At 45.8% G+C, this 144,179-nt stretch overlaps 2 protein-coding genes and 3 pseudogenes across 2 annotated transcripts; 3 read left to right on the forward strand and 2 right to left on the reverse strand.

The window, feature by feature from the left end:
• The first annotated feature begins 14,688 nt into the window (after positions 1-14,688).
• Positions 14,689-18,450, forward strand: LOC140599503 (beta-defensin 107A-like). The gene is made up of 2 exons (XM_072762649.1): positions 14,689-14,758; positions 18,100-18,450. Exons 1-2 carry the CDS (start codon positions 14,689-14,691, stop codon positions 18,240-18,242), a joined length of 213 nt encoding a protein of 70 aa, XP_072618750.1. The 3' UTR covers positions 18,243-18,450.
• A 23,762-nt stretch (positions 18,451-42,212) lies between these two features.
• On the forward strand, positions 42,213-64,654 carry LOC140599545 (RNA-binding protein 4B-like; annotated as a pseudogene).
• Positions 64,655-68,990: 4,336 nt separating this feature from the next.
• LOC140599546 (CXXC-type zinc finger protein 1 pseudogene) lies at positions 68,991-69,607 on the reverse strand (annotated as a pseudogene).
• Positions 69,608-70,377: 770 nt separating this feature from the next.
• On the reverse strand, positions 70,378-81,274 carry LOC140599547 (adenosine deaminase pseudogene; annotated as a pseudogene).
• Positions 81,275-89,740: 8,466 nt separating this feature from the next.
• On the forward strand, positions 89,741-93,330 carry LOC140599504 (beta-defensin 107A-like). The gene is made up of 2 exons (XM_072762650.1): positions 89,741-89,810; positions 93,188-93,330. The coding sequence occupies exons 1-2, from the start codon at positions 89,741-89,743 to the stop codon at positions 93,328-93,330; spliced, it is 213 nt and encodes a 70-aa protein (XP_072618751.1).
• The last annotated feature ends 50,849 nt before the right edge of the window (positions 93,331-144,179 follow it).

Genomic DNA, 144,179 nt, shown 5'->3' on the forward strand with positions numbered 1-144,179 from the left:
TCCCACCCTGCAGGTCAGAAGGGAATAAGTTCTGTAATAACTGGCCCATACAGGGACCTCGAGATGTCTGAAGCTGATGGGCCTGGCAAAGAAAAAACAGGTGGCAGAGAGGCAGCTAGCATACAAAGGGTAACAGAACACTAGGAGCTCAATGTTGGTTCTAGTGGGGCTTCTGCATACCAGGTGTGGATTGGGTCCCGCGTCTGTCCTTACATGGAGCCACACCCTGTCAACCAGCTGTCCTTGCTCCTGGAAGGTGGGAGGGGTCTTCAGGGCCCCGGACCAAGGTCCTTCTACCTTTGCCCACAGGCCCTACTTCCATGGTTGGCACACTAGACCTAATGCCCACCACTGGGTTGGGCTTCTTTTTTTTCTTGCTAATAGGCTTTGCCCTCATGGAACATATTTCACTGTTGAATCTAGAACAGTGACTCCAACTACCTCAGGAAAAATGATATTCCTGGGAAGCCCCGAGGTGCAGCTGTTTAGCGCCGCCTACGGCCCAGGGCTTGATCCTGGAGACCCGGGATTGAGTCCCACTTCGGGCTCCCTGCATGGAGCCTGCTTCTCCCTCTGTCTGTGTCTCTGCGTCTCTCTCTCTCTCTCTCTCTCTCTCTCTCTGGGTCTCTGTGAATAAATAAATAAATTATTTTAAAAATTTTAAAAAAATAAAAAAAGAAAAATGATATTCCTGTGCCCCTCACTTAGGGAAACTATCTTCTGATCCCCCATCTCCTTAGGTTATGACTATCATTAGCAATTACAGTTCCCTAACTATGATCATTTTTGTGATTGTTCTCGTTATTCATCATTATTTTCATTATGTTCTTGCCATGAATTGTTTTTGCAGTTGTTTGATATACAACCTTCAGTAGAGTTTGTCCACAGGAAAGCAACCCCTTCTGCACTACATGATATTTATTTTGCTCAGGAGCATCTTGAAATATTCCAAGTCAGCCTCCAGAAGCAGGACCAGCCCTCGATACCACAGGAGCCTCCTGAAGGACATCCTTTACACATATGCCTCTGTTAAAATTCAAAATTCCGTCTAGGGCCCACTGGCTGCTTGTGCCAGCCTAGAAGTCCCGGAAAGTTGTCCTTGGATGAACAGAACTGCCACAACCTTAGTCACATCAGGGGTCCCCATAATCACTCTTGCCTTCTTGGAAAGGTGGGACCTGGTGTCTCTGTCCATATGAACATCCACATGAGGTTATCTGATCTGGAATCCTAGAGCCACTGTAGCTAACATCGTAGGTACAGAAAAGGCTCCCTAGGCCAGCCCGAAACTCTGGAGATGTAAGTCCTCTCAGGTACACAGGAGAGGCTGCTGGTGCAGTACCAGAAGGCACAGAGATTGTGAACGCCCATCCTGTCCATCCCACGACTACTCTCCGTCTTCCAAGGGAGCTTGGCAACCACTCGGAAGGCAATGTCCTCCCTGCTAGTATGGGAGTATCGTGGGTGACACCCTCCTCCAGCCCACGCCCATCTGATCCTCTGCAAATATTTTAAGTGACCTTGGAGATGTGAACTTAGAGTCCTGGAGCTCCAGGGTCTAAGGGGAAAAGAAACAGAAGGGATGTTGGGCAGAGAGGGTGGGAAATAGAAAAGGCAGCTTGAATGTCCACTTGACGCTGGGTTCTTCTGTGCAGGTGTCGACGTGGGGTCCTACCTGGCCTGCCACGGACCAAGCTCCTGAAATCTGGTGGCTGTCCTGGTGCACCCCCTCTGCCCCATGGGCTTTCCCTCAAGGGGTCTGCATGCAATTTCCCAAGTTGGCCTAGACCCTCCTTCTGGCTGGCTTTTTCCCTCCTGTTGCTCATCTCTGCCTCCTGTTACAGATGTCATGTGCACACGCAGGGCTTTAAACTCTCTACCCTGTAAGGCCCAGCACAGTCACATTATCATTCACTTAGAGGATTCTATACCCAACCTCCTTATTTATCATTATGTCCCATATTAATAGCAGTGGAATTACTATTATTCATGATGACTATATAATTGATTATTTTTATCAATATATTTTTATCATGGATTATTTTTGTTGTTGATGCCATATGACATTGTATAGTCTCTCTTTTCATGAAACATGTCAGATTTTTTGGAAGATGGTTATGGAGGGTTCTCCAACAGACCTATAATTCATAATTTACGCACTGCTTCATGTCCCCAGTGTATGAGTTTGAGTGTGTTCCTCTGATGAGCCCCTTGAAATATTGCATGTCCCCCTCAAGAGACAGTGATGGGGTCTGTGATGAAGGGGAGCCCTGAGGAAGATTTCCTTTGCCAGCCTGATCCTCTAGAAAAATATCTGATTATGTTTTTTTTTTTTTTTTGCTTTGTTTTGTTTTTGTTTTTGTTTTTACAAAATGATATATTTCCATAGAGATGGTAGACTTATATCCTCCTCGCCTCTCCGGATCCCTCTCCATCTCACCCAGGCTAACAATTTGTCATCATTCACAGGGTTAGAACCAACTCATTTAAGAAACCTCCACATTTTTAGAAACATCCATTCATATTATGTTTTTAAGCTAAACCATAGGCTACCGATAAATTGATAAGCAAAATGAGATATATCCATATAATAGAGTATTACTCAGGCTTACAAAGGAAGGAGATTATGATATACAGATTCTAGAACATCGATGAACCTGAAGGACATTATGCTAAGTGTAATAAGCCATTCACAAAAGAAAAATACTGTGTGATTCTTCTTATACAAGTCAGGTTCACAGAGGCAGGGTGCTGTATGGTGGTCCTCAGGGGATGGGGGGGAGGGAGGCAATGGGGTGTGTTCAATGGGGAGAGTTCTAGTTTAGCAAATTAAAAGAGGTCAAGAGTTGGATGGTGGTGATGCTTGCACAACAGTACGAATGTACTTAGTACCACTGAACTCTACACCCCCAAATCGTTGAGATTCTTAATTTCATGATACATAATCTTATGACAATAATGAAAAGAATCACAGGCTGAAATGCTCTTTGGATCCTCTGCCTGTGACATAATATTTTTTTTTCAGCATCTGTGATAGGGTTTTCTTTTATGTTGTTGTTGTTTTTAAAATTTTTTGTATATTTTTTTATTGGAGTTCGATTTACCAATGTTCTAAGACCCCCCTAAAGACTTAGGAGTAGATGGAGCAAGCACAGGAGGCCAGAGGGGAGGTTCTCACCCTCTGGAGCCTTGGGGGTATTTCTGGATATGCTCCGGAATCAGAGAACTACTGCTCCGGCATTCTTGTGTATCCCCACCCTGGACTGGAAGCACCCTCCAAGGCAAGGAAGAACCAATTCAGGTGCCAAATAACAGCCCCAGGTTCCAAAGTACAATCTCTTATATCCTGACCTGAGGCATCCTCACATACCTGCACATGCCTCACCTGATCAATACCTGAGTCTCAGGATCACAACCAAAAACACCCCTGCCTCAATCCCAGTGGCCCTGTGATGGGGCTTCAGGAAGGAGGTGGGTTCTCAGCCATAGACCAGGTAGTAGCCACCCCTGTTGTCTGAGAAAGCACTAAGGCCTGTGTATCCTGCCACCCCCATTCTCACCCTGGGTAATCCAGAAGACTTTTCAACTTGAACTTGGAGATCCCAGGGCCCCTTGGCCCCTCCACCCCAACACCCCGATGACCAGTCCCTCTTTCATTATGATTCCTTTAATAAGGGGCACACATGTGAAGGAAAGCATTCTTAAAAAAGAAAAAAAAAAAAAGGAATACGCTCCATACATAGTCAAGGGAGAGCCACCCCCCACCCAAAATGAGGCAATCGCTTCCATTAAATTTGCACGAAGGCTGGAGGAGAAGGGAGGTTTGGGATGCCGGATGTAGGACTTCGCTTTGGGTTTCTTTGGGAGAAGGGATCCCCGTGGCTCCTAGTCCTCTAAGAGGATGGCGAAGTTGACAGCGATCCCCTGGAGTCAGGTTCCTGATCCTGTTCAGCCCTAGTGCTGATTGGACCGTCCAGGGTGGGAGTGGATCAACGATGAACCAGGGGGTTCCGTGTGTCTGGGGGCGGGGGGAGGGGTGGACGGTTACTTTTTTTATTGGGGAACATGATAAACCAAACTCCTGAGCGCACTCACTGCCACAGGGGAGGCTGCTCGGCCTCCGGGCTGACAGGTGCAGGAGCGCGCAGGCCCTCACCTGAGCCTGCACACTGAGGAGTGTCCCGCCACCCGCTCATCACTATGGGGCACAGGCCTGCATGTCGGTAGGGAACCGTTCTCATCCCTGTTAGTGTCAGAGTTCCTACCAGGCCTCCATCTGTGACGCGCTACACGCGGCCCCTTTGTTGCCTCCTCCTCCCTGGGCTCTCGCCTCCCGGTCCCCCTGCGAGGACACCTGCCAGCATCCCACCGGGGACTCCGCGACTCGGAGCCTATTCCTGCCAAGTTGCCCACCTACACCATGGCACGCTTATCCCAGGGAGGGGTTAATGGTATGCTAGGCCCCGAGACACCCCAACCCCAGATCTAGGTACATCTGCACTGAGTCCAAGCAAACAGTCTGGTAGCCACTTTATAATCATTTCAGTGAGACCTTTTAAATATCCTATAAAGTACAAACCTTTATTACATCTCCATTTAAAGATTTAGAAACAAGTTCAACAAACTACACAACCGAGGTCACACACTTGCTAAACCAATCTGACTTTAGTCTACGTGGTTCAGTGCCCCCATCTTGCCTTCCCAAAATGAAGAGCAGAGCCTTGAATAAGCAGAGGCAATAGGATGGGACTCATTTGAGGGTATCGGGATATAAATGTTAATTTTGATTCCCAGGTTCTTGCTGAATAAAAAGGATGTGGTAATTATGCCTTCGTGCTGCCAGGTGACATTGGTACAGGCTCAGGGATTCAGAGCTCCTTTGGTGAAATGACTGCCACCCCTTTCCCTTTGCTCCTGGGGACATTCACAGGTAGCACAAAGGAAAGCCAGAGATGGAACAGTGCCTGCTTCTGGGCTCTTCTTACAGGGCAATCCCCGTGTCCCAAGCATGTCCCAATCATCATCACTCGAACTGGACACAAACCCTGAGGCTGGCAGAAGGAACTGTGTTGTCTCTCAGTAACCATAGTTGCTCCTTATTCTTTGGAGGAGAAAACTGAATTGTGAGAGAGAAGGGGAGTAGCAGGCTCCTACTTGCTGGGCCAGGAGGATCAGTGAGAGGCTCCTGCTTTTCCAGCTCCTGCCTCGTGTTCCTTGCACTCCCCCAGCCAGAACTCTCCGAAGATAAGGCTTTATGGAGACCATCACATCGGGCCTTGATCCTGGGAAATGGAGCATATAAATGTGCTTTCTTCATTGATTCACTTCACTGACCAAGAACGTTCCCCATTTCTTGCAAATATAAGTGAGTCTTCTGTCCTCCCAGAGGCCCCAAACCTCTGCTCTGAAGAGGCTTCCCTCAGAGGTGACCCTGAGCAGAACGATGTCTTGTGTGGTCTTTGCCTTTCTCTTCATTTTGGCTCAATTTCTACCAGGTAAACGCAAATGGATGGAATGGTGAAGAGGCAGGTGATAAAGCCGCCGGCTCTTCTGTGGACCATCCTAAGACTGACAGGAATGGTCGGCTCCCCATTGAGCTTCTCATGGGATTTTCTTGAATCTGTGGTGGCATTTTCTAAGCAAACTGCTATTCCCACCCCTCCCGTCTTTTGTAAACCTCCCCCCTGGTTCCTGGGAGTGCTGGCCTTCAGAAATAGAATAGAGAAGCAGCCTGTGCTCTGCTCTCCTTCGACAGCAGATGGGTGGAGCTGGGAATACTGTTTTACACAGCGTTATTTCCTGCACTAATTTTAAAATCCAAAATGTGATGATTTGAATTTAGGGTGCCAAGCAGGGCTTGAATATTCCCAGCCACTTCCAGGAGGTGACTTGAATCCCTCACATGTAATCTCTACTTTTAGGACCCCTAGCCGGTCAGCTTCCTCTGACTTCTGGAGACAAGGAGACAAGGAGCCGTGCTGGCTTGGCCGGGGCAAAAGCAGGAGGATACGGACCGAGGATGAGAAGGTTGTTGCAAATGGCAAGATGAACTTTTTCTGTTGCCGACGGAGGATCAGGTGAACCAGACCAGCCCTGCCCTGGCCTTCAAAGTGGGACTTGATATTTAAGGGAGGACAAGAGAAGTCTTGTGCTTTACCCAGGTCACACTGTGAGTGAGCCTCAGAATCATTCTCGTGTCTTTTTCCCTTGGTTTTGGTTCTTTGCTTATGTTTTAGGATAATCCTTAAAAAAAATCTAGGTCCAAGTGGACATCTAGTAGCCTAATCAGATACTACGACTTTGTATTTGTAGAGTCTCTTTTAATTTATAAATCTTTCTTCCATACTTTCCTCATATGCCTCAAGATCAACTTATGATTTCATTATCTCCATTTATATTTGAAGAAATTGAGACCCAGAGAAGCTTTCATTTCTTCAAGGTCATAGCCTGGAAACTGGAAAAGGATGTGCACACCCCTGTCATGTTCTGTGTATCTCTCTTTGTATAATAATTTAAACCAAATAGATAAACAGAAATGACATCTGCATCTGTGTGAATGGAATTACAATTCTATAGCATACAAGAAATTATTCACGTCATTTCTTGGTCTATCAATAAGCGATCAGTCATTGATTCTAATATTTACTCTGTATTTTTAAGCAACTCATACCTACTCAGTTAAGGTCCATGGCCCCAACTTTGCACTTCTCTTCTTGCCAACAAATGAAAATGTCAGAGGTCGACTTAAAATGCTCAGCATGGATTGTGCATGTATGATTGACTATCTATAGCTTTGTTTATGAAATAGAATTTGTAGCTTCATATAACAAGGGTGAAAATTATTCATCTTACAGCAGCTGCTCAAATTTGATCACTCAGTTTTCACATATGAGGCTAATGATTTTGCTTTACATTTGAGCTACCATTGTACCATTTTACACAGATACATTCCCTGTCCTTTCTCTGCTTTGCTCTGTGTAACTGGCACAATTATCTGCAAATTATGTCTTTTTTTTCTTTCTTTCTTTCTTTTTCTTTTTTTTTTTTTTCAAACTATGTTATTCAAGCCTCTTGGCTTATGTTTGATTTCAGTTGATGCAAGTGTGTGGTGGCAAAAGGGTAGATGGGAAGAAGGGAGAGCCGCAGATTTCTCTCCCACACTCTCTGCTCCACCATTGGCTTATCTCCCACAGCAAAGCCCCTGCTTCTATGTCCTTGCTTCTCCCTCAGCCCTGATGCTGCAGGCACAGCTCCTGCCAGCCAGTCCTACCACCTGGGCTCACACCACAGACTCCTGCTTTTCCCCCTGCCATCGGGCAGTGGGGACCTCCAGCTAGGACTAACATGGGGGCCGCCTCACTGCTCCCTTCTTTTTGCATGTTCAGCTTTGCCAACACTTTATCACCTCCTCTGCATTTAAATCTTCCCCGTCAAATTACCTGGTGTGGGATCTGTTTTCATGCTTGGAGTCTGACTGACAAGGCTTTTCTGTTGGTCTTACTGTCAGATCTATTTATGTTTGCTCAATTGTTCTCCAAAAGGTATCTGAATCATCACCTCTGCCAACCCCAGACTGCTTCCCTTATTTTTGCAGGAATTAACTCAGGGAAGTGGGCAATGGGGCAACATAAGAATCTACAGTGGAGTGATCATCTGTCGGTGGGTCCTCCTCAGGTCCTCACAGCAAGAGCACTGTGGATGGTTGAGAGGACAATGAGACCAGATATTCCCTACTCATTCCAAACACTGCACTCCTTGATTACCCAAATTGAAAACACTTTGAGGGATCCCTGGGTGGCGCAGGGGTTTGGCGCCTGCCTTTGGCCCAGGGCGCGATCCTGGAGACCCGGGATCGAATCCCACATCGGGCTCCCGGTGCATGGAGCCTGCTTCTCCCTCTGCCTGTGTCTCTGCCTCTCTCTCTCTCTCTCTCTCTCTGTGACTATCATAAATAAATAAAAAAAAAAATTTAAAAAAAATAAAAAAACTCTTTAAAAAAAAAAAAAAAGAAAACACTTTGGACTCTAACTGGTGTCTCTTATGGAAGGATTCATTCGTATGTCTCAGTCATACAGAGAGGTGGACCAGTGGCTGTGCCCTGATATTCCCTTACTAATACCTTGTAGAGCATCCCATAGACCAATTACCCCTCTCTCTTTCTCTTGCTCTCTCCTTTTCTCTTCACTTGGCTTCTTTCTAGGACTTTTATTTTTTACCCACCCCCCCTTTTCCTGAGACAATCAATCCTCCGTATAAAATAATAAAATCTCAACCCATACTAATTTCTTATTAAAATCAGCACTTTCTAGGGTCAAGTGGCTTCCCACGGCTTCCTCAGATAAATTTCTATTAATTTCCATAGTAATTCATGGAGATCTCTGGATGTCAGTCTTCTGGATTTTCTGAAGGAGAAAGTCTTCTATATGGTGGATGGGTCAGAGGGAAATGGTCAGGAAGAGACACTGGTTTTCCCCTGAAGTATCTCCACTCTAGTCTACATAATGCTCCTGCTTAGCATGACGTTACCTCCATTAATTTTGAAAATGTGGCTCTGGTCTTACTATGCTAACCATGTATTGTCCCTTCTTGATGCGGGTTCCATTTCAAAACCCCCTCACAATAACAAAAAGGGAATGGCAGTGTCTTTAGAACAAGATTGATCAGTTCGTGTTGAATTCCAAAATGGCAAAAGACAAAACGTTAAGAATCATCTTCTCTCATATTCCCCAACTGAAGTACTGGACCCCAGGTACAGGAATAGCAAAGAAGTCGACCACAAAATGTGCTCTGAAACTCTTATCCTTGTGTCTATGCCTTGAGAGCATAAAAGAAAGCTAGAGAAGGCAGAGGACAAATTTCCTTGGAAAATGTGTTAGTGGGCTGGGATTGGGACCTCACTGTGGCTCTCAAGGGGGACGGGTGAGGAAGACAGCACTTTTATACACAATCCACACAACCCACACTGTATTGAGGTGAGCTTCAAGAGGCTACTTGGAAAATTCAACATGCCGCCATGTGCTTCTATACCTGAGCGTGTTGACAGGCGAAGAACTCCGGCTGGAGTTGTCCACGGTGGCAGGACAGAAAGACCAGCCATGGGGTCACTGCACTTATGATATTAGGTAGGGCAAAAAGGGGCATGGCTCCCATTGATCAAGTGAATACCACACAAGATCACTGGGCTGGGTGGCCCGGGTGGTTCAGCGGTTTGGTGCAGTCTTTGGCCCAGGGCATGATCCTAGAGATCTGGGATCGAGCCCCACATTGGGCTCCCTGCATGGAGCCTGCTTCTCCCTCTGCCTGTTTCTCTGCCTCTCCCTCTCTCTCTGTCTCTCATGATTGAATACAAAAAATTAAAAAAAAAAAAAAGACCACTGGGCTGAAACCATACTAAAGGGAATATTCCCAAATAATGTGACCTGCTAAACCAAAGGGATTCAGTAGTAAGTCATTTTTGGATACATTGCTGGGGTGGAGGAAAATTCATAAGATCAACTAGAAAGAACAACAACCATTCACGAGACTGTGCAATGCCACGAACCAACAGGAGCCTTGCAAGAACACATAAATGTGCTCCCCCAAAGAGATCTACCTTGGAAGACTGCTGGACTCATTTATTTCACTGTGTCACAAAGTACCACAAAAGTTAGCTGCTTAAAACAGCACGCCCTCTCTCAGAGTGCTGTGGGTCCAAAGTCCAGGCATGGTGTATCTGGACCCCCTGCTCAGGGTGTCAGGAGACTGGCAGCATGGGGTCATCTGGGACTTTGATCTAATCTCAGGCAAGAGATCCCCTTACATCCCCCTGGGGCTGTCGGGAAAAATTGTGTCACTTGTGGTTGTTGGCCTGCAGTGGGTTGCTGTCTTCTTGCAGGATGTTGGCCGGGCATTGTGCTGAGCACACAGAAGCTGCCTGGCATTCCCTGACCTGTGGCTCTTTCCGTAAAATGGCAGGTTTCTCCTTCAGGGCCACCCAGAGTGTCTCTTGTACTTCAAAACTCCTACCTCTGTCTGACAGCACAAAAGAAAGGGGAGAAAACCAAGCGATACAGAATAATGCTTTTGTTCGCCATTGGAATCTAGTTGTTTAAAATTAATTGCAAATTCATTTACAACATAAACATACTTAGGGCCATAATTAATTAAACAAGGGAAATATCACTAGAGAACAGAAAATAGAAAGAAATGTTGATACTGAAAGTAATAATACTTGAAAAAGATTCACTGAATAGATGTGAGAGTATAGAAAATATGACAGGATCAAGAGTCACTGATATTTGACAAGGAAATTCAAATGGTACCTCAGGAAATATCTGTTTAACACAAAATAAGTCAGTAATGCAGGAAAGGTGGGTGGAGGAGAAATTTAGAAAACAAATACCAGGGGTACCTGGTGGCTTAGCCGGTTAAGCTTCTGACTCTTGATTTTGGCTCAGGTCATGATCTCAGGATTGTGAATCTGAGCCCAACACAGAGCCTTATTGGAATTCTCTCTCTCCCACTGTCCCTCCCCACCCTCCACTTTAGCTCTCCCTCTCTCTCCTGTCCAGCCATAGATAAATAAATACATAATAATAAAAAAGAAAACTACAATAGCAAATGGCAGATGTAAATTCTACCTCATCAATTATGGTATTAAATGCAAATGAATTAAATACTCCAGTTAGAGCCTAGCAGAAAGGTTTTTTTAAAAAAATTTTTAAAGATCCAACTATACGCTGTGTGCCTGTGTGAAGGGGACACACTGGATTCAATGAATGAAGAGGTCAAAAGTAGAAGGATGGAAAAAGATGGAGCTAGAGACAAGAGAACTGCGTACCGTGGTAGACAGGTCAACCCCTTAAGAAGACATGACCATTATAAGCGTGTATAAAGCTAACAAGAGCCACGAAATACATGAAGTGGGAACTGACACATTGAAGAGAGAAATCAATAGTTCAACAAAAGTATATGTGTTTTATAGCCTAGCACGTGATCTGTGTTGATGAATGTGTCATGTGTACTTGAAACAGGTGTGTATGTGTGTTTTGCAGTCATTTTGTGTTGTGTTCCATAAATACCAATTCACTCAACGTGGTGGTAGTGCTGTTTACATCAAACCTGTGTTTGTTAATTTTGGTTCTACCCTTTGCTGGAAAGAATGACATCACAATCTTCGGCTCTCCTTGTAGAACTGTGTTTCCCCATGTTAATCCATCCAGTTATTGTGTAAAAGAGTTACACAGCATCCCACTCTCCATTTGATGACGTTCTTTTTTATCTGAAATGAATATTGTCACTCCAGCTTCCTTACTCTACATATTTTCATAGTTTATGTTTTTCCATTCATGTGTTTTCAGCTTTTCTTTGTCTTTTTATATTTAATGCTTTCCTTATAATTTGTGATCTGAGGTTACTCTGCCACTTTATTTCCTAGCTTTGATGACTCATAATTATGGACAATGTCCCCATTGGAGTAGGCTTGGTGATGGGTGCCTAAGACCTCTCTGTACCATTTTTGGAACTTATTGTGAGTCTATAATTATCTCAAAGGAAAAAAAATGTTTGGAGAGAAGATTCCTTTATGGATAACATGTAGTTTTGTCTTCCTATTTAATCCGTATGATTATCTCTGCTGTTTAAGGAGAATATTCAGTCCCTTAACATTTTTAGATAATTAATGATAGATTAGTAAGATGTTGGTCTATCAATTGACTATTTTTGACGTGTTTGTTCTCCTTGATTTTGTTCCTCTGTTCTCTCTCTCTCTCTCTCTCTTATATTCTTCAGATTACTGGGATATTTGTGTCAAAATTTGCATTATAATATATGTATTATAATTAATGGCTTCACTGCTATTATCAATACACATCCAACTTAGGCTTGATGTTAATCCACTTTTTAAAATTTGGAAGGCTTGTAATCATATAGGCAAACCTATTTCTTCCTATTCTCATACTCTTTTTGCTATATTTTCTGTATGTATCACATCACATACAATAGAAACCCACAAGGCAATGTTACAGATTTTGCTTTAAGAAGTCACATAAATTTCAAAAAAATTAAAAGACAATGTGTTTTTTACATACTTACAGTGATATTTATCGTTTCTGATGTTTTTCATTTTCATTGAAAACCAAATTTCCTTCTGGTATGTTCTCATTCCTTTGGGGAATACAAAAAATGGTATTTCCCTTCAGCCTGAAGAATTTCCTTTTATAGTTACTGTAGGGAATCTCTCCTAGAGAAAAATTCTTTCAATTTTCTTTGCCCTGAATATATCTTTATTTTCTCCTCCCTTTTTAACGGAATCTTTCCTGCAGATGGAGTTTGGGGCTGTGGCAATGTTGTGCTTGTTTTTCTTCAGCTGCTGCAAGGTGTGTGCACAGTCACCCGTGCACAGTGCACAGAACCTTTGACTTCTTTCAATTCTGAGGAGAAGCCAATTGCTGTTTCCCTGATTTGGACGTGTTTTTTTTTCTTTGTGTACTTTCACAATTTTCTCCCTTTTCTGGACTTTAGAAGTTTGACTGTGATGGGCCTGAGCATAGTATTTATATTCTTTGTGATTCAAGGAGCTTCCTGGTTTTGTCAGTTTGTGCCTTTCACCACATTTGAGAGTTTTCAGGCATTCTTTCCTCGAACTGAACTACTTTTTAATGCATTCGGAATCTCTCCTCATTCTCCAATGAGACTCCAATGACCTGTCTGCTCTAGGTTTTGATATTATCCCTCAGACCCTCAAAGGTCTATTTTTCTCAATCTATTTTTATCTGATCTATAGGTTGCATAATTTTTATTGATTCAGTGACTCTTGATCCTGTCATATTTTTGATGCTATCAAATTTACTCAGTTAATCTTTTCAGGTATTATATCTTTTAGTATCAACATTTCTTTATATTTTCTGTTCTCTAATGACATTTCCCATGTTTAATATTAATTGCAAATGTATTTTCTTTATTATTGGAGCATGTTAAAATGAATATATTAAAGTATTTGTCTGATTATTTCAACATCATTTAAGTCCTGGACGCTGTGAATGTTGTGGTGAAGAGGATATGAATATGCTACATCCTCTGAAGAAGGCTGACATTTTTGTTTGAACAGGAAAGTAATTCTATAAACTCAACTGACAAGTATTGCCTAGTCTGTAATGAGCAGCAGCTCAAATCTCAGAGGTACTTGTGTGTTTATCTTGTTTTGTTTTACCTTAATTAGATTCATGCACGGTTCGGTTTGGGAGTCAACAAAAGTCATGGGAGAGTTCATAGAAAGAACCTAAGCTCCCTTCTCTGAGACTTCATTTCCAGCATCCATGGTCTTCCTTGACTCTGCCTTTATAAGTTCAGAAAGAGGATAGATATTTTTGTTTGTTTTGAGTTAGCCTCTCCATGCCACGTTGCAATCAGAAAGAATGTACTCTTTGCTGTTTAATTTTTCCAAGTTCCAACTTTTTTTCCAAAAAGTTAAATACGCCTGTATTTATTTCAACTTTCATATTCATCAGGTAATTTTTTACCCACAGTTTCACGTGTTATTAGTGGGAGGGTTTTCTTGTCAGGAGCTCACTTTGCTTTATTAGAAATGGAACTCCTCATTTGAGTTTTAATCTTTCAAATAACCCCCTGCTTAAAAATCCTTCAATTGTTTCCCTTTGATTTTAGGATAAAATTCAAAATTTCTTAGTAAAATGTAAATAAACATATACATAGTTCTCCAACCCATATTTGTTGAATGAAAGCTATTCCCATAAGATATGAGCTATGGTCATATTTTGTCATAATACCATTATCCTTAATAATAATATTTACAAATGTAAAACCTTTAAACATTTAGTAAGATTTCTGAATTAATTGTTTGACTATTCATGAATTAGCCTAACTAGACAGCTATCAATTAAGTCAAAGAACCCAGATATTTTGTGGGGTTTTTTGTTTTTTTTTTAAAGATATTATTTATTTATTCTTGAGAAATAGAAGGAGATACAGAGCCAGAGACACAGGCAGAGACAGAGCCAGAGACACAGGCAGAGGGAGAGGCAGGCTCCATGCACCGGGAGCCTGACGTGGGACTCGATCCCGGGTCTCCAGGATCGCACCCTGGCCCAAAGGTAGGCGCCAAACCGCTGCGCCATCCAGGGATCCCAAGAACCCAGATATTTTGAACGGCTACTGCTGGAAAGCACTTTATGAGGAATCAATGGAAAGAGAAGGATGGAAGGAAAATTGGTTTTTCTGTTGAGTTGATAGTCAAACTGGATGGATAAAAATTCTTCACATAATAACATTTTTGAAAAGCAATTATGACAGGTACCCATTAGTAACTGCCAAGATAATCTTATAAGAGACCAAGTTGCAAGTAACATCTTAAAGAAGAAAAGGAGTGAGGGTTATAGATCTTCTGGAAGTGTAGGCACCTGAGATGGGGCTTCAGGGAATAGATGTCTAGGCAGAGACATAGAATGTAGGAATCCAGGCAGAGGGACTAGCTGTCTGCCTTACTCCCCGATAGACATCATTGAGGTAACTCCTGATCCAGCAGCCCACAGGTTACTCAGTGGAGCATGATAAATAGTTTCCTTTTAATGGACATTTCAAACTGAAGTTGTCTTCCAGCCCTTTCAGAGCTGTAGAACTTGTTTTAATCAACTTCCCTTGATAAAAGAGCTGGATTCTAGCAACTATACCTCCTTTATCCTCTCTCTACTGATGTCTGGAGCCATGAGAATTTTTTTCTTAGTTTCTGCTGCTCTCATTCTCCTTGCTCACATTTTCTCAGGTAAGAGGGAAATCCTAATAGATGTAAGGGTGGCAATCTGTCTTTTGAGAAGAAAGTTCAGGTTTTAGAGAAGTGCATGACTCATCCGTGTATTCTAAAAATATCCCAGCACAAAGCAGTTACTAGAAATCTTTTCTTGAGCTTAAACACAAAACTACTGAGCTGGACTACCTCCACCCACAAGGGTATCTGGTTAATTTTCCCCAAAGCTCCACCAAGGGATTCAGACTTCTTATTATATTACATTTAGTTCTCTTTCCATCTTCTGTAATCGTCCACACAGCTTCAGCGTGTGCCACAGCGATAGCTCTGAAATGAGAGAAAATTTCAGAGGCAACTTTCAAGCACACTAGTTAAATTAGACAAGTATAGCTTTTATAGCCTACTTGAAACAAAACTTATGTTAAGAGATTCTTTGTATCGTCTTTATGTTTTTTCCCTATTATTATGTTTTATTAGTTGGTCCAAATCTCCTAATCTTAGATTACTTAGAATTTCTTTCTAGTTCTCACATACTAATAGAAAATTATATCATTTAAACAACTAACATCTTGTTTGCTTTGCTTTTATATCTTTGAAGCTTTGGAATGGTCTCTTTTTGCTCAGTACTGCCAAGACTCTATCCCTAAGACATTTTTAAAAGATTTATTTATCTATTTTAGAGAGAGAGAGAGAGAGAGAGAGAGTGGAAGAGAGGCAGAGGGAGAGAGACAATCTCAAGCAGACTCCCCAGTGAACGCAGAGCCTGATGTGGTGCTTAATCCCATGACCTGAGATCAAGGCCTGGGCCAAAATTAAGAGTCTGATGCCCAACTGAGACACTCAGGTGCCATTGCCCCTCACCAAGAAACTTTTATATCCATCCCTTCTCAACTATACTTCTGTTATTAAGTCATTACTAGTGGGGGTTCCTCATGTATTATGAAGCACTTTACTACTTCATGAGTTCCGGATTTCTGCACTTACTTATTACACAATCAGGCCTCAATAGGCCTACCAAACCAATACATATAACACTTAATAAGCAATTGTTTGGGCACTATAGAAAAAGTATGTAAAATGGAGGAAAAATTTGTAATCAGAGTATGATCTTCATGCTTAATTTACTTGAAGTTTATTATTTTATTATTTCTGTGTTGGTAAAAAATAGGTTCCCCAGAATAGTAAATAGGTATTTGATAAATTTCAAATATACAAATAAGTGAATGGGTGAGATGGGATGATTCATAAAAACTATAACACAAAACAGTTCTCATTAAGTGCCATAAATGATACAAAACATAAAGAAAAGCCATGGAAGCAGAACTGTGGTTCGAACTGTGGGATCAGAAGGGCCTTCTTGGGAAGTGTTCTTCACCTTGCACTTTTGAAAACAGGTGTAAAATCATGCCCTTACATTTCAAAGTCTCATTTATCAGGTCAGTTACTTGGTTTCTGCTCCAGCCGTTTCCTGGAGGTCAGACAATGGATCCAGGTAGAGAAACACATTTTAAGCCATCTTCTCCATTCCCATTCAACAAGTCTCTGATTCATTAAGGGCTCCTTGTTCCCAAACTCAGCTCAGGTACATTTGAATCCTAACAACAAACGTAGTGTGAGCTCAAAGTAGGAGCGCCACAATCACCACAACCGCACAGAATCTCAGAGTTGGAAGTGAGTTCAATGATCAGTAGAAGAGGTAATGAACACAGATTTTTTTACACCAAAACACCTGAAGTTGGATCTCAGGTCTAATCCTTCTAAATTGTGTGAACGATTGTGCTTCAGTCTACTTTCTAGAAGGGGTAATAATAATAATAATAGGATTGTTTGAAAGATTAAGATACTTGTTATGTTAATAAGAGGCAAACTTATTTTAACAAAGACATTTAAAAAGAGAGTAAATGAAAAAATAGTTTATTTTTCTTTTAGGGAAAAATACAAAAAACAGGTAAGTTGACTATTATGGTTAGAAAGAAGACAATTCTCCACCAAGTTACTTTGAGCCTAGGGAGGAAGTTCAACTTTGTGCTCTGACAGGAAGGGCTGAAAAGTAAGTAAAGCTCATGATCAAAAAGATTGCACAGAAGCACCTACATCATTTGATTCCTGTTTCATTGTCCAAACTTACCCATGCAACCATACAGAGCCACGGGGCCTGGGACTGATGTCCTTTGCTGAGTCTCCTCGTGTTATCCAGAGATTCCATTACTCATTGTTTGAAGTGAGAAATAACTGTTTGGGGAAGGTTTACCAATCCCTCTGTTTCTATAATCTGCTTAAAAAAAGCCAGGCACATCCTCTGTGCCCTGAGAAAGTACACTATTATTATTGTCTGCTTATCATTGTTTTTTAATCATCATTCACATTCTTATTATCTGCCTGAATTAAGGATTTAAACACCTTATGAGTATTCCATGTCAGTTGATTGGCTAGATGCCTGATGAATTTCCGTAGTCTATTACAATATCCCAAGTTCAAATTTGGACTATTTAAAAAATTTCCCCTTACTTTGAGCAGAAATCTAAGGCTGTGCAATTCCTTTCTGTTGGTCTGAGTCCTAACTGGGGCATGAACAGGTTCAGTGTTTCTTCAGCATGGCATTATGTCAGGTACGACAGCAATATGTGTTCTTTCTCCTCCTCAAAGCTGTATTTTCCAAGAACAAGTTCCCTTTGGGAGTGACTGCCAGTTCTTGTATTATTTCTCCTGAGAACATCTATCACCAAAAACTTTTTTCAATCACTTCTCTCAAAATACCTTTACTCTCTTCAGCTTAATCTTTGTTCAGAAGAAAAACTCGTTGTCCACATCACTCTGAATTCCAGAGTTAAACCCATTATTCATTGACATTTCTTACAGAATGGATCAGCCTCAGGTTTCTTTTATCTTTGCACCTAAAGCCTTGAAACTCTACAGCCACATGGCTGTGGTCTATCGTTGCATGTGGTCTCTTGTTGACCTGCCTACAGTATAAACAGCACCATCTTTACCTTTTGTTATATGTCTGAGACTATTAATATGGAGACATGAAAACAATCACAGATTGGGAAGGAATGTTACTGAAATTAGAAAGTAGACTGCCTCCATCCCAGGAAGACATGCTCTGCTTCTAGATATCCTAGAAATGACTATGGCAGAGGGAATTGAATACCCAGTAGGGACACTGTGTAAGTTGTGCGGGGAATCTGACCTCCCATACAGCTGCTCAGGTGACATGTGCTTTTTCTGATCGCTAGGCGTGTACTCCGTGTCTGCCGGAGACTCGGTAATAGGGAATTGTGATTTTTGGCCTGGGTGATGTTATGTTGCTTTCTGGTCACCAATTACTGGATAACTGAGGCCTTGCTTTCTTCACTCAGCCCATGGAGCTATACGCAGAAGGATGCAGTGCCAGAAGATGGATGGTCACTGTGAAGTTGAGTGCCTGTCCTTTGAAGATAAGGTTGGGGGCTGTAGAGCTGAACTGACACCACTTTGCTGCAAAAAAAGGAAGAATAATTAAAAGCCAAGCAGGAGCTACAGAAAGTGAGAAGCAAAGATCCTCTGGCTGTGAGCTCCATGCGGAAAACATCCCTGGATTTTTCTCTCTTGACCTCCAACATGGGCATTCTATGAATGAAGCTGTCAATCCAGCTTCTGACACTGCAGAGAAATACCTTCTGTAGGCCTTGAGGGGCCTGGGGGAAGGCACTGTGTTATGTTGACCTTTGGAATCCCCACTTGGGGCAGAGGCCCCATTAATTATTTTATGGATTGATAAAGTGAGTGAGCACATTAACAGATGAAACAGGTAGAATGGAAAGGTGAGACCATTGAAATGTTCTAAACAGGTAGAATGGAAAGGGGGGACCATTGAAATGTTCTAAAACTCTGGCTTCAGAAAGAGGTGTGACCTTGGGTCTTTGTCGTTCAGACTCTGGTGTCTGTCATATGAGATGACTCAACCACATAGTAACTGGCCCACCTGATGGACACAAATTGTGGCCGCCTTAGCCGTCCTGCTGGCTCATGCTTCTCCAGCTCCTTCACAGATCGCTGTTAGCATGGCTTCCCCTCCCTCCTCAATTAAGGACATCAAGTGCCATAATGAAAAAGGCCTGTGTCAAAGTTTAAGCTGGCCAAAGATTGGGTAGCATCTTCATGCTGGCCACTTGTAGTGAGAATGTAGCAGTCATGGCCTCTTCAAGAGCAGGGTTCCTAGAGATAGTCTAATTCAACACCTTCATTACAGCGGAGGAGATAGAGACCCAAGCAGATGCCACTGTTGCTGGCTTAGTCACAGCAACACTTCAGGCTTTTGGTCTTATGTTCTTAGCATGTCCACAAAATGGGGCCCTGGCTGAGAGCAGAAGCCTGAGCACGGAATACTTTTAGCAGCTCCAGTGAGCAGCTGGGTGGAAGAAGAAGTGGAAACAGCTGCAGAAGAATTGGACACTTTCCCAGATCCCTCCTGTGACCTTGTGATCCTTGCTTTTCTGGGCTGATAGTAATGGCAAACAAGCTGTAAAGTAAGAAATAAAAACATATTTTTAAAAAATGTTCTGGTGCTGCTACTTAACTTCATGGCTAATGGGTTGATTTTTTTATTCTGAAAACCACTCAAGAGCCGAGTGGATGGAAAAAGCTCTCTTTTTGCATGTAGCGCAGGTCCTGGGGTCTTCCCAGAAGTTGTTTACCCAGGCCTCAGATAAAACTAACTGCCTTTGAGAATCTAAAGGTATTTAGGTCTCATCCCCTGTTCTTTCTGTTTTTTTTTTTTTCTCTCTCCTTTCCTTGCAAAATTAACAGTGGTGTGTATAATGTCTTCCTCTGCTTCTCGACTCACAGAAACATCCTCTACCACCTTCATGCTGCTGGGATTTCTCTTAATGAGGAAACCATGACTTCTTAGACATGTGTCGGTCACCATGCTCTTTGTAAAGATTCCAGGGGCACCCTCAGCAATCGATGGTTGGTATTTTTTGTTACCTTGGTACTTTCGCGAGCATTTCACAATGTGGTCTGTCTCCTCCTTCATTCCTGTCTCCTCTGCCCTCGAAGATAGAACTCTTCCAACTACATTCTTTCTCTCCTTCCCTGTTCTCCTATGTTCTCCTTTTCCTGGGATTGCACACACCCTGGTTTCATCCATCCTCATATTACACATGTCTCTAAGCAAATCCATGAGCTCCCGTGGTTTCAGCCTCTCCTGTTGATGTGGCATTACCTACTCACCAGCCCTTCCAGGCTCCAAGCTTCCGTTCTGTACTTCACTCCATGGCAGTGCATGGATGCCCTGCACACTGCATCTGCCAGACCTGGAGGCCAGTTGCTCCCCATTAGCCCCTTTAATGCAAGACATGACAGTAGGCAGGAAATTAAGATGAAGGGTGAAGACTCTCCCTTCCATTTCCAGCTCTGGCAGCAGTACCCCAACAGCAACTGATGGATGGCTCCAGGCTCCAACTCCTTTTGGCTTTCTCAGCAGCCTTGCAAGATCCCTTGAAGGAACTAGCAGCATCCAGGGGGTGCACCCATTAAGAGGCCCAGCTGGGACACAACCTGTTTTGCTGTTTACCCTGGTTCTCCGTTGCCCCTGTTTGGCCATATCTTCTCCTCAAAAGTCTGAACATTGTTTGCAGGTGTCCTCACCCCTCTTGTCTGGGCCCCAGTCATGGAGCACTCCTTCCTTAAACTCTTTTTTTTTTTTTTAATAGGTTTAGCAATTCTTTTTTTTTTTTTAATTTTTTTTATTTATGATAGTCTCACTGAGACAGAGAGAGAGGCAGAGACACAGGCAGAGGAAGAAGCAGGCTCCATGCACTGAGAGCCCAACGTGGGATTCGATCCAGGGTCTCCCGGATCGCGCCCTGGGCCAAAGGCAGGTGCCAAACCGCTGCGCCACCCAGGGATCCCCCTTCCTTAAACTCTTAAGCATCATTCATGCGCTGCTCCTGACTTAGAGGTCTGAGCACCAGCTGTGCTGTGTCCCATACTCATACATCCAGCCTCCAGCTGTAGGTAGCTAACACCAGGATTTCGGACCCTGCCGCTAAAAGCACCTTTCCCATCTGCTCCTCCAGGCACATAGTTATTAATCTCTGTGGACTTTTGACCATCTGCTACCTGTGTAGCAATCCTTTGCATTACATTTCGTGTTCTGAATACCAGCATGATTTCTGTTGACCTAAATGAGCTTTGTCTGATAAAAATCCTACACTGTATTTCCGAATTTAACTTCATGCTAAAGTTTTACAGGGCATTGGTCTTCCCTAACTGGAGCTCTGATGGGCACCCCTAAATAACTGGTTTTTATTGCAGTTTATCCCTTCCTTTCCAAAACTGAGCTTCAGTTAGTATTCTATATCTTAGTAATTAGTTTTACCACTTACTCAGGCACTAAAGTTAAAAATGACTTGTTCGGCTAATCCTCCCTTACAAATCACACAATTCCCTGACAGCATAAATGTACATAGATTATTCCCCAGTATGTGCAAATTGTGCCATAACTTTTCCTCCCTTCTCTCTAACATTGTTCTCATTTACCTAGATTAGGGATTGGATATCATTCTACATTTCATGCTGCATATAATGCCTACACACACACACACACACACACACACACACACCGTGTTTGTTGTTCAATCATAAAACTAAGTATAAGTGTCACACTCAGATTTACAAGAATTCTTAGAATGTTAAAATGTTAGAGCTAGAAGTGGCCTTGGAGGTAATATAAATCAGTGTTTCCAGATCCAAATTGATTCTAGTCACCTCGGGATGCCTGGGTGGCTCAATGGTTGAGCATCTGCCTTTGACTCAGATCATGATCCTGGGGTCCGGGGATTGAGTCCCACATCGGGCTCCCCATAGGAAGCCTGCTTCCCCCTCTGCCTGTGTCTCTGCCTCTGTCTCGTTGTCTATCATAAATAAATATATAAAATCTATTTTTAGGAAGTTGATTCTAGGGATCCCTGGGTGGCGCAGCGGTTTAGCGCCTGCCTTTGGCCCAGGGCGCGATCCTGGAGACCCGGGATCAAATCCCAAGTCGGGCTCCCGGTGCATGGAGCCTGCCTTTCCCTCTGCCTCTGTCTCTGCCTCTCTCTCCCTCTCTGTGTGTGACTATCATAAATAAATTAAAATTCAAAAAACTATAAAAATAAAAAGTTGATTCTAGTCACCTAGAATATTTTTGAAAATCAGAGGTCTGTCCCCGAGTCTCACACTTTCATATTCAGAATTATTCAATTAAAGATCTGAATTTTTAAAACCACATGTCCAGTCAAATCTCCTGCATAGTGATGTTTGCCAACTAATGATCACCGATCAGAGGAGCATCTGAGATGTGAATGTGCCCTGGTTCTGTGTCCCACACTTCCAGTTAGAAGCCAGAGTGGAGCTTCAGAACCCAAATCTAGAAGTTCTACTGTTGAGCCCAGTGGTATTTCACCGTCCTGCATTTTTGAAAAGGAGATATTGAGAGGAAGTGAACAAATGGCTCATCACCTTGCTCGGGGAACCTAAGTTCAGACTTTAAATAGATTTTTATTTATTTATTTATTTATTTATTTATTTATTTATTATTTATTTATTTAATTTTTAATTTGAGAGAGAGCTGGCATGTACAAGTGGGAAGGCAGGGGCAGAGGAAGAAGCAGACTCCCTGCTTAGCAAAGCAGGGCTGGATCCCTGGACTCCAGGATGATGACCTGAGCCAAACGGACATGCTTAAACTGTTGAGCCATCCCGGTGCCCTAGAAGCTCAGACTTTCATTGGAAGATACATGTCCAGCAAACTAACATAGAGCTTGGCAGTTTCCACAGCCTGATGGGAAGCCTGTGGGAGCTCAGAACAGAATGACTGAGTTTCATGGCAGTTAGCAGAGTCTGAAACAAGTTCTCAGACAAAATACCCTGCCCTCGTTCAGACCAACTTCTTGTCAATCTAGTCAAAATCACTTTAACTGAACTGAAAAATTGCTGTTCCATTCTATTGCCAAAGTGTCCATAGCTCACGTTCCCATTTGACAATTACTTTCATTCAAAACTGCCCATTTCCATAAGCATTCAAACTAACAAGGACTCTCTGACCTCCCTTGAAGCAGGACTGCTATCATAGGACACCCCTGTCCCCAGATACCTGTAGGGAGGTATTGAAATGTCCTCATTATGCAAACAGAGACATTCTACTAGTCTGGTGAGCTGCGGATTGAAATGAAGTCATTTTCCACCTGTCTGTATGGACACCTTCACCCATGAGAACCATGATCATCTTCCTTTGCCAATCTATTCTTTTTTGAACCAAGTCTCCTCATGTAACAAAACAAATTTATAGAAGACTTATTCAGTTTGAGAAGCTGAGCACTTGAGAGAATCCTACACATAGGCCAAAGTCTCCACTATCTGCACTACCTACATCCCACTACGTCCTATGGGATAGTCAGTGTTGGAGAGAACCATAGTTCCCTGGTACCTGAATGCTCCCCTCTGATTGTGTGCATCACACCCTAGGTCTGGTAAGATGGACTTGGATGAACTGCAGTCAGGGGCTTTCCAGGTGTTTAGAACCATCTGTGCTTCATCACTGAAACAGAACAGGATATGGGTAACAGAAAATGGGGCATTTTCCTAACAGTGCTTTTTGTCTCCAAACCTCCTCTGCTTATATTGTCCAAGAGTTAGTGACTTTCAGATAATAGTATGACAGAGCCATGATACAGCTCTTGGGCCCAGGCAGAGGGAAATGATAAGGATCTACTTATAAGGAAAACTGAGTCTAAGAAAATTAGCTCCGTACAACTGATCTTTGGAGCTTAACTCATTTTTTATGACTTTATTCCACCCTTGGCTCCCCTTGTTACCTTTCAACTCTTTTCTTCTCAAATGGATTCCTCCTGAGATTCTAGCTGACTCCCAAACCGAATGTGCCCTCTACATTAAGGGTAGAAACAGGAACTAGAGGTCTTAACCATCCTGTCCAGCCATGCCTTACCATAGCCTGCATCAGACTCCCTGCTTTTGACCAAGGAAATAACTGGAAGTATAAAAGAGAACAGCCAATATCTAAACGTCCTGGCCTAGGATATTCAAGGAGGAATAAGTGATATTATTACACTTGAGGTAGGATATTTATTCATTTGTTTTGATGAACAAAAACCTAGGGTTTGCTGAAATGTAAGAAGTAAACACAGAGGTAACAACAGCGCTTAATTACCAAAGGTAGTAACTCAAAATGGGGGAAGAGTAATGATGAAGGTGGTCCTGGAGTTTTTTATTAACACACATTGCAGGCATATGGACAAATGGGGCACACTCTCTATTCTCAAGGAACCTACTAGATCTTCAATGAAACAATTCTGTATACATCACTTCTATATTTTCTCCATATATAATTTTACTCGGCAAAGTTACTTGATTTTAAAGAACCAAGGCCAATTGTGAAAACTGCAGCAAAGTATATTCATCAAATGAGACAATGAAGTATGTAAGAAACATAGAGAATCCACAGGGGTTTCTCCAGTGAGATACCACCATGCTACTATAAAGATGACTCATTGTAGGATTTAGGCCTCCATACCTGTAAAAAAAAAAAAAAAGAAATATTTTCTGTTGTTTTTAGATACTAAGTGTATGGTAATTCATTACAGTGATAATAGGAAACTAGTGGAAAACTCAAGAGAACACTCTTGTGGGAATCCCAGGATGAGAGCCAAGAGACATCTCCACGTGCCAGTGAGCAACATGCACAGCTGGCAACAATATTGGTTGTGACACCTCAGAAATCTCTGAGACAGAGTTCTACAAGATGAAGAGATTGATAGACATACCTGATCAGACTGGAATTTTTAAGAGGGTCGAACAATAGGCAGAGAGGTTCGGATTGAAACACAGAAAAAGGGGAAACAAAATCAGATATATTAAAAATGAGAAAAGAATGAGCCCTGGGGAGAATGTCACGTTGAGCAGGACAGGAACTCTGTAGCGCTCTCTAGACAGCAGCACTTCCAAAGCAAGCACTGACCTCGGCTGTGCCTGAACACCCAGGGGAAAAGGACTGGGGGCAGGGGGGAGGGGTAGGGAGATGTGCTTGTCTACTTTGACAGTTGGGGTTGACAGTTGGTCCCTATTCATGGAGCTCAGGTTCCCTCCCCAAGTAGCTCTACCTTCTCTTTTTATCTCCTGCATCTCTACTGCATCCTCATTTCAGGGAGTTACCTGGGCTATGCCTGGTTTTCCCTCTGAACCCCTCCCAGAAACCCTCTCTACATAGCAAGCTGCGGCCATTTCCGGGCATTTTTGGTCCCCCAGAACCTCCACAAAATTTTTAAAGAACACGTGGGGGCCCAGGGATCACTCGCCTCCGTGAAGATAATGGAGAAAGTTATCCTGAACTGAAGCATCCTCAGAATTATCTGCTTCAGCTCAGACCCTGAGAACCGATCATGTGAAAACTTGATTCCAACCAGGCTTCCCGTGATCGAACTGAATCTCTAATAAAACTTTATGAGAGCTCCTGTAGGCCCAGAAAACTCCTGTGATGAGCTGCAAGACATAGGGATTTTGTTCTTGGATGTCCAGATCGTCAAATGTTTTTTTTTTTTTTTTAATTTTTTTTTAATTTATTTATGATAGTGACAGAGAGAGAGAGAGAGGCAGAGACACAGGCAGAGGGAGAAGCAGGCTCCATGCACCGGGAGCCGGACGTGGGACTCGATCCCGGGTCCCCAGGATCGCGCCCTGGGCCAAAGGCAGGCGCCAAACCGCTGCGCCACCCAGGGATCCCTCGTCAAATGTTTTTGAGTCTACTTGGGAAGCAAGGAGCAGCTCTTGTCTTTCTTCCTGGAAGGGTTTCAGCTGACACCTGCCCAAATATCCTTAGAATTTTGTACTTCAGCTCAGCGTCAGGGAACCACCATTGGGCAAACTCAGCCAACTTGAGTCCCTGGAAATGTTTAAAGTCCTCTCCTTGTTCCAAAAAGGGGGAACTTGCCTATGAAGGCACTGGGTGGTGACTGCCCACCTACTCCAGCAACTTCAGCACTTTCTAGGTTCACTCAAAAGCAGTATGAAACTCCTCTGCTGGCCTTTGTCACCCCTGCTGGTCTGGTTGACAGAGGCTCACACTCCAACAGCCCAGAGCCTCTATATGCAAATATGGTTACCTGGACCTCCAGTAGTTGGATGGAAGAGGTGGAAGAAAGGCAATGGGATGCTAAGGCTAAGAAAATGCTGGGGTTTACTGGGAGTCATAGCATGGTTCATGGACACTGGCTGTGGGTCTGCCCCCTGCCTTCTTTGCATGCACTCAGGGCTGGCCAAATACTTGAAATCTGATGGGTATCATGTGGCTGGCCAGCCCCAGACAGCCCTCCTTCCACCTCCATTCTTTGAAGCCCCCCCACTGGGATATGCACACAAGTTCCCAACATCCCCAATGACCTGGACCTAGTTGGTTTCACTTTCTATGCCACAGGCTGCCTGTTTTTGCCTTATCAAAAAATTTTCTTGGTGAGAGCATAGGGCTCAGGGCCTGAGATACCCCAGGAAGAAGATCCTGATACTTTGTCATTTGACAAGGATTTGAGAAATATGTACGGGAATCTCCCCACTTTTTGGTTCGTTGTAGTAGAATTGACAGTATTAATTGTTTTAATAGCGTTAAAGTCATTGTGATCATCCTCCTATCATTACATTGCTCTTGATTATTACTTTTACTGTTCTGTCTCTTATTATGGATTGTTCATGGGTTGTTGCTATAAAACACTGACTACATTTTCTATTCAAGAGGAGTGTCCGATATGTGGAGACCATTTCTAATTGTTCCCCAGAAGATTTCACACAACGAGGCTACAGTTCTCCCACTCCACTGCTTGGTTTCCTTTCATGCGGAAACCCTCTCAGCATGTTCCACATTTCTCTCCTGAGGCATATACCCTCCATGAGGGCAGGGAAGCCAAGTGGATAATGTCCTCAGGTTGGCAGATCCTAGAATAATGTACACGTTCCGTCCAGAGATCAGCACCATACCCTGTAGACCTGGGAGACTCACACAACCCTCCTTGTCTCACTAGAGCCAGAATTAAATTCTAATGCCATTTGGGTGCCCTGGAAGTGCTCTTGCAATCCAAAAATACTGGAAAACAAATTAGCAGGGGCCTGAGCACCCTCAACATTTTGTAACTTAGCTCAGAGCTCAGGGCCCAGCAACGCCAAAACTGGAGTCAAAGAAGGGAATCCTAAGCCCGTCACATCCTCTGCAAGTATTCATGTCCCCTCGGGGCCCCAAGAAATGCCCACGCCGCAGCCCAAGGCATGGAGAGGCAGACTTACCAGCCTGAGCAACTGCACAATGTCCAGTCCTCCTGGAAAACTAGGGAATGCTTCTGCTGGCCAGTGGCGCTCCCTGCTGGTCTGAGAGCTCCGTGCAAGACTCCCTCTTGTGACTTCTGGGGATCCTGAAGGCAGGTGTATGGACTTCATCAGGTGTGGGTGGAACACAGAGCAGAAGGTCATGCAGGAGGTGCCAGCCGCAATCATGCAGGGAGCTGAAGGGTTGCTAATGGATGTCCCCATGAGGTCCATGTTAAACACTACGTGTGTGTGTGTGTGTGTGCACGGGCTTGTGTGAATGCAGATGTAATTCCAGGAGGAAAATGTTAGATAACAAAATTTCCACAAGTTGACTGATATTTGTTGATTATTCTGTGGAGTTTTCCTTCATGGCTCACGTGCAGTGCACCGATTTCCATTTTACCAAAGTCTGCTCAATTAAGGTCAAAACAACAATAATAAAACTGATATCATTGGATGACTTCAATCCAGACTTGAAATCCATATGTCAATTTAAATTCTTCGAGTTACAAAATGAAATGTGATAAAGGCCATCTTGGTTACGACTCTTTTTTGTTTCTGTGGATGCATAATCAATTACCAAAAACCTGGTGGCTTAATAATAGACACATTTATTTTCTCACATTCTAGGGGCCAGACTGAACATCAAGAGACCAGCAGGGCCACCTCCCTTTGAGCCAAGTCAGTGATCGAGGGCTGGAAAAATGCTCATGTATTGCTTGGCCTCTGTTTAGCAAAGAAGAGAAATAGACTGTGGTTCCCCCTTTTCTAAGATTTATGCATTTTCAGAAACCTCTCTTCCATTACAGTTTCTACAGTGCACCACGATACCTTCTTGTCCAAGGGAACTGATCATGGTCACAAGTAAGAAATAACTGTCTCATCCATTCAAAAATATTTCAGCAGACACTGCCCATTATGTAAGCTGAACAAGACATACTGACACATTCAGACCACAAGCTCAGCCCAGTGCATTCCTTCCTGCACATTCAAACACAAAAGCCATGATGTTTACAAACAGCACAAGCCGACAACAAACACCAACTGAAACAAGAGGATATAAAGCATATGGCTGTGGCATTTCCAGAGGGAACAGTGAAAATTAGGCAAATACACAGTGGATTAGGATATATACTCATGTAGGAAGGAGAGATTCACAAGAAATGTCTTCCCAAGAAGTATGAAACCAGCCACTGGATTTCTATTGTTGTAGATTCCAGCCCACAACTAGGGAGAAAATCACATTCATCAAAACTTTCATAATCTTTGTAGATAGGAATCGTATTAGCGAGAGATGGAAGTGTAGAAACAGAGCTAGGGATGCCATATTCTTACATTGTGATTCTGAATTCGCTTTCTGACACTGAATTGTAAATCCAAATTTTGTAACTGTGGGAGAGAGGACTGGTTTTGATTCTTTGTTTTGAGGTGAGTTTTTCCTTCTAGTTATTTTGCTCACTCTGGAGTTGCCAAAAACAAGTAGTACTGGAAAAAGAGGAAAAAGAAAAAAAAAAGAAGGAGAAAGAATAAAAAAGGAGGGTGGGGAAACAACAGAAAGAAACAGAAGAAAAAAAGAAGGGGGAGTATCCTTGATTCTATACACTGTAAATCCCTCCACTTCCCCTGGAACTTTCCACTGCTGCTTGGTCAATAACCGGCTTTCCCCTGAACGTCTAGCTGGTCTTCTGGGGGAGGGGTCTGCTGTGCCGGTTCTCAGGTGTGTGTACCTGGGGAGCTGCCCCGCCCCTTGTCAGGTGTATGGCTCAGTGGGAGTTGTTTATCCTGTGAGGCCCCTGCTCAGGCCCAGGTACAGGGTGACACCTGGAGGGACAACCACAGTGGTGGCGACCAGCTGTGCAGCCCTAGAGTCATCTCCCGCAGTAACTACCACAGCTCCCAGTGCGCAGGGGCCTGAGTACTCTGGGGTCGGGGCGTGATCTGAACAGCTCTGGGTCCAGCGGCAGGAGTGACCTGGCTGTCTTGTGTCCTCCCAGCTTCTGCGTGTCCCAGGGGAGCACCAGATCCTGGGCTGTGTCCCCCAGTGCCCTGGTCTCCGGGCCTGGCACAGTGTGAGAAGACCTAAAATACAACGATGTATCATTTAAAAGCATCAGAATCAATTTTGTGTGAAGTTAAATTATACTTTATTACAATAAAACTCATAAGCCATTATACAGGTTAAAGAAAAACTCAAAATATAGAAACAGTGAAATGTCAGGGGAGGGCAAGCCTCTGTTGGGCTGCAGCCATCACGAGCCCTGTGGTGGGAGCTGGGGCGGGCTCCCGAGGTGGTCAGGGGGCTGTTCAGGGGTCGATGCCAGTTGTTCCGCGGCAGGTGGTGGCTCTGGCACTCTGAGGACCCCGATGGCAGGCACCGGGGCCTGCTCCTCCTCTGGGGTGGCCGCGGGTGCAGGGGGCTCCTCCAGAGCAGAGCAGTGAACTAGAGCAGTGACCACTATCTGCAGGGGCTTCGCCTCCCCAACGGGCGCCTCAGTGTGGGCCGAGCCCTCAGCCCCAGCTGCCAGGACGGCCTCGATCCCTTCAGGCCCCAACGGGGCAGCAGGCCCCACGGTCACAGCTGGGGCGCACTCCTCAGCTTCAGGGTGTTTTCCTTGGGCCGAAGCTGTAGCTCCAAGAAGACAAAGTATCACCATCAGGACTTTCCACGTCCTTCCCAAGTCAAGGCCACTCTTCCCACCACTCAACGTGTGTGAGGGCAAGAGCCCTGGGAGGTGTCCCCAGGCTGCAGCCTGTGGGGTGAGGTGTAGGCCACCCCCTGCTCTTGCCAAAGCTGCACAGAGTCTGGATCCTAGGCACCCCCCCCATCCCCAGCTCGGACACCCCCAGTCCTCCTCATCCCCAGCCTCTGGCTCCGCTGCATGGAGGCATCTGAATTGCTCGAGGTAATGCTGGGCCCGGAGTTCCACGTCTGAGCCTGGCATGTGCTGTCTTAGGAATTGCAGAAGTTTCATAAGCGAAGGAAATTCTGGGAACTGACAAAAGAAGTCCCGATAATAATCCAGCCATATTTCCAGCATGCAGGAGATGGCCCTGGGGAGGGACAGGCGGGCACAGGCGTCAGAAGACAGAGTTCTGTCACATGCAGGTGTCCCTGGGAAGCCCTGCAGGACCTGGGGCCCCGGCCTCCCACGTGGTGCTGTCGGGGCCAGTCCTGCTCCTCGTCCCACTGCCACCTGGCGGTCCTGCCTGCCACTGGCCTGCTACCCGAGGAGGGGCTGGCACGCAGCCTCTGTGCGGGGAGCCCACACCGAGCGGGGTGACCGTCACCATCTCTCCTGGGGAAGCGGGGCTCCCTCCTCAGCCTAGAACCTGCCCACCTGCCCCTAGAGTCTAGCGGCAGACGTCCGTGGACGGGGGGCGTCTGGCCTGGAATTGCCCTCACTGCACACACTGTGCCTCTGGGAGGCTCCAAGCCAGGAGGGCTCGGGCTCTGTGTCCTGCCAGGCCTTGACAGGAGCCGCCCAGAACCGCCACCTTCCCTCCTGTGGCTCTGTGCTGCCTCCCTCACGAGGGGCCCCCGGGGTGTCCTTCCACTGACACTAATCTTCCTTCTCCCACGGGGTGGGGGCCGACTGGTCCAGGAGCCCTCACCGGCCCTCCTGAGCACCTGCTGTGCCCCCGGGTCCAGGTGCCACCAGATAGGGGAGTGTGAAGCTCCCCACCCCCTCTGTTCTGGGTCCCAGGTGTGGGGCAGAGAGAAGGTTGGGAGGCTAATGGAGTTGGTCTCCTTAGGGGTCCATTAGGGGTCCTCCCAGCAAGCCCGCACCCCATCCTGGATCTCCTTTGCTGTTTTCCAGAAGGGGCCTTAGACCTTTACCCTGTCACGGGAATTGCAGATATATGGGGTGAGGGTGCAGCCCCCCCGCCCCACAGCCCCCTCACTACCCTCCTGGAGAAGGAAGGCCCTCCTGCAGGAGACGGAGTCACTCACAGTTTCCAGCGCTGCAGGACCGCATCATTGTCAGCACATGCAGCTACGATGCACCCATACCTAGAGGAGGGCAGGGGATCCCATGAGTCGTCCTGTGGACACCACCTCTCATCATGGGGGCTGTCACTCTCTGACCCTCAAGTAGGCGGGATCCCTGGGGGCCGTCATCTCTGTGCATGGGGCCGCGGGCAGCTCCTGGAGAAGCCCCCGCACCTGCGGAGCCTCCTGAAGGCTTGTGCATGAAAGGGCTCCGGCTAGGCCCATGGCCCATATCCAAGTGGGCCCGGGGCATCCCAGGGTCCCCCAGTCTGGTTGCCCCAGGACACAGACCCCGATGGACTCTCAAACCTCCCTTTCAATGGGGAAACAGGCCAGCTCAGGACCCTGGTAACGGTGGTGGGGTGGGGGGGGGGCGGAGGGAGGAGGAGGAGGCACAGGCCTGGACACAGTGGAGGAGGACGGGTGCTGAGCACAGGCACAGCTCCTGTGGCCGACCTGCCACCAGCCAGGCCCGGGTATGCTCTCCAGGACCCCGCTAGGGCCTGGGTGACCCTGCTCCAGGCGGGGGAGCAGCCCGAGGCCGGGAAGCTCACACCATCCCCAGCCTCCCCACCAGCAGGTGGCCCAGCCCTGGGCAGCAGAGGGGCAGGTGCTCACTCGGTGAACAGCAGGTCCAGCACCTCGTCCGTGGTGGCGAATCCACGATAGTCGTCTAAGAAGCTGCAAATGGAGATGACGTCCCTGCGCTGCAAGGCGAGCTGCAGTTGTCGGTCTTCGTGCTCCAGCAGCTCTGTCGGGCTGGGCTTGGTCGGGCAGATCGGACACCCCTTCCCAGCCGAGGCCCCTGCACCCTGATGTGGGACAGAGGGGACATGCAGCCTGCAGGGAGCCGCCGGGAGGCCTGGGATCCCGTCCTGGCAGGCCCTGCGCTGGGGGCCCAGTGGGCTTGAGGAGCTGGGGCTCCCTCTCCCGCTCAAGCTCCCTGCCTGTCTCTTACACAAACAGGACAAACTATCTAATAAAGAAACAATCTTAGAGGATAGATGTTCAGAATAGTTGGATCAATACAAGGACCTCAAGATACAGAGAGACAGAGACGGAGAGAGGCAGCCACACAGACAGAGGGAGAAGCAGCCCCATGCAGAGAGCCCAGGCAGGACTCGAACCCGGAGCTCCGGGATCAGGGCCTGGGGGACGGCAGGCGCTTATACCCGGGCGACCAGGCCTCCCCTGAAGGCTCTATTCTGATGTTCCTACACATCTGTGCGCAGGGACTCTGCATCTGGCCCAGGCAGGGGCAGGGCCATGGGGGGTCAGGTGTGGGGAGGAGGGGATCCAGACTCATGTGGGAGCAGGAGTGTAGGGGAGCCCAGGGGGTAGCAGGCTGGCTTCTGGGACCCGGGGTCCTTCCTGCCGCATCGGGGCCCCGGGTGTTGGGGGGCCGAGCCCCTGCACTCACCTTGAGCCCGCGCTTGCCTCTGTTAGCTGCGCAGGGCACCTCCCTGCTCCTGGAGGCGGTGGGGCAGACCCCTTCCTCCCGCTCGCGCCCCATGTCCCGGGTGGAGCTCTGTGGAGACAGTGCCCGGCATCCAGGCAGGAGGCCTCGGCGCCCAGTCTGGTCCCCGAGGCTGGGACCCACCCCCAGCTGCCTCCACCCAGACACACCACATCGCAGGCGGCACCCACCTCCCCTGGGGAGAGCATAGGGATGCGGCTGCAGGGCCTCGGGGTGACTCGGGGGTGGGTAAGAGGATCTCAGGAGCCCTGTTTCCTCCCTGCCCACCGTGACATCAGGGTGACCCTGAAGGGATCCCCGGGGACCCTGCCACCATGCAGAGTCCCCCAGCCTAGCTGCGACCCGCCCACACATCCCTGGTTCCCTGAAACTGCGGAGGAGGGGATGGGGCTTCCAGGAGGGTTGGCACAGGGGGCCCAGCCTGGCCTGTGCTGTGTTACCTGACAGCGCCTCCTGATAACCGCCCTGAGGCGTTGGTTTTTATGCTGGAGCCAAAGCCTACAGCATTGGAACAAGGGGCTCCCCCGGGGTTCCTGGGAGCCAGAGCCCCCAGAGGTGGGAAGGCAGCAAGAGAACATCCTCCACTAGTGGATGACTACAGCCAAGTGAGCCTGAGCTGGGGCTGCACTGGATGCGGGTGCCTGGTTACGGGGGTTCCAAGTTCCATTGGGCTCTGTGACATGGAAGTGACCTCACTTCCTGGGACCCCCTCCCTGACCCACTCCTGGAGGAAGCTGCAGGGGCAGTGCTCGGCTGCCGACGGCTCCCCCCCCTTCCCTGTAGGCAATGGCCTGTGCACACAGGGACACAACCGCACCCCTGTCCACAGGCCCCAGGGAAGGACTGTGTGCAGCAGGGCCCCAGCCTGGACACACGCCTGGGTTCAGACACGACTCTCCAGTCTTCCCCAGTTTGACCCAGGAGAAGCCGTTGTGCCCATCGTATATGGTCTGTGTCTTGCCTGTGGGACAGGGATTATGCTATCGGGTGCTTCCTCCAGACGTCCCCAGGCCACTGTGGCCTCATATCTATGACCTTGGAGGCAGGTGTCACACACAGGACATACCTCCAACCACACGTTCTTCCTTGGTGTGTACATGCGTCCAGGCCCATGAGGTCCTGTGTGCACACACGTGGGCACCGGTACTCTCCTTTGCCAATTTGAATGCCTTTTATTTCTTTTTGTTGCCTGATTGCTGAGGCTCGTACTATGTATATATATATTTCATCTTGATCTTCTCAGGCAAAGGGTAGAAGACTGATAAATTTGTGTCATTGACTTGATTGTATCTTCTGACATTTTTTTTAAGAAAGGAAGAGACAGGGGTGTGTGCAGAGGGCGAGAAGGAGAAAGAATCTCAAGCAGATTCTGCACTGAATGCAACATGAAGCTCAATCCCATGACCCTGAGATCATGACCTGAGTCAAAATCAAGAATCAGACATTCATTCGGCTGAGCCACCTGGGTGCCCATCTTCTGACATTCTTAATTGCCTTTTGGAAAGTCAGATTGCATGTTGTTGAGATAATGTAAATTTTTATTCAGAATGTTGTAAGTTTTGGAGTTCAAAAGTAAATCTCTCTTAATAGAAGACAACTATTATTTGTGCTCAATATAAAGACAAGTTAAATTTTTAAGAAATAAAGAAAAAAAGTGGAAGCTTCCATCCATCTGTAATCTGTTTTATCCCCTTCTGTCCACTAATTGCTTAAAATTAAATGTGACACACATATCCTATTTTTTGTGTCCATGTTTCTTTGTTGTGTCCTTAGAGGGGCATGAAATCTTTTACCCTTTCCAGGTGACTGGAGTCTCAGTCATTCGGATGAAGTGTGTTGTTAGACATGAAAACTGGGACATAATTTAAGATGTTTGAGCCAAAGGTTAAAAATGGAAAAAAAAAAAAAAAAACCTATAAACTTGCAACTTGACGCAGGGCATGCAACTTGGAATTTAAAACCATATGACATATATTCCACCTCTGGAAGAGTGCATACACATGGAGCATAATGAATAATTATAAACACTTGAGTATTCACACAAAATAATGTGAATATCCTAAATCCGTATCTTTCGAGATTCCCGAAAAGGGCCTGTTATGCTGAATTTTAAATCAGTTCTTTGTTAATAAAAGGTACTTTTTTGTTTAATAAAGATACTTTTACCAACTCTATGGTTATCCCTAAAATCTACAGCTTTATTGTGTCTGTTTTAGATCCACAGGCAAAGTGAACACCGCAAGAAGTATGACACTCCGTTTTTCCTCAAAATTTTCTGTGACACCTTTTCATCCCGTTACGTGTAGCTGTGTTTCTTCTGTTTGTCTTACTGTGTGCAATTCCTTTGCGTGAATATAGCACAGCACATTCTTGTGATCATCCTCTCTAGGGATTTGGGTCATTTTTAGCATAGTTATCCCGTAAGTCAGCCCGTCCACTCCTCACTCTGCCCTCAGAGTGAGACACACATGTGCACCCGTGTGCCCCAGTGTGCACGGCACCATCACTCACAGCCCAACGCTGAGAACAGCCACAGAGACTCTGAACCGATGAACGGAGCAGCCACAGAGCAGAGCACGTTCGCTGTAGGCACAGAGGGGGTCCTGGGGTGTGGACAGTGTGCAGTCCCCGTGCGCAGGACACCGAGGGGACGGAGGCGCGGGAGCACGTACTGTGGGACCCCGGGTGCAACACCACTCCAGGGGGAGCGGGGCCTGTGCTTGGCAGGCCCAAGAGGGAGGGCGGGACAGGCCCTGAGGGGGACGCGGGGATTGGTGCTGCAGGTGCTGCTCTGCACAGTCTACAGGGGCTGGCGGGTGTGGCAGAGGCAGGTAGAGACCACAGCCCCCACGAGGGCACCGCCTTCCTTGTCCCACGGTGTGTCCCCGGCTGATCTGGCCAGCCACCGGCTCAGGAAAGGGGGCACAATGCAAGCCTGGCAAAAACTATCACTACATAATACAGAATTTCATGATTTTTGTATTTTCAGTAAGTGTAGATTACTTTTACAAACATTCAAAACTAGACAGATTGTCATGATAGACACCAGACAGGTATTCTCTACGGTTTTGACTATTGCACTGGTTTTATTAATGTTTTCCTAAAGTGTATTCCTTGGGTATAAAACTGAAGTAGCCTCTGTAATTGACACCTACCCATGGGAGAAAGTTGGACGGTGAAGAAAAAAATCAGGAATCTGTTTCCTACTTACAGATTTTCCTGGGTTGCAGCAAAGCACACTGTGTTGCAGTAAAAATTGATCTTATTTGCTTCCCTCTCTTTGATTAACTTAATTTTTTTCTCATTCACTTAATTTGTTATTTTTCCCTTCATGGCTGAAAATCTTTTGAAAGACTCGAGAATCCGCCCCCCGGTTTGTCCATTGTGACTACAACATGTAGTTATCTTACCCAGGCAATAATTTTAAGTGCAGCAGAATATATGGCATTCAATGGTTAGAGGCTCCAGATATTGACTCGTTAACACAATATAGTTCATAACAATTATCCCAAGTATTTGAAAAGAAGTTACTGTATAGAATCACCCATTCCGTTTATAACATGGATTTTTTAGCATTCATAGCTTCAGTTAGAAGTTAAAAACAGAAACAAAAAGCCTAGTCTAAATGTTTTGATCTCTCATTTTTACAGCAAAGAAACGTTGAAATTCAATCAACTTTATCAATTGTAAGAGTGATCAATAATAATACACATGTGAATTAAAACTCTTTCTGTTCTAACTGACGCTAAGCTGTTATATTATGTGTTTTTTTCTAGACTTTTCTAAGGGAATGATAATGTATTTGCATATCAAAAAGTGTATTTCCCTTATTCTAGTTACTGTACTAGTTGATTAGATTAAGTGAATAAACATGAATGAGCAAACCAGTGTGATCTAATTTGTTTTAAAACTTAAAATAGCGGCTCCTGGGTGGCTCAGCGGTTGAGCATCTGCCTGGGCTCAGGGTGTGACCCCAGGGTCCTGGGATGCAGTCCTGCATCGGGCTCCCTGCATGGAGCCTGCGTCTCCCTCTGCCTGTGTCTCTGCCTCTCTCTGTGTTCTCTCATGAATAAATAAATAAATCTTAAAAAAAAACAAATTTGTTGCTCAACAATTAGTTTTGGATGCAGAAGTCAACAGAAACACAATATACTAACTACAGGGTTTTTAAAGGGTTGAAAGGGCAACCAAATAGGTACCCTCCTTGCTACTTCTGCAGTGGAGGATCAAATTTCTCGTCCTTTGAAACCAGTCTTGTTTTCTGTTCTGAGCTACTGGACCAAGTACTGTGGTATTCTGGGTTTTCCAAGGCTACACGATACAAAATCCCACATCATTTGTCCATGGGCTTTAGGAAGCCTCTCTTGTAAGCGCTTCCAGATGAGCGCAGGTGCCCGTCCATTGGAACCAAGGCATCAGAAGCAAGTGAAGTCATCGGGCCCTACGGATCCCCTGTGCTGTCGGAACGCCACCGTGAGGTTTCATTCAGTGCCAAGGGCTACAGAGGCCCCTGGCTGAGCTCTGCCCAAACTGGTCACCCACAAAATTGTGAGCCATCAAAGAAATGGTTGTTGTTTTAATCTCCAAAATGTGTGCATTTAAGAAGCACTAGGTATGCAAGTTATGCATCTCCTCTTTAACCTTCTCCTAAATCACGTGTTAACATCTGATAGATGACTTGAAGCTGTATTTTGCAGAAAGTGCAATTTTTCACCTTATTCCTCACCAGTCTGCTATGACCCCACCGGCTATCCTAACTGTTCATCCCAATGACTTCTTCCTAATCCCATGTCATATGGATGCCTTCCAAATTTCAGCCCTACTCTCCTGTACTTAGGTTTTCAGCATGTTATGTTGTCCGAATGGTCCATGACAACCCTACCATAAATGCACATAGAGACACACACAGGCCCAGGTAGGAAATGTGGTCACGGACTTTCACTAGTTACGGCCAATGCTCATTATTCACAGATTCCCTATTTGTGAATTGGCCTAATCTGACATGGATTTGTAATCCTAAATCCAACACTGCAGCACCTTTGCAACCATCCCTGGACACGTGCTTAATGAGGAAAAACTTGAGTCCCCAGATGTACATGTTTCCAGCTGAGGTTAAAAAGGCAACAATGCAGGCAGCCCCGGTGGCGCAGCAGTTTAGTGCCGCCTGTAGCCCGGGGTGTCATCCTGGAGACCCAGGATTGAGTCCCGCGTCGGACTTCCTGCATGGAGCCTGATTCCCCCTCTGCCCTGTGTCTCTGCCTCTGTCTTGCTCTCTCTGAATAAATAAATAAATATTTAAAAAATAAAATAAAATCCAGATTTAAAAAAAAAACGCGACAATGCTTTGCCTTCTTGATTCTCATTCTGTAAACAAGTGGTTTTGGTGGTCTATGTGGTCTCATTTTTTTTTTCATTTTTTTTCTTTAAAATGTCCCCCAAGCAGGGCACCTGCGGGGCTCAGTTGGTTCAGCTCAGATCACGATCCTGGGGCCTGGGATGGAACCCCACATCACCATCCTGCTCAGCAGGCAGTTTGCTTATCCCTCTGCTCCCACACCCCTCCCTGCTCAGGCTCTTTCTCTTTCTCAAATAAATAAATGAAATCATTTAAAAAAATGTCCTCCAAGCAGAGTGCAGTACCCTATTTTCCCTAAGCTCAAGAAGTCTACAGTGAGCCTCAAGGAGAAAATATACCTGTTAGGTAGGTTCCATTCAGGCACTAGCTATAGTCTGGGAGGTATGGAGTCCAACGTTAGGGAATCAGCAGCGCAAACTAAGTAAGTTGTTGATAAACAGAAACACTCATAAGACAAGAGTGTGGACTGGTCCATCGGTGAGAACGTGTGGCCAGGGAGTGTGAGGAGGCAGCCTCGATCTACCGTAGGAGTCCAAGGTTTGCTAATCCGACATTGGCCGGGCTTCACAGAACATGACCACCACCAACAATGACCCTCAACCGTAAATCACAATTTGCTAGAATTGTATATTTTGTTAGGAGGACAAAAGACAAAGACCAAGAAGACATTATACGTGTGCAGGTTACTTGATTAACCAAGCAACCTCAGAAATCCAGCCATGGGTGTCCCTTTGCGGACTTCCAGCGTGGAAACAGAAAAGAATCACACATTCTGTTTTTGCTCCTGCCAATTGGCTGCACACGGTTTAGGGATGAGCAATTCGGAACAGATTTGGCAATTTTATATACGCTTCCTGCCGACACCAATCACAGCACCTTTTTATGTTTAGTTGCAAACAGATCTTCAGATAAATAATTGGTACATAGTCATGCTAATGAAATTGTATTTATCTTCAAGCATTATTCACCCTACTTATTGGCTCTCAATATTCAACTCTGTGATCTGAATTGTATACCGCACCTTTTCAGACTGAGACTTGGAATATTTTTTAAAAGAATGTATCTACCAGATCGCCACGGCTATCTGCTAGAGCTAAGTCACTTTTGAGGGCTAATATGAAGACTGCTTTCTGGAACTCGGAGGTTAACTGAGCAGGTGGCCTGGAAGGTCAGAAAACTAGTTACCAAGACCAAGTGCCCAAGGATCACAGACTCCTAGGAAAACACCGACAGAGGGTTCTCTGACATGTACTTTACGGCTTAGTACTCTAAAAAAGTTGACTGCGTTTCATTATGGATGTTTGCCTGTATATCTAGCCTGTGTGGAGACTATTGAAGAATTTGGGAGCCGGAGAGACAGAAGAACTCTTGGTTTAAAAAACCTTGGGCACTAGAACTAATGTAAAAGTTTCTCAAAGTTGAAGAGAAAGGATGAGATCTGAGATCATGAAGACTTCTAGGAGGCCTTACAGCAGGGCGTGGGGGGCAGAGGGAGGATCCACAGAAGGACCACTGTTTTGTTCTTGAATCCAATACATTTTAAATCTAGTTGGAAAGGACCTTGGATGAATGCCAGCAAGGACGAGCTTCACCCTGTGGGCTATGAGTGCTGATCAGAGTCCAGAGTTTAAAAAGGAGAGGGCGGGTATGAGCATCCCTGAGATCAGTCTTGAACTCCTACAGGAACCTAATGATCTCTCTTGAAGGCGTTAAGGTCTTACAACTAACTCTTACTTTTTCCAGTTGGCAGACGGCCTATCCTCCTGCCCGTCACCTACTGTAATCCCACATCAATGATCCTAACCCCCATGCAGCCTGCCTGACCCCCGAACAATGAGAAGGTGCAATGGATAAATGCCCCCCCTGCTCCTGGACGGCCCCGCTCTGGTAAACACAAACTTTCTCCAAAATGGACTGGACGTGCAGGTCATTCTTGTCACTGCTAAATTAGCTATTAAAAAAAAAATGAGGAGGTAATCTATCTGCACCAGGGACTGTTGGGTAAGGTCAGTTTCTTCAAGTCCTAATGCCTTAACTAATCGTATCTCGTACTACAAAGGAGAAGAAAAACTACCATTCTTGAAAAAACATAGACAAATTCAGTAACATTCGTTTAGTTGTATAAAATTTTTTATGAACTATTCTTAAGTAAACTTAACTTTTATGCTGAGGCCATTCTTAAGGTGTGAAAACATAGTTTGCATAAATAACCTCTGTTTTACAGGGGAAAAAATACATATATAATAATTAACCAAAAGTATTATAGCCAGTGGGTGTCAGGGCTTATGCTTGCATGGGTCTATGTCATCATATTATTTTTTGAGGTGTTTAATGTGCTTGTTTTCAACTCCTGGTTTTGAGCCAGGTGTTAGTGGGGGAAGGAGTGTGGTGGGCCACGCTTGAGCTGTTCAGCCGACTTGAGGTGTTGTGAGAAGTACCAGTTGACATCCAGCCCTGAATGACACCCACAGACCTGCAGACACTTGCCCCATTTCAGCACTGGGGATTTTCTTAGCTCCCTTTGCAGAACACCTTTTGATAAGAGAACTGCACCCGTATTTCACTACTCCGGCATCGCCGGCTCATGATGCGTTAGTGCGATGATGTGATGTCGTCGAAAGGCTAGAGGGAGAAAAGCCTGAGAATGTCCATTGCAATGACGTAGGCCACAGGCAGGGCCTTTCAACCTCCAAATGCAGTGCCGTCTACGAGGCACCTGACTATCTCCCTGCAGCCACAAGCATACCTGGATTTCCTGGCTTTGCATCAGCTACCTGGAGTTGGATTTTACCCTCCGCACCCCTAGAGCTGTAGGATTTCTAAGGCCGCCCTTCTGCAGGGAAGCATCTCCCCTGAGGTCCTGAGGACGGCGTTGCTGGGGCAGACACCTTCTCCCTGCCACCCCTCCAACACTCCAGCAGTACCGACCCGGAGCATGCCTCCGTCCACACCTGGGTGCCCGGCAGGTGCCTGGAGGTGACTCATTCTCTGGAGACCGTTTCCCTCCAGGATGTTTGGGAAAGTCCATTTAAACGAGTCCGCACAAAGTCAGCCTTAATAACCTTGAGGGTATAAATATAGTTTTGTGAAGCACAGAGCTCCGCAGAATTGGATCCTCAGCCTGGAGAGAGCCTTGCACACAGACGAGGAGAAGGGACCTCATGCTAGCCGAGCAAGCCGTTTCAACGGTAATTTTGCCATAATACGGTCCTTGTGGAAAAGCCTAGGAGAGACTTTGCGTAGCTCTAAGGCCGTAGAGCAGTGTTGAAGAGGATAGAAAGAGGTTTTTAATTAATGTGATGGCAGAAAGCTGTGGTGGGCCTTTTCTTATTCGAATACCCATCTTTGTTTAAGCTGTCGTATTTCACTTTTTGCTAATTGAGAATGGTCATTTTATGCCACAGAATATAAGAATCCTGGTACATCAATAAGGAAAATGTGTTGGATAAAGGCTTCCTGTTACATGAAAGCCGGGAGAGAGAACTGGGATGACGAGAAACATCTAGCAATTTGATTATTGTTATGTGACTTAGAAAGGAAGCAATAATTTCTGATTCTGCCCATTTAACACAAATAAAAATCAGGAAGACATTCATGACATTGAGATGTTTGTATAATAAATTTATTTTTCAGTTGGGGGATAGCTAAGACACTGATATGTCAACTCACCTTTCTCTTCTTGTTTTCAGAATTAAGACCCTTTGCCATTTGGGTTTGGTTGTGTCCCACCAAAAATGGACCTGTGGGAATCCTAACCCCCCAGCAACTGAGGATGTGATCTAATAGGCAACAGGGTCTTTACAAAGATAATCAAGTTAAACATGTGGTCTTTGGGGTGATCCGCCACTGACAGGAGTGAAATCCTTAACAAGAGGGGCCTGAGGACATAGGCCTGCACAAAAGGACCATGACGGGACAAACGGCACGGGGTGATGGGGCCGCAAGGCAGAGGTGGCTGGGCTTCGCGTAGCTAGGACGGGAGGAAGGAGCCCCTTCCTCAGGGAGTTTCAGGCTCTTCGCCCATCAGCCCTCTGGTCCCAGACGCCCAGCCTCAGAAGGGTGAGACAACACGTTTCTTTTCCAAGCCACTGGTTTGTACTCGCTAACGAGCACAGGGGCACTTAGGATGACCTAGACATGCGTCTTCGTTATGAAAATCATGTATATAGTCATAGGAGAGTCCTAAAAGCAACACAACATGCCCAAAATGGAGTTGCTCATGCTAAGCCCTATGTCATCAAACCAAGTCGTAGTCCTAGTTAGGCCCTCCCCAAAACGGAGCCGTAAGCCAGCCAAGCAGGGCCTCCTGATCATAGCCATGGGGGACCTCATCGATGGCCGGCGACTGCCCCGTGAAGGAAATGACCTTGTACGAACCTGCCCCCGCTCTGCCTGGGACGCCTTCCCCGTCCCCTGGGAAAGTCCTTCCTTCCCTCCATATGCTAGTTTAGATCCTGCCTGGTTTGAAGCCATTTTCGCCAAAACGAACTCTTAAAAACGTAGAGCTGTTCTAGCGCCAGGGAGAGAATGGAAAGGGCAAGGAGCAAGCAGGGGGAGGTGCCCATGCGCCCAGGGACTTCACCTTTCCTGCAGGCATCGCAGGGTCTACCCAGGCCTCGCCCACCTCCGAGCTCAGCAGCTCTGGTGGGAAAGCTTCCAGACTTCACCTGAGCATCCGTTTTTCTGGATGGGGTCAGACTGGGTCTGCCTTTAGCTGGGCTGGGTCCAGCGTGGGCCTCACGTGACTCAACGGTGCTTTGTTTTAAGGCTGCACGTGCACGTTAACGTTACCAAGGATAGTCTTGAATTACAGGGGCCCCCGGGGAGCACTTCCAAGCTGAGTACATGCATCCTTTAGGAGCTGTCCTAGAGCAGAAGGGGCACAGCTGGGCTTAGCCATCAAGGGGACGAGAAAATTAGTTTTCTTCCTCTACCATTTCTGGGGGGGCCAGGATGGGACCTGTGAGGACACTGGCTCCAGAGCCTGCAGACAGGAACCAGGTTTTTTCCCAAGACCATTTATTGAAGAGACTGTCTTTCTTCCAATGGATAGTCTTTCCTCCTTTATTGAATATTAGTTGACCATAAAGTTCAGGGTCCACTTCTGGGTTCTCTATTCTGTTCCATTGATCTATGTGTCTGTCTTTGTGCCAGTACCACACTGTCTTGATGACCACAGCTTTGTAGTACAACCTGAAATCTGGCATTGTGATGCCCCCAGATATGGTTTTCTTTTTCAATATTCCCCTGGCTATTCGGGGTCTTTTCTGATTCCACACAAACCTTTAGAGGATTTGTTCCATCTCTCTGAAGATAGTCCAAGGTATTTTGTTAGGGATTGCATTGAATGTGTACATTGCCCTGGGTAGCATGGACATTTCCACAATATTATTTCTTCCGATCCATGAGCATGGATTATTTTTCCATCTCTTTTGTCTTCCTCAATTTCTTTCAGAAGTGATCTGTAGTTTTTAGGGTTTACATCCTTTACTTCTTTGGTTAGATTTGTTCCTAGGTATCTTATGCTTTGGGTGCAATTGTCAATGGGATTGATTCCTTATTTTCTCTTTCTTCAGTCTCATTGTTAGTGTATAGAAATGGCACAGATTTCTGGGCTTTGATTTAATATCCTGCCACACTGCTGAATTGCTGTATGAGTCTGAGCAATCTTGGGTTACTCAGGTTGTACTACAAAGCTGTGCTCATCAAGACAGTGTGGTCCTGGCACAAAAACAGACACATAGATCGATGGAACAGAATAGAGAATCCAGAAGTGGGTCCTCAACTCTATGGTCAACTAATATTCGACAAAGCAGGAAAGACTATGCACTGGAAAAAAGAAAGTCTCTTCAATAAATGGTTCTGGGAACATTGGACAGCCACGTGCAGAAGAATGAAACTAGACCACTCTCTCACACCAGACACAATGATAAACTCAAAATGGATGAAAGATCTAAATATGAGACAAGATTTCATCAAAATCCTAGAGAACACAGGCAACACCCCTCTTGAACTTGGTCACAGCAACTTCTTGCAAGATACATCCATGAAGACAAGGGAAACAAAAGCAAAAATGAATTATTGGGACTTTATAAGGATGAAAAGCTTCTGCACAGCAAAGGATACAGTCAACAAAACTAGAAGACAACCTACAGAACGGGAGAAGATATTTGCAAATGACTCGTCAGATAAAGGGCTAGTATCCCAGATCTAGAAAGAACTTATTAAACTCAACAGCAAAGACACAAACAATCCAATCATGAAATGGGCAAAAAACATGAAGAGAAATCTCACAGAGGAAGACATAGACATGGCCAACACGCACATGAGAAAATGCTCCGCATCACTGGCCATCAGGGAAATAAAAATCAAACCCACCATGAGATCCCACCTCACCCCAGTGAGAATGGGGAAAATTCACAAGGCAGGAAACCACAAATGTTGGAGAGGATGCAGAGAAGGGGAACCCTCCTGCACTGTGGATGGGAATGTGAACTGGTGCAGCCACTCTGGAAAACTGTGTGGATTTCCTCAAAGGGTTAAAAATAGATCTGCCCTACGACCCAGCAATTGCACTGCTGGGGATTTACCCCAAAGATACAGATGCAGTGAAATGCCTGGACACCTGCACCCCGATGTTTCTAGCAGCAATGTCCACAATAGCCACACTGTGGAAGGAGCCTCGGTGTCCATAGAGAAGCTGTGGTCTCTGTATACAGTGGGATATTCCTCAGCCGTTAGAAATGACAAATACCTACCATTTGCTTCGATGTGGATGGACCTGGAGGGTATTATGCTGAGTGAAATAAGTCCTTTGGAGGAGGACAAACATTACATGGTCTCATTCATTTGGGGAATATAAAATAGTGGAAGGGAATAAAGGGGAAAGGAGAGAAAGTGAGTGAGAAATATCAGAAACGGAGACAGAACATGAGAAACTCCTAACTCTGGGAAACGAAGTAGGGGTGGTTGAAGGGGAGGATGGCGGGGGGTGGGATTGACTGGGTGATGGGCACTGAGGGGGCACTGGATGGGATGAGCACTGGGTGCTATGCTATATGTTGACAAATCGAACTCCAATAAAAATATACAAAAAAAAAAAAACATGACCGATGCTAATTGTGAAGTTGCATCAATCCCACAAATACGTATATTGTGCTTCAGCAGATACCTGGTGGTTTTCACCGGGTTGATGTGACGAAATTATGGGCTTTTCTTATTGTTGACAAGACAGGTTGGATTCAGATTAAACAACAGCCCCAAAATCTTTGACCATGAGACATAATTTAAGGCGTTGAAACTCTCCAATGTGACAAATTGCAATGTCATGGGAGACAGCACATGGCAAAAACAGCACATGACGGTTGTTTCTGATCGTACGCTGCTGGGCTGGCAGCGTCTGTGGATCCTCACTGCTGCAATCATCAGTTACCCAGCGAGATTTCAGTGTTCCCAGCAAATACTCTGTACTATTTTGCAGACTTTGTTCATTGTTTGGAGGCATCGATTCTTTTTTTTCCAGTGAAACAGACCTATTGAACCATTTGCTGTAAATCCTATACATATGCCCAGTGTGATTATTTCCTAATGCCTTACTTACTATAATTAAATGTAAAACAGTTATTTTTTTAAAATCAGAAATACACCAGAAATAAGGCAATTCCCCTTTAAACACCAACCAAGTGACTTTGCTCAGGTCAGATCGATAGTCACTGCACCGAGGAATTTGCGCTTCGCACCCGTTCACTCACGTTGACAGTGGTGGCCGGTTTTGAGCTCGTCGTTATTTGTGCACGTCGGATGCTGGGCTCGGACATGCTTCTTATTTTAATTAACATCTTTATTAAGATGTGATCGAGAGAGAAACACAGCCCATTTTTAACGTGCGTGGTGGGTGAGCTTGGGTGGGTGACTATGCGGGACAAAGTACCAGCACCATCAAGGGAAAGAGCAGCCCCGTGGCCCCAAGGGTTTCCTCCTGCCGCCGTGGGGGGAGCACAGCCTCGAGGGCGGGCAGGGCTGTCCAGCTCTCTGAGCAGCAGCAGCGCGAGCAGGAGAGCCTCCACGACTGCGTCCTCCGAGGCCGCTGCCCGCCTCTCCTGTGGGCGCCCACTGGCAAGGTCCGGGCTGTATGGTGCCACCTGTCTGCTGTCGGCTCCGTGAACAGGGCAGCGGGTTCTGTGCCCCCCTCCAGCCTCGAGGTAAAGACCTGCACCCCTCACTAGCTTCACCTTGGTTACCGTCCCTCTGTCCTGCACGGGAGCCACGGTCCCCAAGAAACGTGTCCCGACTCCTGTGCACGCGGCCTCAGCCCCGCCTCCCCGAGCAGGTAAGTGCTGCTTTGAGCAAGCTCTTTCCCGTCGCCTCGCATGAGGCCCTATTTCACAGATAGGAACGCGCTGGGTCTGTGCGAGTGTGCGGTGTGTGCGGGTGTGCGCGTGACGTGGGGATGAGACTGTAACGATGCTCACACACACAACCAGAAACCAGACCGCAGCGGCATGTCAGTCATCCCTCTAGATGCCTGAGTCTATGCGGATCATACACGGGTCCCGTGACTGTGCACGTAGGTGACACGCCCGGCTTCAGCACACGTGCTCCCCAGGATGCCCAACACGCAGCGGTCCCTCAAGAAGTGCTCCTGGTTGACACACATATGGGCTCGCCAACAGATAGACAGCTTCCCGGGGCCGGGATCATTCAGTTTACTTCCACGTAGTATCTCAGGTCGCGTTGGTGGCCTACAACTAAGGTCCCGACGGATATTCATAAAACTTCCCAAGGGACGCCACGGGTCACCATCGTTTTTTGAGCGTGACGGAAACCTCCGGCTTGTCCATTAAGAACTCTGCACTGGCCTCCATCCCTCACAACAAAAGTGGCTTCTTCACGGCATCCACGGAGGTCCCCCCTCCGCTCGGCTGCCCCCAGAAGGCAGGTCCCCTCCCCGGGGCTTCACGCAGGTGGCTCCTCTGGGCCAGGGCCTGGGGTGGTCCTCGACCTGCGACTCCCTGCCACCCAAGGAGGGTCTGAGCACTCTCATCAGCGCAGAGGCCCATTGCTACCATTTCCCGTCTTTCCTTTTCTTTCCGTTTCCTTTATTTTTGCACATAGTAGTCATTGCCCTGCAACGTTCTATAAACTACAATTTTACGATCTGCTACTGGTCTCCCCAAAGAGAACAAAGTGTCCGTTTCCTTTACTGCTCTCGTCCCGGATTCGGAAAATGCATCTACTCTACAGTGCAGAACAGATATCTCAACAAATATTGGACATATAGCAAGATGGGTAACCGTGCTAAGGACCCCAGGGGCCGGTCGCCCCGCAGTGTGCAGCCTGCATCAGCTAGAAGGTCATTAGAAGGGTCAGAGGACCCAAGGAAGGAGCCCGCTATTTTCTTTTCTTTTCTTTTTTTTTTTTTTGCTTTTTTCTTCTAATGAAAATAAATTAACATTCTTCTAGTTAAAATGAATTTCCCATATTTCTCAAGAGCAGCTTTATGTGGATGATCAAGAACTTTTTCTTCCCCAATTCATATTTAGAGGGTTTTTTATTATTATTTAATGTATTTTCTAAACATTTGAAAAATGTAATGTTTGCATTTTTTTTTTTACAGCAAGATGAAATTACGCCTCTGACAGATTGCAACAGATTTCACCTTGAGGCCATGTGGGCTTTAAGGACGTTGGGGCTGAGGCATTGTTTCTGCACTTCGCTCAGAAGGAAATCTTGGGAGAGAAATCAGATGTAACAAAAGCACATCAGCAGCATAGATTGGCTCATGCAACCGTTTCATTATTATGGATGATTTTTTGAAAAAAAATGTATATTCACTTTATGGCTTCTTTCAGAAAACAAAGGTACTAAATGTGTGTATTTCTGATGGCTGAAATAAAGAAACAGAAGGGATGATCCCCTGTGTCTCCAAAATCAACCACCAGCATTCGGACGCAGCGTGACCCCTTCTGACACCTGCAGGAAAGGAAGCAAGTTCAGTTCTCATCCTCCCCATGATACGGTCGCCCCATCCATCGTGCTTGGACATCCCTCTCCTTTCATGGGTTGCGTGCAAGAGGTATTTCTCTCTGCATTTGACTGATCCCCTCTTTATGGTTTTAATGCTGTATGTAAAGAACTCTTCTTGTTTTAGGTCTCTGACCAAATGTTATTTAAAAATCGCATTCATGAAGCCATTTTAGTGACACGCATGACTATTCACCTACCCCTGAAGGAGAGGAGAAGGATGTAACCACTGCAGGAAACCGAATTTGACTTCAGAAGGAAGCCCAAGAAGGGATCTCTCAAACGTCCAATGTCCATCAAATTATCCGCAGCGATTCGCTCTAGATTGAAATATTTTACATGAGTTCTATGCATGTTTACTTCTTTGCCAATGTTCTGTCCTATGCTTCTTTCCTATAAATTGCACCGTGTGATACACAGTTGAAAAAGAACAAGAAACAAACCAGAAAGGGAAGAGAGGACAGGTGAGGCATTTCTGCAAACACCTGCTTAGTTGGTATGAAAGAGCGTTTCGGACGGCGCCAAACAAAAGATGGGCAAGAGGAGACACTGCCCTTCCAGCCGCCCGGGCTCTGGCTGCAAGAGGCACAGACGCAAAGTGGCCCCTGGTGGTTCCCACAGATGCCTGCAGCACCTTCCATCTCTCCTGGTCCTCGGCGATGTGTCCTTGATGCTCCTCAATCAAGAAGTGAAGGCTGTACCTCCTGCAGCGTTGCTGGGACAGAGGGCTCGTGAGTCTCTGGAAAAGAAATGTTATGAGATGCTGTCTGGTTCCTGGGCCTACTACAGAGACGGTGATGTGGGTGGCACCTGGTCCCTGGGATCCTAGCACTTGGCCTGAAAGCCAGAGAAAAGATGTCCCAGTGTCCCGAGGCCACCCCCGTGTGAGGAGAGCAAGGGTCTATAAAGGCTTGAAGGCCATTCTTGAGTCCCTCCAGCCCACGTGCCCCTGGAGGGGTCCGGGACCCCAACTTCTGGGCTTTCTTTGGGCCCGAGACCCAAGATAAAGAGAAGATCCTTAAAGCAGCAAGAGACAAGTAAGCAGTAGTTTTTATGGGGAGAAGCATTAGGACAACAGCAGACCTCTCCACAGAGACCTGGCAGGCCAGAAAGAGCCGGCAGGATTTAGTCAGGGTCCTAAATGAGAAGAACCTGCAGCCCAGAATACTTTATCCAGCAAGGCTCTCATTCAGAATAGGAGAGATAAAGAGCTTCCAAGATAGGCAGGCACTGAAAGAACTTGTGACCACCAAGCTGGCTCTGCCAGAAATATTAGGGGGACCCAGGAATAGAAAGAGGAAGTCCAAGGAAACAATCCACAAAAAACAAGGACTGAATGACGAGACTAAATTCCTATCTTTCAATAGTAACTCTGAACGTGAATGGGCTTAATGACCCCATCAAAAGGCGCAGGGTTTCAGACTGGATAAAAAAGCAAGACCCATCTATTTGCTGTCTCCGAGAGACTCATTTTCGACATAAGGACACCTGCAGCCCGAAAATAACAGTTGGAGAACCATGGACCATTCTAATGGTCCTCAAAAGAAAGCAGGGGTAGCCATCCTTGGAGAAATTAAAGATTGTCCCAAAGACTGTAGTAAGAGAAGAAGAGGGACACTATGTCATCCTTAAAGGATCTATCCAACTAGAGGACCTAACAATCATGAATATTTATTCCCAAAATGCGGGAGCTGCCAAGTATATCAATCAATTAATAATCCAAGTTAAGACACACTTAGATAATAATACACTTATACTTGGTGACTTGAATATAGTGCTTTCTACAATCGACAGGTCTTCTAAGCACAACATCTCCTAGGAAACAAGAGCTTTAAATGCTACACTGGACCAGATAGATTTCACAGATTGTTACAGAACTTTATGTCCAAACACAACTGAATACACAGTCTTCTCAAGTGCACATGGAGCTTTCTCCAGAATAGACCACATACTGGGTCCCACATCAGTTCTTAACCGATACCAAAAGATTTGGATCATTCCCTGCATATTTTCAGACCATAATGCTTTGAAACTAGAACTAAATCACAAGAAATTTGAAAGGATTTCAAACACGTGGAGGTTAAGGACCATCCTGTAAAAGATGAAAGGGTCAACCACGAAGTCAGGGAAGAATTAAAAAGATTCATGGAAACTAATGAGAATGAAGATACAACCACTCCAAATCTTTGGGATACAGCAAAAGCAGTCCTGATGGGTAAATACATCACAATACAAGCATCCATCCAAAAACTGGAAAGAACCCAAATACAAAAGCTAACCTTGCACCTAAAGGAGCTGGCGACAAAACAGCAAACAGATCCTACTCTTAGCAGAAGAAGAAAATTAATAAAGATCCAAACAGAACTCAATGAAATGGAGACCAGAAGAACTGTGGAACAGATCCACAAAACCAGGAGTTGGTCCTTTGGAAGAATTAATAAGATAGATAGACCATTAGCCAGCCTTATTAAAAAGAAGAGAGAGAAGACTGAAATTAATAAAATCATGAATGAGATAGGAGAGATCACCACCAACACCAGGAAATAGAAACGATTTTAAAAACTGATTATGGGCAGCTATACGCCAATAAATTAGGCCATCCAAAAGGAATGGACACATTTCTGGAAAACTACAAACTACCAAAACTGGAACAGGAAGAAATTGAAAACCTGAACAGGCCGATAACCAGGGAGGAATTTGAAACCGTCATCAAAAACATCCCAAGACCAAAAGTCCAGGGCCAGATGATTTCCCAGGGAAATTTTATCAAATGTTTAAAGGAGAAACCATACCTATTCTACTAAAGCTGTTCCGAAAGATAGAAAGAGATGGAGTGTTTCCAAACTCGTTCTATGAGGCCAGCAACACCTTAATTCCAAAACCAGACAAAGACCCCACCAAAAAGGAGAATTAGATGCCAATATCCCTGATGAACATGGATGCAAACATTCTCAACAAGATACTAGCCAGTAGGATCCAACAATAGGTTAAGAAGATTATTCACCATGATCAAGTGGGATTTATCCCCAGGATGCAAGGCTCGTTCAACACTCATAAAGCAATCAATGTGATTGATCAGATCATCAAGAGAAAAAACAAGAACCATATGATCCTTTCAATAGATGCAGAGAAGGCATTTGACGAAATACAGCATCTATGCCTGATCAAAACTCTTTTCTTTAATAAATTAATTTTTATTGGTGTTCAATTTACCAACATACAGAAAAACACCCAGTGCTCATCCCGTCAAGTGTCCCCCTCAGTGCCCGTCACCCATTCTCCCCCACCCCCCGCCCTCCTCCCCTTCCACCACCCCTAGTTCGTTTCCCAGAGTTAGGAGTCTTTATGTTCTGTCTCCCTTCCTGATATTTCCCACACATTTCTTCTCCCTTCCCTTATATTCCCTTTCACTATTATTTATATTCCCCAAATGAATGAGAACATACACTGTTTGTCCTTCTCCGATTGACTTACTTCACTCAGCATAATACCCTCCAGTTCCATCCAGATTTTTTTTTTATAAGAACAAATCTTTGTTTTCTTTTTATTTATTTATGATAGTCACAGAGAGAGAGGGAGAGACACAGGCAGAGGGAGAAGCAGGCTCCATGCACCGGGAGCCTGACGTGGGATTCGATCCCGGGTCTCCAGGATCGTGCCCTGGGCCAAAGACAGGCGCCAAACCGCTGCGCCACCCAGGGATCCCAGTTCCATCCAGATTGAAGCATATGGTGGGTATTTGTCATTTCTAATGGCTGAGGAATATTCCATTGTATACATAAACCACATCTTCTTTATCCATCATCTTTCGATGGACACCAGGACTCCTTCCACAGTGTGGCTATTGTGGACATTGCTGCTAGAAACATCAGGGTGCAGGTGTCCCGGCGTTTCGTTGCATCTGAATCTTTGGGGTAAATCCCCAACAGTGTAATTGCTGGGTCGTAGGGCAGGTCTATTTTAACCCTTTGAGGGACCTCCACACAGTTTTCCAGAGTGGCTGCACCAGTTCACATTCCCACCAACAGTGTAAGAGGGATCCCTTTTCTCCGCATCCTCTCCAAAATTTGTTGTTTCCTGCCTTGTTAATTTTCCCCATTCTCACTGGTGTGAGGTGGTATCTCATTGTGGTTTTGATTTGTATTTCCCTGATGGCAAGTGATGCAGAGCATTTTCTCATGTGCATGTTGGCCATGTCCATGTCTTCCTCTGTGAGATTTCTCTTCATGTCTTTTGCCCATTTCATGATTGGATTGTTTGTTTCTTTGGTGTTGAGTTTAATAAGTTCTTTATAGATTTTGGAAACTAGCCCTTTATCTGATATGTCATTTGCAAATATCTTCTCCCATTCTGTAGGTTGTCTTAGTTTTGTTGACTGTTGTTGTCGTTTGCTGTGCAAAAGCTTCTTATCTTGATGAAGTCCCAATAGTTCATTTTTGCTTTTGTTTCTTTTGCCTTTGTGGATGTATCTTGCAAGAAATTACTGTGGCCAAGTTCAAAAAGGGTGTTTCCTCTGTTCTCCTCTAGGATTTTGATGGAATCTTGTCTCACATTTAGGTCTCTCACCCATTTTGAGTTTATCTTTGTGTATGGTGAAAGAGAGTGGTCCAGTTTCATTCTTCTGCATGTGGATGTCCAATTTTCCCAACACCATTTACTGAAGAGTCTTTCTTCCAATGGATAGTCTTTCCTCCTTTATCAAATATTAGTTGACTATAAAGTTCAGGGTCCACTTCTGGGTTCTCTATTCTGTTCCATTGATCTATGTGTCTGTTTTTTTGCCAGTACCACACTGTCTTGATGACCGCAGCTTTGAAGTACAACCTGAAATCTGGCATTGTGATGCCCCCAGCTATGGTTTTCTTTTTTAAAATTCCCCTGGCTATTCGGGGTCTTTTCTGATTCCACACAAATCTTAAAATAATTTCTTCTAACTCTCTGAAGAAAGTCCATGGTATTTTGATAGGGATTGCATTAAACATGTAAATTGCCCTGGGTAACATTGACATTTTCACAATATTAATTCTGCCAATCCATGAGCATGGAATATTTTTCAATCTCTTTGTGTCTTGCTCCATTTCTTTCATAAGTGTTCTATAGTTTTTAGGGTATAGATCCTTTACCTCTTTGGTTAGGTTTATTCATAGGTATCTTATGTTTTTGGGTGCAATTGTAAATGGGATTGACTCCCTAATTTATCTTTCTTCAGTCTCATTGTTAGTGTATAGAAATGCCATTGATTTCTGTGCATTGATTTTGTATCCTGCCACACTACCAAATTGCTGTATGAGTTCTAGCAATCTTGGGGTGGAGGCTTTTGGATTTTCTATGTAGAGTATCATGTCATCAGTGAAGAGGGAGTGTTTGACTTCTTCTTTGCCAATTTGAATGCCTTTTTTTTTTAAATTAATTTTTATTGGTGTTCAATTGACCAACATACAGAAAAACACCCAGTGCTCATCCCGTCAAGTGTCCACCTCAGTGCCCGTCACCCATTCCCCTCCAACACCCGCCCTCCTCCCCCCTTCCACCACCCCTAGTTCGTTTCCCCGAGTTAGGAGTCTTTATGTTCTGTCTCCCTTCCTGATATTTCCCAACATTTCTTCTCCCTTCCTTTATATTCCCTTTCACTATTATTTATATTCCCCAAATGAATGAGAACATACACTGCTTGTCCTTCTCCGATTGACTTATTTCACTCAGCATAATACCCTCCAGTTCCATCCACGTTGAAGCAAATGGTGGGTATTTGTCGTTTCTAATCGCTGAGTAATATTCCATTGTATACATAAACCACATCTTCTTTATCCATTCATCTTTCGATGGACACCGAGGCTCCTTCCACAGTTTGGCTATTGTGGCCATTGCTGATAGAAACATCAGGGTGCAGGTGTCCCGACGTTTCGTTGCATCTGAATCTTTGGGGTAAATCCCCAACAGTGCAATTGCTGGGTCGTAGGGCAGGTCTATTTTTAACTCTTTGAGGAACCTCCACACAGTTTTCCAGAGTGGCTGCACCAGTTCACATTCCCACCAACAGTGTAAGAGGGTTCCGTTTTCTCCGCATCCTCTCCAACATTTGTTGTTTCCTGCCTTGTTAATTTTCCCCATTCTCACTGGTGTGAGGTGGTATCTCATTGTGGTTTTGATTTGTATTTCCCTGATGGCAAGTGATGCAGAGCATTTTCTCATGTGCATGTTGGCCATGTCCATGTCTTCCTCTGTGAGATTTCTCTTCATGTCTTTTGCCCATTTCATGATTGGATTGTTTGTTTCTTTGGTGTTGAGTTTAATAAGTTCTTTATAGATTTTGGAAACTAGCCCTTTATCTGATATGTCGTTTGCAAATATCCTCTCCCATTCTGTAGGTTGTCTTTTAGTTTTTTTGACTGTATCCTTTGCTGTGCAAAAGCTTCTTATCTTGATGAAGTCCCAATAGTTCATTTTTGCTTTTGTTTCTTTTGCCTTTGTGGATGTATCTTGCAAGAAGTTACTGTGGCCGAGTTCAAAAAGGGTGTTGCCTGTGTTCTCCTCTAGGATTTTGATGGACTCCTGTCTCACATTTAGATCTCTCATCCATTTTGAGTTTATCTTTGTGTATGGTGAAAGAGAGTGGTCCAGTTTCATTCTTCTGCATGTAGATGTCCAATTTTCCCAACACCATTTATTGAAGAGACTGTCTTTCTTCCAATGGATAGTCTTTCCTCCTTTATCGAATATTACCAAGATGACCATACCTTTAATGTCTTTTTGTTGTCTGATTGCTGAGGCGAGGACTTCCAGTACTATGTTGAATAGCAGTGGTGAGAGTAGACATCCCTGCCTTGTTCCTGATCTTAGGGGAAAGGCTCCCAGTGCTTCCCCATTGAGAATGATATTTGCTGTGGGCTTTTCTTAGATGGCTTTTAAGATGTTGAGGAAAGTTCCCTCTATCCCAACACTCTGAAGTGTTTTGATCAGGAATGGATGCTGTATTTTGTCAAATGCTTTCTCTGCATCTAATGAGAGGATCATATGGTTCTTGGTTTTTCTCTTGCTGATATGATGAATCACATTGATTGTTTTACGAGTGTTGAACCAGCCTTGTGTCCCGGGGATAAATCCTACTTGGTCATGGTGAATAATTTTCTTAATGTGTTGTTGGATCCTATTGGCTAGTATCTTGTTGAGAATTTTTGCATCCATGTTCATCAGGGATATTGGTCTGTAATTCTCCTTTTTGGTGGGGTCTTTTCTGGTTTCAGAATTAAGGTGATGCTGGCATCATAGAACGAATTTGGAAGTACTCCATCTTTTTCTATCTTTCCAAACCGCTTTAGGAGAATAAGTATGATTTCTTCTTTAAACGTTTGATAGAATTCCCCTGGGAAGCCATCTGGCCCTGGACTCTTGTATCTTGGGAGGTTTTTGATGACTGCTTCAATTTCCTCCCTGGTTATTGGCCTGTTCAGGTTTTCTATTTCTTCCTGCTCCAGTTTTGGTAGTTTGTAGCTATCCAGGAATGCGTCCATTTCTTCTAGATTGCCTAATTTATTGGCATATAGCTGTTCATAATATGTTTTTAAGATTGTTTGTATTTCCTTGGTGTTGGTAGTGATCTCTCCTTTCTCATTCATGATTTTATTAATTTGAGTCTTCTCTCTCTTCTTTTAGATTAGGTTGGCTAATGGTTTATCTATCTTATTAATTCTTTAAAAGAACCAACTCTTGATTCTGTTGATCTGTTCCACAGGTCTTTTGGTCTCGATTTCATTTAGTTCTGCTCGAATTTTAATTAACTCTCTTCTTCTGATGGGGGTGGGGTCCATTTGCTGCTTTTTCTCTAGCTCCTTTATGTGTAAGGTGAGCTTTTGTATTTGAGTTCTTTCCAGTTTTTGAATGGATGCTTGTATTGCGATGTATTTCCCCCTCAGGACTGCTTTTGCTGCATCCCAAAGATTTTGAACGGTGTATCTTCATTCTCATTAGTTTCCATGAATCTTTTTAATTCTTCCTTAATTTACTGGTTGACCTTTTCATCTTTTAGCAGGATGGTCCTTATCCTCCATGTGTTTGTGTCCTTCCAAACTTCTTGTTGTGATCAAGTTCTAATTTCAAGGCATTATGGTCTGAGAATATACAGGGGACCATCCCGATCTTTTGGTATCGGTTCAGACCCTATTTGTGACCCAGTATGTGGTCTATTCTGGAGAAAGCTCCATGTGCACTTGAGAAGAATGTGTATTCAGTTGAGTTTGGATGTAAAGTTCTGTAGATATCTGTGAAATCCATCTGGTCCAGTGTATCATTTAAAGCTCTCGTTTCTTTGGAGATGTGCTTAGAAGACCTGTCAAGGGTAGAAAGAGCTAGATTGAAGTCACCAAGTATAAGTGTATTATTATCAAAGTATTTCTTCAGTTTGGTTATTAATTGGTTTAAATATTTGGCAGCTCCCACATTCGGGGCATATATATTGAGGATTGTTAATTCCTCTTGTTGGATAGAGGCTTTGAGTATGAGATAGTGTCCCTCTTCATCTCTCACTATAGTCTTCAGGATAAATTTTAATTTATCTGATATGAGGATGGCTACCCCTGCTTTCTTTTGAGGACCATTTGAATTGTAAATGGTTCTCCAACCTTTTATTTTCAGGTTGTAGGTGTCCTTCTGTCTATAATGAGTCTCTTGTAGACAGCAAATAGATGGGTCCTGCTTTTTTATCCAGTCTGAAACCCTGCGCCTTTTGGTGGGGTCATTAAGCCCGTTCATGTTCAGAGTTACTATTGACAGGTATGAGTTTAGTGTCATCATGATATCTATTCAGTCCTTGTTTTTTGTGCATTATTCCACTGAACTTCCTCTTAAAGGGGAATTTTAAGAGTCCCTCTTAAAATTTCTTGCAGAGCTGGTTTGGAGGTCACATATTCTTTCAGTTCCTGACTGACTTGGAAGTTCTTTACCTCTCCTTCCATTTTGAATGAGAGCCTTGCTGGATAAAGTATTCTTGGTTGCATGTTCTTCTCATTTAGGACCATGAATATATCCTGCCAGCCCTTTCTGGCCTGCCAGGTCTCTGTGGAGAGGTCTGCTGTTACCCTAACATTCCTCCCCATAAAAGTCAGGCACTTTTTTTCTCTTGCTGCTTTAAGGATCTTCTCTTTATCTTTGGAATTTGCAAGCTTCACAATTAAATGTGGAGGTGTTGAACGGTTTTTATTGATTTTAGGGGGGGGGGATCTCTCTATTTCCTGGATCTGAATGCCTGTTTCCCTTCCCAGATTAGGAAAGTTTTCAGCTAGGATTTGTTCAAATACATATTCTGGCCCTCTGTCCCTTTCGGCGCCCTCGGGAACCCCAATTAAACGTGGGTTTTTCTTCCTCAGGCTGTCGTTAATTTCCCTTAATCTGTCTTCATGGTCTCTTAATTGTCTGTCTCTTTTTTCCTCAGTTTCCCTCTTTGCCATCAACTTGTCTTCTATGTCACTCACTTGTTCTTCCACCTCGTTAAGCCTCGTCGTTAGGACTTCTAGCTTGGATTGCATCTTATTTAATTGATTTTTAATTTCTGCCTGATTGGACCTAAATTCTGCAGTCATGAAGTCTCTTGAGTCCTTTACGGTTTTTTCTAGAGCCACCAGTAGCTGTATAATTGTGCTTCGAAATTGGCTTTCTGACACTGAATTGTATTCCAGATTTTGTAACTCTGTGGGAGAGAGGACTGTTTCTGAAACTTTTTTTGATGTGAGGTTTTCCTTGTAGTCATTTTGCTCAGTGCAGATTGGCCTAAAACAAGTTGTATTGGGAAAAGGAGGAAAAGAGAGGGAAGGAAAGAAAAGAGAAAAAAAAAGAGAAAGAAGAAAAAAGGGGGTAAAAAAGAAAGAAAAAGAAAGAAAGGTGAAAAAAAAGGGGGGGGGGGAGTTCAATCAGAAATCAAAAGAACCAATCAGAAATGAAAAAGAAAGAAAGACAAAAAAACACAAAACAAAACAACAACAACAACAACAACAACAACAAAAAAAACACGTGGGAGTATCTTCTGATTCTGTATACTTTGAAAAGAAATCAACAGAAGCCATCAGAAATACTTTGAAAAGAAATCAAAAGAAGCAATCAGAAATCAAAAAGAAAGAAAGAAAAAAAACACAAAACAAAACAAAACAAAAAACCCAAAAAACACGTGGGAGTATCTTCTGATATCTTTGAATCAGAAATCAACAAGAAAGAAAGAAAAAAAAAAACACAAAACAAAACAAAACAAAAACAAAAACAAAAAACAAAAAACAAAAACCACGGGGGAGTATCTTCCGATTCTGTATACTTTAAGTCCCTTGACTTCCCCTGGAACTGGTCAGTCTAGCTGGTCTTCTGGGGGAGGGGCCTGCTGTGCTGATTCTCAGGTGTTAGCACTTGGGGGAGCTGCTCTGCCCCCTGCCTGGTGTAGGGCTCAGTGGGGGCTGTTCACCCCGTGAGGCCCCAGGAGGAACAACCGCAGTGGCGGGGCCAGCTCTACAGCCCTAGAGTCAGCTCCCGCAGTAGCTCCGGGGCTCTCCTTCTGCAGGGCCTGTGGGCTCCGGGGCGGGGCCGCTGATCTGCTCAGCTCCGGGCAGGAGCGTCCTTGCTGTCCTGGGCCCTCCCGGCCTCTGCCTGTCCCGGGGGAGGCCAGATCCTGGGCTGTGTCCCGGCGCCCTGTGCTCTGGGGCCTGCGATGTTGGATTCTCGCTCCCACCCCGCAGCCCCCTCCCCAGAGCCGCCACCCGAGCGCCTCCGAGCTGCTCCGGGTCCCGCCCTGCGCGCTGCAGCCCTTAGGGAGCTCGGCGCACCCCCCGGGGTGCAGGTGTCTGTTACTGTCCCAGGGAGCCCGAGGGCATCCCCGCCCTCCTGGGTCCTGCTCTAACTCCCTGGGAGCCCCTTTCCGCCCGGGAAGGTTGGTGCAGCTCCTGCTTCTCCGGGACGGGGCTCTCCTGTCCTGGGGACACTCGCCCCGGCCTCAGCCCGGCTCCTCGCGGGGCCCTTCCCCCTTGGAGGCCTTTTGTTTCTTTATTTCTTTTTCCCTGTCTTCTTACCTTGATAGAAGCGCGAACTCTTCTCACTGTAGCATTCCAGCTGTTCTCTCTTTAAATCTCAGGCCGAATTCGTAGATTTTCAGGATGATTTGAAGGTTATCTAGGTAATTTGTTGGGGACAGGTGATTTGGGGACCCTACTCTTCCGCCATCTTCCTGATCAAAACTCTTGAGAGTGGAGGGATAGAGGGAACATTCCTCAGTATCTTAAAAGCCATCTACAAAAAGCCCACAGCATATATCATTGTCAACTTGGAAGCACTGGGAGCCTTTCCCCTAAGATCAGGAATGAGACAGGGATGTCCATTCTTACCACTGCTATTCAACATAGTACTAGAAGGCCTAGCCTCAGCATTCAAGCAGCAAAAAGAAATAAAAGGCATTCAAATTGGCAAAGAAGAAGTCAAACTCTCCCTCTTCGCCGATGACATGATACAGTACATAGAAAACCCAATAACTCCACCCCAAGATTCCTAGAACTCCTACAGCAATTCGGCAGTGTGGCAGGATACGCAATCAATCCCCAGAAATCAGTGGGATTTCTGTACACTAACAATAAGACTGAAGAAAGAGAAGTTAAGGAGTCAATCCCATTTACAATTGCACCCAAAAGCATAAGATACCTAGGAATTAACCTCACCAAAGGGGTAAAGGATCTATACCCTAAAAACTACAGAACACTTCTGAAAGAAATGGAGGAAGACACAAAGAGATGGAAAAATATTCCATGCTCATGGATTGGAAGAATTAATAATGTGAAAATTCCAGTGCTACCTAGGGTAATTTACACATTCAATACAATCCCTATCAAAATTCCATGGACTTTCTTCAGAGAGTTGGAACAAATCATCTTAAGATTTGTGTTATGCTGAGTGAAATAAGTCAATCGGAGAAGGACAAACAGTGTATGTTCTCATTCATTTGGGGAATATGAATAATAGTGAAAGGGAATATAAAGGAAGGGAAAAGAAATGTTGGGAAATATCAGGAAGGGAGACAGAACATAAAGACTCCTAACTCAGGGAAATGAACTAGGGGTGGTGGAAGGGGAGGAGGGTGGGTGTTGGAGGGGAATGGGTGACGGGCACTGAGGTGGACACTTGACGGGAGGAGCACTGGGTGTTTTTCTGTATGTTGGTAAATTGAACACCAATAAAAATTAATTAAAAAAATAAAATAAAATAAAATTGTTTAAATAGAAAAAAAAAAAGATTTGTGTGGAATCAGTAAAGACCCCGAATAGCCAGGGGGTATTAAAAAAGAAATCCATAGCTGTGGGCATCACAATGCCAGATATCAGGTTGTACTACAAAGCTGTGGTCATCAAGACAGTGTGGTCCTGGCACAAAGACAGACACATAGATCAATGGAACAGAATAGAAAATGCAGAAGTGGACCCTCAGCTCTACGTTCAACTAATATTCGACAAAGCAGGAAAGACCATCCACTGGAAGAAAGACAGTCTCTTCAATAAATGGTGTTGGGAAAATTGGACATCCACATGCAGACGAATGAAACTGGACCACTCTGTTTCACCATACACAAAGATAAACTCAAAATGGGTGAGAGATCTCAATGTGAGACAAGATTCCATCATAATCCTAGAGGAGAATACAGGCAACACCCTTTTTGAACTTGGCCACAGCAACTACTTGCGAGATACATCCATGAAGGCAAGAGAAACAAAAGCAAAAATGTACTATTGGGACTTCATCAAGATTAGAAGCTTCTGCACAGCAAAACTGAAAGACAACCTACAGAACGGGAGAAGATATTTGCAAATGACACGCCAGATAAAGGGCTAGAAACCAAGATCTATAAAGAACTTATTAAACTCAACACCAAAGAAGCAAACAATCCAACCATGAAATGGGCAAAAGACATGAATAGAAATCTCACAGAGGAAGACATACACATGGCCAACAAGCACATGAGAAAATGCTCCACATCACTGGCCATCGGGGAAATACAAATCAAAACCACCATGAGATCCCACCTCACACCAGTGAGAATGGGGAATGTTAACAAGGCAGGAAACAACAAATGTTTTTTTTTTTGGATAGAGAATATTACTGCTGCTTTAATTTATGTAAACATTCATTATTGCTGTGTGAGACAAGTCCACAACACTTTAACATGAAGAGGAAATGACAGGAAAATGTCCATTCAAAGCTACTATAAAAAGAAAACAAAGTAGGAATTATTACTTTTAGCTGATGAAATTATTACCTGAAAACCACTGTGAATCAAGGAAAAGCTGTAACACAGTATCACACATGATTTAGAGGCCATCAGGCAAGCAAATTCAAATATGAAAAAGCAAATCAAGTTAGAAATTCTGAAACCTCAGAATAGAAATATATTTAGGGGGGAGGGGCAAGATGGCGACAAATGTTCTTTTGTGTCTGCTTTTTTTTTATTTAAAAAAAGACCATGATTCTTTGAGAGGTGATACAAGATTGCTTTCCAGTCAGATCATAATTTCCACAATTTCTGTAATAACTATAAATTTGAAAGTTTCCCACTCTCCCCACCCCAATTCACTTTTGGCATTGTGTGTGAAATGTCACTTCCAAAAAATGGGGGAAAATATGCTGAATACTGGGTTTTCATCACACAGGACTCCTTTCCTAGGAAAAATTTTCTGGTGCTAAATTGAGAATATTCATACAACAATGCTTAACAATATCTCATCAGTAAAAGCCATTTTCTAACCAACTCTATGGCTGTCTGAGAAGAAAATTACATAGAATAGCAGCCAATTCTCAGAGGTAAAAAGGCAATGGCTTATCTTATCCTTTTCCACTTCTCCTAATTTTACATTCAGAATTAGAGCAAATCTATGAGAGGTAGCAGAAGGTCTGACACAGGCTCTGGCTTCATGATTTGAAAATACAATTTCAACTCACCACATTCTTCAGAAGAACTCATTATACTTAAAAGAAACACACAAAGAGGCTCTCTTAACCTCTGCATGCAGAGGTTGGCCAGAAGGACATACATTGGTTACCAGCAGAGAAGGATGGGCCTAACCATCTGGCAATTAGGAGATGGTGTATCCAAAGATATAGTCTTGATCTGGTTAGAAAACTGTGTCATTTGTAAAGTATATTACTCTCGAGTCTTCACTTACTCTGCTAAAAAGAAGCTTCTACACAAAATCAGGATGCTACAGGAGAGAAATAGCTAACACAGGCTATCGTTGGCTAATATTTAAATGCAAAGAATTCAACTTTCATTTTCAATATGTGGGAAGGGTTTGTGAGCTTGTTACCGACGTATTTGGCCCAATTCATATTTATTTTTGTTTTTTCACTGTGCTTCAGATCTATGGGGTATTGCCAAAAAACTTATCCCAAAAATCTCTGAATTTTTATTAGAGCTTAATGGATTTATTTGAATACTTCTGTTAAGCTGATAAGAGTTAGGGAGAGTCTTATCCTACTCCCTCCCCCAGACCTAATTAGACGTTTTTATTTCAAAACAAAAGATGGTGATATTATAAAACTAGGGAGGGAAATAAGATGCTATGACAGTACACTTCTTTTTAGTTAACACTTATTTCTTACCTATAGCACTACGTATGTGATAAAACTTTTGGGAAGCAGAAGGGAAGAAGGTAATTCCAAAACCTCCCAACAAAGTAGCCATTCCAATGCATGGACAAGGGCTTATTTCTTCTGCCAGCCACTGATTCACAAATATTTTCCCCATATAAAGTAGTATGTGTGAATGAGGTTGGGGAGAGCAAGGAATACATCAAGGAGTCAACTCTACTCTTCTCTTAATGAGCCCGCCCTATGTCCTTAGTGGTGACTGACTTCATCCGCCATCTTGGCTTTCAGATTAAGCAACATCTTTCTTTAAAACTTTCTTGTTCTTGCTGCTTTTCTTGCCATTCTTGTCTTTGTTCTCGGACATTTTTTTTGGCTCTGATTTCTTTCCTTAGGTCAAAGAACACCTTGTCCACATTGGCTCGTGTTTTAGCCAATGTCTCCACGTACTGCACGCCCCACTCCTCTGCTTTAGTCCTCGCCTCTTCGATGGGCACCTGCCTCTCTCCTCTAGGTCGGACTTGTTTCCCACGACAAGCAATGGACTTGCCTTTTTTTTTTTTCTGGCCCACATATCCATAATGGACATACAGTGCCCAAGGCCCTCAGATACAAGAAAATATCCTCCTTGTCTACACTATACACCAACCAAGTAACAAATGCTGCCCACATCCTGGGCTCTCCTGGAAAGAGAGGTTCCTATAGACACTGGCGTGTGACCCTCCACATCCAGCTGTGCATTGAGCCTTGGGAGGCATAGCTACTGAGGTCTCCTCAATGCAGGAGAGACTCAAGCTTGAGGCCACTGGCTTATCCCACCTGCAGGGGGAGGTCTCCCCTGTTCTTCCTCAGTCCCTTGCTGGATGCCACCATACCAGAGAAGGTCACCCCTCCCCAGTCCCCTTGGCTATGTAGGGAGCCCCAATGACATCAACTGAGTGAACTGCAATGGAGTTTGTCTACTTTATGGATGGTATGAGCACCATGCTACAGGGGGGAGCTCATGTGGAATATTTACGTCCCTAATAAAGGACACAACCCACCCAACAGTCAGCAAAAGAAGCCAAGCTTTAGGCTGCCATTTAGCACTGGATGCCCTGGTCAGCAAATGGCTCCATCAGCACCTCTTACAAACTCTTGGGCCACTGTCTAAGAGTTGTTCCTTTTAGGGTAAGGAACTCAGGGCACTCTTGCCTCAGAGACACCCCAAATATAAACCAAAATCACAGATGGCCCCCACATGCAGTAAGGCCACAATGCAAGGCCTCCCTGGGACACCACTTGTCCTCCTTGGTGTTCCAACATTACAAATCATGGCCAGACCCTCATTTTGCTTCTCAGGATACATAGTGCTGGCCTTACAGGAAGGACTCAATAAATAAAATCCCACCTCCCCTGGAGACCACAAGCAGTCAGGGGAACTGAGAGGCACACACTGTCTCCTCAAACCACTCCTATTTAAGCTACAAGGTGTCAAATGAGCCTCCAGTGCAGTTATCCACAAGCCGAGTTCGGACTGCCCCTGGGATGGGAGACCAGAGTGGCTGCTATCACACCGATGGGAAAGAGGGGCACTGGTCAAAAGAGTGTCCAGTAGATCGTACAGGTCATGTGGCGGACTTTACCGAGCAGTATAACGGACAGTATGGAGCAGTGCGCACGCCTTCCCCATGGGCTGCGGGGAATCCATGTGTTACAACGATGCATATGGAGCACTCGACTCCTAGAAGCGTTACCGGGTCCGCTCTTATGAGGCAGTGGCAGCGGCAGCAGCAGCCTCTGCGTACAACTAGGCGGAGCAGTCCATGTCCCATCTGCCTGAAGTCCAGAGCACAGCTGTGACCAGTCACCTCAACCCCACTTCTGTTAATCCCTACGACAGACACCTGTTGCCGAGCTCAGGGGCTGCTGCCACTTGGGCTATATGGCTGCTGCCGCTGCCAACACCTCGTCCTATTATGGAAGGGACAGGAGCCCCCTGCGTCGCGCTGCAGCTGTGCTCCCCACGGTTGGAGAGGGCTACGGTTATGGGCCAGAGAGTGAGCTGTCGCAGGCTTCAGCAGCTGCACGGAATTCTCTGTATGACATGGCCCGGTGTGAGCGGGAGCATATGTGGACCGAGCGTGGTGCTCAGCCTTTTAAAAACTGGAGGTAGGGGGATCCCTGGGTGGTTCTGATGTTTGGCGCCTGCCTTTGGCCCAGGGCTCGATCCTGGAGACCCGGGATCGAATCCCACGTCAGGCTCCCAGTGCATGGAGCCTGCTTCTCCCTCTGCCTGTGTCTGTGCCTCTCTCTCTCTCTCTCTCTCTCTCTCTCTCTCTCTCTGACTGTCATAAATAAATTAAAAAAAAAAAAAACTGGAGGTAGGATCATTGCGGACTGAACCCTCGGGCTGCGGTCATATATGAGAACTTGCTCCGCGCGTCCCCCTTGCCGGGATGTTTCCATTGCTTCATGTTTCAGTAAACAAAGGAGTTTCTGACCAACTGTGTTTTCTTTCTTAATTTAATTCTTCTAAGTTGACTTTTCTTTCCTCTTGATACTAGTCCCTGTAGCCTTTCACTCCATTCCTTATATTCTCAGCCTCTGAGCAGCCCTAGGTAAGGATTATGCTGGCATCCCCTTTTTCCTGTACAGTGGAACCCCCTCTTATCTTGCTTTCCTTAGGAATTGAACCCTTCTCCCTGTCTACCTGCAACATCTCCTTTCCCTTTAAAATGACCATGTAGTGGCAAGAGACTTTTTACTCTTCTGTTAGCTCTGGACTCTAACATTGAAGCTAATCTTCTGAAACTGCTAGGACCATTGGGGTTTGGGGTGGAGGTTGTTGTTTTGTTTGTTTGTTTTCTTTTATGTCTGACCTGTGATCGTGGTACAGCATTAGCTGAAATTTAGCCTTGTTTTACTTCACCCCTCCCACTTTTTTTAAACATTTTGACAAATAAATGTTTCTAACACTTAAAAAAAAAAGTGAGAGAAAGAGGGAGAGTACGAGCAGGGGGAAAGACAGAAGGAGAGACAAAGCGTTCCAAGCAGACTTCTTGCCGAAAATGCAAAGCTTGGCATCTGGCTTTATCCGACAACCAAGAGATCATGACCTGAGCCAAGGTCAAGGTGGATGCGTAACCGACTGAGCTACTCAGATTTTATTGATTTATCCATGAGAGACACACAGAGAGAGACAGAGACACAAGCAGAGGGAGAAGCAGGCTCCATGCAGGAAGACCGAAGTGGGACTTGATCCCGTGTCTCCAGGATCACGCCCTGGGCCGAAGGCAGGTGTTCAACCACTGAGCTACCCAGGAGAGGAAAAAAGGGGTTTCTGAGGCAGAGCAGCATAAAGAGAAACAAGGAGACATGAAATTATATGGCTTTCTCACACAACACTGGTAGTGAACTATGGCTGAAATCTCAAAGGCTGCAGGTGGAGTGTTAATATGTTTTCAATGATGCATTTACAAGTTTTGACTTATTCTATAGTCAAAGAGTGAGTTATGAGCAGAAGACATGATTCTTTCTGTATTTGTATTCAAATTAAAATGGAGTGGAAGCAAAAAAAAAAAAAACAGGGAGATTACTGTCTCTCTAATTTATTTGTTACTCCTTGCTGTTTCTTAAACTTCAGAATAGAATTACTACTATCATTTTTTTTACAGTTTTTTTAATGTCTTTTATTTTTTAGTTTATTTTTAAGTTTTTTTAAGTAATCTCTCTGCCCAACATAGGGCTTGAATTCATGACCCTGAGATAGATAAAGAGTTGCATGCCCTACCAACTGAGCCAGCCAGGAGCTCCATCATTTCTTGATCATCTTCATAACTACAAATTTTTATATTCTTTGTTTTCCTCATCATCACTTAGCTGCTTTGTTTTCTTTGCAGCCTGTTCCACTAAGGAGCAGTTGGTGGTCTCTCTTATTCTTTAACTTGAACAAAGAGAAGGAGTAGCAATGTAAAAGGGTCCAGGGCCAACTTGACTTCAAATTCTTCCTCATTTCCAATTTGTTTTACAAGACCTCTCTTTTTGTTTCATCCTCTAGGATTAGAAGAAAGCCTTTGTTGTAATTTTAGTTAGCTTTATTAATGACACCTTTCCTTTATTTCAAATATTTGAGAACGTTTATATTATATGTAGGGATGAAGTTGAAGCCCACTGTTTGGGAGCCAAGACTGTATAGGAGAGACAGTATATAATACTTTGTGATATGAATGATTCATCTATCTCAGATTTCAGGTTACCGTTAACACTATTCTAAGAAGACAGTATCCATATATAGAAACATTTCTTATTGATAATGTTTTATGTAACTAAGTATTAGTAAGATGAGTCCTTTTGGGTTTGATCTATTTTTCCCAAATTAGGAATGAGTATTAAGACTTAGCATGAAGTTTATGATATATTTGAATTTTTGCTCCAAGAATGCAACTTAATTTTTGTAGGTTAATACTGAGTTTTATAATATTAAAAACAGGTGTCAGCCTCACATGCCCGGCTGGTGACAATGTGGGAAGCTAGTAGGGATGGGTCAGCTTAGAGCAAGTTACGTACTGCATGAAGGTATTTCAATTCAAAAGAAGAAAAACCATTCTGTGTGCCAAACAAAATATATTCTGAAGGCTGACTGTTTTGTAATACTTGATCTGAAATTTTTGGGGTCTGAAATTTATAAAAGAATTAAATTATAAAATGCTAAATGGCTTGCCTTTATTATGAAGTAATCTGTTAGTTTAAAATCAAAAGAGAAGCATTAAGGAGTAAAGCAAGTATCATGAAGCCTAGTTATTACAAATTGCCATCTATATTTACAATAACATTCGTAGCTATTTTTTTTTCTAATAAGATGAGTGGAATTTCCTTGATTATAGGTTTATTTTTATTATTTTTTATTTTGAAACGGCCAATATGCTTATGAGTAAGATTTGTGTGGTCAGCTTCTGTTCTTTCATAAACTTCAGATAAAAATCATTTTAGCTGTAACCAAAAACTGAAGTCTTTAAAAAATGGCAGATGTTAATTTAAAAACAGCAGAGACTAATTTAGTTTGCTGTGTGATTATGGTCTAATGGAAGTTTCATAAGCTTTCTTTTCTCCTAACTCAGAAAAGTATATGTCAGAATATGTCCTTAGCCAAGAATTTTATCCACTCAACATATGTTTACAAACTTATATAAAGAAAAAAAGAATGTATGTAACTCTAGTGAGCAAGAAATATGGTTTTGCTCATATTATCTGATGTTTGCCAAAAGAAGAATAAAAGATGTATGAATTCAATCATCCAGAGAAAAATACACATTTGAGGAAATTCAACAAGAAACAGATATCCCTGAAAGAGACCTTGCTAGAGCCCTGCAGTCCCTCGCCTGTGGTAAACCAACACAGCGGGTTCTTACAAAAGAACCCAAGTCCAAGGAAATAGAAAATGGCCACATATTCACAGTTAATGATCAGTTCACATCCAAACTACACAGAGTCAAGATTCAAACAGTTGCTGCCAAACAAGGTGAATCTGACCCAGAAAGGAAAGAAACGAGGCAGAAAGTAGATGACGACAGAAAACATGAGATCAAAGCTGCTATCGTGCGGACAATGAAATACAGAAAGAAGATGCAGCACAGCGTGTTAGTAGCAGAGGTAACTCAGCAGGTGAAGGCTCGATTCTTACCAAGTCCAGTTGTTATTAAGAAACGTATTGAAGGACTTATTGAAAGAGAATATTTGGCATGAACACCTGAGGATCGCAAAGTATACACATATGTAGCATAAAATGCGTTCAGAAATTTGATTTATCCTTGGACTGTACTCTTCGCATGGACTGAGAAGTTCTTTTAAATCATTAAATATTAAGACGACCATCTCTTCTATTAAATTACAGTACATGGGATCCCTGGGTGGCGCAGCAGTTTAGCGCCTGCCTTTGGCCCAGGGCGTGATCCTGGAGACCCGGGATCGAATCTCACGTCGGGCTCCTGGTGCATGGAGCCTGCTTCTCCCTCTGCCTATGTCTCTGCCTCTCTCTCTCTCTCTCTGTGTGACTATCATAAAAATTAAAAAAAATAAATTATAGTACATGTTCTAGACCATTCAGATCAAGCCTTTACTCCCTTTAAGAGTTTTCAACATCAATTGATTGAGCTTCAGGCTTTACAGCATTTATCCCTGTAGAGATCATCTTTTTTTTTTTTTTTTCTGGTTCTTCAAAATTTTATTAACAAAACCAGGGAGAGGGGAGGCAACAGTGAGCAAACTGCACAGTCCCACCCAGGCACAGAGAATGGAGAGACAGAGGGACAGAGAAGGACAGAAGAATATCCAGAGAACCTCTGATAAGTGCAGCTGGGTAGTCAAATGGTGGATGGGCACAGGGAGAAACTCAGGGACCATTGGAGAAACAGATGAATGGCAGAGCAGATAAACGGGGGATTCGGGGGGGCTCCCGGGCCTGGAATGCAGGGCCTGGGGACTTCGGGGCCAGTGAGGCTCAGCGGTCAGCACTGGAGCGTGGGGCGGTAGTGAGCGGGTCATGCTGGATCGTGTGGTGCAGCATCAGGCCAGTAATCCTGCCCTTTCAGTCACGGCCGTGCGAACGGTGCGTTCCTGCTCAAACAGCTCATCCAGCTTGTGCCACACGCGCACACGCTCCAGGTCCACTCCAGCAGCCGCAACTTTTCCCAGCAGTAATGCGGGTACACTGGCGTTTGGGCAGGCGGCAGAAGTCACCCGTGAGCTCAGACATCACGTACAAGAGGGCACCCACATATCTCATCAGCTGGCACTTTGGGGTCCCGGGAGTGCTTGGGCACAGCGCCTGGAGCCGTTTACAGGATGTCTTGCTCTGAGGGTTGTAGACATCACAGAAGAGTCGTGTAGCTCCCTCAATGCTTGTGGGGTACATGGACCCAAAGGACGTCTGGCTCTCATACTTGGCGTAGCAGCGCTCCATGTGGCACAAGGCAACACGTGGGTTGATAGGGTGCCCGTGGAGACGCAGAAGATCTGCAGGTCCGTGTCACCACTGTCACCCTCATTGCTTTTCCAAACAAGGGGCTGTTCTGGGATTGTGGGTGCACATGAAGTTGGGAACACTTGTCGGCCCATTTCACAGAAGCCTCCAGGGCTCCACTTCTGTTGGCGGCTCCACACCCCAGGCTTCCCTGGCCTCCTACCTTCTCCTCCAGCCTTGTCACACTTTCAGTGTGGGCTGCAGGGGTTGTTTCCATACCCCTGTGGAGGCAGTGGGGTGAGCAGGGTCACCGTGGATCCACGGCTGTTCTGAGGGATGGATACCTGGTGTGGGAATGCTTCCCTGATGCCACAACTTCCAACCTCCCCCAGCCCGTGAGGCGGCTTGTGGATTCGACTGGCCTTGCCATCTGCCCCGGGCAGGAGGCCAAGCTTGCCTTTGCTCCAGCCCCAAGTGGCCAGGACAGAGGCAGCCTTGGCTGCCCCACTTTGTCGCGGACAGGCCTCTCACCTATTCACATCCACTCTCTCCAGGGAAGCTGAGGGGAGCCGTATAGAATCCTTGTTCCATTTCATCATTACTGGAGTCTTGGGGCAGCTGCTAAAACCACTCGGTTTTAGTCTTCCGTGCAGTGAGTGGGGCAGTTTCCCATGGTGGGCTGGCCTGGGACCTTGTGCTGTGCTCCGTTCTGTCACCCAGTCACTGTAGATAATTTTCTACCTTCCTGCATAACCCAGGTTCCAGGGTACGTGATCTGTTCTTGGTTCCCTAATAGATAAAGTCAGTCCTCCAAAAATAAAAATAAAATAAAAAATAAAGAAAGATGATCATCTCCTTTTTTTTTTTTTCCCACAATACCACCCATTGGCTTTTTTATTGAGCACCAGATTTTCAGCATGCGTCACTATAGGAGGGAGGCTTCAGATTCAACCAGACTCTGGCCCGTAGTCAGGAGAGATGTGGTGTGCCCAGGTATTCCTGTGTAGAGAAAGGCACATGGCTTCAAGAGCAGCAGAAGTTGACTATGGTCATCATCGTCCTCCTTGAAAGAGTAAAGGTGAGTGCCGTTCAACCCCAGAGAACTGAGGCTCCGTCCCCAGGGGGAGGGCTTGGAGAGGTGGCCATATGTCTGCAGGGATGCTGCAGCATCCAAAGATAGTATCCCATAGGCTTTAGAGAGCAGATCAAGAAGCTGCTTCTTTTCATCTTCTGGGAGGAAACTAAACTTTGCCACATTGATGTTCAGTCTCTTAAACTCCTCCTTGGTAAAGTCCACCCCTGTTTGGTCATCTGATAATCCGTGTCCAGAGTGGACTTGAAGATGAGTGGGTCATCCATGTTGAGGGAGTAGTTAGCCTGGTCATTTTTGAGCCGAACCACCGTGTGCTCCGTGTACGACTTCCAGGCGCCTGTGAGGTAGCTGGACCGGGGGCAGATCTCGAAGTGCATGTTTTCCTGCCGCAGCCTGGCATAAAGGGCCTCGTCCTCCAGCGTGTGGTAGCCGTGGCCCAGCCTCTCCGTCTTGAGCGCGTCCACAGCCTCTTGGACCACCTCCGCCAAGCCCACCTCCCCTGCGTGCACAGTGCGGTGGATGCCTCTCCTCACAGCCTCCTGGTCGGCCTTCACGTGTCCCGGGAAGACACTGCTCCCTTTAATGGTCTCATCTCCTGCCAGGTCGATGGCCACCACAGTCTGCTGGTACTTCGGACACAGCTCCACCACCTCCAGGGACCAGTTGGGCTGGTGGTGCAGGCAGCACAGGATGGACCTCACTTTCACCTTGAAGTCCCGTTCTCCCTCCTACAGGCTCTGGCTCACCAGGGCCAACACCTCCCCTAGGATTTGCAGAATCTCTACATTAATATTGATGTGGCAGTTTTAATACAATGTATATAAAATAGTCTAAAATTTACAATACAGGAAAATATGATTTTTTTTTCTCCTAAAGTTGAAAAGCTTGGCATGTATGTCCAACAGTGAGGTAAAACATTTTGTCTCTCAATATAAAGAACTGTGCAAGGATAACATTCAAACACATTCAATTAGGGCACTTTTCAATTTTGACAGGAATACTGAATTACTGTAGCCAACAAAACACAGTTAGAAAATGCCAACATTACAAGTTGATAAGAACGAGGCTGATAACATCAAACAAATCTTTTAAAAAAACTTTTCTTTTGAAACAATTTCTTTCAAGACAAAGGGCAGTTTGCTTCACGTGACTGTAATTTCTTGTGCCAGGGAGGAGTCTGACCTAGAGAGCATCGGACGCCAGCCACTCACTCATTCCTGCACATTGCAAAAGGGCAAGGAAATAAGGTTCGTGGAAGGCACTACTTGCACGTGGAGGATGAAAGGCACTACTTTAAGATTTTTCTTGTTTGAGGTTTTTAAAATCACGCCACCAGCATTTGTTAATCCCACTCTCGTGCACGGCCACAGTGGCCCCTCGGCCTCCTGAGGTGCACAGCCAAGCCGTCTCCCCTCAAGGACTTGTCTGTCCCATGTGCCTGGGCCAGTGTGGCTGCGTGCAGGACGCAACAGGGAGGCCGCGCTCCACAGGGTCCTGGGGCCATTCAGGTTGTGCCAGGTTCTCTCAATGGGCTGAGTGTGGACATAAAAGCAAACCTGTATGAAAACAACAACAACAAAAAACCAAACAAACAAACTTCCAAACAAAAAAGCAACAGCGTCAGGAGTCTCTAGAGAGAAGAACTTCAGGCACAGGACACATCCTCTCACCGGGTCACCCCTCATCTGCAGCCAGCGCCCCCTTTCATGTAGCGGACCCCACCCGCCCATCCCCTGTTCCGCCTCCACCTCCGGGGCCACCCCCCGCCTCCACCCCCACCGCCAGCCAGAGGAGAACAGGGTGTTATTTTATATGTTGGCAAATTGAACATCATTAAAAAATAAATTTAAAAAAGAATTTATTAATAATCCAAAGAAAATGGAGAAAACAATCTTATATTTTATTTCTTGGTTAGAGGAGAAATGAAAACAGTATCATATGATAAAATATGGTCAATAACTTTGTTTCCAGGCCATTCACAGTCAATTTACACATTTGAGTGGGATTCTTAACAGCTGTAGAGATAGGCTCTTCTGGCTTAAAATTCCTTAAAATTTCCAAGAGGAAATAACTACACCAGAGGACATAGTAAATATCCCATTGTATGTGATGTCATTTTATTTCTTTCTCCAAAAATGCTTGGCAGGCCTAGTAAGCCACGCATTCCAGTTCCTTTTCTGCTGGTCAAAGAGTACGTCAGACCTTTGCCATTGTCATGTAGTCCCCGTGGATGCTACTTTCACCTTCATCAGATGGTGTATAAATTATTTCATAAATGAAGTAGATAATTTGGGATGTAGATGCTTTCAACCACTAGATTTACCATTTTTCACACTTTCAGTCATCTCCCTCAGAACAGGAAAGGAATTACCTTTCATCTCAGGCAATTTATTTCTACATTTGTGTTGGGTTCCTATTCTTTCTGTATCATGAATTTTAGATATATTTTCTGTATACTTACATATATCTGTATAATTCAAAACATATACACTTTATTTGAAAGTACTCCTCCCCAATCCGATTCTCCCTCCTAATATTGCAACAAGTGATGGCATCACCCAGACTGAAATTTGCATTGAAAAACAAAAATGCTTCAATCTCCATATATTTCCACCTACTTCTCTCTTATCTTCTTTGCAATCCAAGAAGAGGTAAGGTCCCCTAATGAACTTTTCTCCTCCGCCCACACCCATCTGATTTTTTGGTCCCCATTAATTCGTGGACCTCTTCCTTGTTCACAATTCAAATGCTTCAATCAACAAAACACTGTCACACACAGTGTCATCAGTCTTTATGTTAGTTTCTGCCTCAGCAGAATTTGATTCCTCTTGTGTGCGGGCCCTGTCTTCCCTGGAGTCTTTCCTCTGTTGTCCCCGACTGCAGATGAGATGCAGTTCAGGGAGCTGGGTGTTTCCTAGGCAGTGACATCAAGGCGAACATGGTTGGAAAGGGTGGGGAGGAAGAAACACAGGCAGAGGGAGAAGTCTGACCACTGGGCAACCTCACAGCATCAGCCCACCCCACAGGGTACTGGAGAACTCGCAGGACCCATACACTTGTCCTAAATGGAAGCCAAGTGGCCTCTGTGAATAATCATTGCCTGTCACTCACTCTGGGGAGCAGTTGCCTTGAGGCAGGTGGCTCTTTGCAGCTGAGTCAAACTCTGCCTCTGTTGACAAAGTCCTCCGGGAAGCTTATGCATGGATCCTACCATTTCGTGTCCCACCCTGCAGGTCAGAAGGGAATAAGTTCTGTAATAACTGGCCCATACAGGGACATCGAGATGTCTGAAGCTGATGGGCCTGGCAAAGAAAAAACAGGTGGCAGAGAGGCAGCTAGCATACAAAGGGTAACAGAACACTAGGAGCTCAATGTTGGTTCTAGTGGGGCTTCTGCATACCGGGTGTGGATTGGGTCCCGTGTCTGTCCTTACATGGAGCCACACCCTGTCAACCAGCTGTCCTTGCTCCTGGAAGGTGGGAGGGGTCTTCAGGGCCCCGGACCAAGGTCCTTCTACCTTTGCCCACAGGCCCTTCTTCCATGGTTGGCACACTAGACCTAATGCCCACCACTGGGTTGGGCTTCTTTTTTTTATTTGCTAACAGGCTTTGCCCTCATGGAACATATTTCACTGTTGAATCTAGAACAGTGACTCCAACTACCTCATGAAAAATGATATTCCTGGGCAGCCCCGGTGGTGCAGCTGTTTAGCGCTGCCTGCGGCCCAGGGCCTGATCATGGAGACCCGGGATTGAGTCCCACGTTGGGCTCCCTGCATGGAGCCTGCGACTCCCTCTGCCTGTGTCTCTGCCTCTCTCTCTCTCTGTCTCTCTCTCTCTGTCTCTCTCTGGGTCTCTGTGAATAAATACATTCTTTTAAAAAAGAAAAAAAAAGAAAAATGATATTCCTGTGCCCCTCACTTAGGGAAACCTGTCTTCTGATCCCCCATCTCGTTAGGTTATGATTATCATTAGCAATGACAATTCCCTAACTCTGATCATTTCTGTGATCTTGTTATTCATCATTATATTCATTATGTTCTTGCCATGAATTGTTTTTGCAGTTGTTTGATATACAACCTTCAGTAGAGTTTGTCCACAGGAAAGCAACCCCTTCTGCACTACATGATATTTATTTTGCTCAGGAGCATCTTGAAATATTCCAAGTCAGCCTCCAGAAGCAGGACCAGCCCTAGATACCACAGGAGCCTCCTGAAGGACATCCTTTACACATATGCCTCTGTTAAAATTCAAAATTCCGTCTAGGTCCCACTGGCTGCTTGTGCCAGCCTAGAAGTCCTGGAAAGTTGTCCTTGGATGAACAGAACTGCCACAACCTTAGTCACATCAGGGGTCCCCATAATCACTCTTGCCTTCTTGGAAAGGTGGGACCTGGTGTCTCTGTCCATATGAACATCCACATGAGGTTATCTGATCTGGAATCCTAGAGCCACTGTAGCTAACATCGTAGGTACAGAAAAGGTTCCCTAGGCCAGCCCGAAACTCTGGATATCTAAGTCCTCTCAGGTACACAGGAGAGGCTGCTGGTGCAGTACCAGAAGGCACAGAGATTGTGAACGCCCATCCTGTCCATCCCACGACTACTCTCCGTCTTCCAAGGGAGCTTGGCAACCACTCGCAAGGCAATGTCCTCCCTGCTAGTATGGGAGTATCGTGGGTGACACCCTCCTCCAGCCCACGCCCATCTGATCCTCTGCAAATACTTTAAGTGACCTTGGAGATGTGAACTTAGAGTCCTGGAGCTCCAGGGTCTAAGGGGAAAAGAAACAGAAGGGATGTTGGGCAGAGAGGGTGGGAATAGAAAAGGCAGCTTGAATGTCCACTTGACGCTGGGCTCTTCTGTGCAGGTGTGGACGTGGGGTCCTGCCTGGCCTGCCACAGACCAAGCTCCTGAAATCTGGTGGCTGTCCTGCTGCACCCCCTCTGCCCCACGGGCTTTCCCTCAAGGGGTCTGCATGCAATTTCCCAAGTTGGCCTAGACCCTCATTCTGGCTGGCTTTTTCCCTCCTGTTGCTCATCTCTGCCTCATGTTACAGATGTCATGTGCACACGCAGGGTTTTAAACTCTCTACCCTGTAAGGCCCAGCACAGTCACGTTATCATTCACTTAGAGGATTCTATACCCAACCTCCTTATTTATCATTATGTCCCATATTAATAGCAGTGGAATTACTATTATTCATGATGACTTTTATAATTGATTATTTTTATCAATAAATTTTTATCATGGATTATTTTTGTTGTTGATGCCATATGACATTGTATAGTCTCTCTTTTCATGAAACAGGTCAGATTTTTTGGAAGATGATTATGGAGGGTTCTCCAACAGACCTATAATTCATAATTTACACACTGCTTCATGTCCCCAGTGTATGAGTTTGAGTGTGTTCCTCCAATGAGCCCCTTGAAATATTGCATGTCCCCCTCTAGAGACAGTGACGGGGTCTGTGGTGAAGGGGAGCCCTGAGGAAGATTTCCTTTGCCAGCGTGATCCTCTAGAAAAATACCTGATTATGTTTTTTTGCTTTGTTTTGGTTTTGTTTTTGTTTTTACAAAGTGATATATTTCCATAGAGATGGTAGACTTATATCCTCCTCGCCTCTCCGGATCCCTCTCCATCTCACCTAGGCTAACAATTTGTCATCATTCACAGGGGTAGAACCAACGCATTTAAGAAACCTCCACATTTTTAGAAACATCCATTCATATTATGTGTTTAAGCTAAACCATAGGCTACCGATAAATTGATAAGCAAGATGAGATATATCCATATAATAGAGTATTGCTCAGGCTTACAAAGGAAGGAGATTATGATGTACAGATTCCAGAACATCGGTGAACCTGCAGGGCATTATGCTAAGCGTAATAAGCCATTCACAAAAGAAAAATACTGTGTGATTCTTCTTATACACGTCAGGTTCACAGAGGCAGGGTGCTGTATGGTGGTCCTCAGGGGATGGGGGGGAGGGAGGCAATGGGGTGTGTTCAATGGGGACAGTTCTAGTTCAGCAAATGAAAAGAGCTCGGGGCCCGCACGCCCCGCCCCGCCCCGTGAGGCCGCACGTCCCCGGCGGCGGCCTCGGGCTGTCCAGGCTCCGGGAGGTAATGCCCCGAAGGCGGGGACCGTGGAGGAGCCGGCGGCCGCGGCCGGTGCTGCGCTCGGGGAGCCCGGGGAGCCCGGGGAGCCGGCCCAGGTCGTCTTCTGCATCCGCTGCCCACGCCTCGTGCTGCGCGTGTGGCTCAGCTCCACGGCGACCCGCAGCCCTACCCCACGCTGCCGCCGGGCACGGGCCGCATCCACAGCTACCGCGGTCACCTTTGGCTCTTCCGAGATGCCGGGACATATGATGGGCTCCTGGTTCACCCAGCTGAGCTATGTGTGCCACCTCTCAATGTTGAAGGGCAGCCAATTCTTGGCGACACCACCCTGCCAGGGGATACTCTGAAGGAGCGGTGCCTCCAGGTTGTCCGAAGCCCAGTCAAGGCTGAGAACCACAGGAGCCTGGACCTCGTGAGATCCCTCTAGGACGATTTGGAAGACCACCCGAATGTAAGGAAAGACCTGGAGCGGCTGGCACAGGAGCACATTGAAAATCAGCAGATGGAAGGGGAGACTGAGTACTTTAATTGAAATCTGCACTCCTGAGTCTCAGCCTTTGATGGTACTGACTAGTCTTGATCTATATTTAGGACTGGTCACTCATTCTCAGATTCAAGGGGTCTCATTCTCAGAGTAAAAAATCCTCCATCGCTTAAAGGAAAGTGAACTGACTGCACTAGGCATTATGATGTTTCGGGGCAAATATCACAAGACGTAACTTAATGCCTGTCCCTTCTAGAAGTATTCTTCAAATAGTTGCGTTTTTGCCTCCTAGTAAGTCAGGAAAGTTTCTATGTGAGGACTTCTGTGTAAGTAATTCAATAAGAATTGCAGCATATTCTTTGATTGTAAGAAAGCAGTGGCATCTGCTTTCAATTGCTGTATTGTAGTAGGTGATGTGTCTGCCTCCTGCTTTCAGAAGACAGAGATGTCCTTAAGGCAGGGACAAGTCTGTCTCCTCCTTTGAGACCCCAGTGCCTCACACATTATGAGCCTTCAGTCAGTGTTTGTTGAATGAACAAACCAGCAGATACTTTGGTAGAAAGTGTTTGAAGGTTTTGCCCTTTTTAGGGGGTAGGGAGGTGGGTACCTTACATCGTATACAGTAAACAAATGTTTTAAAGGGAATCTCTTTTATAGGAAGAACTTTTTATAAATTTCTAAACTTTGTGCTTTTCTCTGCCCACTGTTATTGTAGTTTATTTTGTTTCTAAACCAGGATTACCTTTCTGCAGTTATTGTGGTGATTGCTTTTTTTGAAACTTGACATATGCACAGAAGATAGGAGAAAATAATTGTCCTCTTAGTTGTAGTATTAAGGAGCTACTACTATATTGTAAATAAGTTATTGATAAGTGTGAGTATTTCTGTTACTTTTGGTAAATCTGCTACCTTTCTGTTTGGCTTATTGTTTTGTTTTGTTTCCTTAAATGCTGGCAGTGTTTTAACCAGGGGCCAGCAGTGTTGGGGCAGCAGGGACCACTAAGGGGAGCCACTCACTGGCTCATCTGGACTTGCAGGGCTGCCTGGTTCGGCATTTTTCATCAGGCAGGAGGATCTGGAGACACTTTACACCTGGGTGGGGAGAGGCGGTAGCCCTCTACCTTTTGGAAGTTACTCATTATACACAGTGGATTCAGGGAGTAGCCTGGAATGTTTCATAGTTTTATAAATGTACAAATCCTTTCTTATAGGCCCCGACTTAAATTGATTAACTGAAATTCAAAAGTTCTATCAGGCTTTCTTTTTTTGGTAACTAATAGTTAAAAAAAAAAATTGCCCCCAATCGAGAAAATTTTGGTAAAGACAGTTAAGTAAAAGAAAAGAAAAATCATTGCAGATACACTACTTGAATACAGCCCCTAACATACACTAACAATGAGACTGAAGAAAGAGAAAGTAAGGAGTCAATCCCATTTACAATTGCACCCAAAAGCATAAGATACTTAGGAATAAACCTAACCAAAGAGGTAAAGGATCTATACCCTAAAAACTATAGAACACTTCTGAAAGAAATTGAGGAAGACCAAAGAGATGGAAAAATATTCCATGCTCATGGACTGGCAGAATTAATATTGTGAAAATGTCAATGTTACCCAGGGCAATTTACACGTTTAATGCAATCCCTATCAAAATACCATGGACTTTCTTCAGAGAGTTAGAAGAAATTATTTTAAGATTTGTGTGGAATCAGAAAAGACCCCGAATAGCCAGGGGAATTTTAAAAAAGAAAACCATATCCGGGGACATCACAATGCCAGATTTCAGGTTGTACTACAAAGCTGTGGTCATCAAGACAGTGTGGTCCTGGCACAAAAACAGACACATAGATCAATTGAACAGAATAGAGAACCCGGAGGTGGACCCTGAACTTTATGGTGAACTAATATTCAATAAAGGAGGAAAGACTATTCATTGGAAGAAAGACAGTCTCTTCAATAAATGGTGCTGGGAAAATTGGACATCCACATGCAGAAGAATGAAACTAGACCACTCTTTTCACGTTTTCACTCTTTAAACTCTTTTGAGTTTATGCAAAGATAAACTCAAAATGGATTAAAGATCTAAATGTGAGACAAGATTCCATCATAATCCTAGAGGAGAACACAGGCAACACCCTTTTTGAACTCGGCCACAGTAACTTCTTGCAAGATACATCCACAAAGGCAAAAGAAACAAAAGCAAAAATGAACTATTGGGACTTCATCAAGATAAGAAGCTTTTGCACAGCAAAGGATACAGTCAACAAAACTACAAGACAAACTACAGAATGGGAGAAGATATTTGCAAATGACGTATCAGATAAAGGGCTAGTATCCAAGATCTATAAAGAACTTCTTAAACTCAACACCAAAGAAACAAACAATCCAATCATGAAATGGGCAAAAGACATGAAGAGAAATCTCACAGAGGAAGACATGGACATGGCCAACATGCACATGAGAAAATGCTCTGCATCACTTGCCATCAGGGTAATACAAATCAAAACCACAATGAAAAAAAAACCCACATTGAGATCTCATGTCACCCCAATGAGAATAGGGAAAATTAACAAGGCAGGAAACCACAAATGTTGGAGAGGATGCAGAGAAAAGGGAACCCTCTTACACTGTTGGTGGGAATGTGAACTGGTGCAGCCACCCTGGAAAACTGTGTGGAGGTTCCTCAAAGAGTTAAAAATAGACCTGCCCTATGATGCAGCTATTGCACTGTTGGGGATTTACCCCAAGATACAGATGCAATGAAACGCCAGGACACCTGCACCCCGGTGTTTATAGCAGCAATGTCCACAATAGCCAAATAGCCAAACTGTGGATGGAGCCTCGGTGTCCATCGAAAGATAATGGATAAAGATGTGGTTTATGTATACAATGGAATATTCCTCAGCCATTAGAAATGACGAATACCCACCATTTGCTTCAGAGTGGATGGAACTGGAGGATATTTTTTTAATTTATTTTTTTAATTTTTATTTATTTACGAGAGTTACAGAGAGAGAGAGAGAGGCAGAGACACAGGCAGAGGGAGAAGCAGACTCCATGCACCGGGAGCCCAACGTGGGATTCGATCCCGGGCCTCCAAGATCGTGCCCTGAGCCAAAGGCAGGCACTAAACCGCTGCGCCACCCAGGGATCCCCGGAACTGGAGGGTATTATGCTGAGTGAAGTGAGTCAATCGGAGAAGGACAAACATTATATGTTCTCATTCATTTGGGGAATATAAATAATAGTGAAGGGAATATAAGGGAAGGGTGAAGAAATGTGTGGGAAATATCAGACACAACAGTATGAATGTACTTGATACCACTGAACTCTACACCTCCAAATCGTTAAGATTGTTAATTTCATGATACATAATCTTATGAAAATAATGAAAAGAATCACAGGCTGAAATGCTGAAATGTTCTTTGGGTCCTCTGCCTGTGACATAATTCTTTTTTTTTTTTTTTTTTTTTTTTTTAGCATCAGCGATAGGGTTTTCTTTTTGTTTTTAAAATTTTTTGTATATTTTTTATTGACATAACTCACTGAATTGACTGTCACCCTGCAAAATGACCCTCACATTGTTACACCACCTGCTCTGCTCGGCTAATATGCTTGTATCCTTTCTCTGCCTCTGGCAGTGATGTCAACATGAGTATCTTCCTTTACTTAATAAGAGGTTTGTTACTTTGAGGGACGGTCTACAGGCGGTGTTTTTAACGGTGGGCTTGCTTGTATTTTCAACATGAATAGGTTTTCCTGGTTGCAAAACCCAACATAGCACCCTCATGCTCCTATCTGCAGTGCAAGACACTGTCTCTTTTTTGTGCCATTCTATTAAGTAGTTTTACTGTGGTTAACGCTGGTAGGCCTGAGCCTCTGGGAAATATTATGAGTCACCTCTGGTTCCAGCAACCATTTGTGACTGCCTGCAAGACCCAGGGAAGGCATCCATGGCCCACCAGGCTCAATAAAATTGTTCTAAGACCCCCCTAAGGACCCAGGAGTAGATGCAGCAAGCACAGGATGCCAGAGAGGAGGTTCTCACCCTCTGGAGCCTTTGCGGTATTTCTGGATATGCTCCAGAACCAGAGAACTGCTGCTCCCGCCTTCTCGTGTAGCCCCATACCCGACTGGAAGCACCATCCCCAGCAAGGAGGAACCAATTCAGGTGCCAAATAACAGTCCCAGGCCCCAAAGTACAATCTCTTAAATCCTGACCTGAGGCATCCCCACATGCCTGCACATGCCTGCACATGCCTCACCTCATCAATACCTGAGTCTCAGGATCACCACAACCGAAAACACCCCTGACTCAATCCCAGTGGCACTCGGATGGGGTGTCAGGAAGGAGGCAGGTCCTCAGACCTAGACCAGGTAGGAGCCACCCTTGTTGTCTGAGAAACCACGAAGGCCTGGTGTATCCTGCCACCCCCATTCTCACCCTGGGTAATCCAGAGGACTTTTCAACTTGAACTTGGAGATCCCAGGTCGCCTTGGCCCCTCCATCCGAACACCCCTATGACCAGTCCCTCTTTCATTATGATTCCTTTAATAAGGGGCACACATGTGAAGGAAAACATTCTAAAAAAAGGGGGGGGGAGACGCTCCATACATAGTCAAGGGAGAGCCACCCCCCAAAATGAGGCAAGAGCTTCCATTAATTTGCACGGAGGCTGTAGGGAGAATGGAGGTTTGGGATGCCGGATGTAGGACTTCGATTTGGGTTTCTTTGGGAGAAGGGATCCCCGTGGCTCCTAGTCCTCTAAGAGGATGGCGAAGTTGACAGCGATCCCCTGGAGTCAGGTTCCGGATCCTGTTCAGCCCTAGTGCTGATTGACCGCCCAGGATGAGCGTGGATCAGCGATGAACCAGGGGGTTGCGAGTGTCTGCGAGGGGAGGACAGTTTCTTTTTTTATGGGGGAATATGATGAACCACAACTCTGAGCGCACTCACTGCCCCAGGGGAGGCTGTTTGGCCTCCGGGCTGACAGGTGCAGGAGTGCGGGCCCTCACCTGAGCCTGCACACGGGGGAGTGTCCCGCCACCCGCTCATCACTACGGGGCACAGGCCTGCATGTCGGTAGGGAACCATCCTCATCCCTGTTAGGGCAGGAGTTCCTACGAGGCCTCCATCTGTGACGCGCTACACATGGCCCCTTGTCGCCGCCTCCTCCCTGGGCTCTCGCCTCCCAGTCCCCCTGCAAGGACACCTGCCAGCATCTCAACCAGGACCCCGCGACTTGGAGCCTGTTCCTGCCAAGTTGCCCACCTACACCATGGCATGCTTATCTCAGGGAGGGGTGAATGGTATGCTAGGCCCTGAGACACCCCAACCCCAGATCTAGGTACATCTGCACTGAGTCCAAGCGAACAGTCGGTAGCCACTTTATAATCATTTCAGTGAGACCTTTAAATATCCTATAAAGTCCATACTTTATTACATCCCCATTTAAAGATTTAGAAACTAGTTCAACAAACTACACAACCGAGGTCACACACTTGCTAAACCAATCTGACTTTAGTCTACGTGGTTCAGTGCCCCCATCTTGCCTTCCCAAAATGAAGAGCAGAGCCTTGAATAAGCAGAGGCAATAGGACGGGACTCATTTGAGGGTACCGGGATATAAATGTTAATTTTGATACCCAGATTCTTGGAGAACGAAAAGGATGTGGTAATTATGCCTTCGTGCTGCCAGGTGACATTGGTACAGGCTCAGGGATTCAGAGCTCCTTTGGTGAAATGACTGCCACCCCTTTCCCTTTGCTCCTGGGGACATTCACAGGTAGCACAAAGGAAAGCCAGAGATGGAACAGTGCCTGCTTCTGGGCTCTTCTTACAGGGCAATCCCCGTGTCCCAAGCATGTCCCAATCATCATCACTCGAACTGGACACAGACCCTGAGGCTGGCAGAAGGAACTGTGTTGTCTCTCAGTAACCATAGTTGCTCCTTATTCTTTGGAGGAGAAAACTGAATTGTGAGAGAGAGAAGGGGAGTAGCAGGCTCCTACTTGCTGGGCCAGGAGGATCAGTGGGAGGCTCCTGCTTTTCCAGCTCCTGCCTCCTGTTCCTTCCACTCCCCCAGCCAGAACTCTCCGAAGATCAGGCTTTATGGAGACCATCACATCGGGCCTTGATCCTGGGAAATGGAGCATATAAATGTGCTTTCTTCATTGATTCACTTCACTGACCAAGAACGTTCCCCACTTCTTGCAAATATAAGTGAGTCTTCTGTCCTCCCAGAGGCCCCAAACCTCTGCTCTGAAGAGGCTTCCCTCAGAGGTGACCCTGAGCAGAACGATGTCTTGTGTGGTCTTTGCCTTTCTCTTCATTTTGGCTCAGTTTCTACCAGGTAAACGCAAATGGATGGAATGGTGAAGAGGCAGGTGATAAAGCCGTCGGCTCTTCTGTGGACCATCCTAAGACTGACGGGAATGGTCATCTCCCCATTGAGCTTCTCATGGGATTTTCTTGAATCTGTGGTGGCATTTTCTAAGCAAACTGCTATTCCCACCCCTCCCGTCTTTTGTAAACCTCCCCCCTGGTTCCTGGGAGTGCTGGCCTTCAGAAATAGAATAGAGAAGCAGCCTGTGCTCTGCTGTCCTTCCACAGCAGATGGGTGGAGCTGGGAATACTGTTTTACACAGCCTTATTTCCTGCACTAATTTTAAAATCCAAAATGTGATGATTTGAATTTAGGGTGCCAAGCAGGACTTGAATATTCCCAGCCATTTCCAGGAGTTTAGTTGAATCCCTCACATATAATTTCTACTTTTAGGACCTGTAGCCGGTCAGCTTCCTCTGACTTCTGGAGACAAGGAGTGATGGCAATGACAGTGAGAATAGAGTTGTCTGAAATCCCAGATTTCTGCCTCTGCCTTCTCTTCCTCTGGTAGCCAGCATCATACCTGCTTTGCCATTTCATAGAGAAATCTCTTTGTTACTGGAATGGAATTTTGGCCATAGAGATTTGGACCTGGTGGCTGGTCTCAGGGTGCTAACTAAAGCAGGTTTAGAGGATCAAGCTTGTACCAGCCAATAAGCAATGTTTGGGGAACATGCTCATCCATCTCTTACCGGATCTGTCCCAAACCCAGTAAAATGCATCCCAATCTCTGCTATTGGTCTAGGAAGGATCAAATAAAGGAGATCTCATTACCATTATGGAAGATCTGTCCAAGATGAAGAGCCCCCAATCCCTCTCTGTGCTCTCATCTTCTACAGGAAGAACATTAACAACAGAAATAACTAATGGGCTACATAGTGTTTGGTGAAATGGTCTTACCTAAATTACTCCATGTGACCACTAGAATAGTTTACAGTGTAGACAAGCATTTCTAGAATGTCTATATGACAAATAAGAAAGCAGAGATCGAGCAGTTACTGAGGACACACTACCACTGCCAGGCCCAAACCAGAACTAAACCTAACTTCACCTCTACTTTCAAGGATCTTTTACAACCAAAAGGTCGCCCTTCCACCTTCATCTTATAACATTTGCAGAACTATCAGGTTCAGGGAGCCTGCTTCTCCCTCTGCCTGTTTCTCTGCCTCTCTCTCTCTTTCTGTCTCTCATGATTGAATACAAAAAATTAAAAAAAAAAAAAAGACCGCTGGGCTGAAACCATCCTAAAGGGAATATTCCCAAATAATGTGACCTCCTAAATCAAAGGGACTCAGTAGTAAGTCATTTTTGGATACATTGCTGGGGTGGAGGAAAATTCATATGATCAACCAGAAAGAACATCAACCATTCACGAAACTGTGCAATGCCATGAACCAACAGGAGCCTTGCAAGAACACATTAATGTGCTCCCCCAAAGAGATCTACCTTGGAAGACTGCTGGACTCATTTATTTCACTGTGTCACAAAGTACCACAAAAGTTAGCTGCTTAAAACAGCACACCCTCTCGAAGAGTGCTGTGGGTCCAATGTCCAGGCATGGTGTATCTGGACCCCTGCTCAGGGTTTCAGGAGACTGACAGCATTGGGTCAGCTGGGACTTTGATGTAATCTGAGGCAACAGATCCCCTTGCATCCCCCTGGGGCTGTCAGGAAAAATTGTGTCACTTGTGTTGTTGGCCTGCAGTGGGTTGCTGTCTTCTTGCAGGATGTCGGCCGGGCATTGTGCTGAGCACACAGAAGCTGCCTGGCATTCCCTGACCTGTGGCTCTTTCCATAAAATGGCAGGTTTCTCCTTCAGGGCCACCCAGAGTGTGTCTTGTACTTTAAAACTCCTACTTCTATCTGACAGCACAAAAGAAAGGGGAGAAAACCCAGCTAAACAGAATAATGCTTTTGTTCACCATTGGAATCTAGTTGTTTAAAATTAATTGCAAATTCATTTACAACATAAACATACATAGTGCCATAATTAATTAAACAAGGGAAATATCACTAGAGAACAGAAAATAGAAAGAAATGTTGATACTGAAAGTTTTAATACCTGAAAAAGATTCACTGAATAGATTCGAGAGCATAGAAAATATGACAGGATCAAGAGTCACTGATATTTGACAAGGAAATTCAAATGGTACCTCAGGAAATATCTCTTTAACACAAAAGAAGTCAGTAATGCAGGAAAGGGGGGTGGAGGAGAAATTTGGAAAACAAAGAGCGGGGACACCTGGTGGCTTAGCTGGTTAAGCTTCTGACTCTTGATTTTGGCTCAGGTCATGATCTCAGGATTGTGAATCTGAGCCCAACACAGAGCCTTATTGGAATTCTCTCTCTCCCACTGTGCCTTCCCACCCTCCACTTTAGCTCTCCCTCTCTCTCCTGCCCAGCCATAGATAAATAAATGCATAATAATAAAAAAGAAAACTACAATAGCAAATGGCAGATATAAATCCTACCTCATCAATTATGGTATTAAATGCAAATGGATTAAATACTCCAGTTAGAACCTAGCAGAAAGGTTTTTTAAAAATCTTTTTAAAGATCCAACTATATGCTGTGTGCCTGTGTGAAAGGGACACACTGGATTCAATGAATGAAGAGGTCAAAAGTAGAAGGATGGAAAAAGATGGAGCTAGAGACAAGAGAACTGCATACTGTGGTAGACAGGTCAACCCCTTAAGAAGACATGACCATTATAAGCGTGTATAAAGCTAACAAGAGCACGAAATACATGAAGTGGGAACTGACACATTGAAGAGAGAAATCAATAGTTCAACAAAGGTATATGTGTTTTATAGCCTAGTATGTGATCTGTGTTGATGAATGTGTCATATGTACTTGAAAAAGGTGTGTATGTGTGTTTTGCAGTCATTTTGTGTTTTATTCCATAAATACCAACTCAGTCAACGTGGTGGTAGTGCTGTTTACATCAAACCTGTGTTTGTTAATTTTGGGTCTACCCTTTGCTGGAAAGAATGACATCAAAATCTTCTCTCTCATTGTAGAACTGTGTTTCCCCATTTTAGTCCATCCAGTTATTGTGTAAAAGTGTACGGCAGCATCCCACTCTCCATTTGATGATATTCTTTTTTATCTGAAATGAATATTGGCACTCCAGCTTCCTTACTCTAGATATTTTCATAGTTTATGTTTTTCCATTCATGTGTTTTCAGCCTGTCTTTATCTTTTGATATTTAATGCTTTCCTTATAATTTGTGATCTGAGGTTACTCTGCCACTTTATTTCCTGGCTTTGACAATTCACAATTATGGACAATGTCCCCATTGGAGTAGGCTGGGTGATGGGTGCCTAAGACCTCTCTGTACCATTTTTGGAACTTATTGTGAGTCTATAATTATCTCAAAGGAAAAACATGTTTGGAGAGAAGATTCCATTATGGAAAATAACATGTAGCTTTGTCTTCCTATTTAATCCATATGATTATCTCTGCTGTTTAAGGAGAATATTCAGTCCCTTAACATTTTTACATAATTAATGATAGATTAGTAAGATGTTGGTCTATCAATTGACTATTTTTGACATGTGTGTTCTCCTTGATTTTGTTCCTCTGTTCTCTCTCTCTTATCTTCTTCAGATTACTGGGATATTTGTGTCAACATTTGCATTATAATATATGTATTATAATTAATGGCTTCACTGCTATTATCAATACACATCCAACTTAGGGTTGATGTTAATCCACTTCCTTTAAAATTTGGAAGGCTTGTAATCATATAGGCAGACCTATTTCTTCCTATTCTCATAGTCTTTTTGCTATATATTTTGTATGTATCACATCCACATACAGTATAAACTCACAAGGCAATACAGATTTTGCTTTAAGAAGTCACATAAATTTCAAATAAATTAAAAGACAATGTATTTTTTAAGTACTTACACTGATATTTATCATTTCTGATGTTTTTCATTTTCCTGAAAACCACATTTCCTTGTGGTATTTCCCTTCAGACTGAAGAATTTCCTTTTATAGTAACTGTAGGGAATCTCTCCTAGAGAAAAACTCTTTCAATTTTCTTTGCCCTGAATACATGTTTATTTTATCGTCCCTTTTTAAGGGAATCTTTCCTGCAGATGGAGTTTGGGGCTGTGGCAGTGTTGTGCTTGTTTTCCTTCAGCTGCTGCAAGGTGTGTGTACAGTCACCTGACCTCTTTCAATTCTGAGGAGAAGCCAATTGCTTTTTCCCTGAACTGGATGTGTTTTTTTTTTTCCTTTGGGCACTTTCACAATTTTCTCCCTTTTCTGGACTTTAATGTGCCTGAGCATAGTATTTATATTCTTTGTGATTCAAGTAGCTTCCTGGTTTTGTCAGCTTGTGCCTTCACCAAATTTACGAGTTTTCAGACATTATTTCCTTGAACTACTTTTTAATGCATTCGGTTTCTCTCCTCATTCTCAGACTCCAATGACCTGTGTGCTCTAGCTTTTGATAATTATCCCTCAGACCCTCAAAGGTCTATTTTTCTCAATCTTTTTTCTCTCTGATCTAGAAGTTGCATAATTTTTATTGATTCAGTGACTCTTGATCCTGTCATATTTTCTATGCTATCAAATTTATTCAGTTAATCTTTTTCAGGTATTATATCTTTTAGTACCAACATTTCTTTTTATTTTCTGTTCTCTAATGACATTTCCCATGTTTAATACTCATTGCAAGTGCATTTTCTTTACTTTTGGAGCATGTTAAAATGAATATATTAAAGACATTTGTCTGATTATTTCAACATCATTGAAGTCCTGGACACTGTGAATGTTGTGCTGAAGAGGATATGAATATGCTACATCCTCTGAAGAAGGCTGAATTTTTTATTTGAACAGGAAAGTAATTCTATTAAACTCAATTGACAAGTATTGCCTAGTCTGTAATGAGCAGCAGCTCAAATCTCAGAGGTATTTGTGTGTTTATCTTGTTTTGTTTTACCTTAATCAGATGCATGCACGGTTCTCCCCAGAAGTCATGGGGAGAGTTCATAGAAAGAACCTAAGCTCCCTTCTCTGAGACTTCATGTCCAGCAACCATGGTCTTCCTTGACTCTGCCTTTATAAGTTCAGAAAGAGGATAGATATTTTTGTTTGTTTTGAGTTAGCCTCTCCATGCCACATTGCAATCAGAAAGAATGTACTCTTTGCTGTTTAATTTTTCCAAGTTCTAACTTTTTTTTCCAAAAAGTTAAATACGCCTGTATTTATTTCAAATTTCATATTCTTCAGGTAATTTTTTCCCCACAGTTTCACTTGTTATTAGTGGGAGGGTCTACTTGTCAGGAGCTCACTTTTCTTTATTTAAAATGGAACTCCTCATTTGAGTTTTAATCTTTCAAATAACCCCCCCTGCTTAAAAATCCTTCAATAGTTTCCCTTTGATTTTAGGATAAAATTCAAATTTCTTAGTAAAATGTGCATAAACATCTACATAGTTCTCCAACCCATATTTGTTGAATGAAAGCTATTCCCATAACATATGAGGTATGATCATATTTTGTCATAATACCATTATCCTTAATAATAATATTTACAAATGTAAAAACTTTAAACGTTTAGTAAGATTTGTGAATTAACTGTTTGACTATTCAAGAGTTTCCCTAATTAGACAGCTATCAATTAAGTCTAAGAACCTGTATATTTTGAATGGCTATTGCTGCAAAGCACTTTATGAGGAATCAATGGAAAGAGAAGGATGGAAGGAGAATTGGTTTCCTTTGTTGAGCTGATAGTCAAACTGGATGGATAAAAATTCTTCACATACTATAATTTTTGAAAAGCAATTATAACAGGTACCCATTAGTAACCACCAAGTTAATCTTATAAGAGACCAAGTTGCAAGTAACATCTTAAAGAAGAAAAGCAGTGGGGGTTATAGATCTTCTGGAAGTGTAGGCACCTGAGATGGGGCTTCAGGGAATAGATGTCTAGGCAGAGACATAGAATGTAGGAATCCAGGCAGAGGGGCTAGCTGTCTGCCTTACTCTCTGATAGACATCATTGAGGTAACTCCTGATCCGGCAGCCCACACATTACTCAGTGGAGCATGAAAAATAGCTTCTTTTTAATGGACATTTCAAACTGAAGTTGACTTCCAGCCCTTTCATAGCTGTAGAACTTGTTTTAATCAACTTCCCTTGATAAAAGAGCTGGATTCTAGCAACTATACCTCCTTTATCCTCTCTCTACTGATGTCTGGAGCCATGAGAATTTTTTTCTTTGTTTCTGCTGCTCTCATTCTCCTTGCTCACATTTTCTCAGGTAAGAGGGAAATCCTAATAGATGTAAGGGTGGCAATCTGTCTTTTGAGAAGAAAGTTCAGACTTTAGAAAAGTGCATGACTAATCCCTGTATTCTAAAAATGTCCCAGCACAAAGCAGTTACTAGAAATCTTTTCTTGAGCTTAAACACAAAACTACTGAGCTGGACTATCTCCACCCAGAAGGGTGTCTGGTTAATTTACCCCAAAGCTCCACCAAGGGATTCAGACTTCTCTTTACAGTTAGCTCTCTTTCCATCTTCTGTAATCGTCCACACAGCTTCAGCGTGTGCCCAAGTGATAGCTCTAAAATGAGAGAAAATTTCAGAGGCAAATTTCAATCACATGTGTTAATTTAGAGAAGTATAGCTTTTGTAGCCTAAATGAGAAAAAAAAAAACTTATGATAAGAGATTATTAGTGTCGTTTTTTGTATTTTTTTTCCTATTTTTATGTTTTATTAGTTGGTCCAAATCTCCTAATCTTAGATTAGTTAGAATTTCTTTCTAGTTCTCACACACTTATAGAAAATTATATCATTTAAACAACTAACATCTTGATTGGTTTGCTTTTACATCTTTGAGAGCTTTGAAATGCTCTCTTTTTGCTCAGTACTGCCAAGACTCTATCCCTAAGAAATTAAAAGATGTATTTATTTTAGAGAGAGAGAGAGAGAGGTGGAAGAGGGGTAGAGGGAGAGAGAGAATCTCAAGCAGTCTCCCCAGTGAACGCAGAGCCTGATGTGGCGCTTGATCCTATGACCTGAGATCACAGCCTGGGCCAAAATTAAGAGTCTGATGCCCAGCTGAGACACTCAGGTGCCATCGCCCCCCACCAAGAAACTTTTATATCCATCCCTTCTCAACTATACTTCTGTTATTAAGTCATTACTAGTGGGGGTTCCTCATGTATTATGAAGTATTTTACTACTTCATGATTTCCTGGTTTTTGCACTTACTTATTACACAATCAGGCCTCAATAGGCCTACCAAACCAATACATATAAAACTTAATAAGCAATTGTTTGGGCATTATAGAAAAAGTAGGTAAAGTGGAGGTAAAAAAATGTAATTAGAGTAAGATCTTCATGCTTAATTTACTTGAAGTTTATTATTTTATTATTTCTGTGTTGGTAAAAAATAGGTTCCCCAGAATAGTAAATAGGTATTTGATAAATTTCAAATATACAAATAAGTGAATGGGTGAGATGGGAAGATTCATTAAAACTATAACACAAAACAGTTCTCATAAGTGCCATAAATGAGGCAGACTATAAAAAAAAGCGATGGAAGTAGAACCGTGGTTCTAACCGTGGGATCAGAAGGGCCATCTTGGGAAATGTTCTTCACTTTGAACTTTTGAAAACAGGTATAAAAACATGCCCTTACATTTCAAAGTCTCATTTATCAGGTCAGTTACTTGGTTTCTGCTCCAGTCTTCTCTTGAAGGTCAGACAATGGATCCAGGTAGAGAAACACATTTTAAGCCATCTTCTCCATTCCCATTCAAAAGTCTCTGACTCATTAAGGGCTTCTTGTTCCCAAATTCAGCTCAGGTACATTTGAATCCTAACAACAAGCCTAGTGTGGGCTCAAATTAGGAGCGCCACAATCACAACAACCACACAGAATCACAGAGCTGGAAGTGAGTTCAATGATCAGTAGAAGAGGTAATGAACACAGATATTTTTACACCAAAACACCTGAAGTTGGATCTCAGGTCTAATCCTTCTAAGTTGTGTGAACCATTGTGCTTCAGTCTCCTTTCTAGAAGGGGTAATAATAATAATAATAATAATAATAATAGGATTGTTTGAAAGATTAAGATACATGTTATGTTAATTAGAGGCAAACTTATTTTAACAAAGACATTTAAAAAGAGAGTAAATGAAAAAAATAGTTAATTTTTCTTTTAGGGAAAAATCCAAAAAACAGGTAAGTTGACTATTATGGTTAGAAAGAAGACTCTTGTCCATCTAGTTACTTTGAGCCTAGGGAGGAAGGTCAACTTTGTGTCCTAAACATGTGTCTTTCATCTGGTTCTAAAGATGCTCTGACAGGAAGGGCTGAAAAGTAAGTAAAGCTCATGATCAAAAAGATTGCACAGAAGCATCTACATCATTTGATTCCTCTTTCATTGGTCCAAACTTACCCATGCAACCATACAGAGACACGGGGCCTGGGACTGATGTCTTTTGCTGAGTCTCCTCGTGTTATCCAGAGATTCCATTACTCATTGTTTGAAGTGAGAAGTAACTGGTTGGGGAAGGTTTAACAATCCCTCTGTTTCTATAATCTGCTTAAACAAAGCCAGGCACATCCTCTGTGCCCCAAGAAAGTACACTATTATTATTGTCTGCTTATCATTGTTCTTTAATCATCATTCTCATTCTTATTATCTGCCTCAATTAAGTATTTAAACGCCTTATGAGTATTCCATGTCATTGATTGGCTAAATGCCTGATGAATTTCCGTAGTCTATTACAATATCCAAAGTTCAACTTTGGACTATTTTAAAAATTTCCTCTTACTTTGAGAAGAAATCTAAGGCTGTGCAATTCCTTTCTGTTGGTCTGAGTCCTAACTGGGGCGTGAACAGGTTCAGTGTTTCTTCAGCATGGCATTATCTCAGGTACGACAGCAATATGTGTTCTTTCTCCTCCTCAAAACTGTATTTTCCCAGAACAAGTTCCCTTTGGGAGTGACTGCCAGTTCTTTGTATTACTTCTCCTGAGAACATCTATCACCAAAAACTTTTTTCAATCATTTCTCTCAAAATACCTTACTCTCTTCAGCTTAATCTTTGTTTAGAAGAAAAACTCGTTGTCCACATCACTCTGAATTCCAGAATTAAACCCATTTTTCATTGACATTTCTTACAGAATGGATCAGCCTCAGGTTTCTTTTATCTTTGCACCTAAAATCTTGAAACTCCAGAGCCACATGGCTGTGGTCTATCGTTGCATGTGGTCTCTCGTTGACCGGCCTACAGTATAAACAGCACCATCTTTACCTTTTGTTATATGTCTGAGACTATTAATTTGGAGACATGAAAACAATCACACATTGGGAAGGAATGTTATTGAAATTAGAAAGTAGACTGCCTCCATCCCAGGAAGACATGCTCTGCTTCTAGATATCCAAGAAATGACTATGGCAGAGGGAATTGAATACCCAGTAGGGACACTGTGTAAGTTGTGCGGGGTATCTGAGCTCCCATACAGCTGCTCAGGTGACATGTGCTTTTTCTGATCGCTAGGCATGTACTCCGTGTCTGCAGGAGACTCAGTAAGAGGGAATTGTGATTTTGGCCTGGGTGATGTTATGTTGTTTTCTGGTCACCAATTACTGGATAACTGAGACCTTGCTTTCTTCCCTCAGCTCATGGAGCTATACGCAGAAGGATGCAGTGCCAGAAGATGGATGGTCGCTGTGCAGTTGAGTGCCTTTCCTTTGAAGATAAGGTTGGGGGCTGTAGAGCTGAACGGACACCACTTTGCTGCAAAAAAAGGAAGAATAATTAAAAGCCAAGAAGGAGCTACAGAAAGTGAGAAGCAAAGATCCTCTGGCTGTGAGCTCCATGCAGCAAACTTTTCTGGATTTTTTCTCTTGACCTCCCACATGGGCATTCTTTGAATGAAGCTGTCAATCCAGCTTCTGACACTGCAGAGAAATACCCTCTGTCAGCCGTGAGCTGCCTGTGGGAAGGCACTGTGTTATGTTGGCCTTTGGAATCCCCACTTGCTGGCAGAGGCCCATTAATTATTTTATGGATTGATAAAGTGAGTGAGCAGATTAACAGATGAAACAGGGAGAATGGAAAGGTGGGACCATGGTTGAAAAGTTCTAAAACCCTGGCTTCAGACAGAGGTGTGACCTCTGTATTTGTTGTTCAGACTCTGGTGTCTATAATATGAGACGACTCAACCACATAGTAAATGGCCCACCTGATGGACACAAATTGTGGCCGCGTTAGTGGTACTGCTGGCTCATGCTTCTCCAGCTCCTTCACAGATAGCTGTTAGCATGGCTTCCCCTCCCTCTTCAATCTGGGACATCAAGTGCCATAATGAAAAGGGCCTGTGTCAAAGTTTAAGCTGGCCAAAGGTTGGGTAGCATCTTCATGCTGGCCACTTGTAGTGAGAATGTAGCAGTCATGGCCTCTTCAAGAGCAGGGTTCCTAGAGATAGTCTAATTCAACACCTTCATTACAGCGGAGGAGATAGAGACCCAAGCAGATACCACTGTTGCTGGCTTAGTCACAGCAAGACTTCTGGCTTTTGGTCTTATGTTCTTAGCATGTCCACAAAACGGGGCCCTGACTGAGAGCAGAAGCCTGAGCACGTAATACTTTTTAGCAGCTCCGGTGAGCAGCTGGGTGGAAGAAGAAGTGGACACAGCTGCAGAAGAATTGGACACTTTCCAAGATCCCTCCTGTGACCTTGTGATCCTTGCTTGTCCGGGATGATACTAACGGCATACAGGTTTGCTTTTGCCCTGATTTGCCAAAATTCAGACTCCCAGGTTTCAGGGCTAGCAAGATATATGTCATAGGCCACTGTCATCCTAGACTGACAGCACACTGCTCCAGAAGAGAAGAAACACAGCCCCTTGGCTCTGCTCTGGAGAATTTCCTTACCTATTTGATTAGCCTGCTTTCTGCAGAGATGTAAATAAGGGAGAGCAGAATAAAACACAACTTCCAAGGATGAGCCAATTTGTAAAGGCTGGAAAATAAGAAATAAAAACATGTTTTTAAAAAATGTTCTGGCGCAGCTACATATCTTCATGGCTAATGGGCTGATTTTTTTATTCTGAAACCTACGCAAGAGCCGAGTGGGGGGGAAAAAGCTCTCTTTTTGCAGGTATCACAGGTCCTGGGGTCTTCCCAGAAGTTGTTTACCCAGGCCTCAGATAAAACTAACTGCCTTTGAGAATCTAAATGTATTTAGGTCTCTTCCCCTGTTCTTTCTGGTTTTTTTTTTTTTTTTTCTCTCCCCTTTCCTTCCAAAATTAACAGTGGTGTGTATAATGTCTTCCTCTGCTTCTCGACTTACAGAAACATCCTCTACCACCTTCATGCTGCTGGGATTTCTCTTAATGAGGAGACCATGACTTCTTAGACATGTGTCAGTCACCATGCGCTTTCTAAAGATTCCAGGGGCACCCTCAGCAATCGATGGTTGGTATTTTTTGTTACCTTGGTACTTTCGTGAGCATTTCACAATGTGGTCTGTCTCCTCCTTCATTCCTGTCTTTCTGCCCTCGAGGATAGAAGTCTTTCAGCTCCTTTCTTCCTCTCCTTCCCTGTTCTCCTATGTTCTCCCTTTCCTGGGTTTGCACACACCCTGGTTTCATCCATCCTCATATTACACATGTCTCTAAGCAATTCCACGAGCTCCCGTGGTTTCAGCCTCTCCTGTTGATGTGGCATTACCTACTCACCAGCCCTTCCAGGCTCCAGGCCTCCATTCTCTACTTCACTCCACGGCAGTGCATGGATGCCCTGCACACTGCATCCACCAGACCTGGAGGCCAGTTGCTTCCCATTAGCCCCTTTAATGCAAGACATTGGCAGTAGGCAGGAAATTAAGATGAAGGGTGAGACTCTCCCTTCCATTTCCGGCTCTGGCCAGCAGCACCCCAACAGCAACAGATGGTTGGCTCCAGGCTCCAACTCCTTTTGGCTTTCTCAGCAGCCTTGCAAGATCCCTTGAAGGAACTAGCAGCACCCAGGGGGTGCACCCATTAAGAGGCCCAGCTGGGCCACAACCTGTTTGGCTGTGTACCCTGGTTCTCCATGGCCCCTGCTCAGCCGTATCTTCTCCTCAAAAGTCTGAACATTGTCTGCAGGATGTCCCCACCCCACTTGTCTGGGCCCCAGTCATGGAGCGCACTTTCCTTAAAGTCTTAAGCATCATTCATGAGCTGTTCTTGACTTAGAGGTCTGAGCACCAGCTGTGCTGTGTCCCATACTCATACATCCAGCCCCAGCTGTAGGTAGCTAACACCAGGATTTCAGACCCCTGCCGCTGAGAGCGTCTTTCCCATTTGCTCCTCTGGGCCTGTAGTTAATAATCTCTGTCGACGTTTGACCATCTGCTACCTGTGTAAGCAATCCTTTGCATTAATTTCATGTTCGGAATACTCAGCATGATTTCTGTTGACCTAAATGAGCTTTGTCTGATAAAATCCTACACTGTATTTCCAACTTTAACTTCATGCTAAAGTTTTACAGGGCATTGGTCTTCCCTAACTGGATCTCTGATGGGCACCCCTAAATAACTACTTTTTATTGCAGTTTATCCTTTCCTTTCCAAAACTGATCTTCATTTCCTATTCCAGATCTTAGTAAATATTGTTACCACTTACTCAGGGACTCAAGTTAAAAATGACTTCTTCAGGCTTATTGTCCCTTACAAATCACACAATTCCCTCACAGCATAAATGTACATACTATTCCCCAGTATGTGCAAATTGTGCGATAACTTTTTCTCCCTTCTCTCTACTCACTAACATTGTTCTCATTTACCTAGAATTGGGGATTGGATATCGTTCTACACTTCATGCTACATATTATGGATATATGCACACACACATGCACACACACACACACACACCGTGTTTGTTGTTCAATCATAAAAACTAATAAGGGTAACACTCAGATTTATAAGAATTCTTAGAATGTTAAAATGTTAGAGCTAGAAGTGGCCTTGGAGGTAATATAAATCAGGGTTTCCAGAGCCAAATTGATTCTAGTCACCTAGGGATGCCTGGGTGGCTCAATGGTTGAGCATCTGCCTTTGACTCAGATCATGATCCCGGTGTCCTGGGATCGAGTTCCACATCGGGCTCCCAATAGGAAGCCTGCTTCTCCCTCTGCCGGTGTCTCTGCCTCTCTCTCAGTGTCTATCATGAATAAATAAATAAAATGTTTTTTAGAAAGTTGATTCTAGTCACCTAGAATATTTTTGAAAAACAGAGCTCTGTTCCGGACTCTAACACTTTCATATTCGGAATTCTTAAATAAAGAATCTGAATTTTTAAAACCACATGTCCAGTCAAATCTCCTGCATAGTGATGTTTGGCAACTATAGATCACCGACCAGAGGAGCATCTAAGATTTGAAAGTGCCCTGGTTCTGTGTCCCACACTTCCAGTTAGAAGCCAGAGTGGAGCTTCAGAACTCAAATCTAGAAGTCTGTCTTTGAGCCCAGTGGTATTTCACCGTCCTGCACTTATTGAAAAGGAGATATTGAGAGGAAATTAACAAATGGCTCACTTCCTTGCTCGGGGAACAGAAGTTCAGACTTTATAGATAGATTTATTTATTTATTTATTTATTTATTTATTTATTTATTTATTTATAAATTGAGAGAGAGCTGGCATGCACAAGTGGGAAGGCAGGGGCAGAGGGAGAAGCAGACTCCAGCTGAGCAAAGCGGGGCTGGATCCCTGGACTCCAGGATCATGACCTGAGCCAAACGCACATGCTTAAAAGTTGAGCCACCCAGGTGCCCTAGAAGCTCAGACTTTCATTGGAAGATACATGTCCAGCAAACTAACATAGAACATGGCAGTTTCCACAGCCTGATGGGAAGCCTGTGGGAGCTCAGAACAGAATGACTGAGTTTGACTGTAGTTAGCAGAGTCTGAAACAAGTTCTCAGACAAAATACCCTGCCCTCGTTCAGACCAAATTCTTGTCAACCTAGTCAAAATCACTTTAACTGACCTGAAAGATTGCTGTTCCATTCTATTGCCAAAGTGTCCGTAGCTCACGTTCCCATTTGACAATTACTTCCATTCAAAACTGCCCACTTCTATGAACATCCAAACTAACAAGGCTCTCTGTCCTCCCTTGAAGGCCGTTCTGCTATCATAGGAAACCCCTGTACCCAGATACCTGTAGGGAGGTATTGAAATGTCCTCATTATGCAAACAGAGATATTCTATAGTCTGGTGAGGTGCAGACTGAAATGAAGTCATTTTCCAACTGTCTGTATAGACGCCTTCACCCATGAGAACCATGATCATCACCTTTGCCAATCTATTCTTTTTTGAACCAAGTCTCCTCAGGTCACAAAACAAATTTATAAAAGACTTATTCAGTTTGAGAAGCTGAGCACTTTAGACAATCCTACACATAGGCCAAAGTCTCCACTACGTACACTACCTACATCCCACTACGTCCTATGGGATAGTCAGTGTTGGAGAGAACCATAGTTCCCTGGTACCTGAATGCTCCCTTCTGATTGTGTGCATCACACCCTAGGTCTGGTGGGATGGACTTGGATGAACTGCAGTCAGGGGCTTTCCAGGTGTTTAGAACCATCTTTGCTTCATCACTGAAACAGAACAGGATATGGGTAACAGAAAATGGGGCATTTTCCTAATAGTGTTATTTGTCTCCAAACCTCCTCTGCTTATATTCTCCAAGAGTTAGTGTCTTTCAGATAATAGCATGACAGAGCCATGATACCGCTCTTGGGCCCAGGCAGAGGGAAATGATAAGGATCTACTTATAAGGAAAAATGAGTCTAAGAAAATTAGCTCCATACAACTGATCTTTGGGGCTTAACTCTTTTTTTTATGGCTTTATTCCACCGTTGGCTCCCCCTGTTTCCTTTCAACTCTGGTCTTCTCAAATGGATTCCTCCTGAGATTCCAGCTGACTCCCAAACCGAATGTGCCCTCTACATTAAGGGTAGAAACAGGAACTAGAGGTCTTAACCATCCTGTCCAGCCATGCCTTACCATAGCCTGCATCAGACTCCCTGCTTTTGACCAAGGAAATAACTGGAAGTATAAAAGAGAACAGCCAGTATCTAAAAGTCCTGGCCACGTATATTCAAGGAGAAATAGGCAATATTATTACACTTGAGGTAGGATATTTATTCATTTGTTTTGATGAACAAAAAACTAGGGTTTGCTGAAATGTAAGAAGTAAACACAGAGGTAACAACAGCGCTTAATTACCAATGACAGTAACTCAAAATGGGGGAAGAGTAATGATGAAGGTGGTCCTGGAGTTTTTTATTAACACACATTGCAGGCATATGGACAAATGGGGCACACTCTCTATTCTCAAGGAACCTACTAGATCTTCACTGAAACAATTCCGTATACATCACTTCTATATTTTCTCCATATATAATTTTGCTCGGCAAAGTTACTTGATTTTAAAGAACCAAGGCCAATTGTGAAAATTGCAGCAAAATATTTCCATCAAATGAGACAATGAAGTATGTAAGAAACAAAGAGAATCCACAGGGGTTTCTCCAGTGAGATACCACCACACGACTATTAAAATGACTTATTGTAGGTTTTAAGCCTGCAAACCTGTAAAAAAAAAAAAAAAGGAATAATTTTCTGTTGTTTTTAGTTACTAAGTGTATGGTAATTCACTACAGTGACAATAGGAAACTAGTGGAAAACTCAAGAGAACACTCTCCTGGGAATCCCAGGATGAGAGCCAAGAGACATCTCCATGTGCCAGTGAGCAACATGCACAGCTGGCAACAATATTGGTTGTGACACCTCAGGAATCTCTTGAGACAGAGTTCTACAAGATGAAGAGATTGATAGACATACCTGATCAGACTGGACTTTTTAAGAGGTTCGAACAAAGGCAGAGAGGTTGGGATTGAAACACAGAAAAAGGGGAAACAAAATCAGATATATTAAAAATGAGAAAAGAATGAGCCCTGGGGAGAATGACACGTTGAGCAGGACAGGAACTCTGTAGCGCTCTCTAGACAGCAGCACTTCCAAAGCAAGCACTGACCTCGGCTGTGCCTGAACACCCAGGGGAAAAGGACTGGGGGTAGTGGGGAGAGGTAGGGAGATGTGCTTGTCTACTTTGACAGTTGGGGTTGACAGTTGGTCCCTATTCATGGAGCTCAGGTTCCCTCCCCAAGTAGCTCTACCTTCTCTTTTTATCTCCTCCATCTCTACTGCATCCTCATTTCAGTGTGTTAACCGGGGTATGCCTGGTTTTCCCTCTGAACCCCTCCCAGAAACCCTCTCTACATTGCAATCTGCAGCCATTTAGGGGCATCCTTGATCCACCAGAACCTCCCCAAAGTTTTTAAAAAACACTTGGGAGCCCAGGGATCACTCGCCTCCGTGAAGATGATGGAGAAAGTTATCCTGAACTGAAGCATCCTCAGAATTATCTGCTTCAGCTCAGACCCTGAGACCCGATCATGTGAAAACTTGATTACAACCAGGCTTCCCATGACCTAACTGAATCTCTAATAAAACTTTATGAGAGCTCCTGTAGGTCCAGATAACTCCTGTGATGAGCGGGAAGACATAGGGATTTTGTTCTTGGATGGCCAGAATCGTCAAATGTTTTTGAGTCTACTTGGGAACCAAGGAGCAGCTCTTGTCTTTCTTCCTGGAGAGGTTTCAGCTGACACCTGCTCAAATATCCTAAGAATTTTGTACTTCAGCTCAGCGTCAGGGAACCACCATTGGGCAATCTCAGCCAAACTGAGTCCCTGGAAATGTTTAAAGTCCTCTCCTTGTTTCAAAAAAGGGGAACTTGCCTATGAAGGCACTGGGTGGTGACTGCCCACCTACTCCAGCAACTTCAGTACTTTCTAGGTTCACTCAAAAGCAGTATGAAACTCCTCTGCTGGCCTTTGTCACCCCTGCTGGTCTGGTTGACAGAGGCTCACCCTCCAACAGCCCAGAGCCTCTATATGCAAATATGGTTACCTAGACCTCCAGTAGTTGGATGGAAGAGGTGGAAGAAAGGCAATGGGATGCTAAGGCTAAGAAAATGCTGGGGTTTACTGGGAGTCATAGCATGGTTCATGGACACTGGCTGTGGGTCTGGCTCCTGCCTTCTTTGCATGCACCCAGGGCTGGCCAAATACTTGAAATCTGATGGGTATCATGTGGCTGGCCAGCCCCAGAGAGCCCTCCTTCCACCTTCATTCTTTGAAGCCCCCCCACTGGGATATGCACACAAGTTCCCAACATCCCCAATGACCTGGACCTAGTTGGTTTCACTTTCTATGCCACAGGCTGCCTGTTTTTGCCTTATCAAAAAATTTTCTTGCTGAGAGCATAGGGCTCAGAGCCTGAGATACCCCAGGAAGAAGGTCCTGATACCTTGTCATTTGACAAGGAATTTGAGAAATATGTACCGGAATCTCCCAACTTCTTGGGTCTGTGGTAGTAGAACTGGCAGTATTAATTGTTTTAATAGCGTTAAAGTCATTGTGATCATCCTCCTATCATTACATTGCTCTTGATTATTACTTTTACTGTTATGTCTCTTATTACGGATTGTTCATGGGTTGTTGCTATAAAACACTGACTACATTTTCTATTCAAGAGGAGTGTCCGATATGTGGAGACCATTTCTAATTGTTCCCCAGAAGATTTCACACAACGAGGCTACAGTTCTCCCACTCCACTGCTTGGTTTCCTTTCATGCGGAAACCCTCTCAGCATGTTCCACAATTCTCTCCTGAGGCATATACCCTCCATGAGGGCAGGGAAGCCAAGGGGATAATGTCCCCAGGTTGGCAGATCCTAGAAAAATATACACGTTCCATCCACAGAGCAGCACCATACCCTGTAGACCTGGGAGACTCACACAACCCTCCTTGTCTCACTAGAGCCAGAATTAAATTCTAATGGCATTTGGGTGCCCTGGAAGTGCTCTTGCAATCCAAAAATACTGGGAAACAAATTAGCAGGGGCCTGAGCACCCTCAAAATTTTGTAACTTAGCTCAGAGCTCAGGGCCCAGCAACGCCAAAACTGGAGTCAAAGAAGGGAATCCTAAGCCCGTCACATCCTCTGCAAGTATTCATGTCCCCTCAGGGCCCCGGGAAATGCCCACGCTGCAGCCCAAGGCATGGAGAGGCAGACTTACCAGCCTGAGCAACTGCACAATGTCCAGTCCTCCTGGAAAACTAGGGAATGCTTCTGCTGGCCAGTGGCGCTCCCTGCTGGTCTGAGAGCTCCGTGCAAGACTCCCTCTTGTGATTTCTGGGGATCCTGAAGGCAGGTGTATGGACTTCATCAGGTGTGGGTGGAACACAGAGCAGAAGGTCATGCAGGAGGTGCCAGCCGCAATCATGCAGGGAGCTGAAGGGTTGCTAATGGATGTCCCCATGAGGTCCATGTTAAACACTATGTGTGTGTGCGTGCATGTGCCTGTGTGAATGCAGATGTAATTCCGTGAGGAAAATGTTAGATAACAAAATTTCCACAAGTTGACTGATATTTGTTGATTTTTCTGTGGAGTTTTCCTTCATGGCTCACGTGCAGTGCACCGATTTCCATTTTACCAAAGTCTGCTCAATTAAGATCAAGTCAACAATAATAAATCCGATATCATTGGATGACTTCAATCCAGACTTGAAATCCATATGTCAATTTAAATTCTTCGAGTTACAAAATGAAATGTCATAAAGGCCATCTTGGTTACGACTCTTTTTTGTTTCTGCGGATGCATAATCAATTACCAAAAACCTGGTGGCTTAATAATAGACACATTTATTTTCTCACCTTCTAGGGGATAGACTGAACACCAAGAGACCAGCAGGGCCACCTCCCTTTGAAGCCAAGTCAGTGATCGAGGGCTGGAAAAATGTTCATGTATTCTTGGCCTCTGTTTAGCAAAGAAGAGAAATAGCCTGTGGTTCCCCCTTTTCTAAGATTTATGCATTTTCAGAAACCTCTCTTCCATTACAGTTTCCACAGTGCACCACGATACCTCCTTGTCCAAGGGAACTGATCATGGTCACAAGTAAGAAATAACTGTCTCATCCATTCAAAAATGTTTCAGCAGACACTGCCCATCATGTAAGCTGAACAAGACATACTGACACATTCAGACCACAAGCTCAGCCCAGTGCATTCCTTCCTGCACATTCAAACACAAAAGCCATGATGTTTACAAACAGCACAAGCCGACAACAAACACCAACTGAAACAAGAGGACATAAAGCATATGGCTGTGGCATTTCCAGAGGGAACAGTGAAAATTAGGCAAATACACAGTGGATTAGGATATATACTCATGTAGGAAGGAGAGATTCACAAGAAATGTCTTCCCAAGATGTATGAAACCAGCCACTGGATATCTATTGTTGTAGATTCCAGCCCACAACTAGGGAGAAAATCACATTCATCAAAACTTTCATAATCTTTGTAGATAGGAAACGTATTAGCGAGAGATGGAAGTGTAGAAACAGAGCTATGGATGCCATATTCTTAAATTGTGATTCTGAATTCTCTTTCTGACATTGAATTGTAAATCCAAATTTTGCAACTGTGGGAGTGAGGACTGTTTTTGATTCTTTGTTTTGAGGTGAGTTTTTCATTCTAGTCATTTTGCTCACTCCGGAGTGGCCAAAAACAAGTTGTACTGGAAAAAGGAGAAAAAGAAAAAAAAAAGGAGAAAGAATAAAAAAGGGTGGTGGGGAAACAACAGAAAGAAACAGAAAAAAAAAAAAAAGAAGTGGGAGTATCCTTGATTCTATACACTGTAAATCCCTCCACTTCCCCTGGAACTTTCCAGTGTTGCTTGGTCAATAACTGGGTTTTCCCTGAACGTCTAGCTGGTCTTCTGGGGGAGGGGTCTGCTGTGCCGGTTCTCAGGTGTGTGTACCTGGGGAGCTGCCCCGCCCCTTGTCAGGTGTATGGCTCAGTGGGAGTTGTTTATCCTGTGAGGCCCCTGCTCAGGCCCAGGTACAGGGTGACACCAGGAGGGACAAGCACAGTGGTGGCGGCCAGCTGTGCAGCCCTGGAGTCAGCTCCTGCAGTAACTACCACAGCTCCCAGTGCACAGGGGCCTGAGTATTCTGGGGTCGGGGCTTGATCTGCACAGCTCTGGGCCCAGCGGCAGGACTGACCTGGCTGCACTGTGTCCTACCAGCCTCTGCGTGTCCCAAGGAAGCACCGGATCCTGGGCTCTGTCCCCCGGTGCCCTGGGCTCCGGGGCTGGCACAGTGTGACAAGACCTAAAGTACAACGATGTATCATTTAAAAGCATCAGAATCAATTTTGTGTGAAGTTAAATTATCCTTTATTACAATAAAACTCATAAGCCATTATACAGGTTAAAGAAAAACTCAAAATATAGAAACAGTGAAATGTCAGGGGAGGGCAAGCCTCCGTTGAGCTGCAGCCATCACGAGCCCTGTGGTGGGAGCTGGGGCGGGCTCCCGAGGTGGTCAGGGGGCTGTTCAGGGGTCGATGCCAGTTGTTCCGCGGCAGGTGGTGGCTCTGGCACCCTGAGGACCCCGATTGCAGGCACCGGGGCCTGCTCCTCCTCTGGGGTGGCCGCAGGTGCAGAGGGCTCCTCCAGAGCGGAGCAGTGAACTAGAGCAGTGACCACTATCTGCAGGGGCTTCGCCTCCCCAGCGGGCACCTCACTGTGGGCCGAGCCCTCAGCCCCAGCTGCCAGGACGGCCTCGATCCCTTCAGGCCCCAACGGGGCAGCAGGCCCCACGGTCACAGCTGGGGCGCATTCCTGAGATTCAGGGTGTTTTCCTTGGGCCGAAGCTGTAGCTCCAAGAAGACAAAGTATCTCCATCAGGAATTTCCACGTCCCTCCCAAGTCAAGGCCACTCTTCCCACCGCTCAACGTGTGTGAGGGCAAGAGCCCTGGGAGGTGTCCCCAGCCTGCAGCCCGTGGGGTGAGCTGTGAGCCCACCCCCTGCTCCTGTCCAAGCTGCACAGAGTCTTGATCCTCGCCCCCCCCCCATCCCCAGCTCGGCCACCCCTAGGCGTCCTCACCCCCAGCCTTTGGCTCCGCTGCATGGAGGCATCTGAATTGCTGGAGGTAATGCTGGGCCCGGAGTTCCACGTCTGAGCCTGGCATGTGCTGTCTTAGGAATTGCAGAAGTTTCATAAGCGAGGGAAATTCTGGGAGCTGACAAAAGTCGTCCCGATAATAATCCAGCCATATTTCCAGCATGCAGGAGATGGCCCTGGGGAGGGACAGGCGGGCACAGGCGTCAGAAGACAGGGTTCTGTCACATGCAGGTGTCCCGGGGAAGCCCTGCAGGACCTCGGGCCCCACCTCCCATGTGGTGCTGTCGGGGCCAGTCCTGCTCCTCGTCCCCCTGCCACCTGGTGGTCCTGCCTGCCACTGGCCTGCTCCCCGAGGAGGGGCTGGCACGCAGCCTCTCTGCGTGGAGCCCACACCAAGCGGGTTGACCATCACCATCTCTCCTGGGGAAGCGGGGCTCCCTCCTCAGCCTAAAACCTGCCCACCTGCCCCTAGAGTCTAGCGGCAGACATCCGGGGATGGGGGGCGTCTGGCCTGTCATTGCCCTCACTGCACACACTGTGCCTCTGTGAGGCTCCAAGCCAGGAGGGCTCGGACTCTGTGTCCTGCTAGGCCTTGCCAGGAGCCGCCCAGAACCGCCACCTTCCCTCCTGTGGCTCTGTGCTGCCTCCCTCCCGAGGGGTCCCTGGATTGTCCTTCCCCTGACTCTAATCTCCCTTCTCCCACGGGGTGGGGGCGCCTGGTCCAGGAACCCTCACAGGCCCTCCTGAGCACCTGCTGTGCCCCCGGGTCCAGGTGCCACCAGATAGGGGAGTGTGAAGCTCCCCACCCCCTCTGTTCTGGGTCCCAGGTGTGGGGCAGAGAGAAGGTTGGGAGGCTAATGGAGTTGGTCTCCTTAGGGGTCCCAGTGCCTCCCGGCAAGCCCGCACCCCATCCTGGATCTCCTTTGCTGTTTTGCAGAAGGGGCTTAGACCTTTACCCTGTCACGGGAATTGCAGATATATGGTGTGAGGGTGCAGCCCCCACACCCCACAGCCCCCTTACTGCCCTCTTGGAGACGAAGGCCCTCCTGCAGGAGACGGAGTCACTCACAGTTTCCAGCGCTGCAGGACTGCATCATTGTCAGCACATGCAGCTACGATGCACCCATACCTAGAGGAGGGCAGGGGAACCCATGAGTCATCCTGTGGACACCACCTCTCATCATGGGGGCTGTCACTCTCTGACCCTCAAGTAGGCCGGAGCCCCGGGGGCCGTCAGCTCTGTGCATGGGGCCGTGGGCAGCTCCGGGAGAAGCGCCCACACCTGCGGGGCCTCTGGAAGGCTTGAGCATGAAAGGGCTCCGGCTTGGCCCATGGCCTATATCCAAGTGGGCCCGGGACATCCCGGGGTCCCCCGGTCTGGTTGACCCAGGACACAGACCCCCGATGGACTCTCAAACCTCACTTTCAATGGGGAAACGGGCCAGCTCAGGTTCCTGGTTAAGGGGCCGGGGGGGGGGGGGCGGTGGAGGAGGAGGCACAGGCCTGGACACGGTGGAGGAGGATGGGTGCTGAGCACAGGCACAGCTCCTCTGACCGACCTGCCACCAGCCAGGCCCGGGTATGCCCTCCAGGACCCCGCTAGGCCCTGCGTGACCCTGCTCCAGGCGGGGGAGCAGCCCGAGGCCGGGAAGCTCACACCATCCCCAGCCTCCCCACCAGCAGGTGGCCCAGCCCTGGGCTGCAGAGGGGCAGGTGCTCACTCGGTGAACAGCAGGTCCAGCACCTCGTCTGTGGTGGCGAATCCACGATAGTCGTCTAAGAAGCTGCAAATGGAGATGACGTCCCTGCGCTGCAAGGCGAGCTGCAGTTGTCGGTCTTCGTGCTCCAGCAGCTCCGTCCGGCTGGGCTTGGTTGGGCAGATCGGACGCCCCTTCCCAGCCGAGGCACCTGCACCCTGAGGTGGGACAGAGGGGACGTGCAGGCTGCAGGGAGCCGCCGGGAGGCCTGGGATCCCGCCCTGGCAGGCCCTGCGCTGGGGGCCTGGTGGGCTTGAGGAGCTGGGGCTCCCTCTCCCGCTCAAGCTCCCTGCCTGTGTCTTACACAAACAGGACAAACTATCCAATAAAGAAACAATCTTAGAGGATAAATGTTCAGAATATTTGGATCAATACAAGGACCTCAAAAGACACAGAGACACAGAGACCGAGAGAGGCAGCCACACAGACAGAGGGAGAAGCAGCCCCATGCAGAGAGCCCAAGCAGGGCTCGATCCCTGGTCTCCAGGATCAGGGCCTGGGGGACGGCAGGCACTAAACCCCAGGCGACCAGGCCTCCCCGAAGGCTCTATTCTGATGTTCCTACACATCTGTGCACAGGAACTCTGCATCTGGCCCAGGCAGGGGCAGGGCCATGGGGGCAGGTGTGGGGAGGAGGGGATGATCCAGACTCATGTGGGAACAGGAGTGTAGGAGAGTCCAGGGGGTAGCAGGCTGGCTACTGGGACCCGGGGTTCTTCCTGCTGCATCGGGGTCCCGGGTGTCGGGGGGCCCAGCCCCTGCACTCACCTTGAGCCCGTGCTTGCCTCTGTTAGCTGCGCAGGGCACCTCCCTGCTCTTGGAGGCTGTGGGGCAGAAGATCCCTTCCTCCAGCTCGCGCCCCATGTCCCGGGTGGAGCTCTGTGGAGACAGTGCCCAGCAGTCAGGCAGGAGGTCTCAGCACCCAGTCTGGTCCCCTCGGCTGGGCCGCACCCCCAGCTGCCTCCACCCAAACACACCACAGCGCAGGCGGCACCCAACTCCCCCAGGGAGAGCAAAGGGATGCGGCTGCAGGGCCTCGGGGTGACTCGGGGGTGGGTTAGAGGACCCCAGGAGCCCTGTTTCCCCCCTGCCCACCGTGACATCAGGGTGACCCTGAAGGGATCCCCGGGGAACCTGCCACCATGCAGAGTCCCCCAGCCTGGCTGCGACCCGCCCACACATCCCTGGTTCCCTGAAACTGTGGGTGAGGGGATGGGGCTCCCAGGAGGGCTGGCACAGTGAGCCCAGCCTGTGCTGCGCTGTGTTACCTGACGGCGTCTCCTGATAACCGCCCTGAGGCGTTGGTTTTTATTCTGGAGCCAAAGCCTACAGCATTGGAACAAGCGGCCCCCCCGGGGTTCCTGGGAGCCAGAGCCCCCAGAGGTGGGAAGGCAGCAAGAGAACATCCTCCACTAGTGGATGACTCCAGCCAAGTGAGCCTGAGCTGGGGCTGCACTGGATGCGGGTGCCTGGTTACGGGGGTTCCAAGTTCCATTGGGCTCTGTGACATGGAAGTGACCTCACTTCCTGGGACCCCCTCCCTGACCCACTCCTGGAGGAAGCTGCAGGGGCAGCGCTCGGCTGCCGACGGCTCCCCCCCCCTCCCTGCAGGCAATGGCCTGTGCACACAGGGACACAACCGCACCCCTGTCCACAGGCCCCAGGGAAGGACTGTGTGCAGCAAGGCCCCAGCCTGGACACACGCCTGGGTTCAGACACGACTCTCCAGTCTTCCCCAGTTTGACCCAGGAGAAGCCGTTGTGCCCATCGTATATGGTCTGTGTCTTGCCTGTGGGACAGGGATTATGCTATCGGGTGCTTCCTCCAGACGTCCCCAGGCCACTGTGGCCTCATATCTATGACCTTGGAGGCAGGTGTCACACACAGGACATACCTCCAACCACACGTTCTTCCTTGGTGTGTACATGCGTCCAGGCCCATGAGGTCCTGTGTGCACACACGTGGGCACCGGTACTCTCCTTTGCCAATTTGAATGCCTTTTATTTCTTTTTGTTGCCTGATTGCTGAGGCTCGTACTATATATATATATATATTTCATCTTGATCTTCTCAGGCAAAGGGTAGAAGACTGATAAATTTGTGTCATTGACTTGATTGTATCTTCTGACATTTTTTTTTTAAGAAAGGAAGAGACAGGGGTGTGTGCAGAGGGCGAGAAGGAGAAAGAATCTCAAGCAGATTCTGCACTGAATGCAGCATGAAGCTCAATCCCACGACCCTGAGATCATGACCTGAGTCAAAATCAAGAATCAGACATTCATTCGGCTGAGCCACCTGGGTGCCCATCTTCTGACATTCTTAATTGCCTTTTGGAAAGTCAGATTGCATGTTGTTGAGATAATGTAAATTTTTATTCAGAATGTTGTAAGATTTGGAGTTCAAATGTAAATCTCTCTTAATAGAAGACAAATATTATTTGTGCTCAATATAAAGACAAGTTAAATTTTTAAGAAATAAAGAAAAAAAGTGGAAGCTTCCATCCATCTGTAATCTGTTTTATCCCCTTCTGTCCACTAATTGCTTAAAATTAAATGTGACACACATATCCTATTTTTTGTGTCCATGTTTCTTTGTTGTGTCCTTAGAGGGGCATGAAATCTTTTACCCTTTCCAGATGACTGGAGTCTCAGTCATTCGGATGAAGTGTGTTGTTAGACATGAAAACTGGGAAATAATTTAAGATGTTTGAGCCAAAGGTTAAAAATGGCAAAAAACAAAAACAAAAACAAAAAAAACAACCTAGAAACTTGCAACTTGATGCAGGGCATGCAACTTGGAATTTAAAACCATATGACATATATTCCACCTCTAGAAGAGTGCATACACATGGAGCATAGTGAATAATTATAAACACTTGTGTATTCACACAAAATAATATGAATATCCTAAATCCGTCTCCTTTGAGATTCCCGAAAAGGGCCTGTTATGCTGAATTTTAAATCAGTTCTTTGTTAATAAAAGGTACTTTTTTGTTTAATAAAGATACTTTTACCACCTCTATGGTTATCCCTAAAATCTACAGCTTTATTGTGTCTGTTTTAGATGCACAGGTAAAGTGAACACCGCAAGAAGTATGACACTCCGTTTTTCCTCAAAATTTTCTGACACCTATTCATCCCGTTACGTGTAGCTGTGTTTCTTCTGTTTGTCTTACTGTGTGCGATTCCTTTGCGTGAATATAGCACAGCACATTCTTGTGATCATCCTCTCTAGAGATTTGGGTCATTTTTAGCATAGTTATCCCGTAAGTCAGCCCATCCACTCCTCACTCTGGCCTCAGAGTGAGACACACACGTGCACCCATGAGCCCCCGTGTGCACGGCACCATCACTCACAGCCCAATGCTGAGAACAGCCCCCGAGTCTCTGAACCGATGAATGGAGCAGCCACAGAGCGGAGCACGTTCGCTGTAGGCACAGAGGGGGTCCTGGGGTGGGGACAGTGTGCAGTCCCCGTGCGCAGGACACCGAGGGGACGGAGGCACGGGAGCACATACTGTGGGACCCCAGGTGCAACACCACTCCAGGGGGAGCGGGGCCTGTGCTTGGCAGGCCCAAGAGGGAGGGCGGGACAGGCTCTGAGGGGGACGCGGGGATTGGTGCTGCAGGTGCTGCTCTGCACAGTCTACACAGGCTGGCGGGTGTGGCAGAGGCAGGTGGAGACCACAGCCCCCACGCGGGCACCGCCTTCCTTGTCCCACGGTGTGTCCCCGGCTGATCTGGCCAGCCACCGGCTCAGGAAAGGGGGCACAATGCAAGCCTGGCAAAAACTATCACTACATAATAGAGAATTTCATGATTTTTGTATTTTCAGTAAGTGTAGATTACTTTTACAAACATTCAAAACTAAACAGATTGTCATGATAGACACCAGACAGGTATTCTCTACGGTTTTGACTATTGCACTGGTTTTATTAATGTTTTCCTAAAGTGTATTCCTTGGGTATAAAACTGAAGTAGCCTCTGTAATTGACACCTACCCATGGGAGAAAGTTGGACGGTGAAGAAAAAAATCAGGAATCTGTTTCCTACTTACAGATTTTCCTGGGTTGCAGCAAAGCCCACTGTGTTGCAGTTAAAATTGTTCTTATTTGCTTCCCTCTCTTTGATTAACTTTTTTTTTTCTCATTCACTTAAATTGTTATTTTTCCCTTCATGGCTGAAAATCTTTTGAAAGACTCGAGAATCCTCCCCCCGGTTTGTCCATTGTGACTACAACATGTAGTTATCTTATCCAGACAATAATTTTAAGTGCAGCAGAATATATGGCATTCAATGGTTAGAGGCTCCAGATATTGACTCGTTAACACAATATAATTCATAACAATTATCCCAAGTATTTGAAAAGATGTTACTGTATAGAATCACCCATTCCGTTTACAACATGGATTTTTTAGCATTCATAGCTTCAGTTAGAAGTTAAAAACAGAAACAAAAAGCTTAGTCGAAATGTTTTGATCTCTCATTTTTACAGCAATAAAACATTGAAATTTAATCAATTTTATCAATTATAATAGTGATCAATAATTATACACATGTGAATTAAAACTCTTTCTTTTCTAACTGACGCTAAGGCTGTTATATTATGTGTTTTTTTCTAGACTTTTCTAAGGGAATGATAATGTATTTGCATATCAAAAGTGTATTTCCCTTATTCTAGTTACTATACTAGGTGATTAGATTAAGTGAATAAACATGAATGAGCAAACCAGTGTGATCTAATTTGTTTTAAAACTTAAAATAGGGGCGCCTGGGTGGCTCAGTGGTTGAGCATCTGCCTGGGCTCAGGGTGTGACCCCAGGGTCCTGGGATGCAGTCCGGCATCAGGCTCCCTGCATGGATCCTGCGTCTCCCTCTGCCTGTGTCTCTGCCTCTCTCTGTGTGTCTCTCATGAATAAATAAATAAATATTTTTAAAAAATTAAAACAAATGTGTTGCTCAACAATTAGTTTTGGATGCAGAAGTCAACAGAAACACATATGCTAACTACAGGGGTTTTAAAGGGTTGAAAGGGCTACCAAATAGGTACCCTCCTTGCTACTTCTGCAGTGGAGGATCAAATTTCTCTTCCTTTGAAACCAGTCTTGTTTTCTGTTCTGAGCTACTGGACCAAGTACTGTGGTATTCTGGGTTTTCCAAGTCTACACGATACAAAATCCTACATCATTTGTCTGTGAGCCTTTAGGAAGCCTCTCTTGTAAGCGCTTCCAGATGAGCGCAGGTGCCCGTCCATTGGAACCAAGGCATCAGAAGCAAGTGGAGTCATCGGGCCCTACGGATCCCCTGTGCTGTCGGAACGCCACCGTGAGGTTTCATTCAGTGCCAAGGGCTGCAGAGGCCCCTGGCTGAGGTCTGCCCAAACTGGTCACCCACAAAATTGTGAGCCATCAAAGAAATGGTTGTTGTTTTAATCTCCAAAATGTGCGCATTTAAGAAGCACTAGGTATGCAAGTTATGCATCTCCTCTTTAACCTTCTCCTAAATCATGTGTTAATAACGTCTGATAGATGACTTGAAGCTGTATTTTGCAGAAAGTGCAATTTTTCATCTGATTCCTCACCAGTCTGCTATGACCCCACCGGCTATCCTAACTGTGCATCCCAATGACTTCTTGATAATCCCATGTCATATGGATGCCTTCCAAATTTCAGCCCTACTCTGCTGTATTCAGGTTTTCAGCATGTTATGTTGTCCGAATGGTCCATGACAACCCTACCATAAATGCACATAGAGACACACACAGGCCCTGGTAGGAAATGTGGTCAGGGACTTTCACTAGTTACGGCCAATGCTCATTATTCACAGATTCCCTATTTGTGAATTGGCCTGATATGACATGGATTTGTAATCCTAAATCCAACACTGCAGCACCTTTGCAGCCATCCCTGGACACGTGCTGAGTGAGGAAAAACTTGAGTCCCCAGATGTACATGTTTCCAGCTGAGGTTAAAAAGGCGACAATGCGGGCAGTCCCGGTGGCGCAGCGGTTTAGTGCCGCCTGTAGCCCTGGGTGTGATCCTAGAGACCCAGGATTGAGTCCCGCTTCGGGCTTCCTGCATGGAGCCTGATTCCCCCTCTGCCCTGTGTCTCTGCCTCTGTCTTGCTCTCTCTGAATAAATAAATAAATCTTTAAAAAATAAAATAAATCCAGATTAAAAAAAAAATGCGACAAGGCTTTGCCTTCTTGGTTCTCATTCTGTAAACAAGTGGTTTTGGTGGTCTATGTGGTCTCATTTTTTTTTTCATTTTTTTTCTTTAAAATATCCCCAAGCAGGGCACCTGCAGGGCTCAGGTGGTTCAGCTCAGATCACGATCCTGGTGCCTGGGATGGAGCCCCACATCAGCGTCCTGCTCAGCAGGCAGTTTGCTTATCTCTCTGCTCCCAACCCCCTCCCTGCTCAGGCTCTTTCTCTTTCTCAAAAAAATAAATGAAATCATTTAAAAAAAAATGTCTTCCAAGCAGAGTGCAGTACCCTATTTTCCCTAAGCTCAAGAAAGCTACAGTGAGCCTCAAGGAGAAAATATACCTGTTAGGTGGGTTCCATTCAGGCTCTAGCTATAGTCTGGGAGGTATGGAGTCCAACGTTAGGGAATCAGCAGCGCAAACCGGAGAGACAGAAGAAGTCTTGGTTTAAAAAATCTTGGGTACTAGAAGTAACATAGAAGTTTCTCAAACTTGAAGAGAAAGGATGAGCTCTGAGATAATGAAGGCTTCTAGGAGGCCTTAGAGCAGGGAGTGGGGGGCAGAGGGAGGATCCACAGAAGGTGGATCTTGAATCCAATACATTTTTAAATCTAGTTGGAAAGGACCTTGGATGAATGCCAGCAAGGACGAGCTTCACCCTGTGGGCTATGAGTGCTGATCAGAGTCCAGAGTTTAAAAAGGAGAGAGCGGGTATGAGCATCCCTGAGATCAGTCTTGAACTCCTACAGGAACCTAATGATCTCTCTTGAAGGCGTTAAGATCTTACAACTAACTTTTACTTTTTCCAGTTGGCAGATGGCGTATCCTCCTGCCCGTCACCTACTGAAATCACACATCAATGATCCTAACCCCTATGCAGCCTGCCTGACCCCCGAACAATGAGAAGGTGCAATGGATAAATGCCCCCCCTGCTTCTGGAAGGCCCCGCTCTGGTAAACACAAACTTTCTCCAAAACGGACTGGACGTGCAGGTCATTCTTGTCACTGCTAAATTAGCTATTAAAAAAAAAATGAGGAGGTAATCAATCTGCACCAGGGACTGTTGGGTAAGGTCAGTTTCTTCAAGTCCTAATGCCTTAATTAATTGTATCTCGTACTACAAAGGAGAAGAAAAACTACCATTCTTGAAAAAACATAGACAAATTCAGTAACATTCATTTATTTTAATAAAATTTTTTATGAACTATTCTTAAGTAAACTAAACTTTTATGCTGAGGCCATTCTTAAGGGGTGAAAACAAAGTTTGCATAAATAACCTCTGTTTTACAGGTAAAAAAATACATATATAATAATTAACCAAAAGTTGTATAGCTGGTGGGTGTCAGGGCTTATGCTTGCATGGGTCTATGTCATCGTATTATTTTTTTAGGTGTTTAATGTGCTTGTTTTCAACTCCTGGTTTTGAGCCAGGTGTTAGTGGGGGAAGGAGTGTGGTGGGCCACGCTCGAGCTGTTCAGCAGACTTGAGGTGTTGTGAGAAGTGCCAGTTGACAACCAGCCCTGAATGACACCCACAGACCTGCAGACATTTGCCCCATTTCAGCACTGGGGATTTTCTTAGCTCCCTTTGCAGAACACCTTTTGATAAGAGAACTGCACCCGTATCTCACTACTCCGGCATCGCCAGATCATGATGCGTTAGTGCAATGACGTGATGTCGTCGAAGAGCTAGAGGGAGAAAAGCCTGAGAATGTTCATCGCAACAATGTAGGCCACAGGCAGGGCCTTTCAACCTCCAAATGCAGTGCCGTCTACGAGGCACCTGACTATCTCCCTGCAACCACAAGCATACCTGGATTTCCTGGGTTTGCATCAGCTACCTGGAGTAGGATTTTATCCTCCGCACCCCTAGAGCTGTAGGATTTCTAAGGCCGCCCTTCTGCATGGAAGCATCTCCCCTGAGGTCCTGAGAACGGCGTTGCTGAGGGCAGACACCTTCTCCCTGCCACCCCTCCAGCACTCCAGCACTACCTTCCCCGGAGCACGCCTCCGTCCACACCTGGGTGCCCGACAGGTGTCTGGAGGTGACTCATTCGCTGGAGAACGTTTGCCTCCAGGATGTTTGGGAAAGTCCATTTAAAGGAGGCAGCACAAAGTCAGCCTTAATAACCTTGAGGGTATAAATATAGTTTTGTGAAGCACAGAGCTCCGCAGAATTGGATCCTCAGCCTGGAGAGAGGCTTGCACACAGACGAGGAGAAGGGACCTCATGCTAGCCGAGCAAGCCGTTTCAACGGTAATTTTGCCATAATACGGTCCTTGTGGAAAAGCCTAGGAGAGACTTTGCGTAGCTTTAAGGCCGTAGAGCAGTGTTGAAGAGGATAGAAAGAGGTTTTTAATTAATGTGATGGCAGAAAGCTGTGGTGGGCCTTTTCTTATTCGAATACCCATCTTTGTTTAAGCTGTCTTATTTCACTTTTTGCTAATTGAGAATGGTCATTTTATGCCACAGAATATAAGAATCCTGGTACATCAATAAGGAAGATGTGTTGGATAAAGGCTTCCTGTTACATGAAAGCCGGGAGAGAGAACTGGGATGACGAGAAACATCTAGCAATTTGATTATTGTTATGTGACTTAGAAAGGAAGCAATAATTACTGATTCTGTTCATTTAACACAAATAAAAATCAGGAAGACATTCATGACATTGAGATGTTTGTATAAGAAATTTATTTTTTGGTTGTGGGATAGCTAAGACACTGATGTGTCAACTCACCTTTCTCTTCTTGTTTTCAGAATTAAGACCCGTTGCCATTTGGGTTTGGTTTTGTCCCACCAAAAACGGACCTGTGGGAATCCTAACCCCCCAGCAACTGAGGATGTGATCTAATAGGCAACAGGGTCTTTACAAAGATAATCAAGTTAAACATGTGGTCTTTGGGGTGGTCCGCCACTGACAGGAGTGAAATCCTTAACAAGAGGGGCCTGAGGACATAGGCCTGCACAAAAGGACCATGACGGGACAAACGGCACGGGGTGATGGGGCCGCGAGGCAGAGGTGGCTGGGCTTCACGTAGCTAGGACGGGAGGAAGGAGCCCCTTCCTCAGGGAGTTTCAGGCTCTTCGCCCATCAGCCCTCTGGTCCCAGACGCCCAGCCTCAGAAGTGCGAGACAACACGTTTCTATTCCACGCCACTGGTTTGTACTCGCTAACGAGCACAGGGGCACCTAGGATGACGTAGACATGCGTCCTCGTTATGAAAATCATGTATAAAGTCATCGGAGAGTCCTAAAAGCAAGACAATAGGCCAAAATGGAGTTGCTCATGCTAAGCCTATGTCATCAAACCAAGACGTAGTCCTAGTTAGGCCCTCCCCAAAACGGAGCCGTAAGCCAGCCAAGCAGGATCTCCTGATCATAGCCATGGGGGACCTCGACGATGGCCGGCGGCCGCCCATGAAGGAAATGACCTTGTAGGAACCTGCCCCTGCTGTGCCTGGGACGGCTTCCCCGTCTCCCTGGGAAAGTCCTTCCTTCCCTCCATATGCTAGATTAGATGCTGCCTGGTTTGAAGCCATTTTCGCCAAAATGAACTCTAAAAAAGGTAGAGCTGTTCTAGCGCCAGGGAGAGAATGGAAGGGGCAAGGAGCAAGCAGGCGGAGGTCCCCAGGCACCCCAGGACTTCATCTTTCCTGCAGGCGCCGCAGGGGCTGCCCTTGCCTCGCTCACCTCCGAGCTCAGCAGCTCTGGTGTGAAAGCTTCCCTACTTCACCTGAGCATCCGTTTTTCTGGATGGGGTCGGACTGACGGGTCCTGGGGTCAGACGGGGTCTGCCTTTAGCTGGACTGGGTCCAGCGTGGGCCTCAAGTGACTCAAATGGTGCTTTGTTTAAGGCTGCACGAGCACGTTAACGGTAGCAAGGAGAGTCGTGAATTACAGGGGCCCCCGGGGAGCACTTCCAAGCTGAGAACATGCATCCTTTAGGAGCTGTCCTAGAGCAGAAGGGGCCTCAGCTGGGCTTAGCCATCAAGGGGACGAGAAAATTATTTTTCCTCCTCTACCATTTCTCTGGGGGGGCCAGGATGGGACCTGTGAGGACACTGGCTCCAGAGCCTGCAGACAGGAACCAGGTTTTTCCCAACACCATTTATTGAAGAGACTGTCTTTCTTCCAATGGATAGTCTTTCCTCCTTTATTGAATATTAGTTGACCATAAAGTTCAGGGTCCACTTCCGGGTTCTCTATTCTGTTCCATTGATCTATGTGTCTGTTTTTGTGCCAGGACCACCCTGTCTTGATGACCACAGCTTTGTAGTATAACCTGAAATCTGTCATTGTGATGTCCCCAGCTATGGTTTTCCTTATTAAAATTCCCCTGGCTATTCGGGGTCTTTTCTGATTCCACACATATCTTAAAATAATTTGTTTTAACTCTCTGAATAAAATCCATGGTATTTTGTTAGGGATTGCATTGAATGTGTACATTACCCTGGGTAGCATGGGCATTTTCACAATATTAATTCTTCCGATCCATGAGCATGGATTATTTTTCCAACTCTTTGTGTCTTCCTCAATTTCTTTCAGAAGTGTTCTGTAGTTTTTAGGGTAGTTTTTAGCTCGCTCACCTCCGAGCTCACTATCCTTGCTACCGTTAACGTGCTCGTGCAGCCTTAAACAAAGCACCATTTGAGTCACGTGAGGCCCACGCTGGACCCAATCCAGCTAAAGGCAGACCCCGTCTGACCCCAGGACCCATCAGTCCGACCCCATCCAATCCTTTACTTCTTTGGTTAGGTTTGTTCCTAGGTATCTTATGCTTTTGTGTGCAATTGTCAATGGGATTGATTCCTTATTTTCTCTTTCTTCAGTCTCATTGTTAGTGTATAGAAATGGCACAGATTCCTGGGCATTGATTTCATATCCTGCCACACTGCTGAATTGCTGTATGAGTTCTAGCAATCTTGGGTTGCTCAGGTTGTACTACAAAGCTGTGCTCATCAAGACAGTGTGGTCCTGGCACAAAAACAGACACATAGGTCGATGGAGCAGAATAGAGAACCCAAAAGTGGGCCCTCAACTCTATGGTCAACTAATATTCGACAAAGCAGGAAAGACTATCCACTGGAAAAAAGACAGTCTCTTCAATGAATGGTGCTGGGAACATTGGACATCCACGTGCAGAAGAATGAAACTGGACCACGCTCTCACAGCAGACAAAATGATAAACTCAAAATGGATGAAAGATCTAAATATGAGACAAGATTCCATCAAAATCCTAGAGAACACAGGCAACACCCCTCGTGAACTTGGTCACAGCAACTTCTTGCAAGACACATCCATGAAGACAAGGGAAACAAAAGCAAAAATGAATTATTGGGACTTTATCAGGATAAAAAGCTTCTGCACAGCAAAGGATACAGTCAACAAAACTAGAAGACAACCTGCAGAATGGGAGAAGATATTTGCAAATGACGTATCAGATAAAGGGCTAGTATCCAAGATCTAGAAAGAACTTATTAAACTCAACAGCAAAGACACAAACAATCCAATCATGAAATGGGCAAAAAACATGAAGAGAAACCTCACAGATGAAGACATAGACATGGCCAACACGCACATGAGAAAATGCTCCGCATCACTGGCCATCAGGGAAATAAAAATCAAAACCACAATGAGATCCCACCTCACCCCAGTGAGAATGGGGAAAATTCACAAGGCAGGAAACCACAAATGTTGGAGACGATGTGGAGAAAGGGGAACCCTCCTGCACTGTGGGTGGGAATGTGAACTGGTGCAGCCACTCTGGAAAACTGTGTGGAGGCTCCTCAAAGAGTTAAAAATAGATCTGTCCTATGACCTAGCAATTGCACTGCTGGGGATTTACCCCAAAGATACAGATGCAGTGAAATGCCGGGACACCTGCACCCCGATGTTTCTAGCAGCAATGTCCACAATAGCCACACTGTGGAAGGAGCCTCGGTGTCCATCGACAGATGGTGGATAGAGAAGCTGTGGTCTCTGTATACAGTGGGATATTCCTCAGCCATTAGAAACGACAAATACCCACCATTTGCTTCAACTTGGATGGACCTGGAGGGTTTTATGCTGAGTGAAATAAATCAGTTGGTGAAGGACAAACATTATATGGTCTCATTCATTTGGGGAATATAAAAAATCGTGGAAGGGAATAAAGGGGAAAGGAGGGAAAATTAGTGGGAAATACCAGAAAGGGAGACAGAACATGAGAGACTCCTAACTCTGGGAAACGAACTAGGGGTGGTGGAAGGGGAGGAGGGCGGGGGGTGTGGGTGACTGGGTGATGGGCACTGAGGGGGGGACTGGATGGGATGAGCACTGGGTGCTATGGCAAATCGAACTCCAATAAAAATATACAAAAAAAAAAAACATGACCGATGCTAATTGTGAAGTATGCATCAAACCCACAAATACGTATATTGTGCTTCAGCAGATACCTGGTGGTTTTCACCGGGATGATTTGACAAAATTATGGGCTTTTCTTATTGTTGACGAGACAGGTTGGATTCAGATTAAACAACAGCCCCAAAATCTTTGGCCATGAGACATAATTTAAGGCGCTGAAACTCTTCAATGTGACAAAAGGCAATGTCATGGGAGACAGCACATGGCAAAAACAGCACATGACGGTTGTTTCTGATCGTACGCTGCTGAGCTGGCAGCGTCTGTGGACCCTCACTGCTGCAATCACCAGTTACCCAGGGAGATTTCAGTGTTCCCAGCAAATACTCTGTACTATTTTGCAGATTTTGTTCATTGTTCGGGGGCATCGATTCTTTTTTTTCCAGTGAAACAGACCTAATGAACCATTTGCTGTAAATCCTATACATATGTCCAATGTGATTATTTCCTAATGCCTTATTTACTATAAATCAATGTAAAACAGTTATTTTTTTTTAATCAGAAATACGCCAGAAATAAGGCAATTCCCTTTTTAACACCAACCAAGTGACTTTGCTCAGGTCAGATCCATAGTCACTGCACCGAGGAATTTGCACTTTGCACCCGTGCACGCACGTGCACAGTGGTGGCCGGTTTTGAGCTCGTCGTTATTTGTGCACGTCGGATGCTGGGCTCAGACATGGTTCTTATTTTAATTAACATCTTTATTAAGATGTGATCGAGAGAGAACAGTGTAGCCCATTTTTAATGTGCGCGGTGGGTGAGCTTGGGTGGGTGCCTACGCAGGACAAAGCACCAGCACCATCAAGGGAAAGAGCAGCCCCGTGGCCCCAAGGGTTTCCTCGTTTCCTCCTGCCTCCGTGGGGGGAGCACAGCCTCGAGGGCGGGCAGGGCTGTCCAGCTCTCTGAGCAGCACAGCCCGAGCAGGAGAGCCTCCAGGATGGCGTCCTACGAGGCCGCTGCCCGCCTCTCCCATGGGTGCCCACTGGCAAGGTCCGGGCTGTCTGGTGCCACCTGTCTGCTGTCGCCTCCGTGAACAGGGCTGTGGGTTCTGTGCCCCCTCCAGTCTCTAGGTAAAGACCTGCACCCCTCACTAGCTTCACCTTGGTTACCCTCCCTCCGTCCTGCACGGGAGCCACGGTCCCCAAGAAACGTGTCCCGACTCCTGTGCACGTGGCCTCAGCCCCGCCTCCCCGAGCAGGTAAGTGCTGGTGCTTTGAGCGAGCTCTTTCCCATCGCCTCGCACGAGGCCCTATTTCACAGATAGGAACGCACTGGGTCTGTGCGAGTGTGCGGTGTGTGCGGGTGTGCGTGTGACGTGGGGATGAGACCTTAACGATGCTCACACACACAACCAGAAACCAGAACGCAGCGGCATGTCAGTCATCCCTCTAGATGCCTGAGTCTATGCGGATCATACACGGGTCCCGTGACTGTGCACGGAGGTGACACGCCCGGGCTTCAGCACACGTGCTCCCCAGGATGCCCAACACGCAGCAGTCCCTCGAGAAGTGCTCCTGGTTGACACACATATGGGCTCGCCCACCAGATAGACAGCTTCCCGGGGCCGGGGTCATTCAGTTTACTTCCACGTAGTATCTCAGGTCGCATTGGTGGCCTAGAATTAAGGTCCCAACGGATGTTCATAAAACTTCCCAAGGGACGCCACAGGTCACCATCGCTTTTTGAGCATGACGGAAGCCTCTGGCTTGTCCATTAAGAACTCTGCACTGGCCTCCTTCCCTCACAACAAAAGTGGCTTCTTCACGGTGTCCACGGAGGTCCCCCCTCCGCTCGGCTGCCCCCAGGAGGCAGGTCCCCTCCCGGGCTTCATGCAGGTGGCTCCTCTGGGCCAGAGCCTGCGGTGGCCCTCGACCTGCGACTCCCTGCCGCACGGGGAGGGTCTGAGCACTCTCATCAGCGCAGAGGCCCATTGCTACCATTTCCCGTCTTTCCTTTTCTTTCCGTTTCCTTTATTTTTGCACATAGTAGTCATTGCCCTGCAACGTTCTATAAACTACAATTTTGCGATCTGCTGCTTGTCTCCCCAAAGAGAACAAAGTGTCCGTTTCCTTTACTGCTCTCATCCCGGATTCGGAAAATGCATCTACTCTACAGTGCAGACCAGATATCTCAACAAATATAGGACAAATAGCAAGATGGGTAACCATGCTAAGGACCGCTGGGCCCGGTTGCCCCGCAGTGTGGGGCGTGTGTCAGCAAGAAGGTACAGGCTGCCAATGCTGTGAAAGAAAATTCACAGCAGGACTGAAACTCTCCAACTGCAGTGTAATAATGGATGAGGATCCCAGAGAGGTGGAAAACATCTACTATTCAGTTTTTCCACGGATGGACCCGACGACGGTCGTTTTGTGCGTAAGGCACGTCATACACAGTTGGCGTCTTTAGAGACTTTCCTGTGCTTTGTGTCTATCGCAGTGAGACTGGATTCTGGCTCATGTTGAAGTGATTTTGCTATTCACAGAATAAAAAAAAAAATCGATAGAAATGAAAGACTGTTAATAAAAATGGGAGACTATTAGCTCTCCCCCTAACCCTGACAGATCTCCGCTACAGCACTGCGGCTGGCAATCGGCACCCGGTGCGGTGTGAGTCTCCGTGGGAACCAAGAACCGGAGGCGGTCCCCACCCGGGCCATGCAGGGAGCAGGGGTGCGGATCACGCTGCTTTGGGCATCGTCGACCCAGAGGAGTTTGGCGGCACGACACACACAGAGGCTCAGCGAAAGGATGAGGGGACCAAAGCCCCCGACAGGTGTCCTCGGGGGAGCTGGGGCCCCCGGTGGTGCATGAGGCGGGGACAGCTGCTCAAAACCCGGAGGCGATACTGAGCAAGCTCCGGGCAGCGCGGCCTCGTGTCCCAGGGAAAGAGGAGGGTCATGTGGGCGGCGGACCTGGAGCCGGGGCCCCTCTGGGCCTGCGGAGGGGATTACTCCAGAGGACACACCCCCTTGCTCCAGGATCTTTCTGCGATCAAGCGATGCTTCTTTTTGTCCAGACAACACCTGCTGGTTAGTCCGTTCACCCGCGGGTAAAGGGTATGGTATCGCGACCGTGACTGAGCAGGTGCAGGTGGAGGCCACCGTTCCAGGGGTCGCTCGGGGTGGACCAAGCCCGACTCTATCCTCCTGGGTCGCTGTGGCCCGGCCTCGTCCCCCGTGTTCCTTCCACCACTCGGTTCTAGTGGGGGTCGCTGATCCAAGGACTTACCGCCCAGGTACTCGGGGAAGCGAGGCGACTGAGACTTGGGGGCGTCCCTGTGCTCGCGATGCCCGCGGGGAATGGGGAGCTCTGGCTCCCCGACATCGGCCCACAGGAGGGAGCAAGAGCAACAAGGAAGATGGAGGGGAAGCCACCCCCAACCTGCATCTGTCCCACCGCCGTGGGTGCTGTGCTGGGTGCTGGAAAGGTCGGTCATCATGCAGGCTCCGCGCGAGACCCAGCGTGGTCCCATCTCGTCAGCTTTCCGTCGCTAATGACCTTACTTTCCCCTTGATTTGCTCACTTCTTGGGGTCTGGCTGGAACCTGCCGGGTCTCTGATTCTGACCAAGGGAAACCCCTTTCCAAAGATGTAAAATTAGGACGCCCAGGTGGCTCTGTGCTTGAGTAGATGCCTGCCTTTGGCTCAGGGAGTGACCCCGGGGTCCCGGGATCGAGTCCCGCGTCGGGCTCCCTGCATGGAGCCTGCTTCTCCCTCTGCCTGGGTCTCCATCTGCCATGACCCTGTTTCCAAAAAAGTTCATCTCTGAGCTCTGGGGGTTGGAACTCCTGTATAAGGATTGTGGGAGATGCCACTCAACCCCTAACAACCCCAATACGTTAAAATCTTAAGCGATTCCCTTTCTGTGTTCGGTAAATTCTTTGGAAGTTACTTTCCTTAAATGAAATAAATGCTTTTTTCTTTTCTTTTCTTTTCTTTTCTTTTCTTTTCTTTTCTTTTCTTTTCTTTTCTTTTCTTCTTTTCTTTTCTTCTTTTCTTTTTTTCTGTTTTTTGCTTTTTTCTTCTAATGAAAATAAATTAACATTCTTCTAGTTAAAATGAATTTCCCGTATTTCAAAGAGCAGCTTTCTGTGGGTGATCAAGAACTTTTTTCTTCCCCAATTCATATGTAGAGGGTTTATTATTATTATTATTATTATTATTTAATGTATTTTCTAAACATTTGAAAAATGTAATGTTTGGATTTTTTTTTTTACAGCAAGATGAAAAATCCGCCTCTGACGGATTGCAACAGATTTCACCTTGAGGCCATGTGGGCTTTAAGGACGTTGGGACTGAGGCATTGTTTCAGCACTTCGCTCAGAGGGAAATCTTGGGAGAGAAATCAGATGTAACAAAAGCACATCAGCGGCACAGATTGGCTCATGCAACCGTTTCATTATTATGGATGATTTTTAGAAAAAAATCTATATTCACTTTATGGCTTCTTTCAGAAAACAAAGGTACGAAATGTGTGTATTTCTGATGGTTGAAATAAAGAAACAGAAGGGATGATCCCCTGTGTCTCCAAAATCAACCACCAGTATTCGAACGCAGCGTGACCCCTTCTTACACCTGCAGGAAAGGAAGCAAGTTCAGTTCTCATCCTCCCCATGATACGGTCGCCATCCGTCGTACTTGGACATCCCTCTCCTTTCATGGGTTGCGTGCAAGAGGTATTTCTCTCTGCATTTGACCGATCCCCTCTTTATGGTTTTAATGCTGTATGTAAAGAACTCTTCTTGTTTTAGGTCTCTGACCAAATGTTATTTAAAAATCGTATTCATGAAGCCATTTTAGTGACATGCATGACTATTCACCTACCCCTGAAGGAGAGGAGAAGGATGTAACCACTGCAGGAAACCGAATTTGACTTCAGAAGGAATCCCGAGAAGGGATCTCTCAAACGTCCATTGTCCATCAAATTATCCGCAGCGATTCGCTCTAGATTGAAATATTTTACATGAGTTCTTTGCACGTTTCCTTCTTTGCCGATGTTCTGTCCTTTGCTTCTTTCCTATAAATTGCACCATGTGATACACAGTTGAAAAAGAACAAGAAAAAAAAGAGAAAAAAAAAAAAGAACAAGAAACAAACCAGAAAGGGAAGAGAGGACAGGCGAAGCATTTCTGCAAACACCTGCTTAGTTGGTATGAAAGAGTGTTTCGGACGGCGCCAAACAAAAGATGGGCAAGAGGAGACACTGCCCTTCCGGCTGCCCGGGCTCTGGCTGCAAGAGGCACAGAAGCAAAGTGGCCCCTGGTGGTTCCCACAGATGCCTGCAGCACCTTCCATCTCTCCTGGTCCTCGGCGACATGACCTTGATGCTCCTCAACCAAGAAGTGAGGGCTGTACCTCCTGCAGCGGAGCTGGGACAGAGGGCTCGTGAATCTCTGGAAAAGAAATGTTATGAGATGCTGTCTGGCTCCTGGGCCTATGACAGAGACGGTGATGCAGGTGGCACCTGGTCCCTGGGATCCTAGCACTTGGACTGAAAGCCAGAGAAAAGATGTCCCAGTGTCCCGAGGCCACCCCCGTGTGAGGAGAGCAAGGGTCTATAAAGGCAGGAAGGCCATTCTTGAGTCCCTCCAGCCCACGTGCCCCTGGAGGGGTCCGGGACCCCAACTTCTGGGCTTTCTTTGGGCCCGAGACCCTAGGCATTGCGGGTTTGAAGCCAGCCACCCTGCTGCAGCCCCCTGGCTTCCTGACACGGAGTCTGTGAGCACGACTAGTGTTGCTGTTCCATTGTCCCGACTCCGGGGTGGCGCATCACACAGAAATACACCCCGAGGACGTAAGTCAAGCTGGATTAAGGAAAAAGGAATTCATTGATTGACCTCAGTCACTTATCCTGAAGCTTCCTTCCTGTGCACCCTCTCCACAGCCAAATGCCTCATCTTCCCTCCCAACTCAGGTCCTCTTGAGGGCTTTCTGTTTTATTGAGTCACTTCTGTACCTCAGATGTGAAGAACTGTTCTCCCTCGTGCCCACCGCAGCATCAGGTTCATTACAAATGACTTTCCATTTTGCATTCTGACTTTCCACCGGATTCTATTCTCTCCGTTTCGACACACCGTCAACAGACTCTTAACGACCTTCATCCCTGGATGCGTCTACTGTGCAACCCCTGTCTTGGCTTCCTCCCCACGCTTGCCATAGTCCTCATCAGGATGAAGACCTCATCATCTTGCATTTCCTCGTACTCCTCAGTCACCCCGCTCCATCCCTGCATGGGTACTGAGTCCTTGGCAGGACTCACATGCCCTAAATGGAATCGAGCCATCTGTTCAGCCTGGTCTCAGCCTACTCTTGGTGCTGGCTTTGCTCTCATGGGACAGTCCCATGACCCTTCTATTTCTTGAATGAATTACACCGTTTCCTACCATGGGGTCTGCGTGCATGCTGCTCCCTCTGGAGTGCTCCCTCGCCCCTTCCCATAATGGGCTCTTTGACCTGGTTACCTAGAAGTAATCTTTCAAGTCTCAGCTTCTGCTATTTGCTTGGAGACTTCCCCAAAACCATCTCACTGACTTTAAAGGAGAACAAAGTAATGTTTTATTCACCGAAGACAAAATTTACTGAAACCGGAGAAATACACCTTATTTTATGAAAGAAGGCTTTTCTTAGGAAAAAGCAAAAGTGCACTGACATATACGTTAACCCACAAAGGAATGCAGTTATTTTGAAGTCAGAGAGAAAATAAGCAGCCGGATTTTGATTGGCTTGCAAGAGGAGGAATGTCTTTCTTTAATACATAATAGCCCACGTGGACCAGACCACGTTTTCTTTGAATCTGAAATATGCTGCTGATAGACGTCGTTTGGATGAAACTCCTAAAGTAGAAATAAGAACATATGCAAATCTCCTGTGGCACTCAGTTGCGACAGCGCCTTGCTGTGTGGACGCTGTCCTACTTCCGCCGCGGGCGCTGACGCCTGCCATCTTATTCCTCTGCACCAGGAGATGACAGGTGGGCAGCTCTCCTGGGCTGCCGGGCTACCTGCCGCCACAGCGAGCAGGAGACTCAGCACCATTGACCTACAACTTTAGGACCAGGGTACCTGACATTTAGTCTAGATCCTGAGCATTCGTGTGGCAAAATGACCTTTTGTGTGCCCAATTCGGGGTTTGCATTTTCATATATATCATTTAATCATTGCAAAAATCTGGGAGAAAGGGGACATGGACCTTATGCATGAGAGCCACTCGGATCCATTCTGTTATTCGGCAAGTGCTTATCAACCGGCCCTCGTGTTCACGTAAAGCGCAGGAGACAGAAGGGTGCACGTGATTCCTTCGCTGAATGTACAACAACCCAACAAGAACAATTAAGAATATCCATTAAGTTGAGCCTGCTAGGTGCTTAAATATAGGGATCTGGAGGAGACATCGTTACATGTGGTTTAAGAGGTTTCTAGTATCAATTGATATGTCAAAGGACATAAATATGAAAATCTTAAAGGATGATATGATTTTAACTAGTAGATTACTTCATCGGTGGTGCTGGAGGACGCTCTCTGGTCCCGGGTCCTTGTTGCCCTTGCCTCGTGTATCTCTTGTTCTGTCTGGGTCCGCCCCAGAGTGGGCACTCCCTTGATCTGGAACCCTGGTGGTGACAGGCAGAACAGTTTCTGAATTTCTGTTCACAGTCATGAGTGGCAGGTATTTTTTTTTTTACTGTATTATTACTATTTTTTTTTTGCTTCCCTGAAGTACAAAAGTATTTTGACTGCTTGTCTTATTTATCACCCAAAGAAAGAAACATGGATGTCACATCTTTGTTTAGTTTTTCACATTTGTTTAAACTCTGGGTGTCTTTTTCAACTCTGTGATGTTTTCCACCCAAATGAGGTAAGAAACGTGACGAGATAGCATTGCACGAACACCAGGCGTGCCTGGCTCCTTCCCCTGCCTGCGTGTGGCCACCTCCCCTGCCTGCGTGTGGCCACCTCCCCGACAATCCCGGGAGCGCTGCTGTTTAACCAGAATCATGGGAGAGCGCCCTCAGTGCTCCAGAACACACATTCTGTGATTTTGTGTGATTTCCCTCGGAGAGAGTCATGGTGTTCTCACAGGATGGTCCCGCCCACAAGGCACACCTCCTTAAATCCAGTGTTGCCCACCGTAACCTTACACGGATTCCCTTTCTGGTGGTCCACAGGAACATAGAAAGGCAAGCTTGACCTCTCTGGGAACTCAAATGCACTCTCTTTACATGCAAGCAGGATGCAGACCATCCTAGGGCACAGAATTTCACCTCGTCTGGGTGACTTTTGGGATGCTTGACCTAGCCTGAGCACTGTGTAACGCATCAATCCTTCGGGTTAGACACAGAGATGGGACCTGTGTGTATGTAGTTACTGTTTCATTCAACATCTTAATTTACCCAATTTTTATCAGTGTGTGTGTGTGAAAGGCTTTTTGCTAAATGCCGCGGTGGGTCAGAGGGCAATCGGCAATCTGTCACCCTTCCGTGCACTCGCACTTTTCTGAGTAGAAACGTGCATGTTTTGATGTCCTTTGTTTGAAATACACACGTCTCCCTTTTTCCAAGTCGGGTTTAAACGTGGATGAAAGATGGTTTCTCCTTGAAAGAGCTTAAAGGTGTCTTGCCCACGGGCAGGAGAGGTGAGAGCCACACTTCTTGGGGGGTCACGGGCTGGGATCAGGAGGACCTCCTGGAGGAAGCACAATCTGAATGGGCTTTTGGCCCGGGAAACAGAGAGAGAAGGAGGCCTCCCATCCAAGCCCCAAACCAGCCACTTATCTCTCCACGTCTCCATGTGTAGACATGAGCCCCTGGACACAACAGTTCCCAGAAGTGCCGGGGAAATGAAAGAGAATCCAAATAGTGCCGAGTGCTGTCGCTGTGAGATCAAAGGAAGTCTGCTTGGAGGAAGCAGGGTGCTCCCGATGGGGATGAGAGGTGCTTCCTGGGTGAGCCAGTGGAGAACCCCAGGTTGTGCCCCGCAATCCAGCAAGAGGAGCATGTTCCTAAGCGGTAGACTGGGGGCAAAGGTCTCACGTGCATCACAGGGTCTGTCTCTTTCTCATTTTTTTTTCTTTAAGATTTTATTTATTTATTCATGGGAAACAGAGAGAGAGAGAGAGAGAGAGAGAGAGAGAGAGGCAGAGACACAGGCAGAGGGAGAAGCAGGCTCCATGCAGGGAGCCCCACGTGGGACTCAATCCCGGGTGTCCAGGATCAGGCCCTGGGCTGAAGGCAGAGCTAACTGCTGAGCCACCCGGGCTGCCCTCTTTTTCAGATTTTAATCAAATTAATATAATACATTGTTTTCAATCCCTTAGTTTGTCGGGACTTGGACTGTCGAGCAACATTTAAAAGTAACTGTGTGCCATTCACAAGAAGGTGGAAGCACCTCAAGTGTCCGCCCACAGGTGAATGGATAAACAAAACATGGTCTATCCCTACCATGGAAGCTCGGACAGCTAGAATTGGATAAAATGGTCTATTTGGTGTTGTTTATATTTTGCCATATTAAAAAATCTCCGCCCCCCCCATTGATGCAATGTTTAACATGGACAACAAGGTAGTTATTCTTCTCCTACCTCCGCAAAATGTGCTGGTTGATAGACACCGGGATAAAATTAGGGACCTCCAAAGGTGCTTTGTCTCCCATTTGATAAAGGTTATAAAAAAGAGGGGAGAAAAGACCCATCCATGAGTGTTCCCCCAAACTTTCCTGACTTACCATTTGAGAATTTATTTTCCTCTGTGCATAGATTTGTTCTAGGCCATTCTGGGGCTTTTATTTTGCTTATGTGATAAAGGTCCTCTTCTTTGGTGTTGAGTTAACAGTGGCATTTCTCTCGAGGCTGCTACACCTCCCTTTCTTTATATAATAGGAGAAGCAAGTGTTTGCAGAAGGAACCCATTTCTAGTGAACTTAGGTAAAGATACAAATATGAAAGCTTTGAATGCAGATTCTAGTTTTACCAAAAGTCTGAACACAATAGAGAATCCAGAAGTGGACCGTCAACTTTGTGGTAAACTAATATTCGACAAAGGAGGAAAGACTATCCACTGGAAAAAAGACAGTGTCTTCAAAGAATGGTGCTGGGAAAATTGGACATCTACTCTCTTGCACCATACTCAAAGATGAACTCAAAATGGATGAAAGATCTCAATGTGAGGCAAGATTCCATCAAAATCCTAGAGAACACTGGCAACACCCTTTTCGAACTTGGCCACAGCAAATTTTTGCAAGATACACCCATGAAGGCAGGAGAAACAAAAGGAAAATGAACTATTGGGACTTCATCAAGATAAGAGGCTTCTGCACAGCAAAGGATAGAGTCAACTTAACTAAAAGACAACCTGCAGAATGGGAGAAGATATTTGCAAATGACACATCAGATAAAGGTCTAGTATCCAAGATCTATAAAGGACTTAGTAAACCCAACATTAAGAAACAAAAAATCCAATCATGAAATGGGCAAAAGACATGAAGAGAAATCTCACAGAGGAAGACATGGACATGGCCAACACGCACATGAGAAAATGCTCCGCATCACTTGCCATCAGGGAAATAAAAATCAAAACCACAATGAGATCCCACCTCACCCCAGTGAGAATGGGGAAAATTCACAAGGCAGGAAACCACAAATGTTGGAGAGGATGCAGGGAAGGGGAACCCTCTTACACTGTTGGTGGGAATGTGAACTGGTGCAGCCACTCTGGAAAACTGTGTGGAGGTTCCTCAAAGAGTTAAAAATAGACCTGCCCTACAAACCAGCAATTCCACTGCTGGGGATTTGTCCCAAGATACAGATGCAGTGAAATGCCTGGACAGCTGCACCCCGATGTTTCTAGCAGCAATGTCCACAATAGCCACACTGTGGAAGGAGCCTCGGTGTCCATCGACAGATGATGGTTAGAGAAGCTGTGGTCTATGTATACACTGGGATATTCCTCAGCCATTATAAACGACAAATACCCACTGTTTGCCTGGATGTGAATGTACCTGGAGCGTATTATGCTTAGTGAAATAAGTCAGAGGACAAACAGCATGTGGTCTCATTCATTTGGGGAACATAAAAAAAAATCGTGGAAGGGAATAAAGGGGAAAGGAGAGAAAATGAGTGGAAAATATCAGGGATGGAGACAGAACATGAGAGGCTCCTAACTCTGGGAAATGAACTAGGGGTGGTGGAAGGGGCGGTGGGCAGGGGGTGGGGGTGAATGGGTGACAGGCACTGAGGGGGGCACTTGATGGCATGAGAACTGGGTGTTATTCTATATGTTGGCAAATTGAACACCAATAAAAAATAAATTTATATAAAAAAGTCTGAAAATAATCCCTCTCAACCCATCTTTGCCTTTATTATCAGAGGAAGAGGTAAAAGACACACAACAACAATAAAAACAAAAATAACAACAAAAAGCAAAAAGAACAACAACAACAAAAAATGCCTCATTATTCCCTGAAACATCGAGTAATTCTTAGTTTGAAAACCACTTTTCGTGCAAGGATAAGACCCTGGACATACTTCTAAATCACACTTAAACTAACGTGAAGGATGGTGGCCGGTACCGAGGAGGGGGATGTGTTTCTTGTTGCAAACGTCACCCTTTGCCATTGGAGGGAAGAAGCGTGTGTGCACGATCGGGGAAGCACGGCCTGCGCTTCCTGTCTACGTTCAGTCTGTCCTCCCGTCAAACGCCTACATATCAGCTCCCAAGTCAGCGAGGAGCCACGAGGGCGGTGAGCTACAGCAGGAGAACACACGCAGAAGTGGAGTAAATAAGTGTCCAATGCTTTATACTCATCATCCTCTGCCATCCTCGCAGGCATTTCCCAAGGTGGGTCGTCTTAGACAAGGTAAAGCTGAGCTCGTCTCACGGGCGTCCAAAGCACCGAGCCCCTGGTTGAACCTAGGTGGGACGGAGCCCAGAGAAAGTCCCGGTCTAGCATCTTCCCAAGAGACCAGCATCGTGGGACGGCCACGGGGCCCCTGGAGGGATCCTGCAGCTCGCGCTCCTGATCTCCTACACCCTCGTGCCGAGGTGCGGGCGTGCCCGACAGCTGCCCTGGACCAGAGACCAGCCTCGAGCCGTGATCTCTTGCTGCCTCCACCGGGACTAATACAGCAGGATGAACAGTACAAAGATGGGGACATTTTATCCCTAAAGAGAACTTTTCAAAATTCGTATTCGTAATATCTGTTCTCTTGCCATGTTGTCATTCCAATTCCATGCTGACGCCTGGGAGTGGTGTGACCTGGGGCTTGTATCCACACACCCCTGCCACCATGTCTGAGTAGCTGCTGGTAGGCTTGGGGGGGCGTTGGGTTCTCCCACGATGTCCTCTTTATAAGGTTGACGTGCATGGAGAAGCTCGATGTTTGGAAAGGTTACACATCCCATCCTGAGTGTGCATTTGACTCCCAGGGGCGCGTGTGAGAGTCGGGCCTTCCTCTCTGGGTTCGTGTGAACCGAGGAGGGAAGCGGGGGGCTTTCCTGGGAAGAAGCTGGGCTGACCACCAGAAATCAGTGGGTCCACAGAACCCTCCTCGGGCGGGACGTCCATTAAAACAGGGTCTTGTGGAAACATCACCTCTCTCTTTCCGGAAGACTTCCCGGCCTGGACCTTGCTGCCCTCCTGTTCACTGTTCTCCAATCACCGAGGCTCCCGTGGGAGTGGGCTTCCTTTTGCACTGCAGTCCCCTTGGGACGGACGTACCGAATGCCAAGATGCCTACAACTAAAGACACGACTTTCCATCTGTCATCCCCATCCGTCCACCGCCGTAAATGGACCCCTCATCACACGCTATGAATGCTCAGAGGGCAAAACTCACGACCCGGCTGTGGTCCCACAGTCGTGGAAAATGTGCTTGAGCTGTGAGAATCACCAGAAGGCTTGTGTTTCTGTTTTCTTTCATTGTGTATTTTGTTTTGCTCTTCTCTGAACCCAGACATTGGGGACATTGTGGCATTTTATCAAACGTGCTATCACTAGATCTAACATTTCAACATTCTTATGTTCTCAAACCTTCCAACAAGATGGGGAAAGATCTCTCAAAGTATGGATTTTCAGATGGTAAATACACGGAAACTCTGAGACTCAAAGAGAAATGCATGTATACAATTTGCGGTTTTGACGGGAAGTGGTGTTTTCTCATTTGCTTCTCATCATGCCATTGCATTGCAAATGACATAATGATACTGAATCCCAGCACCGGCGCTGTACTGATAGGATGCGACGGAATCATAGAAAGACGGTCCCCTGTTGCAAGGAAGTGTCACGACTTCGCTGCACCTGGAGATGGCAGTTGGCAATTTGCAACCTCTTCCCGAGTTGAAGATGTTTAACAGATAAGCCAGGATCGCTTCCCGAGGTGAGCTCCCAGGTGGAGAAAATACTTGGCTTCCCATTCCTTCGAGAGGGAGGAAATGGCAAGAAAAGGAAACTCCGAGAGAGAGAGAGAGAGAGAGAATAAATCAAAAGCTAAATGACACCCGAGAATGGATGTTGAGTCCTTAGGAGCCCAACATCAGCATTGTCTCATTACCCATATGAAAGGGGACATGAAGCGGAATTATCGCAGCCGCACAGGCTCTTCCAGGCAGCATCCTGGGCTGGTGGTGCCTTCATTCAGCCGAGGAAGGAGCTGCCGTCCCGAGCAGGAGCTGTGCCCGCCACTGGGAGGACGGGGATGTGGGGACAAGGCGTCATCCTCAAGGGCTCACCCCGGAGAAGAGCGAGAGCACAGAGCATCCCCTCAGCTGGGGGGATGAGCGCTGATGGAGGTGCTGCAGGAGCTCCTGCAGTTGAGGAGGCTCCTGGGGGCCCCGGGTGTGAGCACCAAGGGTCCGCACAAGTGACACGGAGAGGGGGTGAAGCGCAGAGAGCAGTTGCAATAGGCTCGGAGGGAGGACCGCAGGCCAGGCCCGTGGTCGGGACGCCGTGGTGGGGAGGTAGCTGGCGGGGGCCGCGGGGACCCACAGGGTGCCGCTGGGGCTTGAACCAGATTCTGAGAACCAGGGGAGCCGGAGGGGCAGCAGAACCAGCACATCCTGGTCCTCGGGGGCAATCCCGGCGAGTGGCCTTCGAGACGGCCTTCCTTTAACAACCCGTGGTTAATGACATCGCAGCGAAGAACCGTGGATAATCCGCCGAGGAGAAATGAGCGTGACATGGGTCCAGACTTGGATCTCCAGGGTCGGTCGGCAGGGACTAGGGGTGCACTCGAGGCAGCCGCCCAGGGAGGCACGGGCGTGGGAGCTCCCTGGGGCGAGGAGGGGCCCAACGCCCTGAGCTTGGGCGCCGGTGGGGCTCAGCCCGGGGACGTGCCCGGGCCACTCGGGAGAGGAGCGCGTTGGGCCGCGCCTCCTGGAGCGTCAGGCCGCTCTCTGCAGGTGTGTCCACCTGGGTCTGCTGCACCTGCCGGGGCCCACGATGCCAAGTGACCCTGTGCCCAGCACAGCCACTCGCCGTCCAGAAATGGAGCCGCAGCTCAAAAAGCCACTGTGGGACGAAGGACATGGAGGCGTAGACGGTGCAGTTTCCCATGATGAGCTGCGGGCACCTGCTGGTGGGGCTGCATCGGGGCCTTTCCCGGGACGTTGGGCCCCTCAGCACCAGGAGCTGGGGGGCCCTGGGGCTCAGTGCAGGAAGCGTCCGCCTTGGGTCAGGCCGTGACCTCAGGGTCCTGGGTTCAAGCCCCGCGTCCCAATTAGCAGATGGTCTGCTTCTCCCTCTGCCCTCCCGCCCCCTGCTCAGGCTTGGTCTCTGTCAAGTAAATACATAAAATCTTAAAAGAAGCTTTTTATTCCTTTTAAACAAGTTTTAACTGCGCTGATAGCCCCAACCCTTGCCGCAGGGTTGTGCCCTCAGCGCACATCAGCCTGTTGCGGGCTCACTGCCACCGCCTGCGGATGTCCCGACTGCAGCACCATCCCAGCTCCTCGTGCTCCAACTCTCTGCCCTGCAGACAGTGCTAGAGCGGAGCAAGGGCGCAGGCCTCTACGCGGGCCCAGCGGGACCCTTCCTGCTGCTTCTTTAGCTCCTGGGGGGTGGGGACATTTGTATGTCACACCCCACATTAGTGCCTTATTGTTTCCTAATTAAAAAAAAAATCTTGGGTGCTCGCGACCTACGGCCAAATTCTCTAAATCCTGCTGCCGCCTGCAACTCCATATACGGCTCGTGTATAGCGTTGGTCCAGCGTGCACGATGCAACTAAAACATAGTTTATTTATTTTTTTGATCGAGTCTTAGACGAGACGTTTCATCTAAATTATGGCACTTCTAGAACGTTAGAGAAGCGCATAATAAACGTGCATTATTTTTCCAGCTTTACCGCAACACGATTGACATGGAATGTGCACGTTTCGGTCGGTGGGTGGTGCAAAAGTCCGAGATATGTGTACATGGGGGAGTTTGCCCTGAGAGACTGCGTAGCACAACCTCCACCTCCACCTCCCGTCGATAGCGGTTCGCTGTCGTTGTCGTGGTTGTGGTGGTGACAACGCCCAGGTGCCACTCGCAGCCCCACCCGGGGCCTGACCACCAGGCGTCCCAGCCCGGGTCCCTCGTGCAGTCGCCCGTCAGGGGCACCGGGGCGGCTTTCCTGTGCTGACGGCCGTGACCAACTTGGCGGGGACCCCCCCGGGCCCGACGTCCCCGGGAGCTGCTTTGCACAGGGCGTGGCAGGCGCCCCTCCGGGCCTCCCTGGGCGTGAGCTGAACACAAGAGCCTGTGAGAGGAGGAGAAACAGGGAGTCTCTTCAAGACGATGATACTTTCGGAAAACATCCAAACGAAGTCGCCGTACACTGAGAAAATGGGACATTTCAAAAATCAAAGGCTACGTCAAATGGAGGCTGAGATCCTAGAAAAGACAACGTAACTCTAAGCTTAGAAGGAGGAGTGAACGCTTTGATTTTGAAATATGAAAACAACTGAAAGGATGGAGATTACTTTGTGGGTGCTCGGGGTCTGAAACAGCTTGAAACTACAGGAAGTGCCTACGTCCCAGGGGGCTGGGGGGCTCGGTGGTTGAGCATCTGCCTTTGGCTCAGGTCGTGACCCCGGGTCCTGGGATCAAGTCTCGAGGTTCGGCTCCCTGTGTGGAGACTGCTACTCCCTCTGCCTGGTCTCTGCCTCTCTTTGTCTCTCTGTCTCTCATGAATAAATAAATACAACCTTAAAGAAAATAATAAAAGAAAAAGAAACCCCCTTCATGGAAGGATCATTCTTGCCTAACCCTTGGCAGTGTGCATGGAGCCAGGAGCAGGTGTTGCTCTTTTCCTCTCTCCTGACAAAGCAGGAGGAGCTCTTTGGTATCTGGAGCCATTATTGTCAGTAATAAATTGGAGATTAATCTAAAACATGACTCTGCCTCAATTTACAATGGCCACAAGCAGCTCGTGTGTGTATGTGGGACACAACCACGTAGATCTCCAGATACCTAGTGCTTTAATCTCGTCCCACATCAAGCCTCAATGACATAATTTAGAAAGTTGCTGAAGAAGAAAAAAAAATGATTAGCTAAGTTTTACATTCTATCTTCAATTACGTAAAAAAACACAAAAAAACAAAAAAAGAGGCCCAGCGTCCTTTGAGATCTTCTTGAATGTTTAATGAACAGTAAGTTTGTTTTCATAAGACAGAAAGCATATCACTCTTAAAATGAAAATTCATGATTTGGACAGACTGGAGTGAGGAAAGCATGTCATGAATATTCTCTGGAACATTAATATTTGCAAAAAGTATTCATAAACTGGAAAGTAGCCATAATTCTAAATCCAAGTGATGGGTCGCAGGGGAAGATATACGGTGAAACCTACGACCCCGAACTCAGACTTTACCCGAGTCGTGCAAGCTGAGTATTTTTGTGTATCTGGATCATCAAGGCCCATTTTTTAAAGCCACATAAGCTGCAGCCCTCACATCCCCCCAAACCCATCCCCATCAGGACGCCTTCTTTTTTTTTTAAACCAAAACTCAAGCAGATTTACTAATCTGCGATGTGTTACAACCAGGGGTGTATATTTATAGCGCTTCTAAAATCGTTTCAAAATATATCGTACAAAATAAATAAGTGAAGAGCCACGGAGAACGACAGCACGCTCCTGCGTACCTATGTCCTGTTTCAAGTTTTGCCCCATCTGGAGCGGCCGGCCTCGCCCGGAGGAAAGGGCCTTGGACCATAGTGGGGGGGCGACAGCGAGAGTGGCCGTGGCTGGGTACAGGCCGGCGTGGTCCCAGGGGACAGGATACCCCGGAAGGAGGTGCCCAGAATGACCCGGGGGAACAACTGTGCATGGCCGTGGGCTGCCGTCACCCTGGGTGGCAGTTGTCAGAGGAGCACATGCGAGACACGAGGGGCGACCATGAGCTGGAAGGGCTGGGTGCACGAGGGAAGGGGAGCCACAGGCTGAGCCCAATCCTACAGCTGATGGGGTTAAATGACACGGGACTCCGCGCCCGCACAGACACAGGCCCACGTCAGGGTGCGTGCTCAGGGTCCCACAAGCCGTAGGCCAGCAGGGGAACTGTAGGTGTTGGTTCTCCAGGCCAAGATGCACTGACCTCATGCAGAGGGGCGCAGGCCCCGGGCCCCGGGTGCGCTGGGCGGGGGAGCTGCACCTGTCACACCCGCGGGGGACCCAGCTTTCACATCGGACCCTCAGGTACCTGTGCTCAGCGAGGCCCCACCCACATCCCCGGGGTCACCAGTGTCCTGTCCCCGCGCGACGCTGATTCCATCTGTGGCTGCAGCTCACGGAGAGACTCGTCTCTCTCTGGCCTCTTATTCCCTTTGCCTTCAGGCCAAGGAGACTGCACGTGGCCTGACACGCCTTCCTGGTCGTGTGTGCCCATCAGAGTCGAATGTTGGGGGGCAGGTGACAGGGAGCCCCAGGCCCCCAGGGGAACTGTGGGTGATGGTTCTCCAGGCCGTTCTCCAGGGCGTCAGCCTTCATCTGCACCGTAACTAACTGAGTTGCACACCCGGCCCTGTTCCTCGGTCCCACGTGCTTGCTCCACTAACCTTTTCTTCATTGACTCAAGAGCCCGAGGAGCTCTTCCCTGGCCTGCACGCGTGCCTGGGCCGTCCGCGCACCCTGGATCCTTCCTCTGACTTGCCACGCTCTTCAGTGAGTCTTGATAAATGTGATTAATAAGACCAGATTCACCGATACTTTCTTCTGTGGTTAGCACTTTCCAACCCTTCTGTAGGATGTCTCCGTATCTCAGCTAATGGGCATATTTTGCTGTGCAAAAATCTAGACCTTTCTTGTTTCGTCTCCACGTTTAGACCTACAGACTAGTTGCACAGTATCTCTATGTGCGGTGAGAGAGGTCGTGATGATCTTGTTCCTTGGTGTTGGCGATGAGGTCGTACTGCTTTAATCAAACAGCACCTTCCTCCCCGTGCGGCATTGGGTCACCTTGTGATAAGGGGAGGGTCCTTACGCAGGCACGTTCTCTGATTGTGTTTCCATTGGCCTATGTCAGGATCTTCAAACTTGAGGAACACCTGGAGGGCTTGTTACAACCGTTTATGACTCAGGGTCTTGGGGGATCCAGGAGGCGAGGATGCTAACCACCTCCTTGGCCAGTGGCAGGCTCACTTGGGGAACCACGGACCAATGTGTCTATCCTTGCTCAAATCACTCTCTTAATGTCTTTACATTTATAAATCTGGATATCCGGTGCTTACATCCCACGTGTTTTGTCCTTGTAGATCACCTTGGCTATTCTCAGCCCTAATAATTTTCATATAAATTTTAAAATCAGATCGTCAATCCCTGCAAAAAGCGCCCTGCTGTGACCACTAATGTACCACAGGGAGCCAGTGAATATATTGGATATTAGATCACATCTAATCTTTCAGCCCATTAACATGACATTCTCTCTCACTACATTCGATTCAGTCCTACAATTTTTCTTGCTATGATTTATCGCTTTCTGTGTAGAGGTCTTTTACGTACTTTGTTAGTGTTATTCTATTTTAAAATAAGTTTTTTTTTATTCAAAACCTTATTTAAAAGGTTAAAAAATTAAACCTTTATTAAACCTTTATTAAACCCTATTAAAAATGAAACCTCTAATTTTACCTTAGAATTTTAAAAAGTGATTTTTATTCATTTTTATTTTTTAGTTTATTTATTTGAAATTCGACAGAACTTCGTTCCTCACTGAAACACCAAAGAGTATGTATCTGGCCCAGTATTTCCCAAAGCATGTTCTGCAGAATATAATTAATGGAATTCTAATAAGCGGTTGAGGAAAATGGAACCTATGGTCCATTAGTTTGAAAAAGGCTGATTTAAACAAGATGGTCTGATGTATTCCGTGATGGACTTCCTGAAGTCTTTAAAGCACAATAAACTGTGTATCACCAAGAAATGTCTGCCTTTCCTCAAAGCATTGATCGTGTAACCTCCTTTGTGTAAGGAAACGACGTACAAGACTAGCAAACAAAGGAACGACAATTCGGGGAACGGTTGTCTCAGGTCACCTCAGGTATGGATCTGCCTGTTAATTTAAGATAATTTCTATGACGCTAAGTATTCCTGCTTCGTCTAAGAGTTTGTTGGTTGGTTGGTCTGTAGTAATGAGACGGCATTAAATGCCATCGCAAAAGGGCACCAAAATCTATCGAGTTTGCCAGGTATTGATTCCTCTCTAACCCACTGATGACAACGTGTTACACTAGTAATTTTCACAACATTATACCATCTTATACCAAGTTAAAGTAAGCTGAGAAGCAGGTCTATGTTATATGTGTATGTAACGTGTCCTATGTGCTGTGCAGGGCAGCTCGGCTCTCCATGTGGGCGGTAACTCATATCCTGCCATCTTCTACAATCGGTGACACAGCAACAAATAAAGCCCTATCATCTTGATAGTACTAAAATCATATTAACAGTCTGAATTTTAATTGACCTCTGGATTTCAAGTGGTTGAAATCTTTCCCCAAATAAGCAGCATGGTGTTCGTGGCCAGCCTGCGATGTCCCCAGGGGTGGTACATCTAATTCTCAAACCAACGTTTCTCTGGAAGACCCCTTCCACCGTCACTCATCTAAAGGAACTTAGAACATGAGTAGCTGCGCTCTTCATATCCTGTAGTGGATTTAATTTTTTAAATATTTTATTTATTTATTTCAGAGACAGAGAAAGCATGAGGAACAGCAGAGGGAGAGGGAGAAGTAGAGTCCTTGCTGAGCAGGGAGCCCAATGTGGGGGCCGATCCCAGGACCCTGAGATCATGACCTGAGCCAAAGGCAGATCCTTCGCCTACTGAAGGTGCCTCCTGCAGCGGATTTTAGAAGGGAAATCGAAGTTAATGCCTTATCTGCCTGATTCGTGTGGTTAGAGGAGGAGACAAAGGGGCTGCAGACGCTGATGGCTCCTTTAACACCCACACGCACACTTTCTTGGAAATAAGGCACCTACATCTCACAGTTGTTGGCTTTCCTCCTTCCCTCACTGTTCTGTCTGAGCAATAGCAACAGAAGTGCTATGGGCTGCTCCTCTCAGCATAAATGAACGTGTGCCCCATATCATGTTACATGCAATCTAGTATTTTACTACACACCTCAAGCTCACAAGCTAAAAGTGCTGCATCAAAAAATAGTAATGGCAACTGGCAGAAAGTTGGCTTACCAATTATTTTAACAATATTCAAGTAAAATTTCTTATTTTCGTCAAATCTCTGTTCTCAGTACATGGCCGCAACACTATCCGACCTGAGAACTTAAGTACATAAGTATCGATAATCGTTGAGCATTGAAAATTATTAAAAGCGAAAACATGTTACTTTGGATGTCTGTTTTGAATTGTCTGCAGTTTTGGTTGGATTAAGAGGCAAAAGCTGCATTACTTTCCCACAGAGCAAGGCTAACTATTAAAAAAATGTCATTATGTCTGGTTAATAAGAGTGACAACAGTTGGTTTATAGAGATACAGCATGAGGGAAAGCAAAGATTTATTAAGATAATTCTTCCCACTTAGTAGCAGCATCATACTCATTTAAACTCAAGCAATTCTGAGATACAGTTGAAGAAAAGGAAAAAAAAAATTATGACTGTGATGTCATGAGACCTCAGATCCTCCCCACTGTCCCACCTGTGGAGCCGGCCAGGTATTCCCAGCCCTGCACTGGCGCGGCCACAGAGGTCGCATGATCGGGATGGATGCTGACAAACCCGGCCTGAGCGGTCCGTATGCTGCGAATGAGGGCAGCACCTCGTCTGGGAGCCCATCTACTCTTTGCTTTGAGACTTGTGTTACCATGATCCCCATTTTACAGATGAAGAAGCTAATTGCCAATGGCAAGTAATTTGCATGAAATCATAGAGATACAAGGTGGCTGAGATACGCTAAAAACCTAGGGCATTTGACTCAAAGTCTGTGTTCTGTTTCTCAGCAGCCTGGCTGCCTGCAGATCTGTGCAAGACCCGTGCTGGTGATACAACTCACTGTGCATCGAGAACACAGCCCAGACAGATGATCAACTGCATGTGACACCCAATCAAGAGGCAAAACGTTGGGTTATTCCTGGAAGGCGGGGTGTACTGTTTCTTCAGGCCACATTTGCAATAGTTCATAGAAGGGGTTAGGACTTGGAAGGGGTGTCTGCCTCTGAGAATTTGCCCTAAATGCTGGAAACTCCGGAACTCTGACCCCAGGGGCGCGGCTGCAATGCAGACACCCCTCCCTGGCCTTCCAACCCCTTTCCACAAGCCATATTTATTGAACTGAATTGTGAATACACATGCTCCCTGAAACCTCAAAAAAAAAAAAAAAAAACCCAGAAAATCATATCATGCTTCCACAAGAACTTTAAAAAGAGGATTCTATGAAGGTTGAGGAGAAAATTAAACATCCTTTTACAATATGATCCAACAATCATGCTCATTAGTATTTAGCGAAATGAATGAAAAGCTGTCAATGCAAAAACCTGCACGAAGATGTTTATAGCATCTTTATTCACAATCGCCAAAATCTACAAATAACCAACATGCCAATCAGGAGGTAAATGGATAAATAAGCTGTGGTCCAACTGCACAATGGGATATGACCCATCACTGAAGAGAAATGGGCTCCGAAGCCATGAGAAGACATGAAGAATGTTAAATGCACATCACTAAGTGAACGAAGCCCATCTGAAAAGCCTACATGCTTTATGATTCCACTTCTATGGCATTCTGGAAAAAGTAAAAATATGGAGACAGGAAAAGGATCCGTGGTTGTGGGGAGCCACGGAGAGGGAAGGGTGAATAGAGAGCACAGATGATGTGGATCGAATCACCCCACCACACACCTTGAACTTACACAGTATCTTATGTCAGTACCATCCCAAAGAATTAAAAAAAAAAAAAAAAGAAAAAATATCCCAGTGAATTTTGGGGAAAAAAAGACTCAAAGATCCATTGATAAAGGACAAAAAAAATTTTTAAGGAAAAAAATTTTAAATATCCTTAAACCTTGATATTTAGAAGATTCTCACCTTAAGAAATATACTAGAGCAGAAGACTTCCGATTACAGGTAATCCTGGTAAAGGGACCACCATAAACGACTAGAAAGGTGAGTGGTACACGTGGGGGATGGCCTTTCCCAGCCATGGACCACAGACAACTCGGCTCGGCGGTCCTTTGAAGAGGAGACGAGAAGGATAGGAGCCCCCAGGCTCCCGGCTCTCTGCGGGGGCACGTTCCAAGCTACCATCGGAGGAACGGGGGCTAACTGATGTTAGGGTGCAGCGTGGAGTTCCAGAGTGAGGGGGTGGGAAGGTCCAGCAATCTGCATCTGGAGCTCCTGTGGTGTTTGCTGAGTGTGAAGATGCTCCCTCGCAGACTGACCTCCACGTGGGAGCACGGAGGCGAGCAGGGAGCCACGCGTTGGGAGCCTGCGCAGGCCTGGAATCCTCTGCGTTCCTTCGGTCAGAACGCTGAATTGCACCTGCATGTACCAGCAGTGGACTCCCTGCAGCTTCTGTCCCACAGAAGCAGACCCTGGCTGTGCCGGTCTTTCCAGAATTCAGGGTGCCACTGTCCTTTGTCATCCCGGTTCTTGGATGGGTAAGGAGAGATACTGAGTCTTAGTTTGACCTTTTTTTTTTCTTGTTACAAGGATGTGGGTGACAAACCTCCAAGCTCTTAACACTCATGAGCTGAATCTGCAAGTCCTTTACTGCTTTTGATCAAAAAAATGCTTTCTGCAAAATACTGTTCCCTGAGCATTTGTCTTGACTCCGTCTCGTTGCCTCCTGTGAGACCAGTGGTACATTATCTCCTTACAAAAAGTCTTCTTCAATTATTTTTCTCTGATTGCTTCTAGGAGATTCTTGTCTGTGTTTTGCAATTTAATATGATTTATCATCTGAATGCAGATTTCCAGAGCGATCAAATAATGCCAAGAATTAGCAAAGTAATGGCTGTTGCTTTTTTGTTTTGTTTTTGATGGGGACTTTGATTCTTTCCAAGCTTTAGAGAAAGACTGTGCCAGTCGTTAGGAATAATGATATTTTAATGGTTGTCATTTCATTTTTATTTCCTGGCATGTACAGGTCTCATTCCTTCTATTCTGGTGATTTAGTTTGCCTTGAGGGAGTCATCCCTACCCCGTGCCACACAATCCTGATGGAGTAGCCACTGTAGATACCCCTCCTTTACCTGGAAAGGGGTTGGCCCCGGCTCAAATGATCAGCCCATCTCCCCCTGACATTGAACTCCAGAATGAAGTCATTCTCGACTAAAACTGTGTGTCCTCGATTTATTCCACTGTTCTGTCTGACAAGGACGTTCATTACATACTCCTCTCTGGATTCCCAGAGCTGTTTTGTTTCCAGACCTGTCCAGGGTTTATATGCTCAGCGTTTTTGTGGTCGTGGTCGGTACTTGGAGCTATCGTTCCAGTAAATTACATTATCCTCTTTTTAGCTCATAACCTATTCTGGTGTTCAGGGCATCAGAATAATATCTCCTCTTGAGAGCCTGGTCCCTGCTGTTTAATAGTTATGGGTGTTCATCCATGACTCTTATGTGACATGGGTCTCAGGATCCTCGTGAGGGTTTCATGGCCTTCACCCCTTCACTGATGATCTCTGTCACACATTGTTCTTTTATCATATAGAACAATAAAAAAAATGTCGTCCGCAGTTGTCGAGTTCATCTTCCTTTTTTTTTTTTTTTTTTTTTAATTTTTTTTTTTAATTTTTTTTTTATTTATTTATGATAGTCACAGAGAGAGAGAGAGAGGCAGAGACACAGGCGGAGGGAGAAGCAGGCTCCATGCACCGGGAGCCCGATGTGGGATTCGATCCCGGGTCTCCAGGATCGCGCCCTGGGCCAAAGGCAGGCGCCAAACCGCTGCGCCACCCAGGGATCCCTCATCTTCCAGTGGGATTCATAAACATGTACACAGTTTGTTCTCCAAACTATCCAAGTGAAAACTTGAAAAATGACTGACTACACACTTAGCCCGTTCAGTCGCTGGCTTCTCCTGAACCTTTGTCTCCTGGGATTTTAGATACGCCACTGGATTTCCTTCATGTCAGTTTGACAACGTTTTGCCCATTTCATTCCCAACTCCACGGTGGATGCTTGTCCCTACCACATGATCCCCCCACATAAACACACGCAGTATTGGAGGCTGAGAAGACTTGGGCACAAGTTCCATCTGCGCTCTGGCTCAGGAATTCCCCTAGACCTGTTCTTGCCACCATTTAGAATTTTACAGTTTAACAAATCCAATCATCTGTTTACTCTGATCACTAGCACAGCAGGTTTCACATCTTGGCTCACCTTCCTGTTTCATAACATGGATGAGGAACCTCAGATAGAGTTACTTTGAGACTGATGCAGGACTTTGATTTGGTAACTGCCCACAAACACTCCTGGTCTCCACCACAGGCTGGTTTCCCAGGTCCGTATGTGACCCGGGTCCATCAGAAGCCTGAATGCATGACCTACACCCTTCTTTACCTGCATTAGAATTATAGTTCTCTCATCTGTTAAAATATAAACACTGTGTCTGACTTTTCTTGATTTAGGGAAGAATAGGAGTATTTATCCTAACATTAAAAACACTTTGAAAGATAAGATTGGATGATACTTAAAGAATGTAATTGTCATGCCACTAATGAAAAAGAACCAAAATTAAGATAAAAAATAACACGGAAGTGTGAGTCAATGCCTTGGTTAATAGGTAAGTGAACTGCTGCTATAAACCAGCCATGGTGACAGGC

This window comes from Vulpes vulpes, chromosome 7, assembly GCF_048418805.1.
Source record: "Vulpes vulpes isolate BD-2025 chromosome 7, VulVul3, whole genome shotgun sequence".
Taxonomy (NCBI): domain Eukaryota; kingdom Metazoa; phylum Chordata; class Mammalia; order Carnivora; family Canidae; genus Vulpes; species Vulpes vulpes.

Bases quoted from the DNA above. Each gene is read 5' to 3' on its own strand.
- LOC140599504 (XM_072762650.1), top strand. From the start codon at position 89,741: ATGTCTGGAGCCATGAGAATTTTTTTCTTTGTTTCTGCTGCTCTCATT. The intron at 89,811-93,187 runs GTAAGAGGGAAA...TTCTTCCCTCAG, and splicing joins CCTTGCTCACATTTTCTCAG to CTCATGGAGCTATACGCAGA.
- LOC140599503 (XM_072762649.1), top strand. From the start codon at position 14,689: ATGTCTGGAGCCATGAGAATTTTTTTCTTAGTTTCTGCTGCTCTCATT. The intron at 14,759-18,099 runs GTAAGAGGGAAA...TTCTTCACTCAG, and splicing joins CCTTGCTCACATTTTCTCAG to CCCATGGAGCTATACGCAGA.